We start from the raw sequence: 144,179 nt of genomic DNA, 5'->3' as shown, positions 1-144,179 counted from the left end.
AATACAGAAATTCTGCTCACTGATTACAGTTACTTTAAGGAGATGTTAAATCCATGACAAAATGTTCTAGAGTTTAAATAATTATCTTTTCTATGTAGTCAAGCAAAGGTTAAACAAAAGTGTTGACATGGGAAGGTATAAGAAATGTCATGTACAAAATGAAAGCACTACCTGTAGACGGATTCTAAAAAAAGTGAATCATGATTTTTAAACAGATTTCTACCCAGTGATTAAGTGTGAGTTAAAACATAATATTTTAGGGGCAGCCTGAGTGGTTCAGCGGTTTAGTGCCACCTTCAGCCCAGGGCCTGATCCTGGAGACCCGGGATGGAGTCCCACGTCAGGCTCCCTGCATGGAGCCTGCTTCTCCCTCTGCTTGTGTCTCTGGCTCTCTCTCTGTCTCTCTGTGTCTCTCATGAATAAATAATAATCTTTAAAAAAACATAATATTTTAATGTACCTAAAAAATTTCATTTCATCTTTGAAAGCAAGTATATAGAAACAAAGTTAATAGTTTGATAACAACATAATGCCAATCAGTCTAAGATAGATATAAATGCATGTACTAAAACTTCATTTTTATGGTCACATATCTTACTCCTTTTTAAGGGCTATTAAAACATATAGATTTAAGTTGATTTTGAAATTGTATTCCCCCTCCAAAAAGAACTTTCTTCCAACTTAAAAAGCCATATATATCATGTGAGTATTTATTAAGAATGTGGATACAGAAAATATCTAAATCATTGAAACCTGAAAAATTGAAACACATTAAAGCATTCTACTTGTCTTTCTCAGCTCCCAAAAGATAAGCACATTTGTAAGCTGAATCTTTTACTGTTACATTCTAGGCTAATATTGAGTAAGGGACAGCCAGGGCTAGGTAAGGGGCCATGGAATCAGGCTCATAAAACAAAGTCCCTAAAATGCTGCAATGTATGGAAACCAGAGATAAAGAAACAAACTAGACCACCCTGTCCTACCCAGGGGTTTATAATATATATATATATATATAAAATAATGCCTACACGGATTGGCATTATGTTGTTATCAAACTATTAACTTTGTTTCTACATACCTGTTTTCAAAGATGAAATGAAATGTTTTATGTACATTAAAATATTATTTTTTTAAAGATTATGACAGTCACCTGTGATGAACAAAGAATAACCAGACACAAAAGGAAACCATTAAATATGTTATCACCAGTCTTTACTCAAACCAAGACATCACAAGAATGATAAGGCCACAAGTTCCCTGGTCAGTTCTAAATAAAAGACTGTCAGTGAAGGCCCACATTGGCAGCCCTGTTGAGACCCCTCTCACTCCTGAGAGCTTTTCCTGTATCCTTGCTTAATAAACTTCTGTCGCTTTCTTCACTCTCCTTTGTCTGTGAGATTCATTCTTTGACTCTGTGAGACAAGAACCTAGCTCTCCTGCTGCAATATTGTCTGACAAAATAGATTGATTGCAAAAATGTCCCCAATTTTTCACCACTCTGTACTGGTAGCTCTTGAATATGACTTTGAATCACTAAAAGGTAGAATCTTTCTCACCTCTTACATTTGCACAAGAATTGTCACTTGCTTTAACGGAGAGAAGTTGATAGAAGTGGTGGTGTGCCAATTCCCAAGCCTGAAAGTCAGAAGGCCTTGCACATGGGCGCCTGGGTGACTCAGCTGGTTAAGCCTCCAAAGGTTTCAGCTCAGGTCCTGATCTCAGCGTCATGAAATTGAGCTCCAGGTTGGGCTGCACACTCAGTGTGGAGTCTGCTTAAGAGTCTTTCTCTCTCTCCTTTTGCTCCACCTGCCATGCTCATACATTCTCATAAATAAATACATAAATAAATAAATAAATAACTAATAAATAAATAATAAATAAATAAATATTTTTTTAAAGCCCTTTCACCCTACTACTCGGTTCTTAGAAAAATACCCTGTTACCATGAGAACAAGCCCAGTTTCACTTACTTGACAGCATTTGAAAACAATTTGAGTAGATACAAGATTTCCTAGCTAAGGAATATAAATTGTCCTTTATTAGCCCTTCTTCCATAATACAAAATTTTGACTCGTTTATCATTATTACTATTATTATTATTATTATTGTGGTGGTGGTAGATAACTAATATCAACCCTCCTATCTGATACTAGTATAATTATAAGCATACACCAGTGTCATAGGTGGCAAACCGTGTTTTTTGAATAATGAAAATTAAACTAAAATATAATATTTATAATGTGAATATTAAATATTCAAAGCTGTTTGAGGTTACTTGAGGCTTCTAATTCTGCAAAGACATGACAAAAATATAATCTAGGAGAAAGAGAAAAAAAAATTGTAATGAAGAACTCACTCCAAAAAGTTTTGTTCCACCGACATCTCCCCAGGGGGCAGATAGTTTCTTTTGCTTGCTAATGATATTTTCCTGTCACTGAGCACCAATATCTCCACATTTTGGTTTCTACTGCCCAGAGCCAAATGAATAATCTTAATTGCTCTGTTATATCTGTTTAATTCTTGAGTATTTTTGCCAGCAGTGTAACTATGCCAACAACCCATTTTATGTTGCCTTACCTAAAGGGAATGATAAGATAAACAAGTCATTTTCTTTAAGTGTTTTCACATGTTCATTTAATCAACAAAAGTTCATAGAGTATCTAGCTCCTTCTGTATATTATATGTACTATGCCATGTACTGGAGATATATAAATAAAGGTAATCTTTGAGACCTTAGATTTTTTTCAAGATTCATTATAGTCCTTTATGGGTCTTTTACAGACCTCCTCATGATAACCCTGTGGAATATGCTTCCATATATATATATCAGGAAACTAAGGTACAGACATAATAAAATGACTTGTTGCAGTGTCAATACATAGATATTAAGTGTCATAGTCAAGATTTGAATACACACATTCTGGTTTCAAAGCTGATGATATTATTTAGATATTCTATTTTTAAAGCTAAGCAAGCAACTGAACAAAAAGTCCCTTCCCTAAAAATGTGAGAAACAACTAAATGATTAGAGGGAGAGAGAAAGATTTCTATTAGCATCCTTGATGAGGGAACAGCAGGCTAGCTGAGGACAAAGCACAAGCTGAGACCCTGCAAATCACCCCCACCCCCAACTCCTGGGTGGGATCTGTGTGACATTCTTCCAGGAAGTTCCCAAGTGTCTTAACATTATTGCCTTGCTAGAGGGAAAAACAACCTTAACTTAACAAAGGCAAGGCTTCCAGTATCTTATGAGTCTTCTTTAACATGAAAATACTTTCGAAACCTCTTTCTTCCTTACCTCCCCCAACTCCTGAGTTTATAATCAGTTGCTTCTCACAACCCCGGAGCAGCAGTTCTTTCTGTCCACAGGTCCTGTCCCTGTGCTTTCATAAAACCACCATGTTGCATAAAAGAAGTTTCAAGAATTCTTCCTTGGTCATCAGCTCCAGACCTTACCCCACCAAACCTTGCCTATATTCCAAAACTACATCTGAAACCTTCTAAATGTTATACACTATAAATACACTATAAAGTGCAACACCAACTCAGACCAGGATGGCTGGAGAATTAAGGAAAATTATTTTAAGGCTGATATAAGCTAGCCAGACATGAAGAGATGTAGAAGGAATGGGGACCACTGAGAAAAGAAGCAGCTTCTGCAGAGGTAGAGAGACACAAACATCACAGAAACATAAAGCCAGATTGAAGTGTGGGGAATTGATTCTAAGGATGAGCATATAACATGTTTTATATACTGTGCTGAAAGTTGGCTTACTGGGATCTGCTATGCATTTATCTGTTATTAAAATAAATCGAGGAATGTTTTGTAACTGAGAAGACAAGTCGTTAGGTTTTTGCAGTAATTGACATAAGAAAAGATGCGATAAGTAGTAGAAGTGGAAATGGTGAAGAACTGAATGTAAGACTTGCAGAAGTTAGAAAGTAGGACTTGGTGCCTGGTTGAATGTGGAAGAATGAAGAAAAAGTGGCTTGATCAGTTGAGCATACTGAGTTCCCTTTTCAATACTTATGGAAAACAAAAGAGTGACATGGACCTCGGATACTAAATGTGTATCAATTCTGGATCCAGGTTTTGAGTTTTTTATTAGCTGTGTGACCCTGGGCTAGTTTCTAATATCTGTTATATAGTTACATGGTCTTTGACATGGTAATATTATTATTAATTTACAGAGTTGTTATGAGGCTTGAGTGAAATAATGCATGTAAAACAATTTTTCAACAGAAATGTCTCTCAGGTTTTCTCTTTCCATGTTCACTGCCTCATCTCAGCCCATCTCTTTAACCTGGGATTACCACAGAGGCCAGCCCTGTAGTCTTTCTGCCCTCCAACTATCCTCCACCCCTGTCATTGGAATCTTTCCCAAAGACTATTTTTTTAAGGTTTTATATATTTATTCATAACAGACAGAGAGAGAGGCAGAGACACAGGCAGAGGGAGAAGCAAGCTCTCTGTGGAGAGCCTAATGCAGGACTTGATCCCAGAAACCCGGGATCACGACCTCAGCCAAAGGCAGACGCTTAACCACTGACCTACCTAGGTGCCCCTCATATAGTATTTTCATCCCATCAATGGAGGTTACATAGCTAGGACAAAAGAAGGCTGATGGAAAACATGATAGCAGTCTCCAAAGGATTGAAAATCAGCCTCTGAGAGAAGAAGCAGTTTTGCTCATCTACTGCCAAGAGGGCAGATCAAAAATAAATAATCTGTTCAATATGTAGCAATAAATGTATCTAGAAATTAGTTATTTTATGCACAAGAAAATGTCAATGTTTTAAATAATAACAAATTCATTTTTGGAGACCTGGGGACAAAATGTGTGGAGATATAATTGGGATGTCTATTATGCATATGAGTATGAAGAGATAGCTTTAATTGAATTAGCACATACTGGTAATCAAAACAATAGGACTGGTTAAAAACCTGCAGGAAGATATAAAATTAGGTGATAGAGCCAAGAAATCCACCCTAAGAACACCGATATTTAAAATAAGGAATAAATATGTCTATTGGCATTGGGGCTTAGAAGTTATATTGCCGTTTTCTAAAAGTAGCTTTGGTGGAACCAGAACTGGCTTCATGGGCATGCAATCTGTGCCATCTCTTGAGGCTCCACTCATGGACAGCTTAGTCTAATGCTCACTTGGTTTATTGTTGTGCTATCAAAGTCTTAAAATTCTTAATAATTTTATCTTTAAACATGTGTTTTGCAAGTGACATATATTAGTTTTCCAGAAATACCACGTATGAAAACATCTCATCAGGTGGCTTAAACAACAGATATTTATTTTCTCATAGTTCTGGAGACTGGGTGTCCAAGATCGAGATATTGATAAGTTTAGTTTCTCTTGATTCCTCTCTCCCTAACTTGTAAGTGGCCATCATCTTGCTGTGTCCTCATACTGATACAGGAGAGCTTGGTTCTTGTCTCACAGAGTTGAAGAATGAATCTCGCAGACAAAAGACAGTGAGTAAAGTAATAGAAATTTATTAAGCAAAGATACAGAGAAAGCTTTCAGAAGAGAGAGACATCCCAACAGGGTTGCCACTGGGGGCTTGTAGGGTTGGTCTTTTATTGAAAGCTAATCAGGGAACCTAAATCCTTTTAATATCTTTATTGATATCACCATTGAGTAAGGACTAGTGATAACATCTTTAATGGCTTACTTCTTCTTTGGGGTCTGCTTAATCTCTCTTGGTCACAGATGACTGTCATAAAAAAGACACCCTCCCCATCCACACCTAGGGAAGGTTGGCCTGTCTTGTCCCCTGGTTTTCTTACACTTCAGCATTGTTGGGATTATTGTGATCCTGATTCTGTGGCCCCCTACCTATATTGCCCTACCTAGCCTTGTTTGTCCATAACTCAATATGGTCTCTTCTCTCTGCATGCAAGTGTTTGGGATTTACTTGTGTATCCAACTTTTCTTTTCTTATCAAGATACCAGTCAGATTGGATTAGGCCCATTCATCTCACCTCATTTTACCTTAATTACCTCTTTAAAGGCTCTATCTTGAATACACATATCTGAAGTACTGGGGAGTAAGATTCCAACATAAGAATTTTGAGGGAACACAATTGGATCTATAATATGAAGTATGATGGGAAAATAGAAAATGTGTGTGAACAGCTGAGATATGCTAGAAGTGCTTCAGGCTGACAGACCAGGAGGCTACAGGAGTCTAGAGCAATTGGCTCAGAGGCCTGGTGTGCAGGCAAATGCCCCTGGCCAGCTCAAGTACCCAGAGCTCAGTCTATGGCTCCTGGGACAACACTGGCACCCAGATTGGTAGCAGTGACTGCTGAAGAGAGGACAGGTCCAACAAGTGGGCCATGCTGGGACCCTCTATTTTCTGAACCCATTTATGCATGTCTTCACAAATATGAACTCCAGCATGAGTAGGAAAACAGATATTGCTGTGCTCAAAGAATAAGTATTATCAGGAAATTCTTACAAAATAAAAATAGTAATGGGATAATGCCAAAAATTATATCAGTAGTTACTAGATTTCTTCAACAAATCTAGAAACTCTTGTTTTGAAAACTGTTGCAATGTTTCAAAGCAAATGTCTATAGGCTTGGAGATAGAAATTAAGTTTAAAGATCATCAAGTTTAATAGAAAAGAACATTATTTTCACAAGATGCTTTGGCTAAACAAATAACTAAAAAGAAGACAGTTGTAAAATTAATTTTACTTTGTGACTGGAGATACAGTGATAAAATACATTAACTAGCATTTTGAATTATACTTAAGTCAGGAAGTCATTTATGGTTTCTTGTACAACCTGCACAGGTTAGAGGAAATGTCAGAGGAAACATTAAAATGCCATTGTGAAAATTTACATCTAAAATTAAATTCAGACTGACATGAAACTGGTATCTATGAGGAATTAATTCTTTTTACAAGAATTGTTCTTAGAGAGTCATCAGCTTTAGAAGTACGAAAATGTATATTTCAAAATAATTTATCAGAATCTATTTGAATTCTGTCATGACCTGTAAAATACTCTTAAACATCTCTAGTAGCAATTGCAACAGTGGAAGATCTTTCTCAAGATAAAAAATTATCAAACATTGTTTTCAATCTTCCATTTGCCAAGAATTACTGATGTTACTTTGAATTATATCATTTGAAATAATATGTTAAATGTATAAATGCTGATGATATGACTAATGAATTTGGAGAATAGTGAACCAGAGAAACCTTATGATCAATTAAGGTATCACATTAATAAAATATTGTTTATTATACTATATACAAGTAAAATGCAAATTATTATAATTTTTAATTAGCAAGCATATGTTGTTACTCATGTATCTCTATTACTCCTATTATGCTTTATAAGTGTTATATTTTTTAAGGAAAAGCTTGATATTTTAGTGCCCTTAGTGGAATTTTCATTTTGTACTGGGACTGAAAATTGTTCAGCCAGCCTTGATTACAGTAATAGATTAGAATGAGTTCAAAAAGAAGGAGATGAAGAAGCAAAAGCAGAGGTTGTAAATGCCTAGTTTATGGTGTTTCTTTCTATAATAGGTAGCATAGAAATGGACAATGTAGTGGAGCAGAGGAATGGAAAAGCTAAAACATCCCAAGAGGATGGGGCCAGAGAAGGTGTGTTGTTTTAATATGGGAACTAACAGATCAAGTTCATAGTCTTATAAAAGTCATCCAGTGGAAGGGGGGGGATAAATATTGTAAGATAGAGAGATAAGTGCAGGAAGGAAATATGTAGATGGCATGATATGAAGGGATCCCAATCACAAATAAAAGAGTAAGTCTTTGAAAGGTTCAGGGACAATTTATTTTGTCACAGAAAAGAAGGAAGAGATTGTGAAAAACTAGCAGGTGAATTAACACGTTTGGCAGGTACATGAGGAAAAAAAATGGCTATGTTTTTCCCTGAGACAATACATAAATGGCTAAATTTGGAAATCAGTACAGTGAATATGTAGATGAAAAGATTGTGATGAATGGTTAAGTTCATTTGTACTTGATAGTTCAGAAGTGGATGATTGACAGAATATTAAAGGTTTGAAATAGTTATAGTGGGAAATGGACAAGAAAATTACTGGGAATTCATTGCAATACTGGGCAACCTTACATACATGGTCACAAAATATGGATTTTTATTGACACCTTTCTGCACAGTCGTACAATTTTTTGTTTTGTTTTGTTTTGTTTTCCAGCACTATCCAGAAGCTTAGGGTAGGAACAGAAATACTAGGCAGCCAACATTCTTTGTGATTGGTGCTGTTTTAAGATAGTGTAGGAGAATGACAATAGATAAAAATTGCTATTTACATAGGGATTTTTATTTTTTATTTTTAAAGATTTTATTTATTTATTTGAGAGAGAGAGAGAGAGCATACCAGTAGAGGAGAGGAGCAGAGGGAGAGGGATTAGAAGAAGCAGACTCCCCTCTGAGCAGGGAACCCATGTGGGGCTTGATCATAGGACCCTGAGATCATGACTTGAGCCAAAAGGAGACGCTTAACCAACTGAACCACCCAGATGTTCCTCACAAAAGTATCTTTCTTAAAGTGGTTAAAATTATGGATCCCAGGTCAAGTATGAAGAGATTAAAAAAGAAAAAAAATATGAGAGGACTAATTAATTGAGAGAAAATGTAGAGGTCAAGGGACTAGATTCTTAATGAAGTCAGCAATTATGTAAAGTGAGAATAAAGGAGTGAGACCCTGAAAAATCCTGTGGATCACAAGTGTAACATTTGCACTTAAGATTTCAAAGACAAGATAGATCTCAGAAAGGATCATGCTTGATGAAGTGATTGTAGTGAGGATGAAGTGATTAAAGTGAAGTAGACAAAAAACAAAACAAAACAAAAAACACTGAATAGGTTATTTTGTATGGTTAAATTATGAAGCAAAGTACAGCCATGTTTACTTTCTCAAACAAATCTGGAATTCCCTAATGTTAACAATTGCTTTATTTTTCATTTCCTTTATTTTTGATGTCCCCATCTTAATTTATCACCAAAATCTCCTACAAAGGACTAAGAGGACTATATCAGACTTTATCTTAGAATGATTTTCATTCCTTAAAGAATAAAGTACTGGGAAACTTTGAATTCATTATATGTTCCAAAACAGTCTCTTCAATAAATGGTGCTGGGAAAATTGGACATCCACATGCAGAAGAATGAAACTAGACCACTCTCTTTCACCATACACAAAGATAAACTCAAAATGGATGAAAGATCTAAATGTGAGACAAGATTCCATCAAAATCCTAGAGGAGAACACAGGCAACACCCTTTTTGAACTCGGCCACAGTAACTTCTTGCAAGATACATCCACGAAGGCAAAAGAAACAAAAGCAAAAATGAACTATTGGGACTTCATCAAGATAAGAAACTTTTACACAGCAAAAGATACAGTCAACAAAACTCAAAGACAACCTACAGAATGGGAGAAGATATTTGCAAATGACATATCAGATAAAGGGCTAGTTTCCAAGATCTATAAAGAACTTCTTAAACTCAACACCAAAGAAACAAACAATCCAATCATGAAATGGGCAAAAGACATGAACAGAAATCTCACAGAGGAAGACATAGACATGGACAACATGCATATGAGAAAATGCTCTGCATCACTTGCCATCAGGGAAATACAAATCAAAACCACAATGAGATACCACCTCACACCAGTGAGAATGGGGCAAATTAACAAGGCAGGAAACAACAAATGTTGGAGGGGATGCGGAGAAAAGGGAACCCTCTTACACTGTTGGTGGGAATGTGAACTGGTACAGCCACTCTGGAAAACTGTGTGGAGGTTCCTCAAAGAGTTAAAAATAGACCTGCCCTACGACCCAGCAATTGCACTATTGGGGATTTACCCCAAAGATACAGATGCAGTGAAACGCCGGGACACCTGCACCCCGATGTTTCTAGCAGCAATGGCCACGATAGCCAAACTGTGGAAGGAGCCTCGGTGTCCAACGAAAGATGAATGGATAAAGAAGATGTGGTTTATGTATACAATGGAATATTACTCAGCCATTAGAAACGACAAATACCCACCATTTGCTTCAACGTGGATGGAACTGGAGGGTATTATGCTGAGTGAAGTAAGTCAGTCGGAGAAGGACAAACATTATATGTTCTCATTCATTTGGGGAATATAAATAATAGTGAAAGGGAATATAAGGGAAGGGAGAAGAAATGTGTGGGCAATATCAGAAAGGGAGACAGAACGTAAAGACTGCTAACTCTGGGAAACGAACTAGCGGTGGTGGAAGGGGAGGAGGGCGGGGGGTGGGAGTGAATGGGTGATGGGCACTGGGGGTTATTCTGTATGTTAGTAAATTGAACACCAATAAAAAATTTAAAATAAATAAATAAATAAATAAATAATAGGTTGAGAGGGAAAAAAAAAAAAAAGTAATGTAACTCTCTTATGGATGAGTACACACAGGAAGGGCCTGTGTCTTGAGGGATATATGCTGGAGAAATTTGGGGGACTTAGAGTCAAAGCTTGAAAAGTTTTCGGAATTTCTAAGTTATGGACTTTTTTTAAAAAAGATTTATTTATTTATTTTAGAAACAGAATGCTCTGGAGGAGGGGCAGAGGGAAAGGGAGAGAGAGAATCTCAAGAACACTCTCCACTGAGTGTGGGGCTTGAGGTGTAGGGCTTGATCTCACAACCCTAAGATCACAAGGTTATGACCCGAGTCAAAACTGAGAGTTGGACACTTAACCAACTGCACCACCCAGGTGCCCTTACACCATGGAAGTTTTAGTTTAAGCAGATAGGATGCATGTTAAGAGGGGATCATAAAAAAAGAAATATAGCAACTGCAATATTTTATTGACACTGATTGGAGCATATCTTCTGGATTGAATTATCCAACTCAGGAGGGTAGTGGTGGAGAGAATTTGTTTGAACAGTGAATTTTGTAGCAGCTCAAAAAGCAATACAGAAATACATTAGAAAGAATTATAATGGAACTATAAGAAGTGGGAATATATAGAAAATAAATTCAGAATCTAAATGTCATACTTGGAAATTTAAATGGAAAAATTAGAAGATACCTTCTTCAGAATATGTGTTTTATCCAGAAGCAAATAAAGATGTGATCTTGAGGAGTGCACAGCAAAGTGACTGGTTCTCCTGAGGTTAGGCTTTAAATCATCAGTGGCAGCTTTCATCAAAGTAGTTTCTACCACTAATTTGGCAGCTGAAACACTAGTCAGAAAAGAGAAACCTTTTTTTTAGAAGCAGTTTTTACAGATGCTAATCAACTTTCTACCAAAAAGTAGTCGCTGTGTCCAGAACTGGAAGCTCTAGATCAAAATAGATAAGGGAAGCTCTGTCCCTAGACAGAACCCTCCATCAACACAGTAATGAGGTGACCATAAATACAAGCCCAAAGGGGAAAGTAAATTAAGAGATTCTGAGCTTGCTGGATGGAAAACAAAAGTTCCTATAGGATCATCTCTTCTTGGAGCTGCCTGCATATTATACGTTGTACAATTTTGCAGAAGGCAGCAATGTTGCAAATATCACTTTGAGAGAAGATACGGGATGAAAAGATAGGCCACTTGCCCCAGCCCACCCTCATCAATAGTAATTTCAATTGTGAAAAAAATTGACACTTCTTGATGAGAAACTGAGTTTCAGTTAAGTGGCATCAGGTCATCTGGCATAGATTGGCCTTATGACAAGCTAAAAACCAATAATTTCTTCATAAATTGCTGCTGCTCCGATAAAAAAAAAAAATGAGTCTCTGCTTTGATCTTTTACAACAACAGAAGTGCTGATTTTGGAATCTGTTTGTTTTTGTGGTTGCAGCTGTGATACACTTTGTTTTTGTTGTTGTTGTTGTTGTTGTTTTGCCAACGGTGAGGGAGGAGGTGGTGGTGTTGAAGAAAATGACTGCTTTAAGTCCCAGATTGCTTTCTACATTCGGTGTGTGTAAGTAGGGCTAATGCTGTGATAATTTTTTTCCCTCCGATTCACTATTTGGATTCTAAGAAATGAACACCATGAGGCAATTTAAATCCTGTAGCCTCAAAGGAACCATTCCCACGTTTCTGGACGACACACAGCTGTTGAAGGAACACACACCTATCAGCTCCCTCCAGCTGCAACAGAGCAGAGAAGGGGTGAGGGTTAAAGTGGGCTTTTAATTTCATCATCCTTTCAAATAATGAAGGCAAGAGTTACATTTTGATGTTTGATACCTTGGGGTGGCTGCATTTGTATATATAATTTTGGACATTAACTTGCCAGAGCATTTAATATTTGGTTTTATAATAATATTTCCATAGAAATTTATAATGAGAAGAAGCTTATATTCAAATTTGTGGCATCTCTATGTTGATAGCAGTTTATTATTGCCATCTTCATGATGTCATTTAATCTTTTTTGCATAACTTCTTAACTGACATGTTGGTCAATGTGTCTGGACATAATTTGTCATGGGAAATGCAATGTGGAATAAACTTTTGGTTTAATATTAATGTAATGGATGCACCCTCTGTTGAATGTCAGAGCCATCTGCTGCCAGAGATACACAGTCCACCTGAGGTGCCAGCTGGTTCATAAAGCATCAGTTTGCTGGCTTGCTTTCGTGTAGACATGCCTACTAGCATCTTGTTCCTGGACACCTTTTTTTTTGTTCCACTTTATTCTCCAAGACAGCATGGGTCATTTTATCTGAATTGGAAGAATAACCTGGGTCCAGCTCACCAGTGACTTTCTCCCGCTTCTTCTCGTGAGTGAGTTTCCCTACTGATGGGAAACATAGATTTTATTATTTTTTGTTTCTTCATAGCAGAAAAGTTTTTAGATAAAACCTATCTTTTAAAGCTTACCTTTTCCAGTGATACCAGTGATGGGATGAGTAATTCTGTCTCAGTCTGTTGCAGCTTTGCAAACTCAGCTTTCTCACCAATATGTCACAGTCTTCAATATCAGCATTATCAGCAGTGAACGTAATATATTTTTTTTCTATTTGTATTACTCTCTTCTATCAATTTTTCAATTGGTTAAGAAACTCAGTGGGGCCCATTCAAACCTCCAAAGGCTTTTATTTATTACAATTAAATAAAAACATTATGTTTTAGTTTTTCTAGGGCTCTTTTTTTTCCTAGTGTTCTTTGATTTCTGAAGATTATTTAATTTATAGCCTTCCACTTTTGTTTCAACAATATAATATGTTTTTATTCGAACATAGAAGAGTTTTTTTTTAACCTTATCTTTGTCTTGAAGCATTTTCTTTCTCTTCTGTTTTCCCCCTATTTTATTTGTTTTAGTCGCTGTTTTTTTTCCCCTGAAATGCATATAATTCTTAGTTCTCTGCTTATATGTAGGAGCAAGTCACTAAAAACTGATTGGAAAGATGTATGATACTTTAATACTTGTAAGCTTCACTATGTGGTAAGTAATCGAGTCTTTTGATGGAGAGGCACAGATGCCTGTCCATATAGATCTTTTGTCTTGGATCAATCATTTTCTGCAAATGCCAGTACTCTAAACTCTTCCTTTGGGTTTATAAACCTAAATGCTGGCTCATGGGAGCCTACCTGGATGCAATATGCTTTACCATTTACAATACAGACTTTCATTCATAAGCATGAATAGTGCCTAACCTCTTCCCTCCACTGGCTTATTTTCCCCAATTTCACAGATTCTAGGATCCATTCTTTCAGTAATGAATCCTCACTGCAATCCTCTCACAGTGTTTGAACTTCCAACTTTACTCAAACTTTGCATATTAACAAATACTTCTAAAATCAATTATGATGGGTATCAAATAAAATAATTTATAGCATGTATATACTCATTTACTCACATAACAGAAAGAGTATCTAGGCAATAAAAAGTTTAAAAATACTCTGTCATTCATACAGATGGCCAATAGACACAGGAAAAGATGCTCAACATCAGTCACCCTCAGGGAAATACAACTCAAAACCATGATGGAATATTACTTCACACTTGTCAAAATGGCTCAAATTAACAACACAAGAAACAACAGGTGTTGGTAAGAATGCACAGAAAGGGGAACCTTCCTACACTGTTCTTTGGAATGTAAACTGGTGTAGCCACTCTGGAAACAGTATGCACTATGGAGGTTCCTCATAAAGTTAAAAATAGAACTACCTTATGAACCAGCAATTGCACTGCTAGGTATTTATCAGAAGAATACAAAAATACTAATTCACAGGGATAAATGCACCCTAAAATTTATAGCTGCATTATCTACAATAGCCAAATTATGTAAAGAACCCAAATGTCCATTGACTGATTAATGGGTAAAGAAGAGGTTTTATGTGTCTGTGTATATGTGTGAATGAATAAATATTACAGCGATAATAAAAAAATGAAATTTTGTCATTTCTAACAACTTGGATGGAGCTAGAGAGTATTGTGCTAAGCAAAATAAGTCAATCAGAGAAAGACAAATACCCTATGATTTCACTCATATGTGGAATTCAAAAAACAAAGCAAATAAACGTGGGAGACAAAAGAGAAGAAAACCAAGAAACAGACTCTTAACTGTAAGAACATACTGATGGTTACCAGAGGGGTGGGGTGTGGGAGGGTGGGTAAAATAGGTGCTGAGGATTAAGGAACGCGCTTGTTCCCTTTCACTATTTTTTATATTTTCCAAATGAGAGGGAAATATCAGTGAGGGTGACAGAACATGAGAGACACCTAACTCTGGGAAATGAACAAGGGGTGGTGGAAAGGGAGGTGGGCAGGGGGTTGGGGTGACTGGGTGACGGGCACTGAGGGGAGCATTTGACGGAATGAGCACTGGGTGTTATGCTATATGTTGGCATATCAAACTCCAATAAAAAATATATACAAAAAAAAGGAATGCACTTGTGATGAGCATTGGGTGTTGTATGGAGGTGTTGAATCAGTAAATTCTATCTCTGAAACTAATATTACACTGTATGTTAACTAACAAATTTTAAAAAAAGAAATATCTGCCACAGATAGGGAAATAAATCTATTTTCAGAAAATTTTCATTCTTTGCCACATATCAAGAAAATGATGAAGCATCAGTTTATTTATTTTTTTTAATTTTTTTTTAAATTTTTTATTTATTTATGATAGTCACACACACACACAGAGAGGCAGAGACATAGGCAGAGGGAGAAGCAGGCTCCATGCACCAGGAGCCCGACGTGGGATTTGATCCCGGGTCTCCAGGATCACGCCCTGGGCCAAAGGCAGGCGCTAAACCACTGCGCCACCCAGGGATCCCGAAGCATCAGTTTAGAAGCTACCATGTGTCACATATTGTCATATAAGTTATCTTAATTTATCAAAATGTGAGCTCTTTAAGTTAAAATTTTGCCTCTGTCCATCAGTATATTAACAACACGTGTAATAGTCTATCACAAAATGTTATGCTACCTGCTGACTAAATGGAATTTAAATACAAACTTGAAACAAAAATTTATATATATAAAGTGTTTGATGACTGATATTTTATTCTTTACACCAGGTATCACTATTACTTTCTTAGAACCACTGGAGAAATGATGATATTTTGATTTTTCCTAGGCATTTTTAGATTTAAGTCACATTTGGAATTTGCTCAAATTATATTCAAATAAAATTTCATTAAAATTTAGTAGTGTTTGAAACAGGGTTTCAGAAAGATCAGATGCAAGGGTTAACATTTATATTCAGAAATAATATGTCAATAAAATTCACAGGCATACAAACTCCCACACTCCAAGCCCCCACTCCAGGAAAAGAAAAATCTTCTGGCCTTTCTTATTTCCAGCATTTCCATATTTCTTTTTCTGTTAGGGCATAGGAAAGGCATAGAGTACAGGAACAGAGTCAGGCTCATTATTTAGTGGGGGAAAGAAAGGAGAGAAAATATTGCCTCCATTTGAGGACATGTTTTTGGCGCCCAGATGAACTGTACTGCTGGTGCCGCTTGATGCCCAGGACTCAAGGGGGAAGGGGTGAGTTTGCATGAAATCTATCAGGCAATCTTAGGCAGAGTGCAGAGATTGCCTCCCATTCAGGCACTTGTCAACTACAGAGTCGAAGTATGTTTTTGTTTCCTATTTTATCAAGCTTTGAAATTTTTTAGTAAAGCAAGCACTGGAGTTGTCAAGACTTAAAAGACCTCTGTTACTCTCATCCTGGGCATCAAAGACAGTTGGATTTTCCTCAGTGCTTGCAGCCCTGACAGCTATGGCTCCAGTGAATCCAGTTTTCACCGTGAAGGAGAAGCCAATTCACATTTTTAAATGTCATATTTTATCCTCCAGTACCCCATCAGTAAGTCTTAATATTCCTTTTTCATTTCCCTTTTCTTTCTTTCTTTTTCTTTCTTTCTTTCTTTCTTTCTTTCTTTCTTTCTTTCTTTCTTTCTTTTTTTTTTTTTTTTTTGTCCGGCTGCCTATTGTGCACATCCTTATTATAAATTTCATGATTAGCATTACTAATGAGAGAGAGAGAAGGCATGCATAGTTTGAAAAATGTTTCCCCATATTAACTTTTTCAAACTTCCTCATCCCTGATGTTCAGCCAAATTCTGGAGATTTACGTATGTCATCAACAGTGGATTTTTTCTTTCTTTCTTTTTTTTTTTTTTAAGATTGTATTTATTTATTCATTGGAGATACAGAGAGAGAGGTAGAGACGTAGGCAGAGGGAGAAGCAGACTCCTTGCAGGGAGGCTGAATGGGACTTGATCCTGGCACCAGGATTACACCCTGAGCCAAAAGCAGACGCTCAACCACCGAACCACCCAGGAGTCCCTTTTCTTTCTTTTTTTTTGTGTGTGTGTTAAATCTTTTCTCTCTCTTATTCCCACCCATAATATTGTGATGGTCATGAAAGAATCAGACATTCTTTTACTTTCATTCTGATGCTTTATATCTCCATTAAAATTTACCTGTAATTTGTCATAATTAGATATTCAGTAAGTCCTCTGGTGTCTTTCATTTCTATTTTATCAGAGCACGCTAATAATGCACAGGCTGTATTGGAACTTTAGGAAACATAAATGCCTAAGCAAATGCATAAAATTAAATAGAAATCTCTGCAAAGACTACATTGTATGCATTTACCAAAAATTGTTTCCTTATTTTCTAAAAGCAATAATTTTATAGCACTATTTTTACTATAGAAACATTTTATACAAACCAATAATTATCTCTTAAAGCTTCAGAATATAAAAAGTATGGCTTCTCCATTTGAAATGGAGAAGGAGGACCCTAAAATGCTTCCTTTTTTTTTTTTCCTAAAATGCTTCCTAGAGGTCTCTCCATTTTTTGGTTTTTTTTTTCTTTCCTAGAGGTACTTATTGGGAAAAAAAAAAAGATGAAAGATATTGTTTGTGGTGGGATAGAGGAAGGGTGCAATTCTCCATTGGTGATTCTATACATGACAGCTTTTGTTCAAGAATATCTTTTCAAGTATATTTGTTAAGCAAAAGTCTTGGAAGAGAAAGCCTGTTTGTAAGGCAAGAACCTTTGAAAGATAGCAGGGGAAGAGGGCAGATGACCAAGATGTAAAGACAATATCTGCCACAAGGTCAAAGTTTGGTAGGTTTGCTTGCAGTCCCTTTTATAACACTAGGGATTTCCCAAGTTCAGGATCCTTCAGCTGTAACATAAATCCACTGAACGCTGCATCTATCTATACCCACCTCTGAACCTTCCCCATGGAATTTGTGGGGCAAGGGGAGCTAAAGCAAACCTGAAGCTAATACTGCCACTGTGCTATGATTTATAATGTTCTTTGTTGCTGACTCAGGAGTCCCATGTCTTCCACCAGTGTCTATAAAATTGTGATAGCCTAACTTGCTAGCTTACAAGTAGGGTAAAATCTCATACCTTTCTTGACAATTTTGGAGATGGTTAGACTATATGATGCTGACAGAGCTGTGGTTTTCTAAGAGGAAAGTAAAAGGGTGCTGTGTGGCCAAGATAGGGGATATAACTAATACTCTCCAGGTCTCCAATGCTCTCAAGTTGTAGGCAGGAATCAGTGAGATTCCTGATTCCTGAGAGTGAGAGTAGTTAAGAGCCATCTCCCATTGTCTTAATTTATTTGAAAGAGAGAGAGAGAGAGAGAGTGGGAGGGGAAGGAATAGAGGGAGAGGGAGAGGGACAAGCAGATTGTGTGCTCAGCACAGAGCCTAACACAAGGCTTGATCTGAGGACCCTCAGATCATGACCTGAGCCAAAACCAAGAGTCAGATGCTTTACCAACTGAAACACCCAGATATCCTCCCCTACCCATTGTCCTAAATATTAATCATGCTGAGGGGATGGGAAATAAGCTTGAAATAAGTCACCCAAACGGATCTTTTGCTTGATGTTTACCTCAGGGGCAAAAGTTCGAAGAGTCAAGGAGTCCCAATGCTGGTACACAGTGCTCTGGGTAATCTGTAAACTTTGGAAATGTGATTGAGTCATCTTTCCACTTAAAATGGAAAGTAAATGTGACATACTTCCTTTCTATGCCCCCTGATCTCTTATTCTCCCCTCAGCTGAATATTCTGAGGAATATTTTGGTGAAATACTTTGGGAAAAAGATAGACTCAAACTTAGCTCTGTTAAGTGCAATGGCCAAATCTCCAACTTACCCAGATTTGTGTAAGAAGGGGGACACTGGATTTAACTGATGGGATTCATTATGGTTCACAGTAGGAAGAAGAAATTAACATGGCCTTAATGTGCAACTTTTGGACCAATTCACTGCACCATTTTTGTTGCTTCTATGCCTCCATGTATAGTAGGAATTGATGGGATGCTTAAAGTTCATCTCACAGGTACCAGGCAATCAATCTGGTCAAGGAAGGGCTTCAAATAGAGAAAAACTAGTGAGACAAACTTTCCTGTCATTTATCAGCCACAAGTGGATCAGGATTTATCATGAGAGTATTTACCATTTTATGTCCAATGCTTTCATTATACAGACAATGTCCTTTTGATTGGCAAGTCAAAAGCAATAGCAACTGTCCAAACTGCAATGTAATCACACCTCTGGCTTAAGGGTAGCTGATAAAACCCAATGCTTGATAAGAAGAAAGGTTTTGGGGGAACTTTGTGAGTAAATTCATGATTATTCATCCAGCAGTCAAGGAAAAATTGCTGTCTCTTCAGATGTCTGCCACCAAAAAGGAGACCTAACCCGAAGGTGGGTTTATAGGGACTCATTGATTAATTCAATAGGGTACGAAAGGCCCAAAAATAGAAATGGCATATTCAAAAACACAGCTGCCTGGACCCAGCTGAATCTTGGCTTTACATGAAAAAGTGCTTGCTGTCCCTTGGTTTTATGGGGACTTTATGTCTCACTCCACCTCTTAAAGCAAAGCTACTCACTCACTAGGATCCATGATTGACAGAGTTTCCCCTAAATGCCTCAGTCTGGTTGACTGATGTTTCAAGTAAGCAGAAATCCGAGGTCTATGAGGACGCTAGAGCTGTTTAACCTCAGTTTCAGCTCTGCAGGATCAAAATTGAGTGAGTTCATTCTGTTCAGAAGGCAGAAGTCTGACTTTTATTCTTTTGCCAATTTCCTAGATGTTTGGCTTGTCACATGGAAAACTACAGACTGCTAGATTAAGAGTCACTCCTCTTTGGGAACATCAACTGTGGAAACAGATTACCATTGGTGACTGAACTATCTGGCTAACTCATATAGATTCCCATGAAGAAGGACTCATTTTCTGAGAAGACCCATTTTAATCAAACTTGATTGAGTCTGACTCTAATGATCATAAATATAATACCTATTTCATAGAGTTTTTGAGGATCAAATGAGATTATATGCATAAAAGATTTTGAACAGTTTCTGAAATATCATTAGTCCATATAAGTCTTTAAGCTATGAACCTTTCCTCCCTGTTCAAACATGCAAACCTCATGGGCAGGTTGTAGTTCATCAAAATAGTGAGTATTGCTATATGTCTGCTACCATCTACTCTACTTAAAGTAAGGTTAACTGTGGGCTCTCCCCTTACTGCTTTCTTCCATCGAGGCTTATTTGTACCAAACTTATCTCAAAATCCTCCAAATTTTAGGTGTGTAGATTACTTGCTTTTCTGAGGCACTCTTGTAGATTTCCTCTCTATGAAATGATCTCTTTCACAATTTTAGGCAAATTCTGGAAGAAGACTGTTCCTTTAAACTTTTACTTTTAAATTATTAGTACTAAAAAGTGATATCTTTTAATTACATAAGTGACATTATTGATTGTGAAAAGTGTGTCATAAAAAGGTGATAATATACATAAAGTACAGACATATTTAAAATATGATAAAATATGATTTCTGATAGAAGAAATATACAGAAATTTATCTGCACAGACAGGCTGCACAAAGCAAGAGATATCACAACATACTTCCATTTTGAAGAGCTATCTCCTGGATTAAGCAGGTTCTTACAGAGATGGAAAGCTACCAATGACATTTTCTGAAAGCAGCCATTATTTTCGCAGGCCTAAGTTACAACAACCTCTCAACCATTGTCTGGGGTCAGGAAGGTTTCCTGAAAATGGAAATTCATCCATGTACCTGTTAGGAACAAGAAACAATGAGGCTGCATGAGCTAGGGGCTAATGTGTAGCAATCCAGAATATTAAGCTAGATTCATTTCCTAGGGAGCCCAAAGTCCCATCTTCCAGCAGAAATTAGAGATTGCAATACACAGGATGATCATGATCACATTAGTAATGTTACTCATTTTTGCAACTGTTTAAAAACCTGAGTTATTTAATAAAGAACTGGACAATTTTAAAATAAAAATTATTTGTTTAAAAACATAATTGAAGCTATGCGCTTTAATTTCTAAAGCACACTGTACTAATTTATTTTGCGGGACTTAAAAAATCATTGAATTGACTAGTTTCAAGATAAAAATATTTATCACTCAACAAAATAAAAATTGGTATCAGAGTTGCCAGCCATGCAAGAGGCAGGAAAATATGAGCCACAATGTGGAGAAAATCAGTTTGTGGAAACTCAGAAATGTTCCTGATTTAAGGGGTGCCTAGGTGGCTCAGTCAGTAGAGTTTCTGACTCTTGAGATTTAGGTTCAGGTCATGATCTCAGGGTTGTGAGCCTATGTAAGATTCTCTCTCCCACTATCCTTCTCCCTGGTTAAAAAATGTTACTGATTTTAAAAATATAGACAAAAATCTTATGAATTATTATAACTGTATACTATGTACTCAAGATGATAAGATTATTCATATTAAGTAGATATATAGGGATATAAATTGAAATTTCATAGGTGAATATCTAAGATGAAAACCTTAGACTAGATGAGATTAACAACAGATTAGACATTGCATGATTAAAGAACAAAGAGCTTGAAGAAATATTAACAGGAATTATCAAAAGAAGAAAGAAAAAGCCTTAGAAAATGTATACAGCAATGGTGAACTGTAAGCAACTTTAAGTGGCTTAACCCACAAATAATTGGAATCCCTGAAAGATAGAAGAGGGCAGAGAAAAAAGAATATCAATAATTAACATCCGAATTTCTAAATTTGATGGAAATTACATGCTTACATATATAAAAAGTTCAATAAGCCCCAAGCTCAAGAGGCATGAGATAAACTATACTAAGTTACATTGTAAGTGAATTGTTAAAAACCATGATAAATAGCAAAACTTAAAGAAAAGACATATTACTTATAAGGAATAGAGGTAAAAAAAATAGGTTTCTCACTGGAACCATATAGGCCAGAAAATTGTTGAGCAATATCTTTTAAGTACTTGAATAAAAGAGTTATCACCCCTGGATTGCATACCTAATGAAAAATGTTTAATATTGAAAGAAAAAATAATGTGTTTTTGAAACATACAATAAAACAATGGATTTATGACCACAATACATGAAAAAATGTTAAAGGCAGAAAGAAAATGATTTCAATTAGAAATCTGGAACTATACAAAAGAAGAAAGCATGCAAAAATCAGAAGTATGTGAGTAAATATAAAATCATTTGTTTACTACTTAAATCGCCTTGAAAGATAATTGCAAATTTAAAGCAAAAACAACAGAAACAGATTGTGAGTTTTATAAAATGGTTAGAAAGAAAGAAATTGCCAACCAGCAATAGCATCAGTGCTGGCAAGAGAAAAATAGAAGCACACTGTTGTAAAGTTTTTATGTTATAAAGAAGGTGATATATAACCTATAACCATGTGTATATGTGTATATACATATAGATCAATTTAAACTCAAACATACCAAATGACTAGAGATAATATATCAAGTTGGGGCATTTAATTTCTTTGAAATCCATCATTACTGTAAAATGAAGACTTACTTTCATTTAACTTAAGATGAATGAGAAGATCAGTTTAAACAGGTAGAACTCAATAAAGCATTATCCCTGTGTCTCAATAACAAGAGGCTTACTTAGATATTATTATTTTTTGTAAAGAAAATCCCTGGGTTTTACTTCAAGAAGAAAATGGTTGCTTCCATTATGGTTGTGGCAATTTTTGTTTGTTTTTAAGCTCATAAACTCTCAACTTGAGGCAAAAGGGTCAACTAAAATGCAGAAGGTGAATATTTCTTGGCTGGCACAAGTAAATTCCATAGTCAAATACGCCACTTAAAAATCGTTTTACATGTACATCACAGACATTATATTTTATAGCTTATAATGCTTATAATAACATATTATTATTCTTTAGGAAATAATTATAATAAAAAATTGTAACTACACATGGCATAACTAAGGTGATTCAAATTTTATTAAAAAACATTTATTTAAAAAAATAAATAAATAAAAATAAAAAACATTTATTAATGTGAAAAGGCATGCCCAGGAACATTTGTAGTTAAAAAAAAAATAGACAATGGTCTACAAATAAACTTGCCTTTGATACTCTTTAATAGTACAGAGTTAATGCATACAAGTCAAGTCATATTTATAGCAAGCATGAAAGCCTACATCAATAATTAAAACAATTTTACAATTTTTAGAAATCAAAGATATGTGCTGTCTCCTGTAGATTATAACAAAAAAAGAAAAAAAATGTGCTATTTAAATAAAGTAGAAATGAACAAATACATTAATTAAATAGAATGAGCCAAATAATCATATTTTTGGTTTTATTTTTTAAGTTTGTTTTAATTTCATCTTAATTTTTTAAATTCTAAGTATTATGAAGATAATAGTTTGGAAAGAAGAAAATAATCTGAAACAAAATAACCTGTATCTGGAAATTAATTTACAGAAGAAGAGTAGACATATATTTTATTTTTAAATGATTTTTATTACTTTATTTATTTTTAAGAATTGTATTTATTTGAGATAGAGAGCATGAGCAGGGGAGAAGGGCAAAGAGAGAGGGTCAAGTAGACTCCCCACTGAGTAGGGAGTCCAACTAGGGCTCGATCCCAGGACCCTGAGATCATGACCTGAGTGGAAGGCAGATGCTTAACCCACTGAGCCACTCAGGTTCCCCTAGAATTTTATATTCTAGTGTGTAATATTAAACAGACATTTCACATATCTTTTTACCACTGAGTCTTATTCTCTTTTGATATATAAAAAACAACCTTCATGCAATTCTTTGTTGGTCCATTTACTCTGAGAGAAATAAAATACTTTAACATGATAGCTTCTGATTTATTTTATTAGTCTTAAGGTTAAGTGTATGAGTACTTACAGAGGTTGTGCTGTCTGTGGAGCTATTTAATTTAAACCCATAAATTAATGCCTTGATAATCAATATCTATCTAATGCACTGCTTAAATTGTACATATTTCATTAATTTTGCATTAGTTCAACTATCTTAGTGATCCTGATCAGTATTGAAAGTAAAAGCATCCTGGCTAATGAAAGATTTATTACAAAGATAGTTTATGAAGAAAATACCCAATTGCCTAATTGCCAGGTGGTAAAAAGGTGAAATACCCTTGATAATATGTATTTATGAATTCATATAAACCCCTCAACTCTTCTCCATTTTATTTCTGAAACTATCATCCTCCCTTCTCAGGTATTTTCTCTAGAGCAAATTATCTCATTATCCTTTTGATCTCTTAGTTCTTTGTGTATTCCAGGACCATCTCCAAAACTTTGTTCTTTCATTTTCTACATGTTCAAAATTTACTTTTTTTTTCTGCCCATCTTAGCCAACATGTTTTCTTGAGAGAGCCCCAAATAGCATTCTGAATTTTTCCTGTCATCTTTCTCTCCCAAAAATATTCAATGATAGAGGTTAAGCTTGTGATCCCTGCACAAATGAATTTTGGGGTTTGAACCCTGGCTTTGACATTTTCTAACTGGGTGATTGTGGACCGATTACTTAACTTCTCTGTTTTTTAGTAACTTTGTCTGAAAAATCATGAAAATAACAGTATCTAGCTTACAGGATTTGAAGAATAAGTGAAAAAAAAAACCAATAAAAAAGCACCTTGAATTATGCCTTACATTATAGTAATATTTGCTATTCTTATTCTGATTACTGATATCTTTAATATATGAAGCCAGTCTCAACATTTTCATTCAAATTGACATTTATGACTAAAACTGTCTCAGTACAAGTTCTGTACCATTATGCTAACCAAATTATTTTCATGAAATTACTGATTCTGTATAAAAAAACTAGAAAATGTTTATAATCTTTCTTTAGTATAACTGAATGGTACATAATAAGGGCTCTTTTTTTAAGATTTTATTTATTTATTCATGAAAGACACAAAGAGAGTGAGGCAGAGACATAGGAAGAGGGAGAAGCAGGCTTCCCTGAGGGAGCCTGATGTGGGACATGATCCCAGGACCCCAGGATCACGACCTGAGCCAAAGGCAGATGCTCAACCACTGAGCCACCCAGGCATCCCAAAAGGCTTTTTAAAAGTTTGTAAGCCTTTTTAACTGCAACTCTACCTTCTAGAATATATTTTTAAGAAATAGATAAGTGAGAAAATGCAAAAGATATGTTAACCAAAGAATGGCCAACAAAATGCTAACCAAATCTTGCTTGTATTTTCTAAAAATGGAAAAAAAAAATAAAGTTTAAAATGGAATGATTAAACTCTTATAATAATCATGTAATGAGAGATTGAACAGATATAAGAAATAACATTGTAAGTGTATCTCTATCAAGGTAAAACATATTTATGATTTTTTCCTACATTAATAACACAGGCTTTGGGGCCAAATGGCTTGTGTTCATATCCTGACTCATCCAATTAATAACCTGGACAAATAACCTCTCCAATTTTTTTTCTATGTAAAGTGGAAATATTAGACCTTATCCAACAAACTTCTGTGAGGATTAAAAAGATCATCAACTTGAAATATTTACATAGAATTTAGCACATATAAAAGACATCAAGGGCAGCCCGGGTGGCTCAGTGGTTTGGCTCTGCCTTCAGTCCAGGGAGTGATCCTGGAGACCTGAGATCCAGTCCCACATCAGGCTCCCTGCATGGAGCCTGCTTCTCCCTCTGCCTGTACCTCTGCCTCTCTCTCTGTGTGTATATCTCATGAATAAATAAATAATATCTTTAAGAAAAAAAATAACAAAACATCAAAATGAAATGTGCTATCTTTTGTTTTGTAGTTGCCGCATGATCTTAAAATCAGAAATTTTAGAACTCTACCCTCAGTGCTTATCTTTCCAAAATGATCATCCTAAATTGAAAACATTCATTTTTAAAACTTTAATAATTATTTCTAAATCTCCAGCACCATAATCTCATCCAAGCTCTATAATCATGTTTCAAATGTCTGTAATATAATGTTACAGATATTGATACCTAGATATGCTACCTATAAACAGCTCAATTCAGAAATTCCAAATGTATCTTCATAATCATCCTCCACAAATCAACTCTCACTTCGAAAGTCCTTCCATTCAATACTCTATTGCATTCCAGGAAGAGTAAAGGGATGGTAGACTCTGATTTCTTTGCAACAAATCTCTCTTCCAAGCCTTCCAGAACAATTCGATTGTCATGTACTATGAACTGGAATACATTGTCCTACCCAACACAAATCATAGGTTGAAGCCTTAATCCTTAATGTAGCAAAATCAAAGGTGAGGCTTTTGGCAGGCAATTAAGGTTTGACGAGGTCAAGAGGGTCGGACCTTCATAATGGGACTAATGGCTTCCTAAGAAGAGAAAGAGAGAGATATCACTCTGCCATTTGAGTACATGCAGCCAGGAGACAACAACCCAGGAAGGTTCTCACCAGGAAGCTAATTGTCTGGCATTGATCTTAGACTTGCCCATCTCCAAATATCTGTTGTTTAAGCCACACAGTCTATGGCATTTTGTTACAGCAGCTTAAACAGGCTTAGACACCATGTCTTTTTTTTCTTTTTTTTTCTTTTTTCCTAGCAATCCATTTAATGCAGATTACTTCAGGTCTCTGAGTCTCCAATATTGTCCTCACTGGTCTATGTGTTATAATTTGATCATACGATTTTTCTGGAAAAAAAAAAAATCTGTTAACTCCCTGTATCTATAGTGAAAACAATCTGTTACTCTGAGTGAGCATGACATGGTTAAATATGTAAACATTAGCTTTATCAGTGTCTAACGATTAAAACGTTATGGTTATCATATTAGTTATTCCTGCTTAACTTAGTTGCTTAAAACAATGTAGTAGATGCTGTGATGTCCCAACACAATTTTCTTCTATGGTAGATGTGCTCAGTCACGTGCTGCTGTGAGTTTTGGCTGAACATTCAGTTGTCCCTTCTACAGTGAACATCTCCTGGCCAAATGAGAACCACTCTCCCGGAGTCCCCTTGGAGAAAGGTCTCTACCAATTATTGACTCATACTGGGGAAAGAAATGACCATCCCTTTTTTCTATGCGGATTAACTCTGTGGTGTTGTTTGTGCTTCAGATTTCCCCTTTGGATCAAAGCGAAGATAGTTTCCACTTGATATTCCTATTTACCTTTATTCCCTAACCCCGTCCTCCCTCCTCTAATCCTCTTTACCTGATAGTATTTTCCTAGCAATCACTTGAACAGGAATCCTTGTTTTAGGTTTTGCACTCTGGAGACCCAAATCAGAAATGACACTATTTTTATTGTTCACACAAGTGTATAGATCAGTTGGATAAACCTCAACAAGGGTCCTGGCTGACACAATTATATCTGTGATTACCTGTGGGCTAAGAAGGTAGATCTACTGATAGTGGCTAGGCTCTCTGACATGTTTGGGATTGGCTGGCTGCTGTCAGCTGCTCCTGATGGAGCTACTCCTAGATGTTAGCTCTTCTCCATATGGTCTTTCAGGTATCTTCAATAGGCTAACCTGGATATGGTTTCAGTAGATCACAAAGAAACAAAAGAAAGCAGAGTGCAAAAGGCCTCTTGAAGCTTTAGAACTATTAACTCTGATACGCTCAATTGAAGAAAGCAAGTTACAAGTCAGCCTATACCTTATTTATTATCATGAAGAAAATGAGCTTTGGTGTTTGAAACTTGTATGTCTTTACTCATACTTTAACCAAGAGTGTCATCAAAAGAAGTGAAAAAGTGATGGGTGGGGAAGGAATCTTCTTGGAGACGAAAGCCAGAGCTAGCTAATTGTTTGCATATTTATTGCTCTTACTACATTAGGTAGCTCTGCCTTAGAGTATAGATGAATCCTATTAATTATTATGTTGAATTTATTTGTTCATCATTTAAACATTCATTAAAGTCTCATATGTGCCACTCATTTTACTAGATACTGTAAATTTAAATTTCAATAAATTTTCCCTTGCATATTTCTCTTCCTTGTTTCTTTTGAATTCACATCTAATTTGCTTTTCTGTTTTAGAAAGATGTCACATTCATTTTACTGTCAAACTTTACAAAGTTATATTAAAAATCTCACTCCCATCAATCCAGGTTCCATTATACATATATTTTAAAGCAGGCCCTTTTAAGTTCAACCATCATATTAACTGACAAAGTAGAGGCAGGAGTAGAGCATGAATATACACTGCAGGGTCACCTTACCTCTAGAGTGTAAATCCCAATCCAAAACACAAACTCAGCCGTGTTTTGACAGGAAGCCTTCAGCTAATTTCCCTATCTTTGGAACAATTTACCCCTTAGCTTATTAGTAGAAATTGTTAATATTGGAAATGTATGAACAATAAAAGCCCATCCAGGCACACTTGTGCCTTTTTTTTATGTGAAAATTCTCTCTGCCCTGCATAGCAGTTTATTGAAAGCTTTCTTTGATTAATGTTGATTGGTGTTCTGAATAAAGGGAAGGAAGGACTATACACTTATTTTGCATACCTGAAATAGAATTTGGGAAGACTGGATGCTAAACAAGACAAGTTAGTTCTTATTATTGCTATAGATTTTCTTACTAACTAGGAAAATCTTTCATCTAGAGCTACTTTTAGAGGGGGAAAAAATAAAAGATCACTCAAACTCATGAAAATGACTACAATATTGCTGACTCTATCCCAAATCCCAAATTCTTATAATTATCATGAATGAATTAAAGAGAATGCCAAATAACAGTATACTAGGGTGATAAGCAATACTTGGCAAAGTTCCTCCCTCTAGCAAATTACAAGATATTCAGTTCACCTTTACTACAAATATAAATTAAAATATCACTTATAAAAGACTGAATTGGCCAAATAAGAGGTCAGAATTACTCAAATGTAGCACAGACTATTGTGACAGAAAAAGTAACTCTAAGTATGGGTTGTTTTAATATGTGTTTATGATTGATTTAAAAAAGACACATAGGCTTTATAGTTAGACAAAGTTGGGTTTTGTTTTTGGACAAATCATTTACCAGCTGGGCACTTCAGTAAATTATTTAATCTCCCTAATATTCTATTCCTTCCTCTTAATATTTAGATGCTAATACTATTTTGAGAGATTATTGTGAGGCATAGAACAATCTATACAACACACCTATTTTAATCTCTGGCATAGAATAGGTGTTCTCATTGCTGTTATTTATTTTTTTTAAAGATTTTATTTTAAAGTAATCCCTATACACAACATAGCCTCCAATTTACAACCCTGGGTTCAAAAGTCACATATTCCACTTGACTAAGTCAGGCATGTGCCCCTTATTGCTGTCATCATTATGGTTATTATTTTATTGTTTATATTATTGAGAAAGTAGTTCAAATAATATCTTAACATGAAATATTGTTATATGTAATTCTTACATAAAAAATAAACAACTATACAAAATGTTTGAAAACCTCCTGTATGTTTAAAGAAATCAAGGATAGCACTGGGAAGAAAAGATAGATATCTCTCTAGCAAGTAGTTAATATTTCAAAAATTTTGACCCTTAAGCAACAATAATTCATTAAAATCAAAGTAGTTTTGATTTTCTAATCTGAAATGAATTTTGCCCAATTAAACAAATTATGACTGATGTTTTAAAACCATATGCTAGCAACTTCGGTTAATTCAAGGGACTTATTCCTAAGAATAGCCAAAATATAGAGAAAATACAGGTCAGTGTATGTTGATGACTTTAATGTGACATTTTTTGATCCTTCTAACCCAGCTTGAGGAAAATAAGCTCAGTGGTTCACACTAATACATCCTTTTTTGTGAACTGCCTTAAGTCAATTGCTTCTTTCTTTTGTTCTTCATTTGAAAGTATATGGAAGCAAAAGTAAAAGAGAAAATTAAATAGTGATAAACGAGTTATATACAAGCATCTTGTTTATTAATGTCACTTTTTTCAATCTTATTTTCTATTTCTTATTCTAGAATGATCAACGCTAGATGCATACACACACTTGAATAAAGGCATTATCGTCGGATTTTCTTTTTTTTTTTTTTTTTTATCGTCGGATTTTCAAAAGAAAATAATATTCTGGAACTTACCAGGACTTATGATAATGTTTAAAAATAAAACTTGAAAAACATATTTTATTATAGATATTTTTATGTGGGAAGATAATTTTAATAAATTAATAATAAATTATGCTTATGTACTGCTTTAAACTTAGAGAGTATTTCTCTACTATGTAAATAGGCATGCTAGCATTATTACAAAGTCATTGCCATTGTAATTTGCCAAAAAAACATATTAATCAGAATATTAACTTCTGGAGGTAGAGAAAGGAAACAAATTACCGTGATTTTATTGCCTGTATATATATTCATGAAATTGTATAAATGTAAAACACATATCACAAGGAAAGCTAATTTGTTAATAAAGACAGAACTACTCCCAGAGGAATGTAACATATGAAAAGCTACTTTTCAATTTATCAAAATACATTTTATTGTTCTTACAAATCCTTACACATTTCATAATCTTTTAGCTTGGCCAATCAGTCTGAATTCATGAAGTATTTTTTCTTTCTTCCACTCCATTAGGGCATATTCAAGATTTGTGCAAGATATACTTATAATGACTTAAGTGTGTTTTGTTTTCCTCTTGAGATTTTATTTTTTTTATTTTTTATTTTTTTAAAATTATTTATTTATGATAGTCACACAGAGAGAGAGAGAGAGGCAGAGACACAGACAGAGGGAGAAGCAGGCTTCATGCACCGGGAGCCCGACGTGGGATTCGATCCCAGGTCTCCAGGATCACACCCTGGGCCAAAGGCAGGCACCAAACCGCTGCGCCACCCAGGGATCCCCCTCTTGAGATTTTAATTGTATTATCCGAAATATATAAAACTTAGTGGTTTAGAAATTTCAAAGTAATTGGGCAGATGTAATCTATAACCTTTGGTTTTGTATCTTTGCAGACTCAGTAACTTATTGGCCTTTATTAAGTAAACTCCTTTCCTTTTATATATATCATTTTCAAATGTCTTGACAACTTTCATCATTAAGACAAAGTAGATTTTTTGAGTGGCATTCAGATGATCCACCTGCCAATAGAAGGACCTGTTAAGAAAAATATATTCTAAAGATAAGAAATGAAGCAAAAGGATATCTATGTCCTTTTGGTATCTTACTGCCCTACTAATAGTCCTACTCAAGGATTATTTGATTTTCTGGAAGAATGCATCTTTGTTCTGACTTTACATGCTAATTGACTGCTTAGGCACTGGAAAGTTACATGTTTACTGGAAGAGATTTGTCCAATAGAAAAAAATGTCACCAAAGATTGTGATTTTAAGATATAAACCAGTGTGATAGCTAAACTAGTAATCTTATTCTAATATTCTACTTAAGTATCTTTTCTAATAGACTATGCAAACATTTATTCTGCACACATTCTTGAAATCAACCTTTCCATCTCACTGACCCACTAGTTAATGAGTTAAGTACAATTGCATATTGACATTTGACACATACTTATTCTCTACTTATTTGAGGATCATGTTTTTTTTAATTTAAAGATTTTTAAATTTATTTATTCATGAGAGAAACACAGAGAGAGAGAGAGGCAGAGACACAGGTAGAGGGACAAGCAGGCCCCATGCATGGAGCCTAATGTGGGACTCGATCCCGACTCCAGGATCATGCCCTGGGCCAAAGGGAGGTGCAAAACCAATGAGCCACCCTGGGATCCTTGAGGATCATATTTTTAAATTTTGAAAATTATACTTTGACAGAATAAAGTTTAAAAGAAAAGGGACCGCACAAATTAAAAATAATTTAAAATGATTAAAATTTAATAATTAAAATCAGTATTTTATTAATAAATCTATTTTTAGCATTAATAAATTTTAAGATATTATTTCCTGCCTATAAAATTTAAAATACTGATGCATGCAAAGGGAAAAAACAGTCTCACTACTTCTAGTTTCTTTTATTTCAGCTTTTGTTGTCTTTAAGATCAGCTGAAGTATCATTTTGGTTGCTATTATTCACATCTCAACTACTTCCTAATGTTACTAGCTATTTCCTATCATTGTATGTGCCTGTTTATAAAATATCTATTTTACTATGTTCTTGCAGCTCAGAACAAATGAGACCTAAGAAAGAGAAGGTATTGAAGGAATCTGATTACTTCTGGGAAGCAAAGTGGAAGTCTGGCCGTGAATGTTAAGTGCTGCTGGCTACAGCTCTTCAGCACAGTATTTCTTGTTCTGTCAGGGAAGTTCAACAAGGTAGAAAAGTTATGGTCTTCCTCGAGGTTCCACTTGTAAAGGATGTTTACTTGTAAGGCCATATGACTGCACTTAGTGCACTGAAGAGGCATCCTTTGACCTCTTGACAAGTAAGGAGGGAAAGAATGAAATGCTGCATTCAGAGGGCATGGCACTCTGTCCAAGGCCTGGGACAACTCCTCTTTAATTATTCAAAGAAATCCCTTTGTGAAAGTCTTTAGATTTTTTGAATCTAAAAAAAACAAAAAACAAAAAACAAAAAAAACCCAGTAGTTTAAAGAATAAAAGAAAATGTGGAATGCCTCAAGATATTAAGATTTAATTGAAAATAAAGGGGAGAGCTTATTTACAAGCTTACAAATTGTATATTTGGAAATATTTTTTGACTTTGCAATCTAGTACTTCAGCTGTGGAGTGAGGCCATTCATAGCTATTGAAGAGGATATATACATCTTTGATATATACACCTCTTAAAACATACATTTTCAACCATCTCAAAAATATATTCATTTTTTTAAAAAAATATATTCATTCTAAACTAAATTATATGTAATTGATTCTAAGATAACTGTTTTCCATTGTTGAATATCTCTAAAATTGGGTTTTATATTAAAACTGATGAAGTATTTGAACTTAATTGAGGGAGTTTTGTATTTTGTATTAGTATTTATTATTTATTCATTCTCTTCCATTTATTCATTCATTTGTTCATTTTTTTACAAAGTGTTTAGCAGATACTAGGTAAATATTTATTGAAAGGATAATTTTGAAAAAAAAAAGAAAGGATAATTTTGGCTTATAAGCCATTTTTTAAAAAATAATTGAGAGTAGAAGACAGACTTGAAGGGAGTTCAGTTTTACTTTAATTATATAATGACTGACCAGGGTTAAGGTGAAAGAATTGGAAGCTAAATTTGCAAATAAGCCATAAAGCATATCAAATGTTGTTTTTGGCTTATAAGTATAATGAATACTATATAGAACTATTGATATTTCCCCTCTTACCAAAACATGTAGAACTTTAATTTTTAGGGAAGAGCCTATTGGCAGTAAAAGTTTTGTTGAAATTTTTATTACTTAGGACAATCAAGATTTATAGAAAAGTGAAATTTTATATATAAACATTTGAGAAACTGGGTTCATTTTTAGCATGTTTGCTACAATTAGATGTCATACTTTTTCTTAAAAATGGTGATAATAGTGATACTATATTTCACTGGCATATTTAAAATTGTTTTCCTAGTGAGGAAAAACATAGCCTATGTGAGTGTTTGACTTAGATGTGATTCCTATAAATTTGAGCAAAATTTCAGTAAACACTGAAAATACATTATTCACTGTTCTGAAATTTTGTTTAAAAAATAAACACATTTCAGAAGATTGCATTCTGGCTGGCTCTCTACAACTTGTGGAGTTTCTATCTAATGTAGAAGCAATGGTAAAAATAATCACAAATTACTGTTTTGTGAATTTCAAGTTTTGATGAGTTCTTTAGATTTGCTTTCAAAATTCTCTGAATTGCTTGGTGATTTTTATCAGGCCATTTCTTGTGTCATAAAATGGTAGTGTTCAGAATATGCATAGCTTCCTATTAGAGGTGGAATATTGTGGCAAAAAGCCCTAAAAAGGGAGTCTATAGCTAAACATTCAAATCATAGCTCTTCACATTGTTTGGTCATGGTACTAGCCATTGGTTGGTCAGTAGTTAATCTAAATAGGCTCATCTCTTTGTGTCTTCCTCAATTTCTTTCAGAAGTGTTCTATAGTTTTTAGGGTATGGATCTTCATTTGGGGAATATAAAAAATAGTGAAAGGGAATAAAGGAGGAGAAAAAATGAGTGGGAAATATCAGAAAGGGAGACAGAACATGACTCCTAACTCTGGGAAACGAACTAGGGGTTGTGGAAGGGGAGGTGGGTGGGGGGTGGGGGTGACTGGGTGATGGGCACTGAGGGGGGCACTTGATGGGATGAGCACTGGGTGTTATTCTATATGTTGGTAAATTGAACACCAATAAAAATACATTTATAAAAATGTATTTATACATTTTTATTTATAAAAATGTATTTATACATTTTTATTTATAAAAATAAATAAATAAATAAATAAATAAATAAATAAATAAATAAATAAATAGGTTCATGATGCTAAAATCTCTTCAGGGGAAAATTGCAAGGCTAAGTATCATTCATGTGCTCCCATGAGCCCATGGAAGGTGTTGAAAGCTGTAATGAGGCCTTCTTTATGTTTCTGACATTGAAGCAAGTAAATGATTTAAATGCTGTTTATCAATTTCTAAATAATGCAGAAACTATGAGAAGGAAGGACACTTTCAGCATTCACTACCATGGGAGTAATTGTAATAGAGAAAAGCACAATAAAAAAATTAGAAATTAACAATTTTCTTAGAATCCTTTTATAAGAAAGGTGAGGCACCTGCAAAAATGTGCTAGAAGTCATTAATAATTATTAATGAGGAGAAGTGTCCTATAGAGAAGTGGTTCATCTGTATTTTTTTAATAGTATACCAACTCATTCCAGATAGAGGGAAAATTTAAAATGGATATAGACTTTGCAAGTAAGTTATATGTAAACAAAGACACAGGAGCTTCAGAAAAACTAATAAAAATCATACAAAAAGAAGTAGCATGATGAGAGTTTTAATACTCTTGCTATAAATTGACCACCAGTTTGTCTCTATATTCTCTAGCCTCTGAAAAAAACTGGAAAATGCCATGAATTACGTGGTTCAGAATGTCCATAAAGTAAAAAAAAATAAAATAAACTGGTGAAAAGCAACAAAGTTATTTCTGGAGCTGAAATTCTACGGGGTTCTCTTTAGCTGGTACAGTCCCAGAGGCCCACACAGAGGGAAAGCACAGTTAATGACAGCCTGAGCAAGGTTCATTAAGGAAAAATAAATTCACAATTTCAGACCTATCTGTCCTCAAGATGTCATTAATGTTATGTCTAGCCCTGAACTCAGTTCCTTTACCTGTGAATGGTGATCATGATAGTAACTACCTTGAAGGACTGTTGGGAGCCTCAAAGGAGATAATGTATGTAAAACTCTTGGTACCTTAACTGGTGAATATTAAGCACTTGATATTATCTATTGTTTTATTATGGACCAAGTTAAAAATAAAAGGGATTTCTCTTATTTATATACTCCATCAATATTTTTTGCTTTTATTTTTAGAATTTAACTCTCATTCTTTTTTGGCATGATTTCTACACCTGTTTTTTGGACTACCATTCAGTAGCATTATTAAGCAAAACACAATTTGAGCATAAATTCACTGGATTTTTTACAATACTTATCACTTTCAACATAAACCTGTCAGAAAATCATAACTGTTATATAGCAATAATGAAAACAGTGAAGAAAAACACCAGTAAGTATTAAATAAGAGTTATTTCTCAACTTTTTTTGCAAATTCTTATTATTTAATATAGTTAAGTGAAAAAGGGGAATGTTGAATATAATGTTGGATGCATCCATTGTTTAAAATTATCTATTTTCCCAAAAATAACCTGAAACCTATGATATACTACATTTAAATAGCAAAGTTGAAAAATCTTCTCTCTACAGTACAACAAATTCACACTACTGAACCATAATTGGTTTTCTGGAATGGGTGACAGATTTCTACTGATCCACATTCAGTTATTAGCTCTTAGATCTTAAGGCCTGAACTTTATGGGCAACTAATATTCGATAAAGGAGGAAAGACTATCCATTGGAAGAAAGACAGTCTCTTCAATAAATGGTGCTGGGAAAATTGGACATCCACATGCAGAAGAATGAAACTAGACCACTCTCTTTCACCATACACAAAGATAAACTCAAAATGGATGAAAGATCTAAATGTGAGACAAGATTCCATCAAAATCCTAGAGGAGAACACAGGCAACACCCTTTTTGAACTCGGCCATAGTAACTTCTTGCAAGATACATCCACGAAGGCAAAAGAAACAAAAGCAAAAATGAACTATTGGGACTTCATCAAGATAAGAAGCTTCTGCACAGCAAAGGATACAGTCAACAAAACTCAAAGACAACCTACAGAATGGGAGAAGATATTTGCAAATGACATATCAGATAAAGGGCTAGTTTCCAAGATCTATAAAGAACTTATTAAACTCAACACCAAAGAAACAAACAATCCAATCATGAAATGGGCAAAAGACATGAAGAGAAATCTCACAGAGGAAGACATAGACATGGCCAACATGCATATGAGAAAATGCTCTGCATCACTTGCCATCAGGGAAATACAAATCAAAACCACAATGAGATACCACCTCACACCGGTGAGAATGGGGCAAATTAACAAGGCAGGAAACAACAAATGTTGGAGAGGATGCGGAGAAAAGGGAACCCTCTTACACTGTTGGTGGGAATGTGAACTGGTGCAGCCACTCTGGAAAACTGTGTGGAGGTTCCTCAAACAGTTAAAAATGTACCTGCCCTACGACCCAGCAATTGCACTGTTGGGGATTTACCCCAAAGATACAAATGCAATGAAACGCCGGGACACCTGCACCCCGATGTTTCTAGCAGCAATGGCCACGATAGCCAAACTGTGGAAGGAGCCTCGGTGTCCATTGAAAGATGAATGGATAAAGAAGATGTGGTTTATGTATACAATGGAATATTACTCAGCTATTAGAAATGACAAATACCCACCATTTGCTTCAACGTGGATGGAACTGGAGGGTATTATGCTGAGTGAAGTAAGTCAGTCGGAGAAGGACAAACATTATATGTTCTCATTCATTTGGGGAATATAAATAATAGAGAAAGGGAATATAAGGGAAGGGAGAAGAAATGTGTGGGAAATATCAGAAAGGGAGACAGAACGTAAAGACTGCTAACTGGGAAACGAACTAGGGGTGGTAGAAAGGGAGGAGGGCGGGGGGTGGGAGTGAATGGGTGACGGGCACTGGGGGTTATTCTGTATGTTAGTAAATTGAACACCAATAAAAAATAAATTAAAAAAAAAAAAAAAAGGCCGGTGAGTAGAGTAGAAGATAGAAAGAAATTGAAGATTCTGAGAAAGGGGAAAGAGACTAAGTAGACAGAGATAAGAAATTGGATGCCTTCACCATCATAATCAAAGGATAAGAAGAAAGAACATACTTCCGTATACACATAAGTTGAATCTATTAAGTCACATAATGTACATATATAAATATATATATATGCACATATATACAACACAAGATGGGATATCAATTATGTTTGAACTTTCTTGAAACTAATTTAAGTATAAAATACTTTTTTTCCCTTAGTATAAACTAATTAACATCTTATGAACATTTTTTTTAAATCTGTTTTAAAAACATTGCTTTGTGTTAAATAATGATCATTGAGGGGTGTAAATGTTATTTGGACATAAGAAACAGCACTTATAACCTTGCAGTTGGAAAACTTAGGTTCTTTATAGAACTATTAGATCAAGTTTATAAATTGCATTATTCAATAGATATTTGCTATTATTTTTTCTTATATGATCTAAGTATTAAAAAGGTTTTTTGAGCTCTTTCTTTAATTCTACTAGCTGTTTTCAATGCATTTATATGCTATTGTGATTCATACAAATATATTTATAAATGCAAAATCTATGTTTCTACTGCATTTTATTAATACATGATGCATCTATCATTTTTATTGGTTTATATACTTGAATGTAACCTTGTCAGTATTTTTACTCCACCTGACTTTATGTGCTTTTCTTGTTGTTGCTGTTTTGGTTTTCTTGTTGTTGTTTGTTTGTTTTTTAATTTTAGAGAGAGAGAATGTGCAATTGGGGGGAAGGTGCAGAGGGGGTGAGAGAGGGAAAATCTCAAGCAGACTCCTCTGAGTGCAGAGCCTGACTTGATCTGACAACCCTGAGATCATGATCAGAGCCAAAACTGAGTTGGATGATTGACTGAGCCACCCAGAAGCCCCTAAATGTGCTTCTAATTTCTTTGATGATTCCTTTCCATCCAACTTTTTAAAAATCAGTTCATTTTGAGGGTGTTTTTTTCTGAGTATGACTTACCTAGGTGTTGGATCTTAATCCAACATGACAGTTTTTGTCTTCTGATGGATCTATTGCTTCCTTCCTCCTATCTTTTTTCTTTCTTTATCATATTTTTCTTTCATAGTTTAGTTTCATTTTATGCTACAAAACTTTATTTACATAATTTTCCTCAATTCTTCAAAGTTTATTCCAATGTGAAATAACATTAAATACATTAGATTCACAGTAAGGTATAAAGCATTGAAAACCAGTTCTAGAATTTAATATTTGTGAAATATATCGTTTCCTATTTTTTAAAGCTTTTTTTATGGAGATTACCTATTGAAACTTAACATTTCAGAGGGAAGTTGACCTCAAGTCTAATTTCTGAAGAGAATCAAGAGTATGATAGTCCAATAATTCTATAGGTGTTATTTGATAGACTATGAGTGAGTACACACCATTTATTTATTTTTTTCAAAAGGTTTGGATGATGAAGGCAAATCATGACTTTTACCACTACTATACTAACATAAATTTCTAACAGCTTTCAAAGTGGAGCTAGGATTATTGGGACCAACAAATTGGTCCAGAATATATTATATTTCTTTAGTTGTTCCCTTATCTATCTCATTAGCTGGTAAATTTGAAATTGAGCATACACTATACAAGGAGTTTAAAAATGGATAAACTATGTTTGGAGTGCCTTATTAAATCATATTTCAACATTTCTTTAAGAAAATTGACTAACATATCAAGAAATTTGACTTTATAATAAGAACGAATTGTGGCATGTGGGTGAGAAATTTAATTGTTTATGCTAATACACATATATCATAAATATTTATGTTACAAATGCTATTTGTATTTATGTTGTAAATTATATGTATATACATTTTACCATAGGTTATTAATAGAGAATGCATCCTAAAAGGCAAACATAATTTGGGGGCTTACCTTTGATTTTGATTCCATTTTTTCTTGAGAAAGATATGTTTTCTATTACTTCTGGTATCCTATAATTAACTGTGCCAACTTTAGAATCTTTAATGATACTTGTATCTAATTGCTTGCATATGTTTTGCAATAAAAAATAATCAGTTCCCTTTAGCATTCAATCACTTATCTGAAAGTGGATAGGTTTCAGATCACTATAAACAATGCCATGTTGATGATTTGTGTGAAGTAACCCAACATATATTTTTAGTAACTCTAGCATTCTGATGATTACTGGATTTTTTTTTTTTAAGACAACTTTTAAGATCACAATTTCCACACTCTGTTACCATACAGACATACTGGTCTCTGATTTTATAATCTTAAAGCCAGGTGATATTATCACTGTATTGTTCTAATTTATTCAAATAAGCTACAGCATATCCATAACTCTTACTTATGTGCTCATCTGCTTCTTGTAGATACACATATTTTATGGCATGTATCTATTTCTTTTCACTAAATACCGAAATACCTTACTGGAATCATCACGTCTTACCTGCTTTAATGTGGAATTATTTTTCTTTTAACTGAAATGTATTTATTTATTTAAGAGGATGTTGAAGCCATCATAAATAAAGCTTATCAATTTTATAATTCTGCTTTTTGATTTTAGTTTAGGTATTGATATACTTGATTTTCTTCAAGTGTGTTATTTCTTATTTGAGTCTGGAGCTTCCTTTATCTGTCCTTTCTCAGTTCCTAAACATTCCATTTTCAACTTGTTGTTAATTTAGACTTCTTTTACTATATTTCTTTCTCATAAAACTAGTGTTTACATTACTCTTTCTTTATCGGTTGATTTTACCTTTATTTGTTAAAAGATAACAGTTGTTTCACTGAGAGGCAATGTACCACCCCATGCTCTAATTCTCTCCCACACATTTTCCCTAGAAGATGATACATTTACAGTGCAGGTCTAACCCAACTTACAATGGAGTTATATCTCAATAAACCCCCTGTGATTTGAAAATATAATAAATCGAAAATGCATGTAGTACACTAACCTATGAAACGTCATAGCCTAGCCCAGTCTAGCTTAAATATGGTCAGAATGCTTACATAGCACAAAACCTGTTTTGTATAGGCTATTTTGTAATAGTGATTTATTTAAAATAAAGTACATAATAAAGAGTGCCTTGTGAAATTTATTGAACATTATACTGAAAGTGAAAAACAGAATGGTTGTGATTACAGAGTGAATGCCAGCATATTGATTGTTGACCCTTGTGATCTCATGGCTGTTTGCAGGCTGCACATTAGTGCAACTGCCCAGTGTCAGAGGAGTAGTTTATGTCACTTGTTGCTAGTCCAGGAAGAGATCTAAATTCAAATTTCAAAGTATGATTCTACTGAATGCATATCAGTTTTGCATGATCAAAAAACTGAAAAATCACAAGCCAACCCATTATAAACCAAGAACCATCTGTACTTTAAAGCTCTTCTTTTTTGCTCTTTCACACAATAAGACCTATGGAAAAACTCAAACTTCTCTTCTCTCATGCTTCATGTTCATCTTGGATTTTGGTTGAAATAATGTAATTCTTATTAGAACCATCCTTTCATGAATCTAAGTTGTTACTAAATACCAGAAAGTATCCATTTACCCATTAAGAGATAAATTTATATTTATTTACATATAATTATAGTATATATAATTTAAAAGTAAAATATAAGTAAATGTAAATAATATATATAATTCTATATTTTACATATTTATTTATACAGACACAAGATATATGTGCCTACATCTATCATTTATTTGTATCAGTGTTCATACACAATACTATTCTATTATTCCATCTTCTCTTCATTTATATAATTTGAGGACTCAATTTTGGTTATTTTCTATTTGATGCAGTCTTTTTATTTTCAAATATTTTCTTTAGGTATGATACTTGAAGAATACACTTGAATTCTTGCATGTATTCAAACACCTTTCTGCATGTGAGAAACAAATAGCATCTTGAGGAAATTTAGAATTTCTGGGCTGAAATCCTTTCCTTTCTGTAATTTGTAAGTGGTATTCTATGTTTAATGATGATAATGCAAAGATGTCAGTCAGATTTTTTTTCCTCTTCTAGTAACTTATCTTTACATATGGAGAATTGTAAAGCTGTGGTTTTATCATTAGAGATCATGCATTTTATCTGGGTAGGTGCTGTTTCTCAACAGTATAGCCTGGAACTCAGTGAGCTCTCTTAATATAAAGACACAGTTCTTCATTCAGCTCAGAGAATTTTCTTCTATCAATTGTTTTGTTATTCCTGATCTTCCATCTGTCCCTTTTCCTCCCTTTGAGACTCCTATTCCTTCCCTGCTCATTTTCCTGAACCTGTTATAGCACTAATTTCAGTCTCAATTTCTTCTCATTTAATCCAGTTTCTGAATGTGTCTTCCTAAGTGGTTAAAACAAATAAGGTGTCCATCTGTCTCTTCCACCAGTTCTTTTTCTCTTGCCATGTGTTTCAAATTTTCCATTTTATCCTTCCCCTTGCCCCCTGAGGCCTATCAGATAAGTTGCAATTCTACTCTGCCAATGAGTGAGATTTAGATTTTTATGTTTGAATATCTTCTACATGCAGAATCCTCAAGTCTCAGAGGAAGTGAGATTCCTTGTCTGGGGATCTGGGAGTTAAAAACAGATTGTTATCACTCTACGGAGATACATGGAAAAGTCCTTTCTGCCCTCTGGTTCTCTGGTATCAGTTTACTTCAGCCCTGCCCAGTAATGAGAATTAGTTCATCTATTGAAAGAGAAAGAATCTGGATGGGTCAGGAGATGCCCAGTCATGTGTAAATTTCTTAGGAAATTTGAGAATTAACCACCCTACATAGTGAGGAGTTACAAAATATTTATAGAATTTTTTTCATGACAGCAACGTGGTCACTTTTTTTTTAAGATAGTTAACTCTCTCAGATATGGTATAAATTAATTCAAGGGGAATAAGCCTGGAAGCAATGAAGATTTGGGAGATTATTGCATTTGCTTAAGAAAGAGATCATAATATTGAAATTTTGTCATTTTAGTAGGAATAAAGTCAGGTTTTAGGTAACTTGATTTTACGTGCTTCAATTTTGGCATGTGGTAAAGATTACCAGTTGATTCCCAGTTGACAGGTGGATAATCACATGTAAGGCTAGAAAGAGATAGCTGGGTTGGAAATATAGATTCCAAATCATACAATCATACATACATATAGGTGGAGCCATGAAAATGGAGAACATTTCTGAGGAAAAGTTTGCAGAGTGAAGTTGTAGAGATCTGTGCTAAGAATAATGGTGGTAAGCAAACATAAAGGGTGGACAAAGAAAATTATTATCGTGAAGAAAATAGTTTTTAAGAATATATAGAAATATCTAATAATGCTGGAACTTGATTATGATATCCCTAATTTCCAATTCCCTCTTCTGCTGAGCATACAGTGGACTGTACTCCTTGTTCCCAATGAACCAAGGACAGTCAACAAACTTGGTTTGATCAGTGAAATGTGAATAATAAAGACATTTACTTCCAAGTTAAAGCCAGTAACTGTCCAACTTACCTCATCCCTCAACTTTGGTATGCTATTTACAGAAGTATTTCTTGAGATAAAGCCTCAAAAGCTTGCGATATTGTCTATTATGTATAGCCAATGAGTATTATTGTTTCAAGGGAATTTTTAATATTATAGCAAATCTTAGCTCATTAAGGAACTGTCAGTATTTATTAGAAAATTCATCATGATTCTGGCAGGACAGTTTTGGAAACTAGTAAGAGAAGTCAAACTTGAGTGTATCTAGGAGCTTAATAGGTATGATACAGTCAACATAATATGTGTAATTTGCTATTTTATGAACTTTGGAAGGGCAAGAGAGAAACTGGAAGGTATATCTAGGGAACTATAAAGACAGGATCCAGTTTGGCATGGATGAATGAATTGAAGAAATTCAGGCAATGTAGACACTGAGGGAAGGGAACCAGTTAAAATAGGAAAAACAAAACAAAACACACACACACACGCACACACACACAAGGGAGCATTCAATGAAGCCTATTTTCTACAAGAGCCAGGAGATGATGGGGAAAAACAAAAACAAAAAAACAAAGAGGGAGAACGACTTAGGATGTTAAAGTGCACAGAAAGGTTTTAAACAGAAAGATAGTCTAGACAAGGAGCTATAGGAGATAGAAAGAAAGGAATTAAGGAAAGATGGAAAGATGCCACATTTAGTTACAGTAAACAAACAAAACAACACATAGGTGCTATGCCTCTGTGTTATGTGAGATATTGAGTGGTTGGTTGGTATGAAATTATGTTTTCAGAGGATACAGTATAAATTTTGGAGATGGGGCAATAAGAAAAAAGATAGGAGAATACAGCTTAAGATCAGTTAGAGAATAATTAGAGGAAAACTGGCAGAAATGGATTCTTTCATTTACAAATTGATGATAGACATAAGGAACTTTTCACATCTTTTACTTTTGTCTGAAGTCATTTTAGTGATAAAACTACTCAGTATCCTAAGTAATAGCTGCTCTGGTGTTAGTGAATCTGCCATATGTTTTAAACATTATTATTTGACCAAAACATGTTGACTATGTGAGTTTTCTGAAGCCTTATAGTACCGTAATTATTCAACTGTAGAATAAACTAAAGCAATAACTCTATTAAACAAATGCATGTGCAGTATCTTAGGTTAATTTTCTTTGCCTAGTATCATAGTTTATACCTTAACAAATTGCATTCTCTCTATTGGTATGTATCAAATAACCACAACCTAAGGGGCTTAAAACAATCCAAATATATTATCTCACAGTTTTTATTGGTCAGGAGCCTGGCATGATCTGGCTAAGTGAGTTCTTTGCTCTTGTTCTGAAACAGAAGTGTTGGGTGGGGCTGCTAACTTATCTGAAGCTTAAAGTCCTCTTCCAAGCTCATTCTTATAAATAAATAATCAGTTTCTTTGGATCATTGGACTGATGTTCCGATTTTCTTACTGGCTGTTGGTTAGAGACCATTCTCAGCATTGAGAGGCTGCCTGCTGTTTCCTAAATCCTCTCTATAATATGGTAGTTGCTCCTTTAAAGCTTTGACTCTCATTTCTCTCACTCTTTCAGACCCAAATTTAAAAAGCTCATGTAAAGGGTGCCTGGGTGGCTCAGTTGGTTAGGTGTCTGCCTTTGACTCAGGTCATGATCCCAGGGTCCTGAGATTGAGCCCTGCATTGGGCTCCGTGCTTAGTGGAGTGTCTGCTTCTTCCTCTTCCTCCCCCAACTGTGCTCTCTATCCCAAATAAATAAATAAAATCTTTAATAAACACAAAAATAAATAAAAATTTCATGTAAGTAGGTCCACTCATATAATTTCCCATTTGATCCACTCAAGGTAACTGACTGATAACCTTAATTATATTTACATCTGTAAAATCTCCTTTGTCATCTAACATAACAAATCATGAGAGTGATATTCCATCAAATTCACAGGTTCTGAACATACTAAAGATGAGGGGATAACAGAGGCTTGCAAACCAAAGAATGGCAATCTTGGGAGCCATCTTGGAGTTGTAATTATGTGAAAAATACTGATATCAATCAATATACTTAATGTATGAATTATTGAATATAGTTCAAAAATATTAAAATATGGTATCTCTAGCCCACCTTGTTGTATTATCTAATACTATCATCTCTCTGATAACTTTTCTTTCATGTTTTCTCCAACAATGAATCCAATGCATACTGTAGCTTGAAATCCATAAAAATCATTTTGAAAACTGATTTGGAAGAAATAGCATGAGAGCACAAAGACATGCATGGGAGAACATATTTTTTACATAAATGAAATTAATGATTCTGTGTGCTCCTATAAGAGACCTGAAGACTATTTTTTAATCTCTTGTAGCCGTGGGGCTGATACAAAGAAAAAGCAGAAAAAATTTTGATTTTGCAAATAAAAGATTACAATGCAAATGAAATATACAGAAGAACTCTCTACAGCTCTTAAGTAGAGTGAGAAGGATGATTAGGAAAATGTATAATCCTAAAAATTAGAATGGCAGAATGTATATGGATTATTATAGATATTATAATTTATACCACCACTTCCAATCCTCTTTAATTATGCTTTTAAAAGAAAAAAAAACAACTCTTATTCCAACTGAACTTGTTAGTGTTCCTTTGGTTGAAGACCCTTTAATAACCTCATTTGATACAGATGCCTTTCAAAGGTATGCTGATTATATCTAAGATTCACAAGTACCATCTCTCATGTCTTCTCAACCTAGAATTAAATGACCAGCATGCCCTCAGAATAATTAAGATGAATTATGACCTGAGAGATTGAGAAAAATCTGGCAAATCATTTGTGTGTGTTTTTTTAAAACAAAACCTGGGAGTTCACTTAAGAAAGAATTAAAAGAATTATGTATGTGTTATTTTAGGAAGGAAAAATGGTAACATTAGATGAAGTAAAGTTATTTATATGAATCATAGCTTGAGCAGCAATAAGTGTCTCTAAAAAGTTACTTGGTGGATAACTAAAATCTAGACCCAGTATTGGCTTATATTAAATGAGGTTGAGATATTGAAACTCAATTGGTATATAATGCAGGGGGAAATGATAGTGCTTAGAGAGAAAGGCTATCTAAAGAGGATTCCTCATGGGTTATTCACTCATCCAAATTAATCATATTCCCAAGAGGGGCCCTTTAATTGCTTTCCCTTCTCCTTCAATCCTCTTTTATTTTCTCTGACTCTGAGCTATATGCATGGTATGTATGTTCAACACCATGACAAAGGGCCCTTGTTTCTGTAGAATGCAAGGCCAGAAGCAACAAGAAAAGGTATGATTTTCATTCTGTTCTGTGGTTCCAGCCTTCTTGTTGTGTTCTCTTCCTGCCTATAGACTTCAGCCTCTAGCATTAGAAGCAGAAACACTCTTGAAAAAAAATAGTCAACTGTCTCATACTTACATAAACCATTTCCTATAATAAATACACCACTGATGCTGCTCCTCTGATTGAACCCTGACTAAAACAAAGGGAAATATAGTGGATTTTTCTTTAATATATAAAATAGAAAGATAAATTCTGACAAATCTAAGGGGAAGACACCTGAGGTGAGCCATCAAGTTGGAGAATCCAATGGGCTCTAACCTAATTTCCAGACTAAATATAACCAATATGCAGACTCTAGAGCTCCTGGAATAAAGCAGAAACTACAATCCTTTAAAGATGGATCCTGGCAACAAAAAATGAAAATATGCAATGGAATTAGTCTTTCCAGTTTTCCCAAGAGGGACCTGTGAACACTTTCAGGGTAACTTGCTTTGGACAAAGAGAAATATCCAGACCTTTTTAGTATTTCTCAGTGCAGAGCTCTGAACTGACATGAATTTTTGATCATCCAAAAAGCCACTGCACTCTTCTACTCAGAGTGCTTATGAAGGTCAGTTGAGAAATAAAACATTGGCCTGAATCCATTTCTTAGTGGGCTTGGTAAATCTTCAAAAATACTCTGTAGTTATCTCTCCAAATTCCAATGCATAGTTGAGATATCTGTACTCCAGAGGTGACCGAATCCCCACATTTGTTACCTGGCCCATGGGGTAAAGGCTTCTATGGTACAAAGGAAAAGTCAAGATCTCTGATCTCATTATATCTATAACGGAAAAAAAAAAAGTACATCACCTGTGATGCAATCTCAAAGAATTATGCCACTACCAAAGGCTTTAGAAAGACAAGAAGTCTAGTATATCCCCATTTAAAAAGCCACTTTTGTGAAGAAATGTCAGTGTTGGAGAATGAAAGGAAATTATTGTAAGTGCAATTAGGAATTACTTCCAAAAGTAGCTGTGATTTTAGATGTGCTCTACAGATTGGCACAAATAGCATGAAGGTTGGTTTAAAGCTATTACTATGGCAAATACTTGCACTTATGTATCAATTAGGAAGGACCCCCAGAGAATTTACTTTGACATGGCATGGAAGGCAGCACATTTTCACAGTATTAACTTAGAAATATCTAAGCTTTCTTGTGTCGTTACATAGTACACAGGAACCTTGATTGTTTCACCATCTGAACATAGTACCCTCTGAATATAGTACCAGTCTACCATACTGATAACATTTTAGGACTTGGATATAGTGGTCAAGATCTAGCAAATAACCTCTGGGAATATTTGTAAGTGGTATGTGCCTAATGGTGGGAGATAAGTCCTATGAAAATTCAGAAAAGATAAATATTCATGAAACCAATAAGAAGGATTTCTCTTAAAGTAGGGCCTGTCTAGCTGAGTGACCAATCTCCAAATGCAAAGACAAATCCCAAATTCCTAATAGGATATCATTTTCCAAGAGGACCACTCTGATACCTGTTAAATTATGTTCAATCTCTTTCATCACATTAGGGAGGAGGATAGAGACAATAACTCATCTTCCTTAAAATGGCACTCTGGTTCTAAATATTTTTGCCTGTCCCAAATTCATTCAGCACCACCCACAATCGGACTTACTGAATACGTCACTCAAAATCATGGAATTCATACAACAGTGTTTCTGAACAAGGAAATCATTTTACATCCAAAGAAACAAGAGAATCGGCTTACTATCATAATATTCATTGCTCTTGATATTGATTCCCATTTCTAGAAGCAGCTGGACTAACACAAATTGAGATGACCTACCAAAAACTTAGTTAAAATGTTAGTTGGATAATAACTTGCTATGCTAACATGACTACTGTATCAGTGGAAAAGGGTTGCCCCCAAGAAGAACCCAGAGTTTAAAAGGTTACAATAAATATTTTAAATTTAATTAGTTTTACATAGAATGCTATTTAAAAAAAGGCATCCAGGGGATCCCTGGGTGGCGCGGCGGTTTGACGCCTGCCTTTGGCCCAGGGTGCGATCCTGGAGACCCGGGATCGAATCCCACGTCGGGCTCCCGGTGCATGGAGCCTGCTTCTCCCTCTGCCTATGTCTCTGCCTCTCTCACTCTCTGTGTGTGCCTATCATAAATAAATAAAATTAAAAAAATAAAATAAATAAATAAATAAATAAATAAATAAATAAATAAACAAATAAAGGCATCCGGGAAAAAAAAAAAAAGCATCTGAGAAACTTGTGAATATTAGGTGATTATGTATAGTTATTAGTGACTATCAGCATAACTGTGATTTCACCTATCAATTACTTTATTTCTTATGTGAACATGTTTTACATTTTTACATGTTGACCTTTTAACCATTAAATCACTTTAATGTGTTTCATATATATATATATATATATATATAAAGTGTTTCTGTTTTTATATATATAAACTTTTTGCTTATAATGGTCAAAGTTAGTAAAATTATTAATGGTTTGGGACAAATTTCATGTTTTGCAAAAGTTTTGAATAATTTTGAATTTACTAAACTTTAAAAGAACTTGATGATTGAAAAAATGATTAATATACAGTAAGATCCATGGTTCTAGTGAGTAATGAAAAATGAACTCTTCTTTCATTTACGGTTGATTAAGGTCTCAAAGTAATCCTCTATTTTTGGCATGCAGGTGAAAATCAGAGTTGAATAATTATGATGGCAAAAGAAACAGCAGCTAAACATTCCAAAGTGAGCATTATAAACCTAATAAAATATCAAGCTTTGGAAGTTAATGCTGGTACAGGATTTTTACATTATTAGGAAAAACTACTAAATAAAATTACAGAATATAAAAAAAAAATGTATTCATAATGATTCTGGACAAAGGATAACTATAAGACAACCAAAAGCACCTGCTCTGAACATTATAAATCATACATTATTGGATTTTAATCATGACTGCCTTTGACAAGACTAAGTAAATGCTGATAAGTTCTCAAAAACAGATCAACCTTAACAATGTGGGTGAGACAATCATACATTTCATTTATCTTCTGCTCATAGATTAATCTCAATGGAATTGATATTTTTTGAAAATTGGCTCTCTGCCAAAATGTTTGTCATTCACTGGAATTTTGTTGTCACATCTAGAATACTAAGTATAGTATAAAAGTATAAAGTAAAAGTATAGTATTAACATATATAGATATAATTTCTTCCTTCCTAAAATTTAGATACCTCTAAAGAGACCTGCTATATTGAGAATTACAGTCTTTTAAAGAGAAATAATCCTGCTATCTGCTTGGTGAAAATTTTATGTGAACAATTTCCACATTTAAGAAATGAATACATATATAGAGGTGGTCACCGAGGTCATCAGACTAGCAGTTGGTTGTTTCACTTAAGAAAGTGAGTTTTGGGGTCAGTAAGGTAGTGATTTGCTAATTTCTTTATTTGAAGTGTTCTTTCTGGTGTTCTTCAAATTGCGATAGAAACAGAAATTCAAAGTTACTATGGCTGGAATTTGAATGGGAGCTCTGTAGCCTTCTGTAGTAAGTCCAATTCCCAACAGGTTCTTGACCACACGTAAGAAACTCCAAGGGCTTGACAGAGTAGCATGAGGAGCTTAAAGAATTTTTTAGTGCTAAGCAGTAAGCAGTCCTGTCTCTTGCTCCAAAGAGAGGTGCTTTATCCCCCAAGGCTCTAAACAAACCTGCTTCTGCTTTACTGGTCAAAGGGAGAGTCACTTCTTTATCATCCAGGCTGTTTGCTGTACAGACTTCCTTGAAAAGATAGATTAGAACAAAAGCAGTTGTGCCTTGGCTTACAAGACATTCACAAACACAAGAGACCCATGAACAATTGCCTCCCAGTGACAACATCACCATTTTTTTTAAATGTTCTGAAGATATTATCAGAGAAAAGCAAAATTATAAGAGTAACTTAAAAAAAAAAAAAAACTCCACAACTAAATATCAACTGATGATAGCAAACCATTATATTGTAACACTATAGTGGAAACATTCAGAAGTGAGCCCAAGAGAAACATATTCTACATACACATGTGAACACATTTAATAAATTAAAAATCAAAATGTGTAATGTCTCTATTATATGTTGCTATTACAGTCTTTACTTCTCTTATCATTTCGTGTAGCACTTACCATTGTGATAGTGTCACCAACTAGACCCCACGGCCTCGCCTTTACTCTCCACCTGCTTATACTCACCGAACTTTATCCCACATTTTTCCTTAAGCCCTCCTTTCCAGCTCATCTCCTGCCTCAGGCAAAAGACCCAAGAGGCATAGCATCCCATGATGGAAACCGACACTACCCCTCATGTAATAAAAACTGCCAGGACAGAGATCCAACTGGCCCAGACCACCCAGACCAGTTTGAATTTAACTCCCAACTCATACCTGTGCAGATGGGCCATGGAGTGACCCATGAGTGACTGACAGCTACCTTTACCTCATTATAATAATAAGATCTCCATGCAAGGAGGAGCACAAGCCTCACTTATATAATATATATATATATATTTATATAATGTATATGTATAGGCATGTTTCCCTAAAGTGCTTGTGTCACCTTATGCCACCTTTACATACAATGACAATCTTCCCTAATCTAAATATTCATCCTAATCCTAAATAAAAGAAATCCATTCACCATTCCTCTGGGAATCATGGCTTTGGAAGTTATTTCTCATAATATCCTCATTTGTTGCGAATAAAGTTTCCTTTGTGGGACAACTCCATCAGGTATAGTTTCTGTCTGTGACTCACCAAGGCACAAACTCACCTTAGTTTGGTTACAATAAGGCTCATAATTGTCTCTTTCCATCAGAATGGGAAGCTTCATGAGATGAAGCAGCATGTTGATGTTCATGATGATTGGATCCCAAGCACTTTGCACAGTGCCTGATGAGGGTTCAATTAATATCAATGTAAAACATAAATATGTCACATGCAGTAGTTTATAAAACAATTATGATATTTGTAGAGTTCTAAAATTACTGAATTGACATTTCTAAGAGATGTCTGGGACTATAAAAATTTTAAGTACCTGAGTCTATAAAATATTAAGTTCTTTGAGAACTACTCAGTCAGCTGCCCACAGTGCAGACCACAATACAGGACCTGACACACAGTAGTTACTCAATGACACTTTTATAGGCCCCAATTAGCTGTATGCAACCTCTTGAGGAAACTGAAAACAAAAAAACCCCACAAAATTTGGATTGCAATGTGTTACAGAATCAGAGAGCTAGTTAGTGGCTAAATCATAGATTCCACATTTCACACTTTGATTTATAGAGCCATTATATCTTTTCTTTTTTTAACTTCAAGGCAGTTGTGCCTTCTCAGTCAACATTATTCTGAGTGTTATAATAAATGTTAATAGGACTCTCATGCTAACCTTTCCACAGTTTGCTTGAAATATTTTTAAAAGTAATTTTGAAGTAAAATATGTGTAATACAAAATAAGAATAATGAAACAGTAATTAAAATAAAACCTACTAAAAGATAAAATAGTATCTTTACACAAAAGAGAGAAAACTTCAGAAGGATCGTGTAGGAAGAATTCCAACATCACAGATGATGGTCAAGCATGACAAGACTACAAAAATAATAATTAGGTACACAAGGTTGGCTTGACTCTATGATCTGGTTACTTCAAGAAAAGGGGACAATGAGACTTAATGGATTGTAGCCAGATAATTTATTACTCAAAGCTCAACCAACATCAGGGGCCTCAGCATAGTTGTACTTACTCCTTAGCCCCCGATTCCCAGGGAAATCAACAGGCCCAGATGGATGCTATGTACATAGTTCATGCAGGATGAGGAATGCAGGACCAAGATTTCAGTACTTTTTGATCACACAGCAAATATTGTAGCAAGCAACAAATAAACCCAGGGAAGGAGCAATTACAAGTCCCACTGTGGTCACTTTGAACTACTTTGCTGCCTTTCTGACTACGGAAACCGCTCAGCATCAGGAGATAAACCTTGCCCTGTGACACACTCTGGGAGACAATGCCAGGGATGCTCAGAGATCCTGGAGGACTGTCTCTCTCAACAAGGGATTTAACTATCACCCCTTTAAACAATGCAATGTTAACACTAAATATATTTCTATAACTGTTTGCCACAAAAGATTCATCTTCTGAATTATTTTAAAAGTAAGGCTTTGCTTTATTATAACAATCATCCTGATATTCTCAATTCACTTTGACAACTTAATCTCTTTATTTCACAATCCAGTAATGTTTTATTGGGTAAAATCATACAGCAATAAGCCATTGTAATCAATAGCCCCAATATTAGAAATATTAAGAAACATTAACATATATTTTTCAATACCTGCCTTTGCATTCCAGTCAATACTTGTATATATATAACAGAATCAAATATTTTATATATATTACTAAGTATATCCTCGCAATCTGAGGCAAGGATCACATTACTAAGCCAGCAAGTCTCAGCATCATTTTTTGTAGCAAATATTACAGAGCATCATAATGGCTGTAGATAATTTTCTTTTATAATTTTGGGGAATTCTCTCTAGCTTTGACTTTCAAGGTTAAGTAAAATATGTAAAAATCTGCAAATATATTTTTAAATGGAGTTCATAATTGATTTAGGCTAACATTAAAATCACCTAATTGTTAGCTTTATAACTGATTCTTAATTGCTCATATAAGTACCTTAATTGCTAATCATCATAATGATACCACATTATTAACAAATTATATATTATTACATTTTAAATTTCTCATAATACCATGATCTGTGTCTCATTTTACTTTTTATACAACACTTGTAGGTTACGTAGGACTTTGTCATACCATTTTGGAAATGGTGGAGACTAGCATAGATCATAGTTTTGCCTATCATGTTGGCAGTTAATTGAAGACTTAATGGATATGAATCTAACAAAACAAATCAGCTGATTCAAACCTGGTGTTTATATGCTTCTGCCATTTCCAATGGACCTTATTCACCAGAGCCTAGGAAACATGCTAGTACTGAGTTAGCAGTGCAGTTCTCACTGGCAGGGAAATATGCAATAGTTAATTATTTTTTTAAGAGCTGGAAAATTTTAGGATTCAGGAAAATAAACCTTCAGGCTGAATGAAGGTTGTCATGTTCCATAGAGGGCTTATTACATTTAAGAAAATACCATCCTGGGGCACCTGGATAGTTCAGTCAGTTGGGTATTCAACTCTTAGTTTTGGCTCTGTATGATCTCAGGGTCATGGGATCAAACCTTTGTGAGGTTCTCCACTTAGCCAGTAGTCTGCTGGAGATTCTCTCTCTCCTCATCTCCCTCTACCTCTGCTCCCCAGCGCCCTATGCTTGCTCTCTCTCTCTCTCTCTCAAATAAATAAATAAATAAATAAATAAATAAATAAATAAATAAAATCTTTAAAAACCCAAAACCAAAACAAAGCAAAACAAATAAAAAATACCCTTCTTCCAAATAGCTAGAGACCAGGGGCCTATGGGGCTGTTAGGTACTATGAAGCAGATGATCTAAGCCCTCAACACAAGACCTGTTATTTTTAAACTTGCAAAACCAACACAGATTTATTTACTTCATAATGCTGACAGAAATTTGGCTCATTTCAGGAATTTGATTAAGCACCTGATTCAATTCTAATCAGAAATATATCCAATATAAAAATATTTAACTCAGATATTGTCTTAATTGTTGAAAAGACAAAGGAAAATACCTAGTTCTGATCTCCAGAACCTTATAGTATGGGGCAAAAATAGCAAGTAACTGGAAAACATTAAAATTGTCTATTATGTGGGCAAATTATCTTTCTTATATAAACTCACCAGTTTTGCCCACTTTAATTACTTGTAGAATGTCACCAAATTTTTATTTCTTTATTTCCAAACAATTTTTCAAGTTTTAAGATTAATGGTATTTTTCTAAAAGAATATGGGCTTTTTACCGTGAAAGCATCAACTAGGAAAAATTATATGCTGTCAGAAAAACAAAAGTTGTTGCAACTAAGTTTACTCTATTTTATAAATTGACGGAACAACAAGACATTCTAAAGAAATTTACTGATTGACAACTTGACTTCAACTTTTGCTTGCCCTCTCTCTCTGTTAGGACAACCTTGACATCCTGGTCAGAATACCATTATTTTCCCAGTTGACTTTGTTTCATTTATGATTGAGTCAGTCATAAGAGATTGAATAAATAGCAATGCTGAAATTAAATTAGTAAACTGCATGTTGGAGAAATCAGAATATAAGAGACTTCTGTGTAAGAAGTAAGCCATTGTAAAAGATTTATCCATTGATAGGATATTTCAGCTTCCAATATCATTAATAACAGAATACGTATCCTAATTTATTAATTAGTGAGACAGATTTTATTATCTGTAGCCAAATAAGCCAAATAAATATACTTTTATTCTTGGAATAATCTCATTTATTACAAAAAATGAAATATGGTGATGGGGCTCAAAGCAGGCTCCCCCAAATATGCCACTTTGGCATATTGATTGTCTTGAACTGGAGTTACTTAAGAAACACCCAGTGGAAAAAGGACACTCTGAATTTCCTTTGTATCCCTGAAAGCAGGATATAAATCTCCCATGTGAAAGGTATGCTCTCTGTACCAGGAGATAAAGAGAGATCATTATCACCAGAGACAGAATTCAAGGCTAAAAAGACTATGTAAACAAACCCTGTTACTTTCTCACTAACCTATTACTCTAAGCCCAAACTTCTTGGTTTTGCTAATTCTTCACACATTTATTGTTTCTTTGTCTAAAACATATAAAAGCTTCCTTCTTGGTCACTTGTTTGTGTCTCATATTTCTATGAGCTACCATACATATGAAATTAAAATTTATGGGTTATTTCTCCTGTTCTTGCCTTGTGTCGATTAAATTATTAGATCAACCAAAGAAACTCGAAGGGAAGAGAGGAAAAGTTTTCCTCCCCTAAACTGGTGAAAATAAGCAATTTGATTGGTATCATTGTTTCTCCAGGAACATCATTGATATTAATAAAAGCTTTTAAAGCTGTAGTGAATTCAGGTTAATATTTTTGCTGCTACCACTAGTAAGATGTAATTATTCTCTGAATCTGACCTTTGGTTTATTGCAGTCTAAAATGTAGTTCTCAATGAAATTAAAAGTAAAAGAAATCTATAATGTACTTTTTAATTCAATACCACATAATCATTAGATTCTATCAAATAGTAAAATGAATCCAAATCATTCATTTTACAGTATTTTATTACAACATTATAGATTTCTAGAGAAGCTATTATATTAAAACAAAATCTAACTTTGACTTTTTATATATGCTTTTATTGTCCATAAAATTTTCAATTATTTTTATAGGGCTCTATTAATACAGTTCAAATTATTTTCTGGCTGTAAATGTTCAGATAATTTTGACTAAAAAGTCAACTTATTTAAAGCTCTGTCAAAACTTGAAATAATCAAATCTCACAAAATCACAAAAATAAAATAGAAAATTTATAGGGAAATTTAAACGATGATATCTGGAAGTGTTAAGAATCAGAACTCATAGATACTAGTGTTTTTTGTAAATGGTAATCATTAACTATCTTTTTACATGAGAAGTTATATTTACCATATGATTCTCACTTCTCTTTTGACCTTCAAGCAAATCAAAAATTGAATGTACATATTCTATAAACATTGATGATAATTCATGAAAATAATTGTTTACTTAATATCCTATACCCAGGTTAGCATTTCATAAGAATCAGCATAACAAATTTGGCACATACATAGGCACACATAAAGGGATGATAATTCTAACCCACTATAACTTAAATATTTAAGACAATTACACACTTGACTTTTTAATTGATGCCACCATAGCTCCTTATGGTAGGGGAATGATCACTGAGCCAGGAATAAAAAGGCCTGAACTCCCATCTATGCTGTATTATTTACTGACATGTGACTGTGAGATAAATTCTTAATAGGATTGATACAAAATAAAAGCTCACTGAGTATCTGTTGATTCAAAATGCGACCTGACTGATGGAGATAAATACAACAGAAATAGAAGTATTAGTGTATTAGTTTTCTATACTGCATAGCAAATTACCTCAAATTCTGTAACTTAAAGTAGCATACTTTTTTTCCTCACAGTTTTGAAAGGTAGAAGTTGGGGCACAGCATCACTAGGTTCTCTGTTTCAGAGTCTCTCTCCTCAGTTTGAAACTCATGTGTTGATTGAGGCTGTGGTCTCATCAGAGGCTGAACTAGAGAAGAATCTACTTGCGAAGTCCTCACACTGTTGGCAGAACTCATATCTTTGTGGCTGGCAAGATGTCCCTCTTTTCCTACTGACTGTTGGCCAGGGGCTCTCAGCTCACAGAGATCACCCACAGGTCTCTCACATGGCTCTCTCCATACGAACTCTCACAAGAGAAGCTTACTTCTTCAAAACCAGTAACACAGATTTTGTTTTTGAGACTCTTGCCTCAGAGATGGCCCATTCTTTTCTTTTAAGGTCCTTCCCCTCATGAAACCACTTAGATAATCTTCTGATTAATTCAAACTCGACTTATTTGAGACTTTAATTTTATCTGCAAAAATATTTTTATTTTTGCCATATCTTATTTGCTAGAACCAAGTCACATTCAATAGAGAGGATTTTTACAGGGTGCAAACACAAGGAGGGGGCAATTATTGAGATCCACTTCAAGACCATATGCCCAAGTTGGAATTGTGATGACCAAGTCCAGAAGACATCCAACTCATCATTGTTTACATATGAAAAAAATGAAGAAGAAATTCAATGAGGTCACAGGGTCCTAAAATAGAATGTAGAAAGTTCTGGGCTAAAAGTAAGTCAAAATGGTTAAGACAACAATAGCAAGAATGGTGTTCATTAGTGTTCTCTAAACTTCATGAGATAGCTGCTAACATCCACCATCTATCACTTATTATAGCATATAAAATGGGAAATAGGAAGAGATGGAGGCTGCTCTAAGCGAATTCATATTGGTAAACCCTGATTGGAATTTTTCTTTGAATCTCTTTCTTTCTTTTCCTAAGATGTTGGGCTCAGCTGGACCATAATGGCTTTTAGCATTCTTCTACAAGTGACATTTTCACCCCTATGGAATCAATTCAGGACAAATGGAAAAAAATTTTTTTTTGCATCAACCCATCCCCCAACTCTAAGTGAAAATAACACTATGAAGGCCCGCAAAGGAAAAAGTTCTTATAAATTAGATTTCCAACATTATTCAATTTATTTTTAGAAAGTCAACATAGTCTGGTGTTTTTCCTTACTACAATATAAAGATCTGAGAACACTGGAAAAGTAGCAAAGAGCTTTCAACTTTTTTAACCTGAAATGTGATCTCATGCCATATTTCCAAAACAGTGGGTTAACACATTTGAACCAAAGGTTGTTTACGACTCATCTTCCAGAGGGACAAGATAACCCAGTGGTCAGCAGCTAATTTTGCCTTTCCAGAGTTAGGGCCTATAGCAGGGCTGTATCTGTACTTGAAATCCTAACCTCTAAGATATAAGAGTAGGAAAGAAAATGATCTAATTGTATAATTCCCTTTATCTGCAATAATTTCTGTGATATTAATAAAAAATTATCAGGAAGTCAGATGAAAATTCATTATCTGTTTGAATCGTTAATTATAACAATGATCAATTAAATGAAAAGTCATTCCATTAAAATTTGTCTATTAAAGATTCAGCACCTGTTATGTACTAACAATATTCTAAATTTTGGGGAGAAATGGATAGAGTAGCCTACCCTAAATATTTAGCAATCAGGGATTGTTAGGCATATTATGGAATCTCCATATTATTAAATGTTGATCATTGCTATGATCTTTCTAAAGAATATCTAATAAGATTCCAAATAGGGATGCCTGGGTGATTCAGCAGTTGAGTGTCTGCCTTTGGCTCAAGGCATGATCCTGGAGTCCCTGGATTGAGTCCCATGTCAGGCTCCCTGCATGGAGCCCGCCTGTGTCTCCCTCTCCTGCCTGTGTCTCTTCCTCTCTCTTCGTGCGTCTCTCATGAATAAATAAATAAAATCTTTTTAAAAATGATTCTAAATAAATAAATTTTTAAAAGAATTAAAAATTCACAGAAGCATGGAAAAATTGTAGTATATTTACCTAATAGAACGTTATATAACAGTGGAAATGAGTGACCTAGAATGACATGTATCAACATAGATCAATCTCAAGTATAATGTTAAATAAAAAAAAAAAAACCTGACAGAGGAATACTTACAGCATAATCACATAACACTATGTGGTAAAAGTACAGAGCAATATATGGAAACAATAAATACCAAATTCTGTCTAGTGTTTAACTATGTGGGAGAAAGAATGAAAAAAGTCTGGATAAGAACAAAAGGGGCTTCAATCATTCATGTGATGTTTTATTTCTTAAGCCTCAATCATTTGGGGCATGGTAATATTTTTCTTGAAACATGCTTGCATTCTGAATATTCTGCAACTATTTCAAAAAATAAACAGAAGTAAAACTAACAATAGAAAAAAAAAGCCAACATGTAATATATAATTCCATTTGTTGAATGTATGGTTTTCTATTTTTTTCATTTTTTGAATTTTGTGTTTCTCTCTTTCGATTCAATGTTCATGTATTAGTGTTAAAATTAGAAAAAAAAATCTGTCACTCAAAATAGTTTATATAAGTCACTGTTCTACTTTTAAAGTTTATTCACTTATTACTGTATATTATTTTCTAGATTTTTATTTATTTTGTGAGTTGTTTCTATGAGTGATTTATGTTTACATGGTAAATGTAAGTTTTGAGACTCAAATTAATATGAATTGAAAACATATTTTATATTTCTATAATTTGAAAATACTCTCACAATTTGTATCATCTAAAATTCTATAGCTTAGGTTTATTTTTTTAAAGTATTATGGAGACAATATACTAACTTCTATCCTCTGAAGATAGGACTCTCTCCAACAGATACACAATACGTTATTTTGAACAGGGATTATATATCTGTGTGCAACATATCTAACCCCTCATATTTCCTTCTTTATCAAGAGATGTAATGCTAGAACTTGAAACTATAAATTATGCTTTTAGAATAATTTCTAAAATATGTCCTCATCTGGAATAATACTAAATTTTGTACACACTTATTTTTGACAGTATCAAAACTAATTCAAAGTTCAGGTAGATTAAGTTTAGGTAGGTAGAGATTCAGAAATTTGTATTAAATCCTCATTGAAAGAAAGAGTGTTACTTGATTTTGTCTTTTCTTCTTACTGAACTTGATGAACAAGCGGGCTTCTGAAACTGACTCAGTTCTTCAAAGCTCTGAGAACAGAATGATTGAACGATTGTGGTTGCTTCAACCAACTTTAGTACTACTGCCAGACATGGCACCAAAGTTGGGCCTTAGATGCCCAAGAAGCACCTGAGATTTGCACTTGATCATGTGGACAAAATCCAATCTTTTTTTTTTTTTCTTTTAAAGATTATTTATTCAGAGAGAGACAGAGAGAGTATGGTGGGGGGGGGGAAGTACTGAGAGAGAGGGAGAGAGAGTCTTAAGCAGACTCCTCATTGAAAGTGGAGCCTAACCTGGGGCTTGATCCCATAACTCTGAGATCATGTCCTGAGCCCAAACCAAAAGTTGGATGCTTAACCAACTGAGCCACCTAGGCAACCCTCAGTTTTCTTGCTTCTGGTCGAGTTGAGTCATTTCAGTGATAGATCTCACTAGAAGGAGACCATGGTATTTTTCTTACTTTTTGAAGGGATTCTAATCTTCAAATCTCTGCTTCTCATAAATTCTAAAAAATTACAGAAGACTCCAAAAGCCAAATGTAATCCATGTAGATTTTTGAATTGTATTGCTATGTCAATAATATATTTCTATTTCTGCCTTCAGTGATACCAGCCCAAGTAATATCATTGGAAGTAGCTACCAGTAATTGAATATTTAATATGTATCAGGGATTTATATATATTATATTATTATAATAATTCTAATTCAACATTATTGATCATACTTTCTAGATGAAGAAATTGAAGTTCAATTTTATATAAAACATAGCCAATTCCATAAGTGAATATCCATTTTATCACAAATCTTCACTATTTACATTAAGATACAACATCTTCTATAAAAACCAAAATAACAGATATGGCCCCTACAGTGCTGTTTCTTTCTCATTTTTTTCCTTTTGACATTTTAGAGAGAGATAGAATGAATAGTGTAAGGCAAAAATAACTCTAAAGAAGAGCAGAGAAAATAAAAATGATAAAAAATATTGAAAAGAACGTTAAAGAAATATCAGTGTTTTGGAGAGTACTTTTTAGAGGCCACAGATGTATGAAAATATATGTAATATATAATATCTATGCACATAATTTTTAAGAAATAGTCAACTGCATTCCTCAATTCCTTAGTAAATAATCCCTCAATTATTCTAAATTTGAGTATCACTATAAGCCTGAAATATGCCACATTTCTTAAATGTATAATGGAGATTATATTCTGATAGCTGGCATTCCTAAGCAAAATCTTTGCTATAATTTTTATTTTCTGAACTATTTTCCATGCTTCTCCACAAAGAATTGAGAAATCATGAATTATCTCCAGTTCCTACATGTTGACTAGCTTTAACTAAAAAACTCATGTGTGTCAGATTTCAAATAACAGAACTAGCAAAGTACATATCATTACTGTGTATAAAAGTCTTTTAAGATAAAACTATAAAAATACTCAGTAATTAAATCTCAACTATCACAGGATCCTTTCTACACAGGATTGGAATTAATCCTTTGGAGATGTATTTCTTATTTGAAACACATGAAATATTATTGGATACATTAGTACTTTTACCTGACTCTAGGAGAGACATGCCTGTGTCAATTAAATAAACCATTTAGTCACTATTGCTTTTTTTTCTCTCATTTAAGCAACACACACAACTGATTATATAATTACTAGAATTGTAAGAGTGACGAATATTTAACCTGTATAAACCATTAGTCAATGGGACACCTGGGTGGCTCAGTGGTTGAGGGTCTGTCTTTGTCTCGGAGTGTGATCCCAGAGTCCTGGGATAGAGTACCACATCGGGCTTCCTGTATGTAGCCTGCTTCTCCTTCTGCCTATGTCTCTGCCCCTCTCTCTCTCCCTCTGTGTGTGTCTTCATGAATAAATAAATAAAATCTTTAAAAAAATTAGTCCATAAGCATTACCCATAAACCATTAAATCACAAGTGAAAGAATTTTAAATTTATCTGCTGGTTAACTAATAACCTTTACAAAGACATGAAATTGACCAAAACAAAGTCACTAACCAAAAATAGCATTCAACATCATCTTTATACATGACAAGTGACTTAAAACCTAGAATGAAGTTCAAAAGTATTAAATTCCTCAATTTTTTTTTTACCTTACAAGAATAGTGTTTGATGATGGGACACCTGGGTGGCTCAGTGGTTGAACATCAGCCTTTAACTCCTGGCATGATCCCAGTGTCCTGGGATGGAGTCTCTCATTGGGCTCCCATGGGGAGCCTGCTTTTCCCAGTGCCTATGTTTCTGCCTCTCTTATGAGTAAAAAAATAAAGATCTAAAAAAAAAAAAAATGGTGTTTGATGATTTCTTTCTTTTTTCTTTTTCTTTTTCTTTTTCTTTTTCTTTTTTTTTTTTTTTTTTTTTGATGATTTCATATACCACACAATTTCCTAATCTAATACGACTGGTATTTTCATTGTAAGAGAGAGGCAGAAGGGATGCACATGCAGAGACAAAAGATCATGCAAGGACACAGCAAGGAAGTGATCATATATAAGCCAAGAGAGTCCTCAAGAAAAACTAACCATACCAACACCTTGATCTAGGACTTCTAACCTCCAAAACTGTGAGTAATAAATTTCTTTTGCTTAAGCCACCCAGTCTGTGATATTTTGTTATGGCAGCTCTAGAAAATCAATACATTCACTTTTGTTTGTATTCCAGTGATGAACATGGCTATACCTAATTACAGTGAAGGCTGGGATACATATTCTCTGACTGAGCACCTACGGTTATCAAAATATGGACATTGTACTGCATTTCTATTTTATATGGTATATGAATCACCAGCTCTACAAAATAATGCCCATTTTTTACTCAAAGCAATTGTTCTATTTTGTACTCTGGTAAGTGTGTGAGAGAATCCACTGATTGTATCAACTGCAACATTTGAAATTTTCTGATATTTTATTTGTCAATTGAATGGGTATTAAAACATCTTATTGTAGGCTTTATTTTGACTTCCCTCAGGATCACTGAGTTTTGGTTTCTCTTTATATATATTAGACATATGTATTGACTATTCTGTGAAGAATATACTCATGTTTACTAATGCATATTCAATTAATGTTGTTTTTCTCATTGAATTGATAAAGTCTTTATAAAATTTATATTAATCCTCTAAGTTGGGGATCCTGGGGTGGCTCAGCAGTTTAGCATCTGCCTTCTGTCCAAGGCATGATCCTGGAGTCCCGGGATTGAGTCCTATCAGGCTCCCTGCATTGGGGCCTGCTTCTCCCTCTCTCTCTGCCTGTGTCTCTGCCCCTCTCTCTCTGTGTCACTCATGAATAAATAAATAAAACCTTTAAAAGAATCCTCTAAGTTATTGTAACACAAATAATTTCTGCTAATTTTCACTTTCATAAAGTGTCTTTGATAAACAGATGTCTTTTATTTTTAATATACTTTATCACTTTCATTTTTTGTAGTTATGTTGTACTGTAAGTTCAATTTTCAAAAAATATTTATCCATTTTTTTCAGTTCTATATTTGTAAATTGGTCATTAAATTCATAATCTGTCAGTGGGTTGAAAAGAGAACGAGTGAAAACTCATGTGAGTAGTATAAGACAGACACTTCACAAAGGAAGGGCCCTAAAACTGGGCCCTAAAACTAGGCCCTAAAACCAAATGCCTCGTGAGATCTTAATGTACAGAAAAGAGTCCCAAGCAATGCTCACCATGCTTTTATCCTTTCTTAACTGAAGGTCCTTGAGCTATTGGAAATATCAATTAGGTTTGAAAGTGTGTCAAAGGGGGGCACCGGGATCCCTGGGTGGCGCAGCGGTTTGGCGCCTGCCTTTGGCCCAGGGCGTGATCCTGGAGACCCCGGATCGAATCCCACATCGGGCTCCCGGTGCATGGAGCCTGCTTCTCCCTCTGCCTGTGTCTCTGCCTTTCTCTCTCTCTCTCTCTCTCTGTGTGACTATCATAAAGAAAAAAAAAAAAAAGAAAAAAAATCTTAAAAAAAAAATAAATAAAAAAAAACAAAGGGGGGCACCTGGGTAGCTCAGTTAGGTAAGCGCCTGAGAAAAATTCATGATCTTGGGATCCTGGCATCACTGCCCCTGCTGGGCTCCCGGTTCAGCGGGGAGTTTGCTTTTCCCTCTCCCTCTGCCCCTCCCCTGTGCTTGTGCTTCTTTCTCTCTGTCTCAAATAAATAAATAAAATCTTAAAAAAAAAATAGGTGTCAAAAAGAATCCACTTGCCCTGCAGTTTTAAAAAAAAGAACCTGTAGAAGGCCATTTACGCTACCTATGATTATGAAGTGTCACAAAATATAAGTAAATCTATCACATAAAAGAGCAGTAACAATAACAAAACAAACAGCTAAAAAAGGGATACAGAAACTTCCTTAGAAGCACTGAGTTATTAAAAAATTCAATTCAGTTACATCAGTAAAATGAAAACAGTAAACAGATACCTAAAAGATAGGATATTATATAGAGGTAAATGATAGAATTAAATAAATAAACTAAATGCAGAACAATATTGGATTTATTAAATAAATTAGAAACTGAGGGAAGCAAAATAAATACAGTTGAAAACTAAATTGCTGTTATGGGAAAAAGGCTTCAGAAGTTGTAGTGAACATAGAAGAAAAGTCAAAGACATTAAATCAATACAAAGAAACTTATTTATATAAAGACACAGATGATGCAACATAAAATAATTGGTATCCCTTAAGTAAACAATACAAATAATATTCATAAGGGATACAATAGAAAAAAATAAATTATATAGGAAATAAATTCACAGAAAAATTAGATGGAATAATACAAATAAAAAGCTATCAGAGTATACTATTTGGAAGAAAAGATGACACCAAAAGTAAAAATTGAGATTCATGGTGAATACACCAATACCTCTGAATTTCAAAGGTAATTTCTCATTCCATGAGTAGTAAGAAAAGTTACCTGTAAGAGTAAAATCACTTGCCTTATATTTTTCCACAGAAATGCTATTCATCAGAGGATAAGTAAAGCAGCCATTGTCAAGTCCTGAAGGAAAGTTAAGTATGATCTAAGAATGAGACTCATCTTAATAGTCATAAAAGAATTAAAGCAGCTGGCTGATTCTATGGTATAAAAGACTCAGGAAATAGAAAATGAGTACTTCTGAAGACATAACATTGGTAATTAAATTAAACAATGTAAAAGATAACATGACAACAAGGATGATCTCAGTGATTTATTGGTGATGACCATTGAATACATTTAGTCAGAACCAAGAATAAACCCTGGAGGGAATGTCACTGGAAAGCCAACAAAAACAGTGTAGGCAACAAAATTCTCAGTTGAGAAGATGTTGAAGAAATATAGTAAAATGGGATGCCTGGGTAACTCAGTTGGTTAAATGTCCAATTCAAACACACACATATATATAAATTAATATATAAAAAGAGCTGTATATTTAAATGTTCTTTCTAAATAGTATAATCATCAACCTTGATTTTAAGTTTTGTTTTTTCTGTTTTTCTAAAGTCACTAAATAATACTTTTAGTTGAAACAGTTTAAATATAATGTAAAGGTTATGGTAAAAATATCAAATAAAATATAAATAAAATCTTAAATAAAAGTTAATTAAATCATAGAACATTAATCATTTTTTCCTGACTTAAAGGACCATAGAAATGCTGTATAGCTGTATATTTTATGATACAACATATGAATATTCTAGGCTGATAGAAACACTTTTGCCATGGTATTAATCGTTACATAATGAAAGTCAAGGGCATTGCATTGTGCTGGTACTAGCAATAGAAATGTCTCATTAATGTGTACCAGTGCTCCACACAAAAAACATCTCTTTGTCTGGTAAAGCTTCTTGGGGGCTGTTTGAAGCCTCAGTGGACAGGAACTACATTTGTTATTCAATCATAGTTCTGTAGTATTAAAGTAAGATCTGGTCTCTTAATACCTTCATTGTCTTTGATAAGCTAATGTACACAGGAAATTGTTCACTTTAGGGAAAGGATTAACTAATTTGAGCCACAAAATTCAATTTAATAAGGCAAAGGTCCTTTGTAAACCTTATTCTGATCATCTGATTGAAAAAACCTGAGTCAGGTACCAACTAATCAAGACTAATCAAGAAACAGTTTTTATTATTATTACTTTTTAAAATAATAAATAGTTTTGGTGAGATATGCTATACATTATTTTCTTTTTGCATTTAACTACAGATATTCAAAGTTGCTTACCTAAGCTTTTGTTTATTCATGACACTAATGGATATGACACTCCGTTTCTCTTGAATATTTATACTTCCTTTTGATTTTTTAAACCAAGCCAAAAAAATCTACAAATAAAGCAAAAGATGTTCCATAATTGTTACCACCTAAAAATGTCTTGTAAGCTCATATATACCAAGAATAATTTAATTTCCTTTCATTTTCAAAATCTCTCCCTTCTGCTAGTATCACAATATTCAAGGCAGTTGTGTGCCAACTTTTCCCCAGAACACCTGGTCAATCCTTCACTGCCAGATGGACCTGCTGATGTAGAACAAAACAGGGAATGGTTGTAATAAATATGTCTGTGGGGGATATTGTTGGTAACATTATTGGTTGAGACTGCCTTGACTGAAAATTGTAGCAATCCATAGCCTCCATTTATCTGTCTACAACTAGCAAATTATTCAGAGGTGTCAGAGACAGGATGATATAATGAAAGAGCACTGATCTGTAAATTGGTAGATTGTACAATCTGTGCTACTCACTTTACTTTTTGAGGCATACTATCCTATCTCTAAAATGAGTGAATTAAACACTGAGAAAATTGAGTGAGATGTTTCTTGTACTTTATTCAGGTTTGCAGTTCAAAGTCACAATGTGAACACTTAAATTGTGGCATCAGAAAAATAATAGACTTTTAATCACATATTTTTAAGTAAAAGTGTACTTTTTCACATCATTTGGATTTTTAATTTTTTAAATACTCCTGTTTTAACAAACTTATATTAATAAACTCTGATGAATAGCCACTGATTTTTTTTCCCATTTTATTGCTCTTAAACATCAACTCATACCATATGCCAGATACCATGGCATGAGTCGAGATCCTATTAAGTGCCACTAACTGGGACTGCTAAATGTAGGGTGAAAGAAATAGCAGAGGGACACCTGTACAATGGGTGAAGAAGAGAAGAAAGATAAATGGTTGGATGTGGAAGCAACTGGAAGCCTTCTAACAAGTTAAGCTGAGCAGGCTCTCACTTGGCAAAAGGGGAGGAGTAACATGAGAATGTAATGGAAAAGATGTTTCAAATGCCAGTAAATAGATACAGACAAGAATTATATTTCAAGAGCTTTTGTCAAATTCACCACAAAGTTAATAGCAGAAAGAGGAAATGCCACATAAAAAATTAAGTGCACAGTAGCACAAACAAATTTTAAGAATAAAGCTAATACTTTATCAGTGAGTATTAATAGATTTCCAATTTCAGCTCCAATAGCTAAAGAGCTTGTAAGTCATTACTACCATCATAATAAGAAATGGTTGTACAAACTGAAAATCAATGATGTTTCTTGCACCTGTAAGAAAACCAACATTGCAAAGCAAACTGCTACCTCAAAATCTAGAGACATAAGCACATACAGAGAATCAGAGGTGATGTCTCTTGGCTTTCCAGGAGAAGCAGGAGACATAAACTGGTAAGAACATCAACATAGTAATATTAACAAATTGCTAGAAGCTGACTGTGAGTTAGTTTGAGAATAATAAACCACCAGAGGGTGGGGAAGGCTTTTGCAGTCTTGCGTGTGGGGTGGTGCACATTTTTATGGGTTTTCTTTCTAGGCACCCAATAAAGATCTAAGAAAGATCTCCTAGTGGTTCTGGCAGGGGTTAGAAAAGACAAATAGTTCTGAAATACACCCAGAGCTTTCTCCATAGCAAAGGACTCCAAGGAAAATACTTAAGAGTCTATCCTATCATGGAAAATGTCATTTACCCCACTCCGAAACCCTCTAGACTTGCTGTCTCATCTAAGAGTGGAAGAAAAGCTAAGAAGCACTTGTGAAAGTCACAGCACAGTGAAATAGACCCATTAAAATAATGAGATGCAATCATAATATTATAGAGTGCTTTCTCTGCCTTACTATTTATCTTTACATCAACAGAGTTCCAGTAGATTATAGCTAAACTAGCCACAAGACACAGAATCCCTAAGAACAGTACTTAGGGGAGCCCCAAATAAAAGGGGAGACAAAAATAAGGTCACTAGAGAAATCTGGAATCTGAAGACCCGAATCAGAGAATTTAAAACAACTATTATTAATATGAAAAAGGCACTAATGAAAAAGTAGACAACATGTAAGAGCAGATGGGTAATGCAAACAGAGAGGTGAAAATTCTAAGAATCAAAAGTAAATAATAAAAATTAAAATAAAGCATAGCAGAAAGAAAAAAAATGCCCTCAATATTCTCATCAGTAGACAGGATATGGTCAAGGGAAGAATCAGTGAGCTTGAAGACAGGTCAGTTGAAACTTCCCAAGCTGAAAACAAAAGAAAAAAAAGGAAAAATACTATCCAAAAACTGATGGAGATTTTTTAAAGGTGTAATATATATATATATATATATATATATATATATATATATATATGATATCAGAAGGAGAAAAAAAGATTGAAGTAAAAATATTTGAAATAATAATGGTCAAGGATTTTCCAAAATTAATGACAGAAACTGTACCATGGATCTAGGAAGCTCAGATAACACCAATGAATATAAATACCAAGAAAATTATATGTAGGTATATCATATTTAAACTGTAATAAATGAAACACAGAAGAAATCTTGAGAAAAGCCAGAGTAAGAAATTCTTATCTATATAGTAACAAGGGTAAAAATTAGACATACTTCTCAACAGAAACCACTCAAGCAAGAAACAAATAGAATGAAATGTAAAATTCTATATCAAATAAAATTATCCTTCAAAAGTGAAGAAGAAATAAAGAATGTCACACATGAAAAAAGGAATTCTCTGGCCAGCAGATCTGCTGTGTGAGAAATGCTTAAATAAGTTCTCCAAAGAGAAGGAAAATTTTATAGTGAGAAAATTGGATTTGCATAAAGAAAGAAAAAAAAAACTGGGAAAGGAATAAATAAGTGTAAAACAAAAATCTTATTTTTTATTCTTAATTGATCTAAAAGATCCCGGGGTTTTTAATGTACTAATAGTAGCAATGCTTTTGGATAGGTAAATTAATTATGACAATAATACAAGGGGCTGAAAGGAAGAATTGGTGATACTTTATTAGTAGCTACCTACATTATATGTAGCATAATGTTACTTGAAGATGGACTTAAGGTTAGTTAATTGTAAATCTAGGGCAGCCACTATTTGTTTGGAGGAAATATAATTGATGTAGTAAGTGTGGAAAGAAAATACCATTTTTTAAAAACAGGATTGAGCTGTAAATGTCTTCAATGTATTTAGATAGAAGTCCTTTAACAAATACATGACTTATAAATATTTTCTCTCATTCTGTGGTTTGTGTTTTCACTTTCTTTTTTTTTTTAAGATTTGTATCTATTTATTCATGAGAGAGAGAGAGAGAGAGAGAGAGAGAGGCAGAGGGAGAAGCAGGCTCCATGCAGGGAGCCTGACGTGGGACTTGATCCCGGGTCTTAGGGATTCCATACTGGGCCAAAGGCAGTGCTAAACTGCTGAGCCACTGGGGCTGCCCAGTGTTTCCATTTTCTTAATATCTTTTGAAGCATAAAGGCTTAAGTTTTTATGAATTCCAATTCAACTTTTTATTTATTCTGTCATTTGTGCTTTGGTTATATATATATTATATATATATAAATATATATATAATATATATATTAAAAAAACAACTATTTCCTAATCCAACATCACAAAATTTACTCCTATGCTTATTTCTAATTTATTTATAATTTTAATATTATACTTAAGTATATTTCCAACTTGAATTAATTTTTCTCTATGATGTGATATAAGGTCCCGACTTCATTGTTCTGAATATGGAAAAGACTAGCCCATTGGATTGTCTTGATATTCTTGTCAAAATCAATTGACTATAGTGTAAGGGTTTATTTCTAGATTCTTGATTACGTTCCATTGATCTTGATGTGTATATCTAGGGTTATGTAAATATGACAGTGTCTTGATTAGTGTGGCTTTATAGTAATATTCAAAATAGAGAAAAGTATTTGGTCCTCAAAATTTTTTTTTTTTTCTTGAGCGTTTTGTCTATTCTGGGTATCTTTCATTTCCGTATGAAATCTAGAACCAACTTGTCAATGTCTGCCTAAAGATAGCAAGAATTTAGGCAAAGATTGACTCTATGGATCATTTTCACTAGTATTGCCATCCTAAGAATAGTAAGTCTTCCAAACCATTAATATAGGATCCCTTCTCTTTTATCTAGGTGCTTTGTAAATGCCAAAAATGTAGATTCTTATACCTCTTTCGATATTTTTTCTAAATATTTATTCTTTATAATGCTATTATAAATAAATATAATTCTTTAATTTTATTGGAATTTTTGTTTTCAGAAAATGCAATTAATTTGTGTGTATTTTTTTATCCTAAAACCATGCTGAAATCCTTCATTAGTTGTCCTAGGAGTTTTTGTGTTTTTTATACAATTTTGTATTTATACTATCATATCATCTGCTCATAGGGGCAATTTTATCTCTTCTTTCTACTCTGGATGCTTTTTATTTCTTTTTTTCTTATCTAATTTTCCAGGATAGGATCTCTAGGACAATGTCTAATAGAAGCAGTGAGAGCAAGTGTACTTATCTTGGTCCTCAACTTGAGGGGATAACCTTTAGTCTTTCACTGTAAGAATGTTTTTAGTTGTGAAATTTTTAATAGATGTTTTTATTAGGTTTAGAGAGTGCCATTCTGTTCCTATTTTTGGGGTGTTTTTATGATAAGAATATGTTGGGGTTTTTTTTCAAATTTTTTGTGCATCTATTGAGATCATATGTTGTTATTTCTTTTGTCTTGTGGTGTAGTATATTGATTGACTTTAAATGTTAAATTCATCTTGCATTCCTGAGATAAATCCCATTGGGTTGTGATCTAAAATATTTTTATATGATGCCAATTTTGTCTTGCTAATATTTTATGGAAAATATTAGCATATAACTTCATAAAGGATATTTTCTATAACTCTTCAGGTGATTTCTTTCACTGATTTGGGTCTAACAAATAATAACAGAATAACAATGGTTAATATTATAGAATTATAATATTATAATTATAAAATTATATAATATTTTATATGTAATATTATAATTCTATAATATATAATATTGATATATATAATTTTATATTGTATAAGAATTATATAATAATTATATTATTACAGAATAAGTTGGGAAGTATTCCCTCCTCTTTTTAATTTTCTTGGAAGATTTTGTGTAGAATTGATATTTATTCTTCTTTATATCTTTGGTAGAAGTAATTACTGAAAACATCTAACAATGAGTTTTTGTGTATGTGTTAAGTTTTAAATTACTAATTAAATTTCTTTCTTTATTATAGGTCTATTCAGATTTCCTTTTCCTTCTTGAGCTGATTTTGGTAGTTTGTGTCTTTCTAGAAATTTGCCCATTATATGTAGATTATTTAATTTGTTGGCACCCATGTTTTTCATAGTCTGCTGTTATAATTTCTTTGCTTCTTTTAAAAGCATCATGTTTTCTCTTTCATCTCTGATTTTTAGTAATACAAATCTCTCTTTTGTTTTTCTGGGTAGGTAAAGGTTGGCCAACTTTGTGGATCCTTTGAAAGGACCAATTTTAACTTTGGTTGATTTTTTTCTATTGTCTCCTCTTTTCATTATAAAAGATTTTTTTTTGGTCTTTAGTAATAATGTTTATTCTATTTTGTCTGGTATTAGCATGCAAGTTTATATTGGTTTTTGTACTTTAAATCAATTTGTGTCTTAAATCCTAAATAGGGCTTTTGTAGGCAACATGTAGTTGGACTTTTCTTTTTCATCCACTATTTCAATACCCACCTTTTGATTGGAGTGTTAAATCAATTTACATTATTGTAATTACTGTAATTAGGCCTCGTGTCAAACATTTGGGATTTCTTTTGCACATTATATGTCTTTTTTGTTCCATTTTCTGCATCACTGTTTTCTTTTTGGGTTAAATATTTTCTAGCATATTATTGTAATTTTCTTGTTTTTTTTTTTTAATTTACTATATTATTAAATTGAATTTAGTGGTTTCCTTGGAATTCCCTTATATCCTTTCTTTTTCTCCTTTTTTTTTTTTTTTTCAATTGACACCTTAATTGAAACAATCTTATTTGGATTACTACCAACCTAATTTCAACATCATACAAAAATTTTGCTCCAATACAATTTTATCCCCCTCTCCTTCTGTTCTATTAAAATCATAAAAATTATGTCTTTATATCTTACAAGCTCATCAGCACAGTTCTATAATTATTGTTTCATGCAGTTTTGTTTTGTTTTGTTTTCAGTCAGGTAAGAAAAGAAAAGAGTAACAAAAAGATACATGTATACTATGGTTTATATTCATGTATGTAATGTCCCTTTCTGATGATCTTTATGTGCATATGTATTTGAGTTACTATGTAGTGTCATTTCTTTTTAGCTTGAAGGATATTCTTCAATATTTCTTAAAAAGCAAGTCTTCTAATGACATATTATCCTGGTTTTTGGTAGTCAGGGGCTATCTTCATTTCTTTTTCATTTTTGAAGAATTTGCTTTGCTAGATAGAGAATTCTTGTTGAATTCTTTTTCTTTCAGCACTTTAACTGTATCATTCCACTGGCATCTTGTTTTTGTAGTTTCTGATTAGAAGTCAATTGTTAATCTTCTTGATGATCTCTTTTTAAAAAATATTTTATTTATTTGAGAAAGAGAGAAAGGGAGAGCACATCAGGGGAGGGGAGGGGCAGAAGGAGAGGAAGATGTAGACTTCTGCTAAGCAGGAAGATTGATGTGGGGCTCCATCCCAAGACCCTGGGATCACGACCTGAGCTGAAGGCATATGGGTGGTACTCTGATGATCCCTTTTATATGATAGTGTCTCGGTTTTTAAATTTCTCTTTCTTGGCTTTTGATAGTTTGACTACAATGTGTCTAGGTTATGGATTTCTTTGAGTTTATCTTTCAGTTTGTTGAATTGTGGGATGAATGGATCCATTTTTCATCAACTTTGGAAGGTTATCTTTGCTGTTTTTACAAATATTTTTTTCTGCTCCTTTTCTTTTGGGAGTGTTATGCATATGTTGGTATGCTTGATATTGTTCCGAAATCTCTGAGGTCATTTTATTTCATTTTTTTTCCTTTTTGTTCCTCAGGCTGTATAATCACAGTTAACTTATATCAGGTCTCCTGCCTTTTTTTCTGCCAGCAGAAATCTGCCATTGAGTAACTTTTTCGAATTTTTCATTTCAGTTACTGTACTTTCTCAATTCCAGAATTTTTATTTGGCTCTGGTTCTTTTTTGAAAAAAATATTTTGATCTCTTTATTGATATTCTGATTTTGAGAAATCCTTTTTATACTTCTGTTATAATTTTGACATGATATTGTTTAGGTTTTGAACATATTTCTAGTAACTGATTGAAAGTTGGAGTCCAATATGTCCAATGTCAGAGCTTCCCTAGCAAAAGTATTTATTAACCTCTTTCTTTTTTTAACTTTTATATTGATGAACCCATACCTTTCTGGTTCTTCAGTGTCATAATTCTTTGTTGAATACTAGACTTAAATAATATAATGTGATGAGTCTTGTATGCAAATCTGCCATCTCCCACCCCCAGCCAGTATCTATGGCTAGTATTTGTTGCTGCTTTTGCTGGTGGCTTCTTTAATGACTTTCTTAGAAAATTTTCTGAAATCAATGTTCTTTGTCCAGTGCTATTTTCTTGGCTTAGCTAAAGATTTCTTAACAGTTCTGAATCCCTAAGCCTCCCACACTTTACTAAGGAGCTCTGTGTTTAATCAGGGCTTGTGTTTAATCCTCTGGCTGTTCACAACAGAGACTTAGATGGAAGTTTCTCTTTGTCCAGAGTCCTAATATTGGCCTGAACAATAGGTAAAAACTGAGGTGAGGTGAGACAATAAGGTCTTGGTAGAACTTCTCTGGGCATGCTAAAAATACTGTATATGTACCTGTCTTTCCCTAGATCACTAGGAATATATCCTGACTTATAAGCCCCTATTTTCATCTCACCACTCTGATTTTTCTATAAGCTTTTGATTAGATTTTTTATTGCCCCAAATGACATCACTGCCTCAGGCAGCTATGATGTTAAACAATTGCAACAGATTTTTTTTTTCTTTTGAAAAATGCCACAAGGAAAAGTTTGTTCTGAACAAGCATAAAGTTAGTTCAAATAAAGACAAAGCTTTGCGAATGGAAATTTCAGGGTTCTGCCATTATATGCTAGATAGGTCATGTAGTAATAATTCTCTGGGAATAGGACTTTTGGGGGCATTCCATTATCATTCTGTGCCCCCCTTTCAGTGGCTACAATTTTGCTAATATTCACAATGGTGTTGTGTAGATATCAGTTTTCAAGGCCACAAACAAGTTGAGGAGAAAATATTTAAGATATTATTCATTTATTGAAAAAGAGAGAGAGAGCACAAGCTAAGGATGGGGCAGGGAGTTGGGGAGGAGAGAATATTTAAGCATACTCCCCACTGAGTGCAGAGCTGGATTTGGGGATTGATCCCAAGACCCATGAGATCATGACTAAGAGTCAGATGCTCAACTGACTGAGCCATCCAGGTGCCAAAAGGAGAAAAATATTTAAATACAGAAAACAGAAATTCCCCCAAATCATTATTCTTACAAAGATTTAAACACTTTTCTTGCATAAACAGGATAGCTTTTGGTAAGAAAGCTTTTAGTTTTTGAAATCAAGTACTCTGAAAGAATGATTTTTAAAAGTTTTGCCAGGGTTCTCATTGCTTTTATGGAGAAATGGACTTTTAGATGCTTTTTTTTTTTTTTTCCTGCCATCCTGGAAATTCTACAATACAATAACAGGTTAATAACCATTCTGAGAAATTGGTTCAGAGACATTCTTGCCTACTCAAGTCTGGCACTGAAAGTAGTAAGGTGCTTTTGTTTAAAAATTTTTTGAGTTATACAAAAACCAAACATTTTTTTTTCCCCGTTTGAGCTCTAGAAATGGGTTTTGTTAAGCATTACCTCACGACGCTTGGGTGGTTCAGTGGTTGATCATCTTCTTTTGGCTCAGGACATGATCCCAGGATCGATTCCTGCATCTGGTTCCTTACAGGGAGCCTGCTTCTCCCTCTGTCTGTGTCTCAGCCTGTGTCTCTCATGAATAAATAAATAAATATTTTTAAAAAAATAAAGCATTATCTCTATGATCTCCTTTTTGGTTCTCTATTGACAAATGGCCAGATACCCATTGACATAGAATATCTTATTCTGTTCGATGCTAATCTTTAGATTAATATTGTGTCTTCTTCCTTCATCCATTTCTGTAAGAAGAAACTAAATTATGTTGAATCTGGATGTCTTGAAAATGATTTAATGTTGAAATTATCTCAAAAGTAATTAGCAATTTTAGAAGATGCTAGTCATGGGCAGATAAAAAAATAACCATTTTATTGAATTTCGCAGCCTTGACCTTTGAATCATAAACACACTGGGAAGAGAAAACCTCTCATTTATCTCTTCCTAGTGGTACTCTGCAAGAACAACTTCTAAAGAATTCTCAGGCTTTGTTTAATCATTTATTATTTTATTTATTTCACTTGTTGTTTAAAAAGATAAGTATCTTTTCTTCTCAAGGACAGAACTAGGTACCATTTTGCATTGCTAATATCTTTCCGAACATAGTAGTAAAATATAATGCACAAGTACACATATTCACTGATGATTTAATTTCACAGAACAAATACTCTTACAAATATGAAGATTCTTATGGACATTTTAAATTCTAAGGAAAAATTGCAAGCAAAATTACCCATGTTTCCAACTCTATCAATAAATGTTAAAATTTTAAAAGGAGGGATGCTTGGGTGGCTCAGTCAGTGATTGAGTGTCTGCCTTCAGCCCAGGGTGAGATCCCGGGATCCTGGGATCGAGTCCCACTTCAGGCTCCCTGCATGGAGCCTGCTTCTCCTTCTGCCTCTCTCTCTCTCTCTCTCTCTCTCTGTCTCTCAAGAACAAATGGATAAAATCTTAAAAAAATAATAATAATAAAATAAAATTTTAAAAGGATCAGGTTGCTCCCAGTTGTCTGATCTTCATAGTTAACTAGAACATGTTCCTACAAAGAAATAAAGGACAAATATTTGTTTGTTTGCAAAGCAGTTAGGAAAAGATAAATGAAAGATAAACTAAACACAAATATCATTCATCTCATTTTTTCCAAAAAATTCTTGATTTTTCACATAGCGCAAAATGAACACACACCCAGAAATAGAAACAATTTTGTAAAGCATTAATAACATAACCAATGAAATATCACAAATGGCTAAAGTTCTGCTTAGTTTCCCAAGGCTTAATAACCAAATATCTGATATCAATAATCAAATACTTGGTATGTAAACTTTCTTTTTTAGAATGTAAATCACTTTCCTATTCACTACATTTTTTTAACTTTCATAGTCTGGATGAACTGTGTCATGTTGGCGAAGGAGACAAATATATGTATTTAAATAAATACATATATTTAACTAAATGCATATATAAATATATATATACTTATATAAACACACACATATATTTAACTAAATACCTTGTCATTGAGAAGAAAATAAACTAAAATATATCTTCCAATTTTAAAGGCCAATATTTTTTCCATTCTACTGTTTTACATTTCTTTCATTTATTTATTTCTTTAAAATATTTTTAAAGAGTTTATTTATTTACTTGACAGAGAGAGAGGGAGAGAGAGAGCACAAGCAGGGGGAGTGGCAGGCAGAGAAAGAGGGAGAAGCAGGAAGCTCAGCAGAGAGCTTGACATGGAGCTGAATCTCAGGACCCCAGGATCATGACCTGAGCTGAAGGCAGATGCCTAACCAACTGAGCCACCCAGGTACCCCTACATTTCTTTCGTTTAAATTTCAATAATATGAAGGCAAAAAAAAGACTATTACTTGAAATTTAGGCAAAACTTGAATGAGAAATTAAAATTTATGAGACACACTTCCTTCCATATATTTCCAAAATATAATAAATGCATTTAGGAGAAAAAAGGATGTTTTTCAAGAAATAAAATCTCCAAAAGTCATAACTTAATAGAAATATTTTGAATAAAATTTCTGAGCTTTATTTTTACTGATTTTTCTGTTATGAAACTTAATGTTAAAAGCCGATACTGATTATGAGTGCATCTGAAGAAGAGCTCAAGTTACATTTAATAAGCTAAATGATAGTGTTATTTTTCCTAAAAAGAGAAGCTGTCTTCATAATAATGCAACATTTTTATTAGCATCATCAAGATTATATCAACAAAGCCTTGAATAAAAGGCCTTGCATTATTATGCATTGTTATTTTCTAATGTCATCTGCACAGAATAAATGGTGTTATATGTTATTGTGACGATTTCTGGTTAAAGCAAACAAAATATGTAATTTCAATTAATATGGCTCTCAACAATGTGTTAAATTCCCATTTTGTGGACATCACTGCTAGATGTGAGAGATACTAAAGAGAAGAAGCTTCAATTTCTGCCGAACTTCAGAGCTTTAATTCGGGTGTGAAAGATGGCCTAGAAACATTGCTGTAAGAGACAAAGCAAGGGAAGGATAGATATTTAAGGTCTAAGTGTCTTGAAAATTCAGAGAAGGAAGAAATTCCAATCAGTTAGCAAATTTGTCTCACCCTGAGGGTGTTCTGATGTAAACAGTAGGCTTTAGTAGCTCACCAAGTGTACACCAGCAAAAATTAGCTACCTATAACCAAAGCACAGTGTCCTGGGCCCTCTTCTGTTATGAATTATTTAATGCACAAGCTCCAGCTAATGATCAAAGTCACAACAGAACAGTAGTATTAATGTAGTTACTTTCTAAGTGGCTCCTGTTTTGCCCTAGGTGGTGGAGCAGTATTACACCGTATTATATATACTCTTCTACCTTTTCCCCTTATGAGTGTACTCAGCTGTTGCTGGCTTTTGAAACTGATTTATTATTTTTATTAAAAAATTGAAAGAACTAATATGGAAGAAACTTCTTCTAATAGAGAAACCATAGTCTGTTGAATTAATCAAGACTGTTGAATCCTAATTCTAAAAAAGTTGAGCTAATAACATTCACTTATCTCATTCAACCTTGATTTCATCATGTCCAAAATGGAAATAATATCTATGTGATTATTACTGGTGCCTGTTTGTATGAAATGAGAAAAGAATAAATTAAGTGTCTGGTAAGTAATACTTGCCTCTCAGTATATACTTACCTCATTTGCTCCTTACTTCTAGTGAAATTCTCAGCTGATGTCTAGATACTTTTCCTCTTATAGGATGGAGTATAAAAGAGCACATTATTGGACCATGGCTCTGTTTTCTCCTAGGTCAACATTACTGACATTTCTGCCTTTATCTCCTCCCTGCCCTAGAACTGTGTTATCGAGTTGTTTTGGTGAAAAGAATATATATGCCAATATCATTAGTGTGTTTAAAATAAAGCAAAACAAAACAAAATAAAACCTTGAAGGATGATTAATTAACAAAATTTAAAGCATAGCTCTTAAATTGTATTTCATGACTACACTTTTAAACTATTGATTTAAAAAAACTATCAGATTTATTTATTCTATTAAAATAAATCATTTTGGTGAAAAACTTTGGCCAAATTAAAGTTTTATTTTCATTTTATTTATTTATATAAGGTCTATGGTATTAATAATACATACAATTAATGCAATCCAATGATATCTTTATTTGAAATGTTATAATTTTACTTATAATATTGTATGAAATAATTAAAAGTTATAATGATCTTTATTATTACATTATTTTCAATTTTTGAATTTAGTAATTATTCTTAATAGGATTTATTTATCTTTTCATTTAATTGTTTTTTTTCATTTTTATTACTATCATTCATTTATGTTAATTAAATTTAATTGTATATTTTTTTCATTTGTATGTTAAATACCAATGTTTGGGAAATCAGCAATGTTTGGGAAATCTACTTTTCTTACAAATGGCAAAATATTAAGTTTCTAAATGTCTAATCATTTGATTTAAAAAAGCTTTGAAATATAATTTCATGTTTCAGGTATATTTCAAAACTTTAGAAACTGTCATTAACGTCAGTGGTTGACATATTAGAGTTTAGAGTTTATTACTTCAATTACTGCTTGAGAATACCTATTTTAAAAAGGACTTATTTTGTGGTTGAAAAACACAATAAAGTATTGTTCTGTGATTGAATAACTAAATGGGCACTTGTCACCATAGAAACAGAAAGTTGAAAACAAGGAATTGCTAAAGAAATTTAAAAAGCTTTATAAAGAATTTGATTGATTAGTTTACTAATTTAAAGGAAACAAAATTGTGAATTTTCATAAGAATTATAGTGTTTTTTTAATCTAAATCTACTATATGTGTTAATACTATAAACTTACCTAATTTTTATTACTTGAAATATTTAAGTTTTTTTCCTCATGTTTCTTTCTCAATCAAAATATTTCAGTTAAAAGATAATATAAATCTAGTACAATTATTTAGTACCTTACCGTTGCATAATAAATTAATGATATTGTGATAAAACTATTATTATTTTCATTTTATTCATGACAAACCAGAGGCTCAAAGAAGCTAAATGATATAACCAGGATTATTCGGCTACTAAGTGGACAAGCAACAAATTGAACTTGAGTCTATGTATTCTTGCTAGTTAGATCTCATTGGAAGGAGGCTCTGAAATGGAGATTACTTAGCAGAAATTGTATTAGGGTTTAATCTTGCAATCATGTCCTGTTGGGGAAGAGGATAAAGTAAGGTGGGCATATAGAGAGGCTTGGTTCAACAAAGGTGTGGCGCCAATCACACAGGAAGTTCTGAAGTAAGTTCAGCCTTTCAGAATTGTTCTGAGTTAGAGAACATGAGGTCTTCTAAAAGTCATATTTCTTAGTTTGTGGGAAGTGTGAGACAGAATAAAAATTATCTCTTACTTTAGTGCAGAGCTTCTCAACTTTGGCATTATTGACTTCAGGCAAGTTAACTTTTGTTTTAGAGGTCTGCCCTATATATTGGTAGGTGCTTAGAAGCTTCCCTGGATTGTACCTATTAGATTCTAATATTTTACTTCCCCATTTATAGCATCTAAAAATGTTTCCAGATATCACCAAATGTCTGCTGAGGAACAAAAATCTCCCTTTCTCCCAGTTGAGAAATGTAGCTTCACAGGGCATGTGCTAACATAGTCTAGCTCATTAGCCTTTCGAAAATTTCATTGATATTGCAGTCCCTGAGGCTTCATAGGATTTATCCCTCACTCCCTGGAACAGTGAATGCATTAACCTTCAAGAACAGTGAATTCTGACTGCCTTTCTGATGTGAGTGCAAAGAATGCTTTTGTTAGACAAACATTCCCCAGTGTAAGAGTCTTACCCCACTGACTAAGGAGCTACAGGGCATTATACAAATCCCCAAGTATACCCATTACAATTATACACTTAGTGACAAAAAAAAAAAAAATCACCATGTGAGTCCATCAAACAAGTAGATCTATGGTAATGCAGACCTAGGTGAGGAGTCCATTTATTACTTGGCCACCATTCTAATGAAGGATCCACGTTAATGCTTTTCATGCAAGGCATAAAGGTTAGCTTGGATCCTATGTTCAATGGTCCCCAGATTTGAAGACATTTTTTTTTCCCTCACTATGAAATTAGCTAAATAAATGGTTATAGATTCCCTGAGGGAAGGACTGGGGAGTTATTATCTTGTATAATAGCCATGGTGTTGTAGGCTCCTTCCTTCTGGAGACCTAGCCTCTTCTCTCTCAGTGGGATCTAGATTGGAAAGCTGGCTCAGATCTGAAAGTAGTATTATGAATATTACCCTGGCTCTTCTCACATTCCTCATTACTATATTCAATTTCTTTTGTTTGTAGAGAATAAACAGTATCAGTACTGGCTGCCCATCCATCTTACCCTTAAGGAATCTTTGTTCTAGGCATTCCCAAAGCTGTCTGGGTTAGGCTCCCTGGCTGTCACTCTGACCTTGACTCACATTATAGTAATTGTTACCACCTTGCTTTAAACAGTAAGGTACTGCCAGCTGGCCTCTACAGTTTTGGCATCCTATCATTGTCCCAGTTAGAATCTATGAGTTTAGAATTACAACAGCATTTTCTAAAGTCAGTTCTGGTCTACAGAGGAGAGCTAACACTGAGTTTCTTAGGGATATTTATGCTACTGCTTTGAGCACATTGCTTATTATTTTGGTAAATTCAGGCTATCTAAGGGAGCATAATCATTTGCTGGGTTTTCTGGTCCTACATTGTAGATTTACTCGCCCATTTCTCTAAACCTTTTAATTTCTTCTAGTGTCATCTGAGGTGGAAATTTTGCCAATTCTTTTGGTACGTTCTCACTCTTTCCAAAGCTTTAAAAGCCAGGCTAGTCACTTGTAGGTACCACATCCTGGCTACATACCATAATGTCCCATCACATACGTACACGATGATTTCCTACCAGAATATACTGGCTAGGTTCTGACACTCCTTTGTGGTGCCTGGTCTTCCTTAGCAGTGCGGCTTCCCTTGACAAGTTATGTTGTGAATCAACCCTAGTTTTTGGCCTAGTGGATAGGGAAGAAGATAATGGCGGATCCTGAGAGGTGTACATTATCTTGTCATTTACACTTTTTTTTTTTTTTTTTTTAAGTAGGGAAGAGTTCTGGCTGCTAACAGAATTTGGCTATTTCTGAAGGTACAGGAGAATCTGGGATGTCAAGATTTTCTTTTTTCCCTTCTTTTAAAAGATTTTATTCATTTATTCATGAGAGACACAGAAAGAGAGAGTCAGGCTCCATGCAGGGAGCCCAATGTGGGACTCCGTCCCAGAACTCCAAGATCACACCCTGACCCAAAGACAGACACTCAACTGCTGAGCCACCCAGGCATCCCAAATGTCAAGATTTTCAAATGTATGACTAGGGCACTAATCTTGGAATAGCAGATACCCCATATTGAGAAATAAACCTTTTCTCTAGCTCTCTTGTTATGTAAGTCCTGAGCCTGTTCCTCAGCTTTATTTGCCCTCTGCATGAAGTGGGAGTCTCTTTGTGTACTGCCAAAAAAGCCTCCTAATTGTCTCACCTAGTCTTCAGATGATAATTAGCCACTGTCATGCTTTCACTAACTTTTCCCAAAATATCAATTGCCTTGCAACAGCTACTCAATTCTATTATCCTTATAATTATGACTCCTTACATATATAATAAAGGCATGATAATCTAAAGCATGTATACCATGCAAGACCTTCACCTGTGTAAATTTAAACAAATGCACTACTACTGTTTGTGGGCTTCCTATTGTTATCTGGCCAATGAGTAACCAGCTGGAAAATTCCAATTTATGTATTACTTCTTTTCTCCCACTTCTTCTACCAAGTGGTACAAGAGTTTACCAGGAAGCAAACACTAAGAAGATTAACACTAGGAATGCTCACCTGTGGAATAAGAAAAAGGAGTAATATTAGGCCAACAGATAATTTGAAATGTGTTACAACATCAGAAAGGTGTCAGCCAAACTGAAATAGCCCTTCAGCGACGTTCTGAAACGAGGCAACGATGCAATCACTTGCGTTAAGTAATATTTAAACACACGCTATCCTTGGTAAAGAAGCAAGATGCAGCCAAAGTATCTCCTTATGGCCAAGGCAATCTTCTTAGAGGGCTGCCAGCTGAGGGTTATCAACCAGATATATTCTGGAAACTAAAAAAAAAATAAATTATTCACACTTGAAAGGATATATGTATATCCAGTACATCACAAAATCCGCTACATCGTGCTCCCAACTATTCAATTCCTGTAGTGCCACACAGTCAACTAGACTATCAGTTTCATCACATATGACTGCTGCAATTGTTAAGAATAGATTTTCTATTTGCAGGAGAGTTATCCTTTCATTATTGGTCATCTACAGCCCAATCCATCTACCAAATTAGTGTGAAAAATAAAAGAGATTTTTTAAAGTTTAGCAGCATAAAACGGTTTTCAAGCCTAAATCTACAGAACATCTTCCAGATGAATTTGTCTAAAAACATATAAATACTTTTATTCTTTTAAAATTTTATTTTAAAGTTATAATTTCAATTTTATTACAGATTGAATTGCATAATGTGGAAAAGATCCACCAAATTCTTTTTTCCTCTGACATCATTGTTAAACTATGTTTTACAGATTGACCTACAGTTGGATTGGCCATGTGAGGGAGTTCTGGAATGTGTTCCTAACTGATGTATACTACTTCTAGACATGACTCATAATAAAAAGCCATGCACATTATTTCTCCATGGTTTTTCTTCCTGCATTGAAAATGATGTAGTACAAGATAGACACAGTTTGGGTTTTTAAAATACTTTGTGTAATAAAGCTCTTCTCAGATCAAGAGGAGCTGTTTTGGACTTTTCATGAGTAGGATATCAACCTCTATTTTCTTAAAACACTAAACTTTTATCTGTTAAGCTACTAGTGTAATCTTGATTGACACAAATAACATTTAAAATTTGTTTTATGTCAGCCAAGTATTTTTAACTTTCTATTATTCTTCTTAAATATATTTAAATTTTTATAATGTGATATTTAGCTTCTACTTTGAATTTCATTTATTAATATTCTTTTAAGAAAAACAACACCAAAATCTTATATTCATTTTACTTAATATTAGCTATACATTTTTTTTTTTACTTCTGTGTTTTTTAAGTAGGTTCTATGTCACATAGGGCTTGAACTCATGACATTGAGATCGAGAGTTGTATGCTCTACATACTGAACCAGCCAGACACTCCCAATTTTACTTTTTAAAAAGTATTTTATTCTTCCTATTTTATTTATGAAACATATTTTCATCATATCATTTTATTGGCTAATTAATTACATACTTTCTATTAATAAATTTCTTTAAGCAATCTTCAGTTTTGTAATGAATCATGATGAGTGTTTCTTTGAAAGTTAATTTCTTTGAAAGCTAATTAATGTACAGGAGAGAGGAGGATTAATTACATATTTTGGGGAAGCTGGGGTGGCTCAGCAGTTTAGGGCCACCTTCAGCCCAGGGCCTGATCCTGAAGACCTGGGATTGAGTCCCACGTCGGGCTCCCTGCATGGAGCCTGCTTCTCCCTCTGCCTGTGTCTCTCTCTCTCTCTCTGTCTCTCTCTCCGTCTCTCTCTCTGTGTGTGTCTCTCATGAATGAATAAATAAAATCTTTTAAAAAATTACACGTTTTGTTTTACTTGAAAATGATTTTTGTGTGGTCATTTTCCCTAAAATATCATAAAGCATTAAGTTCCCTATTTCAGTACCCTTTATCCATTAAGGGTCTCTCTAAGTCAATAAACAGCATTTCAGATCCTTATCTCTCCCATTTTTCTATCTCCCACTCCAGGGAGGACATGGGATGCTTCCAATACAGCTCATATTAAGCTATGTGGGCTGTTTGCAAGATTAAATCTACGTTTGTATTTTAGGGAACTAACATTTGAGATACTCTTTGAAGAGGGAAAAATAAACCAGATAGATAAATAAGTTAGTGTGTTTATGGCAGTGAGAGTGCCATGAGATAAGTCAATGGTATCCATCCCTCCAAAAGCATAGAGTTGAGATGTTACACAATTTGTTTAGAGAATTAAGAATAGAATATGGTGGTCAGGATGGACAGCATGCTAGAGTAAGAGATGGGTGAGGGAATTTGTGAGAGACTCTCACTTTCCACCGTTAAAATTTGGATGTTATATATCAATTTAAATGATTTGTTTCAGTAGTTCTCTCTTCCTCTTGCCCTCTCTCTTGTCTTTCCTTTCTAATAAGAAAAAATCGATGAAATCATATTCATATTATTGAATATAATAGATGAATTGGTGGTGGTACTAAAGAAATTCTGTTTATTTAACCCTGATAAAAGATCTGAATGATTTAATAAGGGTAAAAATAAACAAGAATACTTTGAATTAACTTAAAAATACTTTCGCATGGTGAATTTCTTTTTATCCTTAAATTTTTCAGTGTTTTCCTATAGTCATCAGTAAAAGAAAATCTATATATTTTTCAAAGAATATGCTGGAGAAATTATCCATAGCTACGTGGCCTTCTGTTTGTTTAGGATGACCACATAATTTATTGTTCTTTTGCTATTTTGAGAGGAGCTATTTATAATTAAACTAGGACAATAGAGATAAACAACTCTCCTGAGAAAATAGGATACATATGAGAATAGAATGAAAATAAAAAAATGGGATTATGAACACAAAGACACAGATCAATGACTCCTAAAATACTAGTGTCAAAGATTTTTCCCTTTGAAGTTTTATAGGTTTTTAAACTAAAGATAAATACAATAAAGTCCATTATATTTTTCCTTCTTTTCTTACTCCTTCATTCTTTCTTTTCTAATTGCCTTTCCATTTTTTTAAAGATTTTATTTATTCATTCATGAGAGACACAAAGAGAGAGAGAGAGAGAGAAAGAGAGAGAGGCAGAGACACAGGCAGAGGGAGAAGCAGGCTCCATCCAGCAAGCCCGATGCGGGATTCGATCCCTGGTCTCCAGGATCACACCCTGGCCAAAGGCGGTGCCAAACCGCTGAGCCACCTGGACTGCCCCGTCTTCCGTTTTTACTTTCTTTTTCTTCTTTCTTGATTGGTCAGAATGCTTATAGATAGGTTAAGTGCTCAATTTTGAATGTGTATTTTCATTTCCCAGTCTTGTGACAATTAACTCTTTTACTGAGAAATAAATTTTAATATTCTTTTTTATTCTTAACAATACAGTGCTAGTGTATGTGTGATTGTGTTATGCTGTCTCAGTTGTTTTTGAAGAGGTCATAAATTATGCATAATAAAGGTGTTCATATGTATGTTGATTTGTATCAACAAATATATGTTAATTTATACATATGTATAAATTATGTATGTTATTGCATGTATGTTAATTTATACATAATATTAATTATGAGACAGTATATATGCTAAAGCTTGGAAGTTCACATTGCAAGATTTTTCTCACTTTGAAAATGTTCTGGAGTTACTATAACTTCAAATCTCACTATTTTTAAAAATCTGATCTAATCTCAGAGTATTAAAAAAATTTCATAAAGCAAAGTTGTGATATATAGAATGTGCACAAATATGAGGTAGAAGCTTTTGTTAAATCAGTGCTAACATGACCAGAATATTTAGCTAACACATTAAATCATTGGCCCTCTAATAGATCTATATTTAAGCACAATACAGATGGCTATCCATTTACTACCAGATTAAGATATGAAATGAGTGATTTATTCCATCACTGGAAATAACTGAATATTATTTAGATATTTAGATATTACTTACCTTACTTAGAAATAGCATACATCTGTTATTAGGTTGATTTTGTATAAGCTAGATGGAAGAATTATAAAGTCACCTCTCTTTGATAATTTAAATAAGAGCAGTAAAATGCAGGCATTGACTTCCTGAGGTAAATTCTATTAACATGGTACAAACTGGCATCAGGTAACAATAGTCAAAATACAAAGGGATAAAATATCAAGTCACAGAAAGAAGTGGTGTCAAAAGAATTATATAACAAAATTCTAGGGTATTAGTTACTTTAATATCTTTTGACATTTTTCTTGCATAGTTATTCTTTTCATTTTAAAATAAATAATCACAGAGATTTTTATTTTCAAGTAGATGCCTTCTGGAGCTCAGAACCTAGGCAATCACGTTTGCCCATTTATTTTTAAAAGATTAAATCTAATTCTTTATGAAATTTCTATTGGAGATAAATATAAGAAATTTCTAGAGTAATAGAAGAATGAATTGTGTCAGCATGATAACTATTCACAATATATAATTCCCTAGTCTATATATTAAGATAAATCTTAAAGTTCATACTTAATATTCTTACTATTTCAGTTGACATACAAATAATGGACTATTTCTATTTAACATAAATTTTTGTGCACTATTTTCTTTTGCCTTGCACCAAAAAATAAAGCTTGTATTTCATCTTTACTTAAATTGTTACCACATCACTTTGGGTTTAATAGAATTATATAAGAGAATACATCACTTTTAGACTTAATTGTAAGATGAATCCATTGGGTCTCATGATATTTTTATATTCATCTTCATTCAAAATGTTGTGTAGATTCAAGATTGTAGAGAACCTATAAAAATCCAATACTTAACTGGGAAGGCCAGGTGCAAACCCTTGCAAGATATCCAACTATGGTGATAAAATAATCTTTCTGTGCATTCTCCTTTGATATCTATTACATTTAATTTATAAATTTATACCAAGACAATAATACTCTAATTTGTAATTTTCTTGATTAAATGTCTATGATTCTGAGATAATTGAAGAAGCCAGTAAACTAGGCTTAAAAAAAGAAATATCTTCAAGAATGTCATTTTTAAGTAGTATTTGGCATGTCTATAAAAAAATTGTAAAAATGGAATGATAGGTTTTCTTTTTTTAAAAAGATATTTTAAAAATTTTAAATAATCTCTATACCCAACATGAGGCTTGAATTCACAATCTCAAGATCAAGAGTTGCATACTACACCAACTGAGTCAGCCAAGCACCCCTTTAATACAAAATACAAAGAGTCTAAGAGGGGAAAAAGTAACCGGACCTATGTATTATAACAGACCAATGGCAACATAATGTGGGATTCCATGATACGTATTAGTGTCTAATTTCTTGTTACCACAGGGAAATAACAGAAGTAAATAATATGATTACATGATATTCTCATATTTTAAACATCTTGAAAAACATATCCCATAATAGCACTTCTTATCTGAAAGGGGAGAAGACTATTATCACTCAGAAAATGAATGAGTAAACTGAAAATGCAATAGAGTAATGCTTTTTGAGATGTTTGGAGTGGAAATATCTCATAATGCTCAACAAAATTTGGAGAATATTAAAAATTTGTAGTGTATGTCATAACTGTGGTATATTCAATCATAGATGTCAAATAAAAGGCAGTAAGATTCTCTTTATTTTTTTAAAGACTGATGCAATTTTATTATTTTTTAAAGATTTTATTCATTTATTCATGATAGACATAGAGAGAGAGAGAGAGAGAGAGAGAGAGAGGCAGAGACACAGGCAGAGGGAGAAGCAGGCTCCATGCAGGGAGCCCGATGTGGGACTCAATCCCAGGACTCCAGGATCACGCCCTGGGCCAAAGGCAGGCGCCGAACCGCTGAGCCACCAGGGATCCCCAAGATTCTCTTTATTGGTTTTTACTGCCTCTACTTCCTAGACAATGCATCAACCAACAAGCCATTTATTTTTTAAAAATTTCAGATATTGAAATAAAATCTTGATCAATTTGAAAAAATATTTCATTCTTTTTTTTTTTTGTTTAACATAACTTGAACATTATGAAAGAAGTTCACCACCGTTAAGGAACTTCTCTTTTATAACTGGTCTAAATGTTAAGAATTAGAACTTTACTAGCTTGAAGCTTATTTCAGAGGGAGTTTAAAAAGAGTTTCACAAATCATTTTCTTAGTTTCAACAAAACCTTGAAGGCTTGAATTTAATTGAAAATGTTAAAGTTTCATTTCAGGCTTCAGAGATCAAATCTTCTGAGAAAAGGAGGGCAATTTAAAGACAATTACGTTCTTGGGAATGTAATATGAAATCATCCTTATTTTCAAATTAAGGATTTCCATATTAAGATCACCTCTAGATTGGTGGCTGGTAAATAGTACATTGCTGACATGAGTACCTGAGGGTACCTTTAAAGCAGCTATAAGTTAATCAGTTCCTACCACATGCTGGCTCTCCACTGAAGAACAATGTTTTGTCTAAATTTAAAGGGACTCTACATTCTACTCTTCAAATTAATTGCAGCTATGCTTACACTTCTCTCTACTGCACAGCTGTGGTGATGTGGTAAATGTCTTAGACTCGTAATCAGAAGTCTGAACTTCAAGTCTCAGTTCTACTAATTTACTGGATATTTTATCTTGCACATCTTTTTTAAACCAAGTGAGTCTTATCATCTCTAAAATTTGTAAGGGTATGTCTCCACTATGTATTCCTTAATTCGTCCTATACATTTTTAGTCTTCTTTCTCTTCAGAGTATAGTTTTAAAGATAAAATTTAATTATCTACATAATTAAGCCTTTTTTAAAAGATTTTTTTAAATTTATTTATTCATGAGAGACACAGAGACACAGGCAGAGGGAGAAGCAGGCTCCATGCAGGGAGCCTGATGTGGGACTCGACCCTGGGTCTCCAAGGTCAGGCCCTGGGCTGAAGGCAGCGCTAAACTGCAGAGCCACTGGGCTGCCCTACATATTTAATCCTATGTAAGTGTTTAAAGATGGCAATTTTCTGATGTATACATAAACTACAAAATTCAGGGATGATCAATGGTTGTAGACCAATTCTACTATACGATGGTTAATTTTATATGTCAACTTGATGGGCCGCAGTGCCCAGATATATGGTCAAATATTATTCTGAATATTTCTGTGAGAGTTTTTGGAGATGAGATTAACATTTAAATTGTTGGAATTTGAGTAAAGCAAATTGCCCTCCATAATGTGGTGTGCCTCATGCAAATCAATTGACGATCTGAATAGAACAAGAGACTGATCTCCCCTAAGTAATCAGGAATCCTACAGCAGAAAGCCCTCAGATTTGATCTGTAGCATGGACTCCTCCCTGATCTCCACCCTGTTGGCCCATCCTGCAGATTTTGGACTTTTCCGCCTCTATAATTGTGTGATCCAATTTATTAGAATCTATTTAGATATCTATCTATCTATCTATCTATCATCTATCATCTATCTATCATCATCTATCTATCACCTATCTCCTATTTGTTCTGTTTCTCTCGAGAACCTTGACTAGTACATACTGCAAAATTAAACACTAAAACTGATAGAAATTGCATTATATAATGTTGAAGTGTTATTACTTAAAAATATTGCCTTTCAATTAATTTTTATTTTCTTATTTATGATATATGGTAGATGATACTCACTTCCTCAGATAAGCATCATTCTTATGATATGCTCTTGATTGAAACAGATTCCTAACCCCAATCTTAGGACAGAGGTCTAGATCTTTTTTTTAAGTTTAAGCAGATCATTCACTTAAAGCAATACTCTGTCTACTCTTGAATACCTTGACATATTCCTTGTACTAAAAAGCGGTATGTCTACTGTTTTATTAAGTTTCCTCCATTAGAATAGAACATTCCTGGTAAGAGTATGGATATTGTCACTCATTTGTACCATTCAGCAGGCCAGTTATTATTTGAGATCAACTCTTTTCCCACAATGACTTCCATCAGAATTATAATATTTGAATCCAGTCACATTTAAAAATGTCCCCATCCTTTTATCCCTTGGGGAGATATCCCTTCTATCCTCAACAAATTCTTATGCTCTCTTATTTTCTCATCTTCTTGCAGCACTGAAAACCTCAGAGGCTTCCCAGTAGTGATTTCCCTTGGCTCTTAGGAACCCTTGCAAAGTTGTAAATAAACTTGCCCAGTCACTCCCCCCCACCCCTCACCCTTCACACAAAGCTCGGCCAACTGCTTGCTCTGATTGAAACATTGATCTCTCCTGAGAACACATTCTCCTATGGTCCTCCACTGTGGAATTACTACCATCAAACATGATCCACACAGCAAGGAGTGGATTTTGAGGTTCGCTCCATCATCATTTCTTCTTCTGTTTTCTGCACATGCTCTTATGAGTTTCCAGCAGTCTGGCTGTAAACCTTTTGTCTTCTCTAATCCAGTAGGTACACTTCATTCCAGGACATCTCTCAGGTAATCAGAAACATTCTCCTGTCATGTCTCTGAATGTCTATGATAGCTTAGGGACAGTTTAACAACCAATTTAGGTCTATCACAAAACTATTTTCAAAACTCATGGAATACATGCACTGCTATGGAAGTTGCTTATATTATCACAGCATCTTCTGACCTTTCCTCCCTCCTACAATCTATTGGGATTATCTAAACTTCCCTGAACCAATGCTATAACTAATTTCTCTGCTACTAGCCCTGAGAGGTTAATCACTATTGGAGGAAAATATATGGTTATGTAGACTCGTGAGAAAACAAATATGTGGACTAACTACAGCCAGAATTTTAGGACCACTAAAATTTATTTTATTGTTTAAGTGTCTCAATCTCTTATTCCCACCAAGACTATATTACAAATATTTACCATGATCCACAATATTTTGATCATTACCTTGCCTCATGCCTTATAGGGAAAATTGGAGCTCTTAGGTGAAATCTATCACAAGAGAAAAACTTCACTAACACTTGAATACATATTTCCTTTCCCTTAGCCTTAGAAGATAAAGTTTACTTGGTGGTTCAGGATAATTTATATCTTCAATACACCCATTTGGCCTCACTCCTTTTTGTCTGTGTTGAAGTACGTTTAAGTCTTTATCCTTAGGAAGACAGGAAAACAAAACAAAATTAAATCTTCCCTTTACCCTCAGCCTCCTCCTAGTACTGTTCTGCCTCTTATTATTCTCATGCAGCTGTTCACAATCTATATTTACATTTATTGATCTCAAGTCTTCACTTCCCCCTAATGCTCTAAACCCTCCAATCTAATGCCAACCCTCATCACTTTACTAAAAATGTTGTTAGAGGCACCAATGTTTACCCACTATAAATTTAGGTTACATTTTCAACTTATGATCTGAGACTTTTTTTTATGCTCTTGGGTCTATTCATTTCATCCTCTGTCTCTCTTTACCCGAACAAATATATTTGTTGGCAATATCTTAGTGAAAATTACTGTGCCTGCCAGTAAAGATTAACCCTAGTTGCTGCCCTCAGAAAATTTATTCTCAGTATCTATGTGGCTCAGTCAGTTAAGTGTCTGACTCTTGATTTCATCTCAGGTCATGATCTCAGTCACAAGATCCAGCCTTGCATTGGGCTCTGTGCTCAGCAAGGGATCTACTTGACATTCTCTCCTTCTCTCTCTCCCCCTCTATCCTTCCCTCCGCTCACATGCATGTGCTCTCCCTCTCTCTCTAAAATAAATAAATAAATAAATCTTTTTTAAAAAGAAAATGTATTTCCTAGGAAGGAAAAACTGTAATTGTAGTAATTTTAAAATATAGTATTAGAGAAGGATGTAATTAACTACAGGATTCAGTAGTGCACCTAGAGAAATTTGCATTTAGTTGGTGACCTAAGGAATAGGAGGGCATGGCTTGAAACATTCTTTTTTATATATATTAAGCCCATACATTCTACATTCAAATTCTCTGACGTTCTCAATCTCTTGCAAGATTGTTAGTCTCATCTTCTAATTACTGGTATTCCTTTAAATCTCAGTTCACTCCTCATCATTCTGTGCCTGGTTTCTTACTTTTATCCTCCTATGGTTTTACCCGTCACTAATTACAGTAACCAGACTGTTACCCAGACTGCCTATTATCTTTCCAACTGGCCAACTTCCTTTAAAAGAAAGGCCAAGGTGCACTTAACTCTTCTTGTCTAGATAAGTTGCAGATAGTCAATGTTCCACAAAGTCCTATATACAATACATACCTATTTCTACATTTTTTCATAATTACCGATTCATTAAACTATTTGTCATCTCAACTGTGAGTTTCTTGAGGGAAAAGATGTATTTTATTTGATTTTGTAGCTTTAAATTTCTTTAAAAGATTTAGTTTATTTATTCATGAGAGACAGAGAGAGAGGGGCAGAGACATAGGCAGAGGGAGAAGCAGGTTCCGAGTGGGGAGCCTGATATAGGACTTGATCCCAGGACCCCAGGATCATGCCTTGAGCTGAAGGCAGATGCTCAACCACCGAGCCATCCAGGTGTCCCATAAATATTTTAAGTGATATCTAAATGTTGGGTACTTCATAAATTTTTCTTACATAAAATAAATTAATATGTGGACAAGCAAGGAATTGGAGAATCCTTTTTGCTAGATACACTTGCAGTTAATTTATAGGCTTGTTTACATGAATAATGTCAGTATTGGTGAATATTTAGAATTTTTAATATAGCTGGAGAATGTGATTGTCTGGAAGTAGACATGAAAAAATAGATTTTGAAAAAAGATCCAGTGTATTTTTAATTTGCAGTAATTCTTGCTGCCTTACAATCTGGGACCATATAGATGGAGGCATCTTTTGCAGTATTTTGGGAAAAGAGGTGAAGGAGGTTGCTTTGGCAGAAAATTAAGTGTTTGATGTCTAGTTAAGTCTTTTAAAATTGTCTCTGACAGGGGATCCCTGGGTGGCGCAGCGGTTTGGCGCCTGCCTTTGGCTCAGGGCGCGATCCTGGAGACCCGGGATCGAATCCCACGTCGGGTTCCCGGTGCATGGAGCCTGCTTCTCTCTCTGCCTGTGTCTCTGCCTCTCTCTCTCTCTCTGTGACTATCGTAAATAAATAAATAAAATTAAAAAAAAAAAAAAAAAAAATTGTCTCTGACAGGAATACTTGTGAAAGCCAAAGTTCTTATTTACAAAACTCTGTTGGGGTTGATGGAGGCAAGTATCAAAGTTTGGTAAACAGAACACAGAGTTCTACCACAAAGCATAGAATAAGAGACAATTTCCTAGCAGGCTGGGAAAGCCTTTCTGGACTTGGGGAGAAGCCTAGAGAGAAAGAATATAAGTGACTGAGAGAGTGGTGAGTGGTTCTTACCCTCCACTGCTCTGGTGATGACACACAGATCATTGGGTAGATATGAATATCCCAGTGTAAAGTGGAATTAGTCCAATTCTCTTGATTGGAATTCTGAGAAGGGAATGTCTTGCAGAGTTTTTCACTGTAACCTGGGAAACGTGAATTAGAGATGGTAACCTTGTGTGGTTTCATGGTAGAGAGTGGAAACTGCTTATGGTCTATAGGAATCATAGCCATTCTTTAGAAAAGAGGTTAAGCCAATATTGTGCTAAAGGACCAGGGTACTGGAATAAATCCATGATTTACTGGAGTTTAGAGCCTTATAACTTCAGTACACAAGGTAACAAGACCAGGACAGTATATGTCTGGACATGCCCATGTATGTAGTGAGAACAGATATTAGTACCCAAAGGAAAATAATACTATAGCAGTGGACTCTGTTGAACTCAAGAAGAGAAGGATATGTTATCCCCTTCACCATAACTCTGGTATTACTTAAATCATGAAATTAGAGTATATTAGCAATGCATCACGATGCTTATAGTTTGTCCATCTATATTATTGCCTGTTTTTTTTCTTCCTATTTTCCTTCCTTTCTTTTTTTCTCTCATAGTATATTACAGTACATTTTAGATGTCATAGCACTGCTTCCTGTTATGGACATTCTGGGAGGCCTCTCATTCAAAATTTGATTCAGATATTGAGACTGAAGACAGCATACACACTCACACACACATCAAAAGCATATGAAAAGTTGGGTGGCTCAGTTGATTAGGTGTCTGACTCCTGGCTTTGGCTCAGGAGGTGATCTCAGGGTCCTGTGTTGGACTCCATGCTCAGCTCAGAGTCTGCTTGTCCCTCTCCCTCCCCTCCTCCCACTGCCTCTACTCTTGTGCTCAATATACATAAATAAATAAATAAATAAATAAATAAATAAATAAAATCTTTTTAAAAAGTGTATGAAAATGTATTAATCACATGATAAGGCATTTGGAAAGAACACATATGTTCTGAGTTGGCCTGGATATGGCTTGAGGGAACAAGGACAAAAGACTAGCTTGTGATTTTTATTGTAACCAGGGATATGGGGGCTGGGGTAGGTTTCCCACCAGTATTCATGGGCTTACATGTTTTGAATCTCCCACCACCACCAAAGAGGAGGTACTTGGGCTTTCTTATCAGTAAACTCAGAAGTGAAACCCAAAAGGAAGAAGTGAGACCCAAAAGGAAGAAGGAGCAGTGAGGCCTAGAAGATATCAGTAGTCAAACATTCCAAAATGGAGATAGGCTTTTTATTACAAAAATTATTATTATTATTTTTATTATTAAAATTATTATTATTATTACTTCACATTTTATACCACAATCAGTCCATGATTAAACCCAACAACAGAAAGAGCTTTAAAAAAATAGCTCTTTCTATCACCCATATTCACTCTATACTCCAATCTTTTCAAGTCTTTCATTTTTTCATGCTTGTTTAAAAAAGTCAGGATCCAAACAAGGTCTACAAGTTGCATTTTTATGTGTCTTAAGCCTATTTTATTCTTGAGTACCCTTTTACCCTTTATATCAATGTCATAGAATTATTACTGATATCAAATGTTTTGTAGAATGCTCCATTAAAAAAAAATCCCTAATTGTTTCATTATGTTGTCATTTAATCTATTCTTTTAATTCCAGTATTTCTGCAAACTGTCAGTTATATCTAGAAGCTTGATTAATTTGGATTCAACTTTGTGGCTAGAATATTATATACTACTTTATTGATAACATCAACTCATGGGAACATGCTACTGTTAGCTCCATTTTCAGTGATGCTAAGATTGACTGATGGGTTCTAGTGGTTAAGTCTGATCTCTCTGTTGCAATTTGAACTATGATCTTCATGTAATCTGTGGGATATAATCTGACATAGTGAAAATATCCAGATTCCCACACTACTCTACCAAGAGTATTCTTGATAAGATTTCCAGTCATCTGGATGTCCCTAAAACAATTGGCAAGTCTTATCTCAGTCATTGCTTAACCAAACCACAGCTTTTGACACAGTTTTCTTCTCTTCTTGTGGCAAATTCTTCACTTGCCTTTCAGAGGACTGTTCCTAATTGAATCTTCTTTTTCCTTTCTGGTCTCTATGCAGATACTTTGCAGGTTTCTCCAGGTCTCCCTAACTCATAAATATTGGAGGATCCTAAAAATTTTTGGAGTCTTTTGTTTTTTGTTTTGCTTTGTTTTTACCTAGAGCAGTGATTCTAAGTGGGAGACAATGGTGCTTCCAGGGAAATTGGCAATATCTGATAACATTTTGGATTGCCACAACTATGGATTGCTCCTAGAATATTGTGGGTAGAGACCAGGGATGTTGATAAAAACCCATGATGAACAGGACACCCTTCCAAAACAAAGATTTATCCAGTTTGCCATATAAGTATTACCAAAGTTGAGAAATCCTGATCTAGACTCACTCTTTTATGATCTAACCAATCACATGGTTTTAATTATTATTAAATTATTTAATTTAATTATTATTTAAATTATTAAAGGCTGATGGCTCTAAAATTTAAATCTCCCTTGGACTCTGACTCATAAATCCACTGTCCACTCTGTGTCTCAACTTAGATGCCTAATAATAATTCTAAGCCTAATATGTACAAAAGAAATTTGATTCCCTCTAAACACACCCCAAGCCTTCTCAAGTTCAGTAAAAGACAATATACTTTAAAGATAAAAAGAAAAAAAGAAAAAAAAAAACAATTTTTGATTCTCTTTCACTTAAATCCATATGCATTCCTTCAGTGTTTCCTATTTGTTCAACCTTCAGAATCAAACCAGTTTTCATCACCATTTCTAGTCTAAGCCATTGTCATAACTTGTTTAGAATATGGCAGTGGTCACCACCTGAGCTCCATCCTTTTGACCTCAAATATATTATTTGAAATGTATCCTCCTCTAACCCACCCGGTACCTTTTAACTCTTCTCAGCTTCTGAGATTCCTGTTATGCTTTTATGTGTTTCATTTATAATGGAACATAGATATGACTTGCCTTTCATATTCATTTATTGAGGGAAGATTTGTATTAATGTATCTGGATACAACAGAATGTCCAATATATAATATATGATTGATAAGTTAGCATTTTCCTTACAATGATTATGAAGGTAAATTCTGCTTCCTAGGGAAAAAAAAGGTTATAAAACATAAAATTAAAGTTTAAAGTAAAAAAAAAGACCCTTCTATTTAGAAAGTGATATGTAAAAAATTAAAAATATTAATTTATTATATTGGGTGAAATTATGGCAAGTTGAATTCAGTATTTACATCTAAATTTAGGGGAAAAATCACCCTATATTTTTTTCTAATTTATTTTAATAGGCTGTTATCAGCAACAAAATATTTTAGAGGCTTTGGATATTTGTAGATGCACTAAACAACATAAAAGTTATAAAGGTTTATTTGTGCTTACCAGTTAAAGCTGATCATGTGTGACTTTAATTAAAAGTGGGAAAATGTGTTTTCTTAATGCTGCAGGGTAATTGGAAAAGATAAGAAGAAAGTTTGATAATGAAATGTGCCCTTTTTCTTACCCAGAGACAAATGCAATATATTATGAATCATATTTTTAATAAGTTTAATTCATTTGAATAGAAAATACAACCTCAGTGCTTCTTTAGTTCCCCAAATACTATTATTTTATGTCCTATTAGATATATTACATTCTGATAATCAGTAATTATTTCTATTACTTGTATAATAGCTGCTCTAATTCACAGTTTATTTTTAAAAATGCAGCTAAAATTCTTCATAATCATTCATTTAAAAGTATACCATTTGACATCTGTGCCTCTAGCAAGCTGCTAAGCTCTAAGCTCTTTTTATACAAATATATTTAGATTTTATAGACTTAATAAAAGAAACACATATTAAAAGATTGATTATAGGTAAAAAGCAGTTTAGAGGCAAATAATATTTAAAGACATCACGTTGAATTATTTCCATTTAAAGTAAACAGATCTTTCATCAAAATGGAATAAATTGGCATGCCCCACTTACTGGTATTTTATTATTTAAGTATATTTCTTCACTGAATGTGAAGTCACTAAGAATTTTAATCTTTGTTTTTTTTCACACATTTTGTTCTTCCTGAGATACATGACTTAGAAAGTATAAGAAATTTATTTTAACTTTACTTGTGAAAACATTGGATAATAAATTTACTGTTCATAGTCTCAAATTAAACTAAATTTTATTACATGAGATATTAGTTTTCTAGTGCTGCCATAACAAAATACCTCAAACCAAGTGACTTAAAACAACAGAAATTTCCTCTCTCACATACCAGGCCAGAAGTCTGAAATTAAAGGGTATGTAATGACGGTTCTCTGAAGGTTCAGAGGGTAACTCTGGTCCTTGCCTCTCTTTAAGATTCTGATGGTTGCCAGCAATACTTGGCATTCTGTGGCATTCTGTGACTCCAGTCTCTGCCATTATCTTCATATGGCCATCTTCCCTGTGTATGTTTCCAAAGTTCCCTCCCCATTTAAGGTCATTGGTCAACTGGATTTAGAGCCTACTCTAAACGAATATAAACTTATCTTTAGGAACATGGGTGACTCAGTTGTTGAGTGTTGGACTCTTGTTTCAGCTCAGGACCTAACCTCAGGGTCGTGAGGTTGAGCCCCATGTCTAGCTCTGTGCTCAGTGAGGAGTCAGCTTGGGATTCTCTCTCTTCCTCTCCCTTTTCCTCTACCCCACCTCTCTTTCTCTCAAAACAAGCAAGCAAACAAACAAACAAATTTATGTTAAGTAATTACAACTACAAGAACTCCATTTCCAAAAAAAGGTGACATTCTGGGGTTCTGGGTAAACATGAGTTCTGGAAAACCTTATTAGATATATGGAGATGCTATTTAATTCAGAATAGTTTTCCTTCTGCTCCCTATCTGAAATTCATGTCTGTCCCACATGAAGAGGTCATTTAGCCTATCCCAATATCCCCCCAAATCTTAACCTAATCCAGCACAGCAGTCTACCCACCCCCTAGGTATTTCCCCCAGGACAGACATTCACCTCTTTTGCAATGCAGATAGGCTGAGAGTTTTCCAAATCATTGAGTTCCAGTTCCTTTTTGATTTGCAGTTTCTTCTATTTTTTAAAAGATTTTATTTATTTATTTATTTATTTATTTATTTATTTATTTGACAGAGAGAGAGAGAGAGAGAGCAAGAGAGAGAGAGTGCACATAAGCAAGGGAGTAGGAAAAGGAGAAGCAGGCTCCCTGATGAGCAGGGAGCCCAATGCAGGGCTTGATCTCAGGACCCTGCAATCATGAACGAGCCAAAGGCATACATTTAACTGACTGAGCCACCCAGGTACCCCATAATAGTTTCTTCTTAAATTCAACCCTTTCTTTTTGCACTTTACTATAAGCAGCAAGGAGTAACCAAGTCACATCTTCTATACTTTGCTTGGAAATCTCAGCTAAAAATCAAACTGGTTATAAGTTCTACTTTTCACCCAATACTAGAACACAATTTAGCCTTTTTTTTGCTATTTATTAAAAAGAGTCGTTTTCCTTTAATGTCTATCAACATGCATCTCATTTCTATGTGAGACATCACCAGAAGCACCTTTAATTTTATACTTCTACCAACAGTCTGTCCCTGACGATGTATGTGTTCTTAAAGATGGATGCTTATTTGCAACTCTCCTCACTTTTTTTTTCTGAGCTCTCAGCAGGATGGCCTTTAATGTCTACGTTTCTACCAACAGTCTTTTTAAGGTAACCTAGGCAATTTTATCATCTACCTCAAAACTCTTCCAGCCCTTACCCATTATCCAATTCCAAAGTCATAAGGCCTTCAACTGATTGGAGGAAAACTACCCATATTATGGAGGGTAATCTATTTTACTTGAAGTCAAGTGATAGTATAATTTTATGTTTTGGAAAAAACTCAAGTCTTCTTCCTGTGTTTCTCCATTATTCTCACTACTACTACACTCACATCTGACACCAGATGTGTGTGAGGTTTCCTTCAGCAAGCACTTTTCTGCAACACCAGACTAGTGTCCTACAATTTAACTCCATTGTGAGACTATTTACCTGGCGAAGGTGTCAGATCCCACAGGTTTAATGAATTTGACCCACAAGGCTGCTCTCACCCCAGTTGTGCTTCTGACCTACTGGCTATAAATGAAGTTCCCATGTGGTTCCCATGAGCCACCCCTCACTCTCAAGTAATTTGCAAGACTAGCTCACAGAATTTAGGAATACACTTACATTTACCAGTTTATTAAAGCATATGGTAGAGGGTAGAGATGAATAGCCCCATGAAGTAATACATAAGGCAATGTCTAGGAGGGTTCCAAGCTCAGGAACTTCTCTTTCTGTGGAATTCAGGTACATCACTCTGCTGGTATAAGGATGTATTTATCAATCTGGAAAGCACTTTTTAGATTTTTATGGAGGCTTTGTCGTGTAGGCCTAATTGATCATTACCTCCATTTCTAGCCTTTCTCCCTTTCCAAGACAATAGAGGTGAGGCTTAAAATTCCTAGCTCCTAATTATGACTTGGTCTTTCCAGGGACCAGCCCTCATCTAGGAGCCATCCAGGAGCCCACCTATAGTTGCTTCATTAGAACAAAGACACTCCAGTCACCCAGGGAATTACAAGGATTATAGGAGCCCTGGATCAAAAACAAAGTAAAAGGGATGCCTGGGTGGCTCAGTGGTTGAGTGTCTGCCTTCAGCTTGGGGTGTGATCCCCAAATCCTGGGATGGAGTCCCACATCAGCCTGCATCTTCCTCTACCTATGTCTCTGCCTTTCTCTCATGAATAAATAAAGTTAAAAAAAAAAAAGGTCAAAGACCAAATATTAGAATAAAAGATATTCCCAGTTCTTTTATCACTTAGGAAATTATAAGAGGCAGGAGCCCTGTGACAGGAACTGGGGGGGCAGAAATCAATAAATACTATTATATCATACCACACCTACAAAATACCTTCATAGCAGCAATCAGATTAGTGATGATTAAATAAATGACTGAATACTGTAGTCTAGCCGTGTGGACACATAAAGTTGGCCATTACACATGATACACAACTTCTGTTATTTATTTTATTTATTTATTAAAGATTTTATTTATACATGGGAGACACACAGAGAGAGAGAGGCAGAGACATAGGCAGAGGGAGAAGCAGGCTCCAGGCAAGGAGCCCAATCCCCAGACTCAATCCCCAGACCCTCGGATCAGACCCTGAGCTGAAGGCAGACACTCAACCGCTGAGCCACCCAGGTGTCCCACAAGTTCTGTTGTTTAAATGTACACATTAAAGCTTTATTGTAAAATGATTCATGTTCAAAATAAGTTTTTGAGAAAAAAACAGAATTTTGTAAGCCACTCATATTGAGGTAAATTTTAAAAATGTTATAAAATTAAAGCTAACGACACAGAATGTATTTACTATTGTGTCTAAAATTGAGGTTATTTGTAACACTACATTCTTTTGTCACCTACACAACTTTGTATCACATTTTAAACTTAATTTACTTTAAACTTAAATTAAATTAAGGCTAAGAATTTTATAAAATGCATTTTGTCCTTAACTTTTATGTTGTTAATGGTCCCAATTTCTGTTTTGCTACTAGAATCATTCCTTTGTTTTAGGATTCGATTCTAGCTAGCTCTAAAGTATTTCAATTATTCTGTTTACAAAATAAACAAAATAAACTCATGAGGGGCTTACATTCCATGACAAACACTGGAAGACTGATGAGTGGTTCTATAATTACTTACTCTACATACATATTCTAACTCTATCCTCTATATCCTATGGGTAAAATAGCATAATATTTTCTGAATCTATAAAATTATAGAAGTTTTAATTTAAAATCAAGCTAGTCAACTAGGAAAACATTTGATAATAGGAAGTTATTCTCTTACTATGGACTCTCATTTCATAGATTTAAAGACACTCTTTTTTACTTAATTCATGTTCATTTGCAAATATAACTTACAAAATAAACAATTTAGCATGACTGAGTTTATGTATGCATTCCAAAGGATAAATATCGTTTGAATCATTTTGTAAGGTGCAAATGAGTGCACAATAAATGGATTTCCTTTTGACCTTGTTACTTTTCTAATTACTGTACCTGAATTGGTCATCCAGGAAGTAAATGATAATCATTTTGCAGGCCAGGTGCCCCCATGCATTACATGAACTGCTTACTGTTTGGCAAGCAAAAGATATGGGATGTGCAGGGAGAGTTTCTAGCAGCATAGCTGGACAGGGACATTAGAGCAGCACTATTGTTGCATTTTAAATGATATAATGAGAAAATAAACGTAAACATAATAAATAAACATAAGGAATCACTAGACCTTGGGATAAATACTCAAGAATTCTCATTATTATTCTGTTCCTTGTGAGTGATTCTGATGATATTATAATGCTTATATCAATATTTTGTTGTTAATAACTTCCATATATTTATGTGGTCTCCTAATCAGAGGAACTAAAACATTCATAAAGAGCAAACATTTATTAAATCCTTTCTAATGTCCTCAAGATGGTGTTAACTCTTATTACAGATATAGAAACAAGGCCTCTGTGTTAAGTGAGAAGGAAATTCATCCTAGTAGTTGTCTAAGTAGTTCCTATGGGAAAAAGAAAACAAAACAAAATGTTTGATTCCTCTGGGAAACCCACTTGACTTAGAATCTTTTTCATTTGGAACAAGTTAACTTACTCCTTTGCCTGTTTCTATACTATAATACGGGAATAGTAATAACATCTATTCTTAAGAAATAATAATGAAATAATTAAGATAATATAAATGAAACATTCTTAATATTGTCTGGCATGAAATACTCGGTAGATATTAGCTTCTAAATGTCAACATTCAGAAAATCTGGTGGCAACCCTCTCGGGTCACTTTCCTCTTCAGGAGCTTTGTAGTATCATTCAATAAGCTCTGCTATCACTCAGTCAACCTTGCTGTGCACCACTCTTCATTTGGTCTACCTCCTCATTCTTTGAAGTGCTGTGACCAAGAACCACAGGCAATAAAAGAAAATAATTCCAGTCACTTGCTGACACTATCCACAATATAAATACATGAATGATTTAAAAACAAATTTGCAAACAGATTGAACCAACCTGTGATATTAACTGATAAATATTAACAAATGGTGTTTCCACTCATGTAGGCATTATGAGCTTCATTTTTGTGACAGGAATATTTCTGCCAATTAATAAAAAATAAGTGTCAGAGTAGAGTGGTGTAGAGAGATGCAAAAGGAATGCATATACCTTTGAACTAATCCTAGCATGAAATTCATGTTAGCCTCAAAGAAGTTGCATGCTCAGATCCACCCTGCAGGATATACAACAAGAGAACAGCTGGTTACCTACAAGGACTAAAACTGACAACCACTGAGCAACACAACTCTGGCAAAAATATAGATAATATGCAAAGGGAACCCTGATTAAAACTCAATTTATAGTTTCAGAATGATTGCAAATACTACTCCATGGAAGGGAAACAAAAGTCTAATTTTCTTAACTAGACTTTCAAAATAATTTCATAATTATGCATTTACTCATTTACTTGATGTATTAATAGGAAGAAAGTGTCATGGATAAAAAAAATAAATATTTATAGATTACCTAACAAATACAAAAATGATTAAAAATAAATCAAATTAGACACATTTTGTCAAAATCTAGAAAGAAATATCACATTTTTGACCCTCAAGATGCTCTGGATTTCCAGATGTTTACCAATTTTTTTGCCTTCTAGCCTTAAAAATAATTGAAATGTCTATAGTTTATCATTCAGTAGATAACTAGCTGCTTTTTTTTTATTACTCAAATTGTTAGGGTGAATCATGTGATAAAATATCTTGTTGACTACTTGCTTTTCTTTTCAGCTGATTGTGTTGGTGCTGTCAAGTCTTCAGTTAGCAAACTATGAAGAAGCAAGAGGACCTCTTTGCAAACTCTAATTCCTAAACAAAGGCCTTGTATAAAAAGAAAGCTCAATGCTCTTCTGTTACTGAGAACATTGGTAGTCAAAACTATTTCCATGATGTCAGTTCAGCTCCATGTAAAGCAAAACATTTAATTAATTACATAAAAAATTTCTTTTCCCATATAGATATCCCTCATTTCAGGACTGAAGGTGTATGGTGAAACTTCACTTTGTGTTTTGCAATCACCAAAAACTTTTGAGTACCCTTTCTACATTTATGGAAAGAATGATCTGTCCCCATGTGTTCTGAAATACACACCAGAAAGTACTTTTAGCCTTCTCTTGTACTAGATCATAAGCACTGTGGCCTGGCTCCTTTTATCAGGCTGATGGGTAAGATTTTGATTTAGAAGTAAGACGAGTTCATTCCAGCAAGGGTAGGGTCAGAGACCTGTCTTTCAACTCAGCAATGACAGAGGCAGAATTGGTGCTATTTGATCCCAGGCCTGATTGCTGCTCTCAATAGCTACAGCAAAAATGTCTTTGGGGTTGCAGTGGAGTATTCTTGGATGGTCAGGGGTAAAGCCTAATCTTATGTCTTCCTGGAGATAAGGTAGACTACATAACATCTTTCAATGTTTCTTTTTCCCTTAAACTAGATCAGATCTTATTGCTTGTAACTAAGTACTGGATAGAGTAAATGGACATGGAGTCATCAAATATATCATTCTCATTGTGCCTGGCAAAATGTAATGTTCAGAGACTGGTTTTATTTCTCCAAGTTTCATAGCCAGGTAGGAATACAGCCTATGTTTTTCAAATGTAAACATTGTGCGCACATGATTTTTTTAAAAATCCAGATTCTTTTAAATATCTGAAAATATGGGTATTTTAGTAAATACTCCAAAGGAAAACAACTATGTGATTCTATTTTGTCTTATCAACATAGTTAAAATTGATCAAAAAATAAATTCTTTTGTGGGATTAGAGTGACAGAGAAAGAAACCCATCACATCTTATGCCAATGAAAGCTCCTCAGATTTTTAATCATTTGTTACAAAAAGAACTGGCTAGATTTGCTTAACTATCAACTCAATAGACAGATAAGGGGCAAAGCAAGGCAGGGAGTGCTATCTACTTTCCATTACTCTCTGGGCCTTTTAAAAACTATTATAGTAAAGCGATATGAAAAAATGTTTCCTTTGGGTCCACAGTTACTACACTTTAAACCTATTATTTCTTTAAAGAGAAATGATAAACTGCAGGAAATTATTTATAGGCTCAGATCGTCCTTCTCTATAATATGTGACTTGCTCCCCTGACCTGAAGGTCGGTTGTCTTGGGTCTTTTTAAAGCTATGGATGAATGAATTTTTGAGCTAAGAATCATATTATGGTAAGCATCTTTCTCCTTGAATACTTTTCATTCAGCTCTCAGCTCTCTAAATCAGGATGTATTAGATTAGAAATGCTTTAGAAATTCTCAAAGGTTATAACTGCATATGTGAAGAAAAATGATCTTAAAGATAGCTAAGGACTAAGCCACATATCAAAACCAACACTTGCACTGCTCTGAGAAGCAAAATGGCTGCCCCCGCACTCTATAGAGCAAGTAATATAACTCACAGGGGAGACACGATTAAAGAAATCACATATATCATGAGCATAGAAGTCCAAAATGTCCTCTTAGGGTTGCTCAGAAGTATATATTGTAGGAATTTATTCTTGAGATTTAAGTCACAAAAGAAATGTAGATTTTTATCTCTTAAATTTATAAAGCATAGTTCATATTTATACATGTGTAATATTCATGCTTATTTATTTCTTTTTAAAAAGTTATTTCCTTTACAAATATTTATCACGGCATGAATGCTCAAATTGCTATGTCAGCAGCAAGGGCGTCTAGGTGAAATGATACAGACAAAGATCTATCACTTATGGATCTTATATCTTAGTGAGAAGGAGAAAAAAATGGAAAGTAATAATTATTCTACTAAATTTTCAGAAAAAGGTAAGAGAGAAATGCACAAAAGGACACCTAAAATAGGCTATTGTATTTAAGAAGAGCTTCAAACCAGATATATTTGAACTAAAGCCTAAGTCATCAGTCAGATTTTGCTAGATGAAGGAATGAGAAAAATGTTTCAGGAAAAAAAGTATATTTAAATTGGACCTGACATTAGCAAATCTTGAAATTCGGTAATCGATTTTGTAACATGCCAAGTCACATGCCTTTTGTCTGCCCTGGTTTATTTCCTATCATTTATTTTATTGTAGTAACTCAATTTACATTTTCCCTTTCAATATTTCTAAAATCCTGTCACTTTTCCCTTCCCATTGCCATTGCTTATAATTAAGACTTTATGATTTCCTGTTGCGATTACTGCATTAACCTTTCTTTTTTTTGTTTTTTTAATTTATTTATGATAGTCACACAGAAAGAGAGAGAGAGGCAGAGACACAGGTGGAGGGAGGCAGGCTCCATGCACCAGGTGGGATTTGATCTCGGGTCTCCAGGATCACACCCTGGGCCAAAGGCAGGCGCTGAACCGCTGTGCCACCCAGGGATCCCTGCATTAACCTTTCTAATTGTTCTCGCTGATCTGGGCTGTCTGTTCCCAGTTCCCCACTCTCTTCATCCTAGACTTAGCTCTCACACTGAAGCTAGTGACAATATTTTTAAAATTTATGTAATCAATATCCTCCATTACTTAAAAATCTCTTATTGTCAATCTATTAAAAGTATTTGGTTAGAATTTGAAGACCATAATACAAAGCTCTTGGCCATGTTTTGTGACCACCAAAAAGCTTTGAACACCTTTTCTCCATTTGAGAAATTAGCAAGGCTCTTTATGATGTGGTCTTTCCTGCCTTCTTACCCAGTACCATCTTATAAACTCCCTCTTTGTTCCAACAATAAAAAAACAATTTTAGTAATCCCTTAAAATGCTGTGCTTTGCTTAGAGGGTTTCCTATGGACTACATTTCCTTGTATCCATCCTCATCCCATCTCTTCCTGAAAAAAGTTTATGTGCCTGTTTATATATAGTTGCTATTTACTCCACTAATTATGGATATATTTATTTGCCCTGTCTCTGTACTATACCTTGATCCTGCTCATTTCATCCTTTTTCATAGTATTTATATATGTCTCTGCCAGTTCAAACTGTGTTCATTGAGCACAGAACCATTCTCAATACTTGTATCCTACGTGGAGAATTCTATAGAAGTGTGGGCACTCAATAAATAATGGTAAAATGAATGACTTTAATATTTCACATTGTCTCAATTATTTTCTAAAACTAAGACTATGAATTCTAAAGACAATATTTCAAATTTTCAATGATAATGTTTTCTGTTTTGATTATCATAATTATTTATAATTAAAAAGGATACATATCATAAATATATATATTTTATTCTTATAGTAATTTTTAATGATGTCACCAAACATATGCACACTTTCCCAATAAGTATGAGTTTCTTTTTAATGTGTGTATTGGACTTTTGAAATATCATTTGAAACAAACTAAAATGCATTGGATACTGTTCACAAATATGATTCAAGCATATCAGTTTATAGACCATGCTCAGCATGTACACAACTAAATTGTTAAATAATTTATACCAGCAGCTAGGTGGTGAAAATAACTGGGAAATGAAGACTGTTTTCCCATTCAGATTGCATCTACTGTGGCAGAGAAAAGAACTGTTGATGCAAGGATCTGGTAATATTTCCTTTTCCACTTATAATTCCTTCCCTCCACCCCCCACATTTTTCTATTCCTTTCTTAGTTCTTGCTTCTAAATGCAAGAAAAATTCATCCTCAAAACAGTAGCTAAGGCTTTTATAATCTTAGAAATGCTTTGTAATATATAAAACAAAGTCCTACATATGTATCTATAAATCTATATTATATATGTATATACATGTACACACGAAAATATATATATTTCATGAAACAAGAAGGTATCTCACTAATAATTTGCTCAAACTCTTTAGTTACAGTACTTTTGTCACAAATCATATCATCGGTATTTGTTCATTGAATTTCCTAGGCTTATAGACACTGTTCCAACTAAATTAGAACTATCTATTTCTAATACCTGTTTGAAGGATTCTGATCCTACTTAGCCGATTCCCAAGCTCTGTTCAGAAAATACTTATCCACTTGATATTCAGAAAACCTTCTCTGGGGAAGTTAGTCTGTCTTCAGTTCGTAGGGTAATGTGAAGGGCACTAAAGAAAATACTCTGGGGAAAAGTAAAAAAAATAAATCGTAGATTTCTTTTACCATTTCTTTTACCATTGTGCTTTTAAGCACAATGGAGTAATAGGGTCTAAACTTAAACTCAGTCTACTGAAAAACAAACAAAAGCTTCAGAACAAATATATAAAACAATGCTTTTTTTGTTTTTGTTTTTTTTAAGTTTTCAGACATTGGATAGCAGGTAGTACGGGTCTGTGATCCTCAAGAGAAGGCAAATGAGTTAGAAAGGTCCTATAACCTCATTGGATGTCTGTCTACAGACACATTTTGGATCCCAGGCCAGAGAGGGCAACCCTAAACAAAGCCTAGCAGTCTCTTTAGTTAAAATGTCAGAGATGAAAGTTCAATAAGGCTGAAGTGTCTGAATGTTGAAAGAGAAGTTCTGGAAAAAAGGGAACTGCACAGAAAATGAGCTTCAGATATTTGCACATACATCTTGTGTGTTCTTGTTGAGCATTAAGCTCTGTGTCTGTAAGATGAAACTCCATGAGGCCAGACAAAAATGATGGAGAACTCTAAGATGAACAATTTTTCAGATGTCATAGAGAGCATGGAGACATCCAAGATGATCATCCAAGATCCAATATCCAAAACCAACTCAATTTCTGACTTCTCTCCTTTGTCTATCCCTGTTTCTCTCATGGTCTGATAAAACATGGCAAAGTGCTTATTTGACATTTCCACTTGAATGTATAACAAACTCAAACTTGGGAATACAACAAACTCATGATCTATACTTCTGCTCTCAAATTTCTCCTTCTCTTCTCAGTTAAAGGTAATTTTATCTTTCAGTTTTTCAGACCTAGAAACACGATTCTTAGCTCCTTCTTTTCCTTTTTTCTTCCATAGCTCACATGCTCTCTATTAGCAAATCCTCTAGGTTCTAGTTTTAAGATAGTTCCAAACGCCAATTCATTTCCATCATCTCCATTCTTCCTACCCTGGCTCAAGCACAGTAATCCCTTCATTATTCTCATAGACTCCTGAATGGTCTCCCTTCTTCCACTTTTGATCTCATAAAGCCTACTCTCCAGGAAGCAAGTAGTAAGATCCTATTAAATTGTCAGTCAGAACATGTCACTCCTCTGCCCAAAATCAGTCAATAGCTTCCATTTCATTCAGTGTAAAACCTGAATTTCTGACCGTGGCTCACAAAGCCTTTCAGTATTATATTCCCTGTGAAGTCTGTGATCTTATACCCTAATACTCTCCCCTTTGCTCATGCTGTACAAGCCTCACAGGCTCTTGGACCTGTTAGTATTTCTTGAATGTATTAAACATACTCTCACCTCAGAATTTTACTTGTTATTCTCTGTGTCTGGAAATTTTTCCTTCAATATCTGCCTTTTCAATTATTTACCTTTTGAGTTCTCTCCGAAATTTTATCAGTGATGCTTTTTATGACCTTCTATAAAATAATCTCCAATCTCAGATGCTTTCTAATGATCTCATTATTATGTATTTTCTTTATACTTTTTAAAAATATATATAGTCATAATTGTACTAGGATATAATCTTGAAAATAAAGAGTTTGTTTGCTGCTATAAACAGAGTATCTAGGAAAATATCCATCATACATTTGGTGCTTTATAATTAGTGAATGAAGTCTCCACATATGATGTGAACAATATATCTACATTTGTTTATCTAATTGCTTGACTCCAAACTTTATTATTAAATCTACTTAAAATTCCTAACCCTATGGGAGAATATAGGAAGAAAAGATACTAGATACTTTTGATTTCTATTCCTCTCTTACTTTTGTTTCTTCTGTATCTCCTTTCATGAAAGTGTTGCTAATTCCAGGATGTTTATTTTTTTCTTCCAATCAGCAAACTCTGTGGTATGTTCTATATTGTATTGAGCCATGAACTTGATGATAAAATCTTCCAGCTAAGTATACACATTTCCTCATGCCTTTATACAAGTTGCAATGTTTATATAGTCTGAATACAAAGACAATGATATCAATATAATCAGTGGAATTTGGTTAAAAAGGGAACAATAATTTAATTAAAAAAGGAACAAAACTTTTGTTGGCTCATTTTTCATTCCTCCATTCATTAAATATTGACTGAGCTCTCCTGTGTGTTAGACCCTATGTGGGGTACTGGGATACAACATAAAATGAAACCTAGAGTTTCATGAAGATGAAGGATTTTAGATCAATAAATACAGAAAGATAAATTAAGTAATTATGCAGAAAAATGCAGAGGGTCCTATGGAAATATAGAGGATCCCTTGTGACATGGAATAAATGCAGAATATGAGACACACTCTCACATGTGTGACAAAGGCACAGGTAAATGTGGCAACATGATTTGGTACATGACAAAGATGGGAAAGTTAAAGCTGATTTCAAAATAAAATTTCTTCACAACTTGTGATCAAGAAATCTATCAATGGAACAGCCAAAACAGCAGTGTTGTCAAATTACATAAAAGAGCTCTAACTGAAATTTATATTTTTATAAGTAATCACAGGAAATACAACTTATAGTCAATTATGTTAACACATTTTTTCCCGCTAGAAAATATACTACAAAAGTATTTTGAAGGTTCAGTATCAAGTAGATAGTTTGTCAGTGTTTTTACACCACACAGAATAAATCTTATCTTTGCCAGACAAGAATAAATGTGCTAGTTCTTTTGTATTTTGACTTTTAAGTTTGTGCCAGAAGTGCCACTGAAATTATCTTCTGACTAGAGGAGATAAAATAAACTCTCCAAAGAGCTGAGCCTGTCAAAGTACATGAAAAAAACATCTCTCTCGGATGCTCAAATAATGGATGCTGCATACATAAGTAAAATTCAAGAGAAACTTCAGTTCTTCTCACATTTAAATTAAGTTTTCTTGTTCAAGCCTATGCTGGATTTCAGCATCTTTACTTAGTCACCCTAGACAGAAAAATGTATTTGGATCTATAAATATTAGAGTTTTCATTGATGTGACACTGAATTTCTTTTCACCATAATGAGGTAGAAAAGAAATGAATGAAGAATACTCAGGACTTGGTTGCTAAGGAAACGAGCAATATCTTATCCTCATGATTAGACATTGAAGTAACTGATTTTCATTTTCTTTTTCTTTATTTCTTTTTCTTTTTTTTTAATTTTTATTTATTTATGATAGTCACACAGAGAGAGAGAGAGAGAGAGGCAGAGACACAGGCAGAGGAAGAAGCAGGCTCCATGAACCGGGACCCTGACGTGGGATTCGATCCCGGGTCTCCAGGATCACGCCCCCGGCCAAAGGCAGGCGCTAAACCACTGCACCACCCAGGGATCCCTTCTCTTTTCTTTTTTAGTGCAGAGGAATGTATCCTGATTTTTTTAACTTCTAAACTAATAATCTACAGTGTTTTCCTTTCATATTCAATTCCATTTGTTTTATCCCAAGAGTCTCTCAATTACTATCAGTTACAGACTAAACCAACTTGAAACCCTTTTGTTAGTCAATTGTATGAAAAATAAAAACTCTGGATTGTCATCTAACCCCAAAGTTGATCTGAAAACTTCTGTTTTAAGAGATGACATGAAAATCTTTGGCTTCAAAAGGAATAATTTCTGCTTATTGTAGCTAATCAGTGTGTTTTTATATGTAGGCCTGCACATGGGTGTGTACAGTGTATGTGGTAAGGTGCATTTCTGGAAATATGCACTTTTACAAAGAATTAAACTGACATGTCAGTAATTTCCAGATTTCTGAGTACCAATATGAAAAATCTCCAAAACTCTGTTATTAAAGCATTACTACCAGAAAACTGGCAGAAGGGACCTCATATGCATAGAATAATCTAGTACTGCCTTTTTAAAATAAATATTAATGTAAAATAGTTTATGTCAGTTAAATTTTTCATACATTAAATATTTGGTATTTAGTCTTTGAAATGTGGGAACATCAATGGTACAGACTCTTGGAGGCTGAAAATCTCATCAACAAATTTGAAAACTTTTTTTTTCCTCCATAAATATTACTCTGTGGATTCAGCACATCTTCCTGCACAAAAAAAAAAAAAAAAAAAAAAGCAAGTTCACTTGTTCTTATCTAGTATTTTTTCCCTATAAGGTCATACATCTTCAAACTCATCCTAGGATATGTACTACAAAATTTATTTGGTTATAGATTTCTATGTGAATCTGGACACGTTTAGAATATTTTTCAAGCATAAACAAACTTCTAGTTAATGTATTCTTTATTTACTGCCTACAAATGTAATACGCACTTTGGTTAGAATAATGGTAAATGACTTAAAAGTGGAATAAAGGATAAAGTTGTATCTTCATGTTATTCATTCTTTTTATTTTAGATTAAATTTTTCATAGTAGTAATGCATATGAAAGGGACTAAATAATATGACTTCAAAAAGCTCTCTTTCTCATTCCCCCTGCTCCATCTTTAACCCTACTTCCAAGAAACAAACTCGTATTAGCTTCTTCTTTTAGTTGGAATGCGACCAGCTCTAGTTGGGCTGAATCTACAACTCATTTCAATATTTGTTTAAGTGTGAGAGTTGGTACTGTCAGCTGTGTAGTGGATAAAAGAGAATGAGTAGTTCCTTATCTTGGTGACAATAATAATTGGCCAGTCTGGAAACTTCAGACCTATTCAAAATCCCACTCTTACCAAACCTCATGTCCAGTCCTCCACTGAATTACACCTTATTCAAATTCATTCTTTTTTTTTTTTATTCCTATGACCAATGTCAGAGATGAAAACTCATGTTCTCTCCCTTAGATTACTGCAATAGTCAACTGTTTTTCATCATGCTAGTCCCTTAGCTAATCTACTGCCAGGACAGGACAGACTGTGGTTCAGTCTTTGGTAAAAAGGAGAAATATTATTTGTTCAAATAAGCGTAAATGTGGGCAGCCTGGGTGGCTCAGTGGTTTAGTGCTGCCTTTGGCCCAGGGCGTGATCCTGGGGTCCCGGGATTGAGTCCCGCATCGGGCTCCCTGCATGGAGCCTGCTTCTCCCTCTGCCTGTGTTTTTGCTTCTCTCTCTCTCTCTGTGTCTCTCATGAATAGATAAATAAAATATTTTAAAAAACAAATAAACATAAATGTATTAAAATGATCTTAATTCAACACTTTCCGTTTTCCTAGCAAGCTTTCTTGGCATCTTTAAAACTTGAAATATGTATGCAACATCTTCCCTTCGTCTTTAAACAAATAATACTTTTCCATCTTCTATATGTGTGTGTATATATATAATTCCATTCAATAAGGGATTTCTTTACCAAAGAGTTGGTGAGGGGTGGAATGCAATCTCCCAAATAATGTCTTCTCCCAAGCTGACACGTCCATATACATATTGTTTCTCACCTCTCCACCTTCATCTTTTCCAATTTGCTACATTATATTCTCACCACTTAAAGTTTTAGTTTTTAATAAAAGTTTAGTTTTATTAATAAAGTTAATTAATTTTACACAATTATCTCATGCCTGAAAGCCTTTATTTATTGTTGTAAATATAATAAAAATAAAGAGGGGAAAAGAGGGAGATTGGAGGTGAAGGAAAGAGATTGTTATGGTTATGTCAAATTTACAGTAGGGGTTTTTATAACATAAATCTTAATAGCCCATTTTCTAACCACGTCATCTTGAACTCAGCTTGTGATCGTTGCATTCCTAGAATGCAATCCATCAATGCTAAGCCAACTCTGGAAAGGAAAAGCAAAGAGCCCATTGACAGATCCAGTAAAATAGTCCCATTTTCATAATGACTGTCCATCTCTTCTCCAGCATGGATTAATATTTACCCAGTAGATCATACTGTCACCACACTACTGAATGGACGAAAGGAAAGAGAGGAAATCAATTGGATGCGGCACTTATTATTGTTGAGTGTGACAGGGTCTCAAAGACTTCAGACTAGATAAAGCCGGCTATCACCAGAGGAAAGACTGACACTGACAAGGCACCTGAAGCAGGTGTTGGGGTGACTTCCCTGGGTTCCAATGGCAGATTGGGGAAGACACAGGGTAAAAGATGCCTGCAGCTGCCCCTGAAACTTTCTGGTGCTATAGACCAGAAGCAGTAATGTGGTTGGAATATGGATTTAACAGAGCTGAATCACAGCTCACACGTGGCTCAAGTCCAAGAGTCAGGAATAGACTGTAGTCCAGAATTCTGTGGTCCAGAATTTGATTCTGACTTGCCTGAGAGTCACTCCAAATCACCAGGACAATGTCATCCCAGTGATCCATTGTCATGCAAACCCACAGAAAAAGTACCTTACTGACCACACTGGTCATACTGACTTAAGTCTCAGAACTGCTTGATATATATGTATATATTAGTGAGCTGTGGCTTGGGAAAGAGGCCAGGGAATATCCTCCTTGGGGCCCAAGGCAAATGGATCTAGTCTTAGTCATGGCTGAGTCATCCTGTCCAGGGCCCAGCTTCCTATGCACTAGAAGTAGACAGAAATTTTAAGACAGGAATCTCAAAAGGATGATATTCTAAGCAACATACCCAGGTACTGTTTGGGGTTCATTTGGGCATTTTGGTTGAAAGTTTATGACTTTTTATTGTTATCAAATTAAAAAGAATATCAATTGTTTATTTTCCTCTCTTCTTTTGGTTGTTCTTTCTGAAATCCCTATTTGATTTGGAGAGCTAGAATAATTCTCTTTTCCCTCTCTCCTCTATTAGCATGTCTGAACTTCTTGCAGAAGTTGGAGAATTTCAAGGAATCTTTAAAAAACTTTTGTTAGAATATATTGGTATTTCAGTCTACAATTTTTTCACCTTTACTGTTTTGCTTGTTAAATGAGGAATTTGATGATGTCTATTCTCCTTCTCTATGGACTATTTGGGCTTTAGTACCATCTTCCATTTCCTTTATCTGCATTCTAGCTCTAATGACCATCAAAAATTATTTTTCCTCAGATGCTATTAGTTATACAAACTTAACAAATATTTAACTAATCTGAATGGTTTTAGAATGCCTTATGTTCTCTTTATAGTTATTAGTTTTGATTAACTATTTCTTTAATTGTAATACATTTTGAAGAAGAATATGAATGGCATTTTCAGTGGGGAACACAGTATATAAATGGCTTTTTTCCATATAGTGATTATTTGTTCTTTTGTTTGTTTGTTTGTCATCAATGCCACATAATGATGGCTTTTTAACAGCAGTGTAATTTCCTCCTGGGTAAATTACTTCTTCCCCACTGGAGGCTAGCTGCTAGAATATAATTAATTATGTGACCTATCCTTCTCTAGCCAAAAAATAGGTGTGCAGTGCAAATTTGGCTTGTTAAAAATTTATCTCTTATTTTTTACCTTTAAATAAAAAAATATTGAGGTATAATATACTTCTAGAAATGTATATAAATCTTTAGTGTACAGTTCCGTGTATTTACACAAAATCAATGCATTCATGTCATGTCATACATAGTTGGAAGAGTAAAGGAGAGAAAAACCCTAGTCTCACATATTGTTGTATTTTTTCTAAGATGTGTTAACAATATATTTTTTAAAGATGAATTAAATAATGCACTTAATTCTAACTTCAATCCTCTGAATTCGTCATCCAATGATAGACCTTATTTTAATTTGTAAAATATTATCAGTTGAGTTAGTGTTTTCTGTAGTCTTCAACCGGAATGTTTTCATTGTTTCTTTTTTTTTTTTTAAGGTTTTATTTATTTATTCATGAGAGACACACAGAGATAGAGAGGCAGAGACACAGGCAGAGGGAGAAGCAGGCTCCACGCAGGGAGCCCGATGTGGGACTCGTTCCCAGGACTCCGATATCACGCCCTGAGCTGAAGGCAGATGCTCAACCGCTGAACTACCTAGGTGTCCCTCATGGCTTCTAATTTTAATTATTCTGAAATACTACCTTCACGTATATCAGATTTCCTTTGGTCAGCCTTCCAGCTCTTAGGAGGATGTAGACTGCCAAAAGCGACCCCAAGCAAAATGCATCCCATGATCTACTTCCCAAATGATAACACAACTCTTTGAGGAGAGGAGTAGACTAATTACCTTGTTTCAAGCTACACTGAACCTCTTGAGATTTCTGCTGAGACAGTAGGACCAATAGAAGAATCTTGTGCTCTACAGATACCAAATGCTAAATCTCACTTCACACACTATTATGGTAACTTTTCTTTTCTTTTCTTAAGATTTTTTATTTACTTATCAGAGACACAGAGAGAAAGTAGAGAGAGACAGAGAGAGATAGAAAGAGACAGAGACACAGGCAGAGGGAGAAGCAGGCTCCATGCAGGGAGCCCGAGGTGGGACTCGATCCGGGGTCTCCAGGATCATGCCTGGGCCGAAGGCCTCGCTAAACCGCTGAGCCACCAGGGCTGCCCATGGTAACTTTCTTGAGAGCAATCTAAGATACTGGATGTCATCTCCCTGAAGATCTTTGAGGCTACAGATAAGAATCCTCAATCTTGCAATTGTCATTTTACTTTTGTAATGTTTGACCATTGCTCACGGACATTGGCTCATTGTGAAATACAACTGTTTTATCACTGATAATGAGGATTCCTCTTAGTCCAAGAGCCTGACCTACTCCAAGAAATCCTTCATGAACCTTAATGTCACCTGTGTATTTTGCCCTTCAGCAAACGAGCTAGCTTTTCTAGTTACATACTCACTGAAATATCATCTTAGTTCTGACCAGCTTTCTAAAATTCACTCCTTTGCTTTAGGAATATTATTTTTACTTTCCTCAGAAGGAAGACTTTTTTAGGAATGCCTCATATACATTTTCTAGTCACTGTCACCTAAGAACTGTGTCAATTTTTTAAAGCAGTGTTACTGAAGGTTCCTATACTTGTGTTCTGCCTATTTTCTAACACTAGACTTAACAACCCTGCGTTTGAGCTCCTATCTTTGGTTATAAGACAAGAAATTTGAATTTCATTTAATGGCATACATATAAATGCAGTTAAACTGTTCCTTTCTGAGGATGAGAATGCAAATTAGGACAACTTATAGTGACTGGCAAAAATCTAGGCAGAAACTACTGTACTTTTCTTAGTCTTCTTTATAATAATATAAGCTTATATTTTAAAAGTTAAGTTTTTGACATTATTAACATAATTAGTATTTTCATATTATTATCATTTTATCAAAGAAATATCTGTATGTTAAAAATTCAAGCATAATTAAGTTGGGATGACTTCTCCAGTCCCTAAACCAAGCCTCTTTTCCAATTTTCCTCTTAAGAGACAACCACTTTCAAGATTTTAAGTCTTTCTTTTGTGATTTACCTAAAGATTTTTAAGTAACATTCATATATCTGTTTTTGTGGTTTTTTTTTTTTTTTTTCAGTTTTAGATGTTAAGTATTGACTTAATCTCTTTGGAAAAAGAACATTCTGTTCTCTTACATTTCTCCCTTGTCTCCCTGCCCGCCCCTATGAATGGTTAGGTGTAACACTTTTTCTTGTCATCATCCCAGTATAGTTTTTATTTGTTTGCTTGTTTGTTAAATTAATATTATGTTTATACTGTTACAAACTCAAAGTGAATATGGCCGAACTATGTGTTGTACTATGATTACATTTACTGTCATATTTTTTGTTTTCCCTGAAATTAATAGTAATCTATTTTGTGTACTTAAAGCTTAATTTCCTTTATATCTGCCATCATATTCTCTATGGTTCATTTATCTTCATATTCTACAAGAAAATAGAGGAAAATCAAAGACATCACATATTCCATCAACTTCATTTGTATTTCTGTTTAGAATTACATTTCCAGAAGTCCTTTTTCATCCTGCTTCAATCTAGGCTGGTTTCCTCTAACCCAGCTGCACCTGGTCTTCCAGGGAATTTACTAATCTAATTCCTGGGAATCCCTATTCAATTCAGCTCTTTCTTTCCTAATTCCGTGTCTTTTTTCTTCAGCTCAGTGCCTCAATTTGGTGGCTATTTATATCCCTTGGCTATTAGCAATTTTGTTATTAATTCTTAATATGTTCCTTCAAGCCTTCTCTTTTATTTTTTCTTTTGGATGTTGAAATTCCAAAATGAATAATATGGTCATTTCCCTTATTTTTTCTTTTACATTGGTATTCATACTTACTGGATTAGTTTCCTGGAATACAAATTCTCTTGAATGTTAAATTTCCATCATCTTTTTTCTAATTTCCAAATAATTCTATTCTCCCTCTTTACCACAAATATTCTTTCTTTTTTGTCTATTAGTTTTGTCCAGAATGCAGCCTCTTTTTTTTCACAGATTCAATGACTACCCTCTTTTTGATATCATTATTCTCAGATATTTTCAACAGCAAAGTACTGAAAATCTAATTAAAAACTCTGTCTTTATGTTCAGGCTTATCTACTGCTGAACTACACTTAACTAGATCAGTTGAAAATCTAATGGCCCCACTGCAGTAGATGGGGTAAGAAAGTAATATCAGTATCTCTAAATCTTTTAGGTTGGTCAATTTCAACACAGGAATCATTCAATCTCCTGCCCAGGAGGTATAAATGTGGACTACAAGTACTCTACAACAATTGCTAGAGATTATAAGGCCTTAAAAATTATTACCTGTACTTGTATATATTCTTTTAGATTTTAGTTGTGGTACCTATTCTCTGCCCTCAGGCATGAATTTTATTTTATTTGTTTTGTTTTGTTTGTTTGTTTTGCCTCAAGACTAGAGAATGCCAGTTTCAATCTATAGGCTATAGGCTTGGGATAGGAATAGGCTCAGAGCTGAGAAAGAAATCAGGAAATTTAATTTGTAGCCAAGAGGATTTCTAGTACCTTCATTTCCTGAGCTTTTTCAACTTGCTTTCTTTTTTACTCCAACACCCTTACCACTCAGGTTTTACTTACAACTTTTTCTGGTCACTTAGCTGCTGGTAGTTCATCAGTGTTCCAGCTACCAAAATTTCAATGATACTCCTTGTAGACTGTTGTCACTTTTTCTATTCTCTTTGTCCTGGTGGAATCTTATTTTTGTTGGAGAATTTGGTGGGGTTCATATTTTTAGTGATATTTTAGTGGAGATTAAGGAGGCATTGTAAATAAATGCATGTGTTCTGCCTGTATATTTAATTTTCATTTTATAATGAGAAAATTAACCATTAGGTATAAAAACTGACCTGCTCAACACCTTACAAATTTGGGCTGAGATTCAGGTTTGCATTTCATTTATCCTATATTTTTTTCAATTAAAAACAATTATTTGTTTATGAGAACTTTATAAATTATTTTATTTTATTTATTTTATTTTGTTTTGTATAAATTATTTTAATTAACAGTGCACACAAGATATGGCCCAAACCTAGTCTCTGTCTCTTGCAAACCACTGTGACCTGAAAAACATTGGCTAGGATTACTGTGTTACTATTCCATGTTGCCCTCTTCATAAATGATACATCCCAGAGTTGTATAATATGAATCCATGACCTATATGTAGCTAAAGAACCATAAAGCCAGATTAAAATTACTGTGTCCTTTTGTCACGCTTAAGATTATTTCTCTCCCCATCAGTGTTGCTTCAGATCAACTCTGGGCCCATTCTGGGAATCATGCCAATAGTGAGTTCCCAATAAGCAAGTTTAATTCCAGAATCCAAGAATTTTTGTGTGGAGCTTAAAGTGGGAAAATGCTGCCAGTGGGAATTTGTCATAAACCTACTGCCTTCATGGTAGACAATATATATCATGATAGATCCCTGCTTTCCTGATTATTTTAATCTCCGTGTTCTATCCTTAAGGAAAAAAAAAATCCCAAGTTTTTAGAAAAAATTCCTTTCCATTTACATGTAAGTTATTTGTATTTGTCCTTCAAAAGTGAATTTTACATAATACTCCATGATGGTTTGTTCATTTTAGAGTGTGTTAATGGAGGCCAGAGACAAAGGAAATGAACTGTGTAAAGAAGTTTAAAAATTACCCTTTTATTTATTTATTTGTAAAGATTGTATTTATGTATTCATGAGACACACAGAGAGAGAGGCAGAGACACATGCAGAGGGAGAAGCAGGCTCCATGCAGGACTCGATCCCAGGTTTCCAGGATCATGCACTGGGCCGAAGGAGGCACTAAACCACTGAGGCATCCAGGTTGCCCAAAAATTACCTTTTTAGGAAATTAGGTAATTTTAAAACATTCCATTTAAATAAGTGGTTGGGCTTCTGTAAGTAAAAGTAAGACGTAAAGATGATGGTGAGATGAGCTGGATATATTTCAATAATCAGAATGGAGGAACAGTGTTGACCTAATCCTCAAGTTGGATTTACTAGGGGAGAACCTGAAACAAGGATTTTTGTTCACATGTCTTACCTATGGAGTGTCTAAGCACTGAGCAACACCAGTTTTAGATAAGGAAAGTACAATGAGCAACAATGTCATCTCAGGAGCCCAATATTACCTTATTTATTGTTCTACTTGGAACAGGAACCAATCTCTTATATTCCTGTACAAAGCAAGTCTACAACAAAGTTGAAAATGGAGTTGGGAGGGCTGTAGTTTTCTGGGCAATTCCTTTATAAGAGACAATGCTTTTTGGCCAAGGGCAATTTTCCTTAAAAGGAGAAGCTGTGAGTTGGTATAAGGCAATTCTCACAGCAATGAGATGGAGAGAGGGACCAAGGACGGATCGCAATCATTACACTTGCCATGTAGGATATGTGCTACACCTCAGGGTTTTAGCATAATGCCATGAGTGTATTGTGATAATATCTTATACTTACTGGGGTAGAGTTACTCTGTATAAGTAGACCCCAGATATCAGCTATATACATATTATGAATTATATACATTTTAGAGATTATAGAATTACACTTATTCCCCTGGTAACTTTCTAGCAAAACCAAAGCACTAGTAGGAAAAAAGCACTGGGCTCTGCCTATTTAAAAAGAATCAAAGAGTGGCAAGAAAAAAAAAAAGAAACAATGAAAGAACAGAAGGAAGGAAGGAAAGAGAGGAAGGAAGGGGAGCAAAGACCTGCAAGACTGTCACCAAAGAAATAAGATTCTGTTAGCGTGATTACAAATTCATATAGTATATGTATATTCATATAGGTAATCTCTTCTGTTCAAGTATCATCTTTCTAATCATGTTTATTGAACCCATACTGGGACAGCAATGATCATTCAAATTTGGGCTGCTATCCTTGGGGAAAATCCTCATTCTCTTGTTATTTTAGAGATGATAAAAGATTTCAAAGTTGAAAATAAAAGGGCAACTTTGAAATTCCTCAAAAAATGTTGGAAATCTAAATTCATTTTATTACCTATTCTGTGTACAGTTACGTAACACGGTGGGGAAGACTGTGGAGGTGAATCCCAAACTACTACCACTTTATTTCATAGTTGATGAAAGCTTTTGTCTAGGCAGTGCTAAGTTTCTGGTCAGAGAATTTCATGTACTTAGTAAAGTATAAATGAATCAGAAATGAGGACTAGAGAACATATAACAGATACTTTTAGTGGAGTTAGCATATATTTTCTCCAATTGAAAACCAAATTAGTTACCATTTTAAGGAAGCCATCCATCATCATGATGAATGTGCATTTGAAGAAAGTGAAATGTCAGAAGGTGCGTTTTCAATCAGATTGTATCCTAGTTCAATTTAAAAATATTTAAAACTTCACTTTGTAAATTAAATATAAGTGCTGATATGTTCTCCTTGTAAAATTCAGAACCCTTTCCTCTTCCTTCAAAGCAAATTGATGCATGACTGATCAAAGTTGTTGAGAAGATAGAAAGGTTATATAAGAATAACTATGGGCAATAAGCCCTATCTTAATTTTTTTCTGACCTAGAAATTACAAATATTCCTTAGAGTATGCAATGCTAGTTACAGTAACTTTACAGAGTATTCAAAAGAAGTTACTTAGTTTAAAAATTGCCAGTGGAAATATTACTGAAACTTCTTCGATCTAAAGTTATAGTGATATATTAAGATGAAAATGCAAATGAACATTTGAAAGCTATACAAAGTATATTGGATGTATAATATTTTAAATATGAAGTAATTGATAATTATATACATTTTAGTAGTGGTAACTAACATTTATTGCATACGAAGCACTCTTATAAACCCTTTAGATGCTTATATTATTTACTCATAAGAATTCTAAGTGGGAGGTACTATTATTATTGTGATATCACAAATAAGTAAATTAAGAGACAGAGAAACTAGTGAATTCACACCTAGAAGTCTAAATACAGATACATTACCACCAACCATAATGCTTCCGCAATATGTATTTCCATTTTGTAATAAGTATTAATTTAATCATAACCTAAATGTTTATTTTGAACTGTTTTAAGAATATGCATTCTTTTTATTTCATATGGTGCTTTTAGAAGTACATTTTTAAAAGTGATCTTCAAGTTCACAGTTTAGTATATTACTTCTAGTGAATGGTAAGATAATCTCTAGGAGAAAGGATCAGATAGCTGCATGACCTTAACATCTAACAGTAAGAGATGAATTAGCTTGGTGGATGGAGTGATTGATAATGACCACTAAGGATGGCAATGGCCAAAGATAAACATAGTCTACATCATAATTAGGTGTTAATTCTGGTCAAACACAAGTACTGACCTCACACACATCAATTACCTTCCTGTGGTAAAGATAATTTGTCCACTCTATCACAGTTCAAGCTTCTGTAAAATTTTCTTTGTAATAACCTAAGCAAATGTCAGGTAAAGTAGAGATTTAAGAAGTTCATGAGAAAAAAAAATAATAAAAGGACTAGGTAGTTCTAATTGAGCACTAATTCAGTATGAAACCACGCTGCAATGTAGCTGCTAAATGTGGCGTGAAACTGCCCTGGGAAACACATACAGTTAAGTGTGAACAATGGCGAAGTTAGGCAGACTCTAAAATATTATATTCAAGTCTTGGAATTGTATTTTACAAAGATAAGAGAAATGTGGAAACTATGCTGGTGAAAGATCCAGAAATATTCTCTGGAGGAGAGCATATATTCAGCTACATAGGATTTGAAAGATTTTACTGAACAATTTTAACATCCCAAGTCAAGTGCTTTTTTAAAACATTCCTGTCTAATCTTTATGATGATTTTTTGAGGTGGATCTTATTTCCTTGTTCACAAGCATGAATATGATTTCTCATTTTACTGATGATAAAACTGGGTTTCAAATAAGTGAAATAATTTGTACAGAAATAGTAAGAGTGGTAAAGATAATGACAATGGTAATTATAGTATCAGCTATAATTTGTCACTGAATAGTAAGTGAGGTATTCTTTGATTGCTTTACTTATTTTATCTATTTATAAAGATTTTATTTATTTATTTTAGAGAGAGAGAGAGAGTGAGAGAAAGCACACAAGGGTGGCAGAGGTGTAGAGGGAGAGGGAGAGAGAGAGAGAATCTCAAACCAACTCCATGCTAAACATGGAGCCCCAAGTGGGACTTGATCCCATGACCCTGAAATCAGAACCTGAGTCAAAATCAAGAGTTGAATGCTTGACTGTCTAAGCCATCCAGGTGCCCTTGCTTTACCATAATTCTCAGAGAAAGTCACCAACGAATGCTGGAGTCTGAACATCAAACTGTGTTATTTAACAGTAAAATTTATGGCCACTTATGTACGTTTATAAAAAGATACTTGGCCTGGTAAGAAGTAGGGTTCTGTGGCTATCTGTTATTTAATCCAAGACTTGTTACTTTCTCTGTTTGGGCTGTGTTTTTTTTTGTTTTTTGTTTTTTGTTTTTTGTTTTTTTTCTGCTCAGTGCAGATAATGGCTATGTCATAAAGGTATTGTAAAAATTATTTTTCTTCTTTATGCCTCTACCTTTCTCTCATGATAATTCTATGTGTTCTTGTTTAGTATGGCATTTTTTCTAAATTTGTTTCTGTGGTCTCTACAAATTCTCTTTATATTTCACTATATTGTTCTAATAGCTTATTATTAATATTTTGTTTCATAAACCTCAGTGATTTGTAATTTCCTTCAGAATGTGAAATTTGTACAGGCTTTCACTTCTGTTTTCTGTTTATCTTTTAAAACTTCTCTTTTCAAACATGCTATGCATATTTTTTCATATTAATTTCCCAAACTTTGTATAAAGACTACCTTTATTTCTATTTATTTAATCTAATGGGTCTTTATTGCTTGTGCTAGCTATTTCCTTTAAAAATAGTGTTTATTGCTTAAATGCCCAAATATTCAGGCTACACAGTCATCTCCTACTTTCTTGACTTTTTATTCCATTGATATCCTCCTCAATCCAATGCTTCAACCTCGTTTCAGCCACAGTCCCCATTCCAGAACCAAACTCTGGATATTACCATCATTTGAAATTGGAAGTTACAAAACTAATTAATCCAGGTATTCCATTATCTTATAATAATCTGTACTTCTGATCTATTTATACACTTGTTTCCTTCACACCTATAGTTCAGCTCTGAGGTCATCCAGTTTATTCTTACTTTAAACTCTACATTGTCAATGTATTTGTTGAAATAAATGATGGATATATATCTTTTGTCTCTGTTTCCTTCTTATGAAGTACATCTCATAGCTTATCATTTCAGTTATTCTCTTGCCAATAATCCAAACCATAACCTCCTTCTACTGGTTTCTAATGATACTAAAAAGCCCCAAACTCAACAAGACCTGCATTAGTTTCCCCCCAAATTTCTGTGTTATTTGGTCTTTCCCAATATTTCAAGCTTTAAGTCATAATGCCTTTTTCATTTTATTTCTAAGTTGCAGCCGTCCTGCAGTTAAAAATATATATCCTTGTAGGATATTTCCAATTTATAGTCTAAACATGTGGTTTTCTCTATCTAGATTGATCGCTTTTCCTTCCTTTCTTCTAAAACATTAGTTGAGGTTTATGTCTCATACCCTGTACTAGTCATGTTCAACACATCAGAGACAAAAGAAAATAAAGAACTCTTTGTGCAACTTACATCTTAGTGCATTAGGTACACTCATGATACAGTATTATTTAATGTGTTAGAGAGTAAAAAGTACAATGAGGGGAAGTAGGGCAAATTAATGGAATTGGGGGCACTAAAGAGTAGGGATTCAGGTTATAATTTTAAATAGTGAAGTTGTTAGCCATGAGGATATCTGGGAAAAAAAAAAATTGCAGATACCAACCTCATTCTAGCAGAGTGGACAAGCGAGGAAAGTGTCAGAAGGCCAATACTTATTTTTATTTTCTTAGCTACAATAACTTCTTCGACTAAGAAGAATGATCTATTAGATTAGGCAAAATAACTGCTATTTTTTTTTCATTTCATATAGTAAAACATCAGAGTTCATTATTTTGTGCTTCTCAACCTCAGAATCCTTGTTGTCCACTCTTGTATGTGTTCTTTCTCTAAGCAAGAATGAGGAAGAGATGAAAAATAATATGAAGAGTTCTTTTTTTTTCATCTTGTTTGTTGAAATATCTCTCAGATGCTTCAAGATGGTCAGATTCCAGATGTTCATTTACATATCATTGGCCTAAGCTTAGTTATGTGGTTAATCCTGGATCCAAGGAAGGTTGGGAAAATAATGTTTATTGTGGATGATCATACACCTACCTAAAAATTGTATAACAATGAAAGAAGATAAATGTAGCTATTAAAAGACAAAGGGAAGTTTCCAACCCTTAGAATTTTATTGAAGAACTGATTAAGGATTATTTCAAGCTACAGGTGGTTTTTTAAATTCAGAAACAAGAAAGGTTTTTCAACCAACAGAAAATAACATGAAACTGGGGAGGAGGAGCAAGTTATAGCAGGATTTATTCAGAAACCTCAGATTGGCAGGAATTGTGTATAATAAAGTCACTAAATGCCTGTTCATGGGCTGATTGAGGTTGGATTGCTTGGCTTAGAGAGAGCAAGGAGAGTCCACTCCTTTAAAGATGAGGTTGAAAAGCAGGTTATAAGGAAGTGGTTTGTGTTTCTGGAAAAGAAAAAAAAAAAGGTGAAAATCTGCTTTCATGGATCAGGCAACCACCTAATCAATTAAAACTGATGTGGAATCACCTAAGTATCAACCTAGATAAAATCACGCAAATCCATCCTGCTATAAAATACAAGTGGGAGAAATAAACCCACTAATGCCATCCCTGTTTGATTTTCTCTTGGGATCTTTTTCTCTTAAATGTAATTTTACAGAATCTCTGATCTAAAAAAAAGTATCATTTCTTATGTCCCTGCCACCCTTGGGCATGGCCAAGTGTCTCACCATAGTGAAATACACACAACATAATAATTAAAGTTTAAGTGTTTATTGCATACGGTTATTTTTGCTAATTATTTTTATATTTTTATTCATTTAATCCTTACAACAAATCTTTCAGGTAAGAATCAGTATTATTTTTTAATTTAAAATAAGAGAAATGAGTCCCAAGAGTGGACGTACTTGTATAAAATCACAAGGATAATAGGAGGAAGAGCCAGGATTGAAATCTCAGTTGCTGGCCCCATTATTAAATATTGAATACAAACACATAGACTCCCCAAAACACACTTCTGCATACATTCATACATATAAACATATGCACATACATATGTATATATAGATTTAGTCATGCATATTATTTTCCTTTGATTTGTCTGATGATTTATGTATAAATTTGTAGATTCTAATATCATCTGCCATCTGAAGATTAATTTCTTTCCTTGTTTTTAGTGGTTAAGAAAGTTTCTTGTAATAATTTCAGCAAGTGAAATGGATATTGGAGTTTTATTTAGAAGTTCAGGCAATTAAGAATTTTTAAATTTATATCTAAGACTATTTCAAATAATTTTTGTCATATTAATGCAGTTATATTTAGGTAAATTGTTTCTCCAGTAAATTCTTATCACTGAAGTCTTGAAAATGTGAGGAAAACCCAAATATATATTTTTAAAATCACAGATATAATCCAAATATATATTGTCCACAGAGGCCTTGATCCTGTCCTGTCATAGTGCACATTTGAGGTTCAATATTCTGTGAATGAATAACTGAAAGTAAAAGTGGGTGAATGAAAGAATGAATGAATGAATGGAAAAGCTATGAGTACTTCAAAATGACAATGAAAACAAGTGACAGACATCTTCTATTTTGGGAGAAACTTATTAATAAATAATCTTGCAAATATGTTGCTGAAACATTAATTTTAAAATGATATAATTAAAATTGAATTTGCTAATATGAAAATGATTCTTATCTTTTTGCTTAATTCCTGTTTTTCTAAAGATGCTGAAAGAGCACCTTGAAAGTTTTATGTGAAGCACAATGGTCTCTACTTGGAGATGTGAGGTTATCTCCTTTCTCACCATGATTTATCCTAATTATCTTTTAATTGGGTGTTTCAATACGGTGTCACAAGAATGCACTGTTCTAAAAACTTAACTCATTAAAGAATTCATTAATTACATTGTCCTTTAAGACATTTTGGAGAACTTTCTCCTTCATTTAAGGTCTTAAACATCTGAAAAAAATGAGCATAAAAAGATCAAAACTTAGATGAGAAGACATGTTTTTTCACTGGGTATAAAACTATATTCATCTCAAGAATTTCAGAAGTAAGCATAAATGTTTATAAACCTTAGACCTTATTTCCCTTCAGAACTTCTACATTACAAGGGGCTCCTAATTTTTCTCTCTCTTTTTTCCAAACATTCTGGATTGGAAAATGACATGCTATGATTTAAAGAACATTGCTTATGAAGGCACATAAACCGCATAGATCTGAGCTCCATGGTTTACTAGTGAACAGGTCCTGTGGAGATCATGCAGCCTCTCTGAAGCTCAGTTTCTTCTTGTATCAAATGTGAAAGCAAATGAAATAAACATGTTAAAAGACTGATTGTTGTTCTTACATATACAAATTAATAAGTATTAGTTTTCTTGATCCCAGAAAATTTTATATTGCAGTTGTTTCAATAGTTTAGGGAAAATATCCATTAGTTAGAGTTTTATGTTTCTGGAGCTTAAAACTAAATATCTATAAAGGCAACAAAATTTTGATATGAAATCTGACAAAGAATGACACCTGGATGGCTCAGTGGTTGAGCATCTGCCTTGGGCTCAGGACATGATTCCAGAGTTTGGGGATCAAGTCCCACGTTAGGCCCCTGCATGGAGCCTCCCTCTGTCTCTCTTTGTGTCTCTAATGAATAAATAAATGAAATATTTTTTTAAAAATCAGCCCCTCTCATTAAAAAAAAAATACCTGACATAGATAAAAAGGAAAAAAAATTAAATATCCAAGAAATTAACAATGTGTTTTAAAAAGCTGCATTAAAAGAATATTCATCAACGTGTTGCAAAAGATATCAAAAAAATCTATTAATATACATTTTTAAAAATTTAAATTCAATTAACTAACATATAAGTACATCATTAGTTTCAGGTGTAGAGTTGAGTTAATCATCAGCTGATTATTAATATACTTTCTATTGAGGTATAATTGACATACAATATCCTATTAGTTTCAGGTGTACCTTACTGCAATTCAACTTTTTTATACATTATAAAAAGATCTTCACAATAAATCTAGTTACCATCAGTCACCATGTAAAGTTATGTAAAGTTATTACAATATTGTTGACTGTATCCCCTATGCTGTATGTTATATCTGCATATTTTTTATTATATAGCTCTAAGTTTGTACCTCTAAATCCCATTCACCCCCAACACCTCCCTACTCTGATAACCAGCAGTTTGTCTCCTATATTTATAAGTCTGTGTCTGTTTTGTTTTGCTTTTGTTTGTTTTGTTTTGCTTTTTTAGATTCCACATATAAGTGAAGCCATACAGTATTTGCCTTTTTCTGTCTGACTGATTTTGTTTAACATAATACCTTCCAGGTCCATCCATGTGGTCACGATTAGCAAGATTTCATTCTTTTCTATTGGTAAATAATCTTCTATTTTATATATACAACATCTTTATCTATTCATCTGTTGGTGGACACTTAAGTTGCTTCCACATCTTGGCTATTGTAAATAATGCTGCCATAAACATAGGGTGCATATATCTCTTCAAATTGCTGTTTTCATTTACTTCAGTTAAATACTCGAAAGTGGATTTGCTGGATCAACTGTTAATTCTATGTTTAATTTTTAGAGGGGACTCCATAATGATTTTCATAGGGACTGCAATTTACATTTCTACCAGCAGTGTACAAGAGTTCCCTTTTTTCTACATCCTTACCAACATTTGTTATTTTTTTCTTTTTGATAATAGCCAGGTGTAAGGTGATATCTCACTGTGGTTTTGATTTGCATGTCCCTGATGATTAGTGATGTCGAGCATTTTTCATATGTCTGTTGGCCATCTGGATGTCTTCTTTGGACAACTGTATATTCAAGTTGCCTGCCCAGTTATTAATCAGATTGTTTATTTTTCTGATACTAAGTCGCATAAATTCCTTATATATTTTGGAGATTAGCTCCTTATTGGATGTATGATTGCAAATATCCTCTCCTATTCAGTAGGTTGACTTTTCATTTTGTTGATAGTTTTTCCTTCACTGTGCAAAAGATTTTTAGTTTTGTGTAATCCCATTAGTTTATTTTAACTTTTGTTGCTCTTGCCTGAGAAAAGTGGTCCAAAAAAATATTACAGGAACTTACTGCCTATGTTTTCATCTGGGAGCTTGATAGTTTAGGTTTTACATTCAAGTCTTTAATACATTTTGAACTTATCTTTGTACTTGTGTACTAATATACTTTTTAATCTCAATATATAATAAAAATATAACCTTATATGATTACTTCAATAGATGACAAAATGGTATATGTTAAATGTATTATAAGAAACCAAATACCTATTTTAAAAAGGGAAAACATTCTCTCTAATGGTGAGACACATAAAACATGCCAATGAAAATCAGAATGAAGTCAAAGATGAACGCTATCAATATTTTAGTTAAATAACTCTAAAATAACTTATTCAACTGAAAAAGAAATACAGGAATATTTAGGAGATATGGGTGTGGTTCCATACCACTTCAACAAAGCAAATATTGCAATAAAGTGAGTCAAAATTTTTTTTTTTGTTTTCTCAGGGAATACAAAAGTTACATTTATTCTATACTGTAGCCCATTAAGTGTGCCTTAGCATTTTGTCTAAGGAAAAGGACAAAAAATAAACATATCTTAATTAAAAAATACTGTATTGCTAAAAAATACTAATATCACCTGAGCTTTCAGCAAATCGTTATGACTGATCACAGATCACCATAACCAATATAATAATAACGAAAAAGTTTAAAGTGTGAGAATTAACAAAAAGTAACACAATGACATGAAGTGAACAATGCTGTTGGAAAAATGGCACCAATAGTCTTCTTCAGGATAAGGTTGCCATAAACCTTCAATTTGAAAAAACACAATGTTGGTGAAGTACAATAAAGCAAAATATGCCTGTAATCATAATTTTAGGAAGTATCCCTATAATCATAATTTTATTCATATGTATATATTTCTTAAGAAAATTGGGACCTGTTAGAATTAATGAGTTTTATAGAGTGGCTGAATAGAAATGTATATAAAAATGTTTACTAAATATCCCTAATAACCAAGATAAATCTATATTTATAAAAATCATTTATGAATTGCTTTAATTATTTTTATTCTTTTATTTTATTAACTTTTATTCCCTTTAATAAGAAATGACCAAACCCATAGCCATTATAAGGTAAGTGGTAAGCATAGTAATATAAAAGAAATAGACTAAATGAAGAAATATGAGTTCAAATGTGAAAAATACATGATGTTCCAATTTTCCCGATAGTACATTAATCTATATTAATTTAGATTTCATAGAATTCTAATATCATTTAATATAATTTTATTGGAATTTAAGAATTATTCAACTTTTCTAAAAAATTTAAAACACAAACATAAGAACATTTATTAAAAAGTAATAGTAGACAGAGGAGAAATTATCCATACAATGTTTCAAATGTATTATAGAGCTATGATTAAAAAACTAGTATAAGAAAATTGCAGATATATCTATGGAGTAACTTAAACTAGAAGCAGATTCTAAAATATGTAAGAATCCTAAGGCATCACAAGTGTATATAGCAGTTGATTTTTCAATAATTTTTCTATTGAGATTTGCATAGGGAATAACCATAGTTGTTTTAAATGCGTACAAACTATATTTAAATAAAGCCATCACTTTGGTATTAAGACATCCTCATTTAATGAATTTGTTTTTATTGATCTCTTATGATGTATTTGTTCAGAGGTTCATTAGCTCTCTTCAAGCTGACCCTTGACTGGCCATTCTACTGACATTTTTTTTACTTGTTTGGATTCTAGAGCAAACATGTCTTTAATATATTCTGGAAGCTTTCCTTTTAAATTCTTAGCACTTCTGACAATATTGTCTCCTTATTCTTGCTTTAATAAAGCATGCCTATCCTCTAAGACTTTTCCATATAACATTTCCTACAATGACCTTATCTTTGAGTTGGATAGCATCCTCCCACTCCTAAGGTGATGCTTTTCCATCCCAGTAAAAACCTACTTCCCCTAAGAGTCTGATACCATCTTACTATTCCAGCATCTGCCACTCTTTCCAGCAACTACTTACATTTTTTTCATTCTCAGCATTACTCAAGAACATTTACACACAGCATAGTACATCATAGGCCGTTTGGGTTTGAACCCTCATTCTGCTAAAGACTATTTATGTAATCATAGCAAGTTATTTACATTCTTTTTGCTTCAGTTTCCTTACCCCTGGTATGTGGATATTTATTGTATCTATTTCAGAAGTTTACAGTCATGATTGCCTGACATTTCTATTATTATGACATTATTATTGTGACTTACAGTCTTACAGTTGCATTTCTGATATAGTCTAATATCCATATGAATGATCTCATAAACACACTCTCTGAAATATCTACAATTAGAAAAAAATATATTAGCACTGTTTAAGCGAAGTATATATGCAACTCTCCCAGACTTAAGAGTACTTCAGGCAGAAGTCTGATATTAAATCCTACTTCATCACCAAAATGTCTGATGGGGGCTATGAGAGGAATATACAGTACCCAGAAGGAGAATATACTAATTTAATCAAGTTAGTCCAGTATAGGGATGATTCCTATAAGGATAGTTAAGTATTGTAAGATTGACAGGAAGTGTAGCATTTTTTTAAAAAGTCCATGCACAGGAGTCAAGAAGTATAACCTGTTTCTTGGTTTCTCTCTCTTTTTTTCCCTTTGCTTGTTTTGTTTCTTGAATTCCACATGTGAGTGAAATCATACGATATTTGTCTTTCTCTGACTGACTTATTTCACTAAGCATTATACTCTCTAGCTCTATCCATGTCATTGTCTCTCTCTCTCTCTCTCTCTCTCTCTCTCTCTCTCACACACACACACACACTTTGGATACTAACGCAAATATCTTCTCCCATTCTATATATTGCCTTTTACCTTTTAGTTTTGTTGATTGCTTCCTTTGCTGTGCAGAATCTTTTTCTTTTCATGTAGTCCCAATAGTTTATTTTTGCTTTTATTCCCCTTGCCTCAGGAGACCTATTTAGGAAAATGTTCCTATGGCCAATGCCAGAGAAATTTCTGCTTATGTATGCTCTGTTCTATGGTTTTATGGCTTAGACTTAAATCTTTCATTCATTTTGAATTTATTTTGTATATGGTGTAAGGAAATGGTCCAGTTTCATTCTTCTGCACGTGACTGTCTAATTTTCCCAACACCATTTGTTAAAGAGACTGTCTTTTTCCCATTAGATATTCTTTCCTGCTTTGCTGGAGATTAATTAACCATATAATTAGGGGCTTATTTCTGGATTTTTTATTCTGTTGTATTGATTTATGTGTCTATTTTTGTGCCAGTACCATACTGTTTCAGTTACTACAGCTTTGTAATATAACTCAAAGTCCGGAATTGTGATGCTTCAAGCTTTGCTTTTCTTTTTTCAAGGTTGCTTTGGCTATTCAGGGTCTTTTGTGGTTCCATGAAAATTTTAGGATTGTTCATTCTAGTTCTGTGACAAATGCTGTTGGTATTTTGATAGGGATTGCATTAAATATGTAGTTTATTTTGGGTAGTAATGATATTTGAACAATATTTATTCTTCCAATCCATGAGCATGAGATCTCTTTCCATTTCTTTGTGTCCTCTTTAATTTATTTCAGTAATATTTTACAGTGTTAAGAGTACAGATCTCTCATCTCCTTTAGTTAGTTTCACTCCTAGGTGTCTTATTATTTTTGGTGCAATTGTAAGTGTAACTCATTCTGTAGTTTCTCTTTGTACTGTTTCATTATCAGTGTATAGAAATGCAATGGAATTTTGCATGTTGATTTTGTATCCTCTAACTTTACTGAATTTGTGTATCAATTCTAGCAATTTTTTTTGTGGAGTCTTTAGGTTTTCTATATATAGTATCATGTCATCTGCAAATAGTGAAAGTTTCACTTCCTTACCAATTTGGATGCCTTTTATTTCTTTTTGTAGCCTGGTTGCTGTGGCTAGGACTTCTAGTAATTATGTTGAATAAAAGTGGTGAGAGTGGATATCCTCATCTTGTTCCTGACCTTAGAGGGAAAGTTCTCAGTTTTCCCACTTTAAGGATGTTAGCTGAGATTTTTCATAAATGGCCTTTATTATGTTGAGGTATATTCCTCTGAACCTACTTTATTGAGGGTTTTTAATCATGAATGGATGTGGTACTTTGTCCAATGCCTTTTCTGCATCTATTGAAATGATCAATGGTTCTTACCCTTTCTCTTATGGTATCATGTTGATTGATTTGTGAATATTGAACTACTGTGGTAACCCAGGAATAAATCTCATTTGAGTGTAGTGAATGATTTTTTAATGTATTGCTGTTGGACTCAGTTTGCTAGTATTTTATTGCGAAGTTTTGCATCCATGTTCATCAGGATTTTTTAATGGAGTCTTAATCTGGTTTTTGTATCATAGTAATGCAGGTCTCAGAATGAATTTGCAAGTTTTCCTCCATTTTCTGGTTTTTTGAATAGTTTGGGAAGAATAGGTATTATCCTTTATTTGAATCTTTAGTAGAATTCACCTGTGAGCCATCTGGACTTGGACTTTTGATTGTTTAGAGATTTTTGATTATAGATTCAATTTCTTGATGATTATCAATCTGTTCAAGTTTTCTATTTCTTCCTGTTTCAGTTTTGGTAGTTTATATGTTTCTACGAATTTATTCATTTCTTCCAGGTTGTCCAATTTGTTGGCATACAGTTTTTCATAACATTTTGTTATAATTGTTTGTATTGCTATGGTGTTGATTGTTATCTCTCCTCTCTTATTTGTGATTCTATTTATTTAGTCTTTTGTCTTTTTTACAAGTCTGGCTAGATATTTATCAATTTTATTGGTGTTTTTCAAAGAAACAACTCCTGGTTTCATTGATCTGTTCTATTATTTTTTAAGTTTCTGTATCATTTACTTCTGCTCTAATCTTTATTATTTCCTTACTTCCTCTGGTTTTGGGTTTTATTTGTTGTACTTTTTCTAGCTCCTTTAGATGTAAAGTTAGGTTGTTTATTTGAGATTCTTCTTGTCTTTTGAGGTAGGCCTGTATTGCTATATACTTCTCTCTTAGAATATTGTTTGCTGCATCTCAAAGATTTTGAACCATTGTGTTTTCATTTTCATTTTTTTCCATGTGCTTTTTTATTTCTTTTTTTATTTCCTGGCTGACTGAATCATTCTGCAGTACCATGTTACTTAACCACCATGCATTTGTGGTCTTTCCAATTTTTTTCTTGTGGTTGACTTTTAATTTCATAGCGTTGTGGGGAGAAAAGTAGCATGGCATGACTTTGATCTTTTTAAATTTGTTGAGGCTTATTTTGTGGTCTAATATACAATATATTCTGGAAAATAGTCCATGTGTAATTGAAAAGAACATGTATTCTGCTATTTTAGGACAGATAGTTCTGAATATATCTGTTAAGTTCATCCAGTCATTCAAAGCCATGGTTTCCTTATTGATTTATGCTCACATGATCTGTCCACTGATGCAAGTGGGGTGTTAAAGTCCCTTACTATTATTATATAATTATTGCTAAATAACAATAGCTTTAAAACAGTAAAGTTCTATGTTGAATTTGTCTTCTCTCTCTCTCCTTTTGCAATGAAAGTACTTGCTGAATATGGAATGAGTGAATGGAAGAAGACAAGATTGGAATAGAGAGACCATATTATAGGGATTTGTCTAAGTAGGAGATGATGGTCATTTGCTCTGGAATGGAGAAAAGTAAACAGATTTTAAAATATGTAGAAATTAGAACCCAGAAGACTTGGAAATTGATTAAATAAAGGTGGGGATTTCAATCTTGACTAATTAACTGCATAGTGGATGGTGTTGCCAGTTACCAGTTTTAGATTCTCATAAATCTAATCTCCTCAATGCATTTACCAATTCCATGTACATGCTACTTTCACATAGCTTTACAAATAACTGAGAATGCACCACCTGCAATCAAGACACACACACACACACACACACACACACACTGAAAAAAAAAAGAAAGGGGATATCAACTGTAATTTTTCTCATAGCATGGGCAAAAGTGATCACCATGCTCTGTAGAATGGGTGTGCGCAGAATCATAGTGATTATTTTTGAACCTTAAAGATCAATATTCCATTTTTTGCCAGCAATCATATCCTTCCAGCTTTCTCTTTCTGCTATATTCACTGTAGCTGTTTTATAATCTCACTAGAATTCCCAACCCTTCTATCTTTCTCTTAACTTTTGATCTATTTACTACTTCTTATATCAATTTCTTTTCTATCTAGTCTAATATGTGGCCCATCACTTCAAACATTGATCCAATTTTGAAGGTGCTACAGTGATAGGTACTGGCTGTCTCAGAAAACTTTTCCTACCTCTGCTATTAAGTAGAGAGCCTTACACATTCGTCATCCTAGAGTCTAGAAAGAATCACCCAGGACTTGCATTATAGGCAAGGTTAAGTGCTTCAGCCATGCAAACAGTAAGACTGCCCTCTGATTTAATGGATAAACCAGACAGATCCTCAATTACAATGAATTAATGAGATGATGGGAAATAGCAGTGCAAGTCATCTTTGTAGTATGGAAATCTAGTTTCCCATCTATAGCTTGACACTTAACATTTCCTAAACTGACACATAACCTTCTTTCTGAAATAAAGAGAATAATTCCTGCTTTGGTTATATAATAGACATCTATAAAATCATAGCATAAAATGAATATAAACATTTTATAAATCATCTAAAAACTTTATAACTGTTTCTTCATCAATATAGATATTCATTATATTACAATGTCATAATGTGACACTTAGTTTGATATTAGTTATTTCTTTTCTCCCCTGTCATTTTCTAGGATACTTCGTTGTCACGGTCCTCAACTTAATAGTTTCTCCATGCATTCTCCTCACCTTTCTCCCCTGTTGTTCAATAATGAAACCAACTGGGAGTGGAAACTTTTTTTAAAGATTTTATTTATTATTCATGAGAGACACACAGAGAGAGAGAGAGAGAGGCAGAGACACAAGCAGAGGGAGAAGCAGGCTCCATGCTGGGAGCCTGACATGGGACTCGATCCAGGGTCTCCAGGATCACACCCTGAGCTGAATGCGGCGCTAAACCACAGAGCCACCCGGGCTGCCCTAAATTTAATGACTTTTTCCCACATCATACCATCAGCGGTTGAGGCTAAGCTACAGAACCCATTCTTTTTATCTGCAGTCTAATACAATTTCCTTAGAGGTTATGAAAATATTAGAAATTATGTTTATACTGCTTATAGTTTATATACTCAATAGTGTTTATAATACTGCATAATATGAAGATCAAGTGTAGTATAAATGGCTTACATTTGTGGAAAAGTTAATACCGCCTCTCATTTAGATACCTACTACAGAGGATAGAATTATTTTCCAGCTAGACATACCATGTGAGTTTTCTCAAACATCCAAGTCTATTCAAGGAAAGAATGAGAATAAATATTAATCAAGTTAACAAGATCTGCATAAGATTGTATTTAGATTTCTAAAAATTGTGGGGATAATTAAGTGGGAACTTCAAAGTTCTGATGTGTTTAGTATTTTTGATAATTAAGTGGGAACTTCAAAGTTCTGATGTGTTTAGTATTTTTGAAGTATATCAGTTATTTTATCATCACTTAATACATCAGCAAGATCTACATATTCTGTTTTATCACATTTAATGATTTCTAAGCTCTTAAGCAGAGATGTGCCTTCATAGTGTATTTGGAATTGAAGTAAATAGGGGGATCCTTGGGTGGCTCAGAGGTTTAGCGCCTGCCTTCGGCCCAGGGTGCGATCCTGGAGACCCAGGATCAAGTCACACGTCGGGCTCCCTGCATGGAGCCTACTTCTCCCTCTGCCTGTGTCTCCACCTCTCTTTCTATGTGTCTATCATGAATAAATAAATAAATCTTTTTTTAAAAAAAGGAATTGAAGTAAATACATCACCTTCAACATTTTTAATTTTTTCTCAAATTTTGAATGCATATATGCATTTAAGTATTTATGTATATAATGCAATAATAACTCAGGGCAGTAAAACAATTATTGTAAACTGTTTAGTATTAAGGAAATACAGTTTTAAGTTAACTAAAACTTCTCAAACTATCAACATTTATTTTATTTGGCATAATTGAATATTATATTACAACTTGGGATCTAAAAATATTCCAAAATGTAGTAAGCAAGCACTATTGCATGGCAATGGCAGTTTCCATAACTGGAACATACCTTACTCCAGGGATTACACCACCATTTCCTTTAATTTGATCAGTTTAATTAAATCAAACAGTGTTATAATCCTCAAGAGGGAAACTACTCTACTTATGATAATTCCATTAGAAATACTTGAAATATGAGTATTTTATAGTGTATGTTAAGAGCCTTGTTAAACATGCAGGATAAAAAAGAAGTGAGCATTCAAAGATCACCAGAAATGCTATATTTTATGCTTTTGTTAACCAAGAAAGTGATAGGAAAGTAAGCCAAGTAAATAACCATAAGAAAAGATTAAAAGTGTTATATTGGAAAGCCACATAAAGTGCTGTAGAGTGATTTTATGTCGATCAAAATCAAAATGTGTCTACATGGAAGACACCTGCAACTGAATAATATTGTATGTTTTTGTCTTTTTAAAAAGATTTTATTTATTTATTTGACAGAGAGGGAGAGCACAAGCAATGGGAACCACAGTCAGAGGGAGAGGGAGAAACAGACTCCCTGCTGAGCCAGGAGCCCTGTGTGGGGCTCTATCCAATGTCCTGGGATCATGACCTAATCCAAAGGCAGATGCTTAACTGACTGAGCCACCCAGGAACCCCAATATTGTATGTTTTGAAACACATTGCATTCCTATTATTTAGGATAATATTTTATCAATATCCAGTTCCTGCTACTGACTCAGCCCTTCATTTATTTTTTGATTATTGGTAACCTGCTATTTGCACATCACTGTTAGCATGTACCCCTTCTTACCTGCCATCTTTAGTCATATTACCATATCTATGCGATGCTTAATCTCAAATAGGCTACTTCTCTAATTTGGAAGTAGGCTCTATCAAAGTGACTTGAGGTAAAGATCAAGCTAGGCATGCAGGAGTTAATGGAAGCTATGCTTCATAATTGAAGAGTATGGCACGGTTAGTCACTTAAAGATCAAATTATGGAGAGAGTTAAGTTATTTTAGTCAAAATGGCAAGAATTAAGGCCAGAAAAATCAGGAGTAGGGTTTAGGTTATTGTTTAAACCGACATCTGATATGTTTAAATATTTGGATTTTAACCCACTCGGAGAAAAAGTTGAAATCAAACAAGCTCCAATCCTGGCAATCAATACTTTAAAAAAAGAATAAAATATAAAACATAATAAAGCCAACATTCATAATAACACATTGCTATCTAAAATGGGTTATCGGAATACCTGGGTGGCGCAGAAGTTTGGTGCCCGCCTTTGGCCCAGGGCGTGATCCTGGAGACCTGGGATCAAATCCCACGTCGGGCTCCCTGCATGGAGCCTGCTTCTCCCTCTGCTTGTGTCTCTGCCTCTCTCTCTCTCTCTGTGTGACTATCATGAATAAATAAATAAAATCTTTTAAAAAATAAATAAAATGGGTTATCTTCCTGTTTATCATCATCCCAGTCAGGAGTACCATGTAGAGGATTTATTTTTCCATTAATTACCAGTTTAATTAGAAGAGGGTACCTGGGTGGGTGAATCAGTTAAGAATCTACCTTCCACCAGGTCATGATCTCAGTGTCCTGGGATGGAGCCTCCACATTGGACTCCCTGCTTAGTTTGGAGTCTGCTTCTCCCTCTCCCTCTGCCCCTCCTCCCTGCTCATCCTCTTTCTCTCTCTCAAGTAAATAAATAAATAAACAAATAAAATATTTTATTTATTTTAGTAAATAGAATAATTTACTATTTATTTTTTAAGTGCACACACATATATAACACACACAAATAACCTTTCAAACTAATCAAACATAGTCTTTGTTTCACTTGGAGGAATATGAATAATTTTTTGGATGCAATGATGAATTATATTTGCATCATACCAAATCCGAATTCATTTTTCTTCTTGAATATATTGAGTTGAGAAGGGTATTCTTTCATAATTGTTAACCTGTATCCCTGTGGAAAACCACCATACCTCCTGGAGTTTAGTGCTTTTGAGCAGCTCATTTTGCCTTTAGTTTTACAGACTCTACTTATTCTCAAAGTTGTTCAAGTCACTACCTATCCCTCACTTTCTTCAATGGCAGTATGTCATATCTGTAGTGCTTTTGTCACAATGGTACAATTTAAAAGACAGTTTGGCAGTTTTTACAAAGTTAAACATAGTCTTACCATACTGCTGGTCTTAAGTGTTTGCTCAGCTAATTTGAATGCTTATATCCACACAATCACAAAGGTCTGCACAGAAATATCTCTAGCAGCTTTATTCATACATGCCACAAGACTGGAAGCAATAAACTTCTCTCTAGAGAACTTCCATTTCACAATGTATACTTGAAAAAGTCAGTCTTGAAATGTTTACTTTCACTTCTGTAATTGAAATATTCTTCAGTTTTTGTCTACATGTTGAACTTATGTATGGAAAGTCAAGGAACAATTTTAACAAAAAAAACTGCAAATGAATAGTAAAATAGATTAAACATGATTTATGCCAATGCCCATCCTACTACAGCCAGAGCATTCAGATAATTCACGCTCTATGGCTGGTCTGCTTAGCCTGTTTTCTGGTTGCATTTTTTAAAATATATTCCACCTATAATTTTCCATTTTTTCCTACTAACCCTCAGAGTAATGTCCAGATGGTTCTCTGCCTCTCTGTATTCTTCTGGCCACAGCATGGACTAGCCAGAGGCAGCAATGGCTGGAAGAGGTAGCAGCATGGAATATTTTTCCTACCATCACTGGAAACAGTATGTAGTCAGTAATCTCTGACAGTCAGATTCGTCGGAGTGCAATTTTTTTTTTTTTATTGGATGGCATCTGCATGTGATCCTTGAAAAGGATATTTAGTTACTTAGTGTAGTGAAAGTGTTGTCAAAGGAGTGATGGTCTTTGAGATTTAACAAAAATTGAAGTGTGAAGTCCGTTCACTTGCACAAGTGTCTCACATACAACTAGATGCTAACAAGGTAGAAGATGAAAGTATTAAGTAAGGTCCTCAAAACTAAGACTGGCATGTTTTACTGAAATTATTAATAATAATTTTTTAAAAGTTAAAAAAAAAACAGAAAACATCCAATAGGACAGAATGGTTGCACAAGTGTATACTGGAACTAATACTAATCTATATCACCTTATATAAATATAAAGACTTTTCTTTTTGAGAGAGAAAGAGAGAGGGAGAGCATGAGTGCAAGTTGGAGGACAGACAGAGGAAGAGGAAGGGAGAGAATCTCAAGCAGTCTCCACACCCAGGCAGAGCCTAATGTGGGGCTTGATGGGAGTGGCTGCACGTGGGACCATCCCACAACCCTGATTTCATGACCTGTGCCAAAATCAAGAGTTGTATGCTTAACCAACTGAGCCGCCCAGATGACCCAATTAAATAACTTTCTAAGGAGAAGTACTTAGAGTGGTCACTTTTATCTTCTGATCACCATGGTGTATTTGATTGCTCACTTTCAAAAAAGGGTGCTTTATTCTGAATGCAACCATGGAGACAAAGTTAAATGTCGCGAGACAGGGTAAAGGGAAGATAAAGGAAGGACAAGAGAGGAGAGGAACCAGCTCTGTTGAACTGGTGAGGTCGTCAAATTTATGGTAGGTTGGTGGCCACAAATCAATACTGGAAAACAAATATTTCTCAAATATATTTCCTTTTTTTTAATAAATGAATTTTTTATTGGTGTTCAATTTACCAACATACAGAATAACACCCAGTGCTCATCCCGTCAAGTGTCCCCCTCAGTGCCCGTCACCCACTCACCCTCAACCCCCACTCTCCTCCCCTTCCACCACCCCCAGTTCGTTTCCCAGAGTTAGGAGTCTTTATGTTCCGTCTCCCTTTCTGATATTTCCCACACATTTCTTCTCCCTTCCCTTATATTCCCTTTCACTATTATTTATATTCCCCAAATGAATGAGAACATATAATGTTTGTCCTTCTCCGACTGACTTACTTCACTCAGCATAATACCCTCCAGTTCCATCCACGTTGAAGCAAATGGTGGGTGTTTGTCGTTTCTAATGGCTGAGGAATATTCCATTGTATACATAAACCACAGCTTCTTTATCCACTCATCTTTCGATGGACACCGAGGCTCCTTCCACAGTTTGGCTATTGTGGCCATTGCTGCTAGAAACATCGGGGTGCAGGTGTCCCGGCGTTTCATTGCATCTGTATCTTTGGGGTAAATCCCCAACAGTGCAATTGCTGGGTCGTAGGGCAGGTCTATTTTTAACTCTTTGAGGAACCTCCACACAGTTTTCCAGAGTGGCTGTACCAGTTCACATTCCCACCAACAGTGCAAGAGGGTTCCCTTTTCTCCGCATCCTCTCCAACATTTGTGGTTTCCTGCCTTGTTAATTTTCCCCATTCTCACTGGCGTGAGGTGGTATCTCATTGTGGTTTTGATTTGTATTTCCCTGAGCAAGTGATGCAGAGCATTTTCTCATGTGCATGTTGTCCATGTCTATGTCTTCCTCTGTGAGATTTCTCTTCATGTCTTTTTCCCATTTCATGACTGGATTATTTGTTTCTTTGGTGTTGAGTTTAATAAGTTCTTTATAGATCTTGGAAACCAGCCCTTTATCTGATACGTCATTTGCAAATATCTTCTCCCATTCTGTAGGTTGTCATTTAGTTTTGTTGACTGTATCCTTTGCTGTGCAAAAGCTTCTTATCTTGATGAAGTCCCAATAGTTCATTTTTGCTTTTGTTTCTTTTGCCTTCATGGATGTATCCTGCAAGAAGTTACTGTGGCCAAGTTCAAAAAAGGGTGTTGCCTGTGTTCTCCTCTAGGATTTTGATGGAATCTTGTCTCACATTTAGATCTTTCATCCATTTTGAGTTTATCTTTGTGTATGGTGAAAGAGAGTGCTCTAGTTTCATTCTTCTGCATGTGGATGTCCAATTTTCCCAGCACCATCTTTCTTCCAATGGATAGTCTTTCCTCCTTTATCGAATATTAGTTGATCATAAAGTTCAGGGTCCACTTCTGGGTTCTCTATTCTGTTCCATTGATCTATGTGTGTGTTTTTGTGCCAGTACCACACTGTCTTGATGACCACAGCTTTGTAGTACAACCTGAAATCTGGCATTGTGATGCCCCCAGATAGGGTTTTCTTTTTTAAAATTCCCCTGGCTATTCGGGGTCTTTTCTGATTCCACACAAATCTTAAGATGATTTGTTCCAACTCACTGAAGAAAGTCCATGGTATTTTGATAGGGATTGCATTAAACGTGTAAATTTCCCTGGGTAACATTGACATTTTCACAATATTAATTCTGCCAATCCGTGAGCATGGAATATTTTTCCATCTCTTTGTGTCTTCCTCAATCTCTTTCAGAAGTGTTCTATAGTTTTTAGGGTATAGGTCCTTTACCTCTTTGGTTAGGTTTATTCCTAGGTGTCTTATGCTTTTGGGTGCAATTGTAAATGGGATTGACTCCTTAATTTCTCTTTCTTCAGTCTCATTATTAGTGTATAGAAATGCCACTGATTTCTGGGCATTGATTTTTTATCCTGCCACGCTACCGAATTGCTGTATGAGTTCTAGCAATCTTGGGGTAGAGGCTTTTGGGTTTTCTATGTAGCGTATCATGTCATCGGCAAAGAGGGAGAGTTTGACTTCTTCTTTGCCAATTTGAATGCCTTTAATGTCTTTTTGTTGCCTGATTGCTGAGGCTAGGACTTCCAGTACTATGTTGAATAGCAGTGGTGAGAGTGGACATCCCTGTCTTGTTCCTGATCTTAGCGGAAAGGCTCCCAGTGCTTCCCCATTGAGAATGATATTTGTGTGGGATTTTCGTAGATGGCTTTTAAGATGTCGAGGAAAGTTCCCTCTATCCCTACACTCTGAAGAGTTTTGATCAGGAATGGATGCTGTATTTTGTCAAATGCTTTCTCTGCATCTAATGAGAGGATCATATGGTTCTTGGTTTTTCTCTTGCTGATATGATGAATCACATTGATTGTTTTACGAGTGTTGAACCAGCCTTGTGTTCCGGGGATAAATCCTACTTGGTCATGGTGAATAATCTTCTTAATGTACTGTTGGATCCTATTGGCCAGTATCTTGTTGAGAATTTTTGCGTCCATGTTCATCAGGGATATTGGTCTGTAATTCTCCTTTTTGGTGGGGTCTTTGTCTGGTTTTGGAATTAAGGTGATGCTGGCCTCATAGAACGAATTTGGAAGTCCTCCATCTCTTTCTATCTTTCCAAACAGCTTTAGGAGAATAGGTATGGTTTCTTCTTTAAACATTTGATAGAATTCCCCTGGGAAGCCATCTGGCCCTGGACTCTTGTGTCTTGGGAGGTTTTTGATGACTGCTTCAATTTCCTCCCTGGTTATTGGCCTGTTAAGGTTTTCTATTTCTTCCTGTTCCAGTTTTGGTAGTTTGTGGCTCTCCAGGAATGCGTCCATTTCTTCTAGATTGCCTAATTTATTGGCATATAGCTGTTCATAATATGTTTTTAAAATCGTTTGTATTTCCTTGGTGTTGGTAATGATCTCTCCGTTCTCATTCATGATTTTATTAATTTGAGTCTTCTCTCTCTTCTTTTTAATAAGGTGGGCTAATGGTTTATCTATCTTATTAATTCCTTCAAAGAACCAACTCCTGGTTCTGTTGATCTGTTCCGCAGTTCTTCTGGTCTCGATTTCTTTGAGCTCTGCTCGAATTTTAATTAACTCTCTTCTTCTGCTGGGCGTAGGGTCCATCTGCTGTTTTTTTCTCAAGCTCCTTTATGTGTGAGGTTAGCTTTTGTATTTTAGTTCTTTCCAGTTTTTGAATGGATGCTTGTATTGCGATGTATTTCCTCCTCAGGACTGCTTTTGCTGCATCCCAAAGATTTTGAATGGTTGTATCTTCATTCTCATTAGTTTCCATGAATCTTTTAATTCTTCCTTAATTTCCTGGTTGACCCTTTCATCTTTTAGCAGGATGGTCCTTAACCTCCATGTGTTTGAGGTCCTTCCAAACTTCTTGTTGTGATTTAGTTCTAATTTCAGGGCATTATGGTCTGAGAATATGCAGGGGACGATCCCAATCTTTTGGTATCGGTTCAGACCCGATTTGTGACCCAGTATGTGGTCTATTCTGGAGAAAGTTCCATGTGCACTTGAGAAGAATGTGTATTCAGTTGAGTTTGGATGTAAAGTTCTGTAGATATGT

The 144,179-nt window shown here is 34.2% G+C and overlaps 2 long non-coding RNA genes across 3 annotated transcripts; one reads left to right on the top strand and one right to left on the bottom strand.

Annotated features, from left to right (window-relative positions):
* Positions 1–64,169: 64,169 nt before the first annotated feature.
* Positions 64,170–93,227, bottom strand: LOC140621282 (uncharacterized). Of its 2 annotated transcripts, none has more exons than XR_012021009.1 (6): positions 93,118–93,227; positions 90,676–90,883; positions 81,900–82,165; positions 74,447–74,576; positions 65,455–65,552; positions 64,170–64,251 (listed from the first exon to the last, which is right to left on the bottom strand). It is a non-coding gene; the product is annotated as an uncharacterized lncRNA (long non-coding RNA). The 2 variants fall into 2 exon arrangements; XR_012021008.1 differs by having other exon boundaries at positions 74,447–74,570.
* LOC140621283 (uncharacterized) lies at positions 93,018–103,814 on the top strand. The gene is made up of 3 exons (XR_012021010.1): positions 93,018–93,102; positions 98,758–98,883; positions 103,040–103,814. It is a non-coding gene; the product is annotated as an uncharacterized lncRNA (long non-coding RNA).
* The last annotated feature ends 40,365 nt before the right edge of the window (positions 103,815–144,179 follow it).

This window comes from Canis lupus, chromosome 30 (genome assembly GCF_048164855.1).
Source record: "Canis lupus baileyi chromosome 30, mCanLup2.hap1, whole genome shotgun sequence".
NCBI classification, from domain to species: Eukaryota; Metazoa; Chordata; class Mammalia; order Carnivora; family Canidae; genus Canis; species Canis lupus.
Note: the sequence above shows the minus strand (reverse complement) of the source record. Positions and strands in the feature narration are given on the sequence as shown.